At 39.0% G+C, this 142,925-nt stretch overlaps 7 protein-coding genes across 13 annotated transcripts in view; 3 read left to right on the top strand and 4 right to left on the bottom strand.

Annotated features, from left to right (window-relative positions):
- Positions 1–6,034, bottom strand: part of prkcq (protein kinase C, theta) — a 34,553-nt gene extending 28,519 nt beyond the window's left edge. For both annotated transcript variants that reach the window (XM_037981325.1, XM_017411451.3), the window contains exon 1: positions 5,902–6,034. The gene's annotated coding sequence lies outside the window, so the exon portion shown is untranslated. The remainder of the gene's footprint in view (positions 1–5,901) is intronic.
- Positions 6,035–25,963: 19,929 nt separating this feature from the next.
- sfmbt2 (Scm like with four mbt domains 2) lies at positions 25,964–84,021 on the bottom strand. 5 transcript variants are annotated; one of them, XM_017411706.3, is made up of 21 exons: positions 83,824–84,021; positions 76,390–76,565; positions 71,767–71,855; positions 67,051–67,291; positions 62,490–62,510; positions 48,715–48,803; positions 47,752–48,001; positions 45,836–45,933; positions 44,613–44,714; positions 41,088–41,318; positions 40,188–40,314; positions 39,964–40,077; positions 39,556–39,598; positions 37,598–37,665; positions 33,280–33,419; positions 32,752–32,861; positions 29,816–29,991; positions 29,522–29,691; positions 27,293–27,571; positions 26,922–27,044; positions 25,964–26,767 (listed from the first exon to the last, which is right to left on the bottom strand). In XM_017411706.3, exons 2-21 carry the CDS (start codon positions 76,472–76,474, stop codon positions 26,627–26,629), a joined length of 2,697 nt encoding a protein of 898 aa, XP_017267195.1. In that variant the 5' UTR covers positions 76,475–76,565; positions 83,824–84,021; the 3' UTR covers positions 25,964–26,626. The 5 variants fall into 5 exon arrangements, with proteins under 5 accessions (XP_017267195.1, XP_017267196.1, XP_037837154.1 ...); XM_017411707.3 differs by lacking the exon at positions 83,824–84,021 and adding an exon at positions 83,587–83,797; XM_037981226.1 differs by lacking the exon at positions 83,824–84,021 and adding an exon at positions 80,262–80,451.
- A 2,596-nt stretch (positions 84,022–86,617) lies between these two features.
- tmem110l (transmembrane protein 110, like) lies at positions 86,618–97,776 on the top strand. The gene is made up of 8 exons (XM_017411599.3): positions 86,618–87,068; positions 90,448–90,496; positions 90,743–90,838; positions 90,930–91,051; positions 92,905–93,017; positions 93,562–93,645; positions 93,751–93,882; positions 97,065–97,776. The coding sequence occupies exons 1-8, from the start codon at positions 86,879–86,881 to the stop codon at positions 97,176–97,178; spliced, it is 900 nt and encodes a 299-aa protein (XP_017267088.1). The 5' UTR covers positions 86,618–86,878; the 3' UTR covers positions 97,179–97,776.
- A 1,121-nt stretch (positions 97,777–98,897) lies between these two features.
- On the bottom strand, positions 98,898–119,672 carry itih5 (inter-alpha-trypsin inhibitor heavy chain 5). Its single transcript, XM_017411598.3, has 14 exons — positions 119,234–119,672; positions 119,111–119,155; positions 118,442–118,605; positions 116,414–116,515; positions 114,981–115,261; positions 114,488–114,657; positions 114,108–114,224; positions 109,904–110,075; positions 109,461–109,770; positions 106,267–106,949; positions 105,701–105,754; positions 103,460–103,576; positions 102,850–103,227; positions 98,898–100,850 (listed from the first exon to the last, which is right to left on the bottom strand). Exons 1-14 carry the CDS (start codon positions 119,366–119,368, stop codon positions 100,591–100,593), a joined length of 2,988 nt encoding a protein of 995 aa, XP_017267087.1. The 5' UTR covers positions 119,369–119,672; the 3' UTR covers positions 98,898–100,590.
- Positions 119,673–121,202: 1,530 nt separating this feature from the next.
- Positions 121,203–131,750, top strand: itih2 (inter-alpha-trypsin inhibitor heavy chain 2). The gene is made up of 21 exons (XM_017411657.3): positions 121,203–121,486; positions 121,976–122,017; positions 122,238–122,276; positions 122,720–122,892; positions 122,970–123,074; positions 123,166–123,328; positions 123,407–123,514; positions 124,116–124,244; positions 124,361–124,477; positions 124,601–124,769; positions 125,108–125,233; positions 125,432–125,613; positions 125,834–126,019; positions 126,943–127,082; positions 127,402–127,577; positions 127,747–127,923; positions 128,014–128,127; positions 128,892–129,090; positions 129,177–129,349; positions 131,025–131,136; positions 131,217–131,750. Exons 1-21 carry the CDS (start codon positions 121,388–121,390, stop codon positions 131,362–131,364), a joined length of 2,877 nt encoding a protein of 958 aa, XP_017267146.1. The 5' UTR covers positions 121,203–121,387; the 3' UTR covers positions 131,365–131,750.
- On the bottom strand, positions 131,475–134,301 carry kin (Kin17 DNA and RNA binding protein). The gene is made up of 12 exons (XM_017411658.3): positions 134,043–134,301; positions 133,861–133,955; positions 133,713–133,756; positions 133,515–133,637; positions 133,249–133,433; positions 133,116–133,164; positions 132,987–133,032; positions 132,777–132,906; positions 132,566–132,694; positions 132,378–132,477; positions 132,178–132,278; positions 131,475–131,837 (listed from the first exon to the last, which is right to left on the bottom strand). Exons 1-12 carry the CDS (start codon positions 134,154–134,156, stop codon positions 131,778–131,780), a joined length of 1,176 nt encoding a protein of 391 aa, XP_017267147.1. The 5' UTR covers positions 134,157–134,301; the 3' UTR covers positions 131,475–131,777.
- A 383-nt stretch (positions 134,302–134,684) lies between these two features.
- atp5f1c (ATP synthase F1 subunit gamma) lies at positions 134,685–139,075 on the top strand. 2 transcript variants are annotated; one of them, XM_017411472.3, is made up of 9 exons: positions 134,685–134,803; positions 135,138–135,172; positions 136,001–136,132; positions 136,221–136,428; positions 136,648–136,791; positions 136,889–136,953; positions 137,039–137,194; positions 138,367–138,463; positions 138,944–139,075. In XM_017411472.3, exons 1-9 carry the CDS (start codon positions 134,763–134,765, stop codon positions 138,945–138,947), a joined length of 882 nt encoding a protein of 293 aa, XP_017266961.1. In that variant the 5' UTR covers positions 134,685–134,762; the 3' UTR covers positions 138,948–139,075. The 2 variants fall into 2 exon arrangements, with proteins under 2 accessions (XP_017266961.1, XP_017266960.1); XM_017411471.3 differs by lacking the exon at positions 138,944–139,075 and having other exon boundaries at positions 138,367–138,467.
- Positions 139,076–142,925: the final 3,850 nt, after the last annotated feature.

Here is a 142,925-nt window from a genome sequence, read left to right as displayed (position 1 = left end):
CTTAAGTCTATGACTAATAATACTTTCGTGTTCTGTTATAAATAATTCTAGTCTCTATCTCCTAAGACAATCAGCACTAATAATTGTTAGCATATTCAATGTGATGGGACACATCTGGGCAAAAGAAATAGATGTTACAAGAGAGCATTATTTGTAATAGAAACTGTCTCCAATCTAGATCTAATCAACTGGGAAGTATTTACAGTACTGCCCTTCACTCTTTTTATTTTATAGACAGCGAACTTGTAAGTAAGAACAAGAAATGATCATTTTCCAAATTTCAGAGCGATCGAGGCCTACATATTGGTTTCTGTTTCAGCTTATCTATTTTATTAGATAATTACATTTGACACACACCTAAGTGCAAAAAAGCTGCAGCCCTCCCGTTGCAGCGTCTCATGCAATGTTGAACATGTTGTATTCGGCTGCATTCACAAAGGAGTAAAGCTTCCGGTGCACAAGTCACAAAAGGGTAACCACACGTCCTGCCTCTAAACTTTTTTTTTTTTTCTGGGTAAGCCTGCCTGCTGCAACCCCAAGACTGAAAAACAACGTTCAAATCAAAACAAGGCCGCTGAAGAGCTTGAAGAAGGCGGGAAAAAGCGAAACAAAAAGAAATCTAAGTTTCTAAAATAAAGCGTTGATGTTTTAAGCTAAATCCTTTTGCACTTTGACTCTTAGAAAAGTAACAATGTAATTAAAGTCCAATCAAACACAGTCATACTTTGCACTCACAATTTAGTGGGAGGAAAATGGAGTAAAACCCACACGTGTATCAGGAAAATTTATAAACTCCACACAGAAAGGCTCCAAATGAGTTTTGAACCCAGGACTTTTGTTGTGAGACACCAGTACAAACCCACTGTTCCACAGTCTAATTCGATCAAATTATAGTTTAATGTAATCCAATTATAATCCTAATTCTTGTAATTTGAGCAAAATTCAGCTTGGTTTCAACAAGATTTCCAAGGATTATATTACAGCTCAACATGGATTTGGTTTTATATTTAAATTAAACTAGCTTAGCTCAAATACTCCAATTTGAAAACAAGTGACTTTTGCTATTTAAGAAAATAAAAGCCAATGTCAAACAGTTTAAGATGGTTTTCTAATTTTTAATTTGTAGACAACTAACATAGTTTTATCTTCTCATATTTTATTTGAAGATAAAACTGGTTTTAGAGGAAAAGCATAGCACTACTACAGCAGCCTTCAAGATCATTAGTATTTCTTAAGACAACCAGCTAATTCTGTTTTATGTAACATCACCTATGCTGCCAGGAATCCAAGAAGAATCTGTGATTCTAATCTCGGTTTTGATGCCCAAGTCAAACATGTTCAGTCTTGTTTTTCCATCTTAAATCAGTCTCAAGAATCAGGTCAATTCCAGCTCAGTTTTCAAAAAGTTACACACACTTTTGTCTACACTCGTCCTGATTACTGTAATGCTCAGGTACCACTTGCACAGTGGCTTAAAACTCTAAAGCTAGAACCTCCGACAGGGCACAAAGGCACAAAAACATTACCTCTGTGTACCTCTGTGAGGTATGCACTTGAAAGGCGAGGAATGAAAGTCAGCCTTAGCAAGACAGTACATGTGTGTGAAAGAGAGGGAGGCAGGCAGCTCAGTGAGGCTACAAGGAGCAGAGGTCACAAAGCTGCAGGACTTCAAGTACTTCAAGTACTTAGGGTCGACTGTCGACTGTCCCTAATGTTAGAGATGCAGCTGCCAGGAAAAAGACAAAGAAGAGATATATGGATGCAGTTAGAGAGGACATGGAGGTAGTTGGAGTGAGGACAGAGGACGCAGAGGACAGAGTTAAATGGAGGAGGATGACTCGCTGTGGTGACCCCTGAAAAGGGAACAGCTGAAAGAAAAAGAAGAAGTATGATTGGTCAGTCCCTGCAGGATGTATGTAAATTAAAATATCTGACAATAAAAGACACAGAAAACCGTTAAGTTCTGACCTAAAATCATGTCTGTGGTGACGTGCTTAAGGAATTAATCTGTTTATGCCCTTTCTTTGTCATAAAGCACTGTACTCTAAATGAAAGTGGATTTGAACAGGACTAAAATGGGTCGTTAAGACAAGCTGCTAATCTTCATGTTATTTTCAATCAAACAGCAGCTCAAGCGTTTTAAATCAGCCGCAAGGAGGTCTAATGACCTTCCAGCTTCCAAGGACAAAAATACAGGTTTTTGTTGTTGTTTCCTATGAAAAATTAAAAAGAAATCACTGCTGTTTGCTCTTTTTTTTGATGATGTTATTTCCTCCCAAACAGTCAACATAAAGATCAAACAGACGTTCCTGTCATGGCGTCTCAGGCCACATCATTTGCAGGATCAGAAGCGCCCGCTGACGCAGCGGATTCGCTGATTTCCAGCACCCCCCCATCGCTCCTTAAAATGCCACCCCCGCCGCTCCTCAAAACGCACACGGAGATGTGAAGGTCAGTGCCAGTGTGCCGACGCTGGCCGACCTTTCACGACCCTTTCATCAGAAAGTCAAACGCCGTCCGCAGTGAGCGCCATCAAAGCGCGGCGAGCGCGAGCTGTTTGAAGTAGCCAGAAGATCAGGGGGATCTTTGTTTTCGGCTGCCGCTCCGCGTGCGGGTCAAAAACCTTTGGCTGGAGCCGGTGCTTTGACAAGAACCCAAACACTCAAAAGCTCCCCTGAAGTGCTGATTCATTCAAACAGAACGGCATCCATTAATTATCCGGCTGCTAAACGTTAGCGCTGTGTCGACAAGGAACAAGATTAAAGGGGATGTTTAACAATGAAATCAGGGTGTCCTTAAATGTAATTCGGTGGCAGCACTTCCAAAAATCTTTCTGGTAAAATGATGAATATGTTTGGATCTTATTGTTTCGGAACTGGTGGGTGTTGAGAAATGTGTTAACCTGGCTGTCTAATTAGCTGCTTGAGGGCGTAACTAGTTACTAAATGATATTAAACATTTGTTTTTCTGCAAAACAAACATAAATATGTCTTGACAACTATTGCCTACCCAGTTATTTTACATTACAGATTTGTCAGACTTAAGTATTTCCCTTTCTATGCTGCTTTTCCTTTTCTTGTACATGTGCTGATGTGCTTTTACCGCCATTACTTTTATAGCGATACATAACAGCTTTAGGCCCCGTTTACATGAGAACGATCTCTGGAAATGTTAGTTCAATGTTTATTAAGGCGAATCAACACAAGAAAAGACACGTTTACATGGATGCGGCTGTGCTCATTGAATCTGCTGTAGTTTCCGTGCCAGGCAGGGTTGCCAGATAGGAAGTGACGAACACAGATGCCAGGCTTTCAACGAGACGTGCATGTAGACTGCAGCAGGTAAACAGCTACATCCAAAATGGTGAATTTAGGGACATTTGTTGGGACCGACAGTGAGGTTGGGGCGCTGCTACATGTTGAAAAAAGGTGAGCAGCATAAACAGCACTTTGATAACTTCACTCAAAACCAGCGTTGTGTAAACGGCCCCTTAGATAGGACCACGCAGAGTTAGATTATCCTCATAAACTGATTAAACATAAATGATTCCTATTTTCTTTCCATGAGTTACTGTGGGCATTTTAAATGTATGTCCTCTCAATCAGTTAAAATAAAAGAAAGAAATGAGGGAAAATCTTGTTCTTTTGGTCTCCGAAGACACCACCAGCTTAAAAAACTGAGTAGAAACACAAACCTGGATCGTCATTTTCAGATCAGCGGGACTGAAAACCTCTCATTCAGGTTTCCAGGAAGGATACATTGGTTCAGAACCGCCTGCTAAATTTGGCACCAAGTCCTGCTACATTTACAGCTACTCTGTGCTTTTAAAGTGATGGTTCCTAAACTTTTCAGCGTTCGACCCTCAAAATAAAAGCCTGCAGAGACTCGTGATCACGAATAATACTGGATGAAAAATAAAACTCTGCAAATAAGCCATTTAACAAAGAGCCCTGATGACCACCGACTTATGTTTCATCCATTTATGACGTCTGTTTTTCCCTCTTTGGAACAGTTAGGTTTAAACATTTAAACAATCATTTTAAAGCCACTTTTTAAAAGGGATAGTCTGGTCATTTTTGAAGTGATGTTCTTTAAACCTATAGATAGTACGTTATCAGCCTCTATTTAAGAGCACAGAGAATAGAGAAAAGTGCAAAAGTCTTCGTCACGGCTAGGCTTACGGCTAGCCAAATGAGGGCCTGTCTTATGTAGTTTTTCGGGCTTATAAACAACCTTTTCTCAGAAATGACATAGCAGTGTGAAGGAACTAATATTAGCTAATATTAAACTTCTACGCTTTTGCATTCACTGTTAGGCTGATGTCTCTGACAGTCTGCTGAATGAGCCCAGGAGGAGTAGAGTCAAGTTTGGACTCAGCACTGCCGACATGATGTACGTGTTCTGTGCTCCACACGTGTACATTTGTGTCCTAACATAGACGTTGTTCAGAACAATCTCAAAACTGTGCCATGCAAAAGTGTAGAGCAGTGCTCTATGACGTGACAGCTGATAAAGTCCTATAGATAACTATTTGACAGAACAATGCTTCAAAAATGATCAGACTATCCCTTTAGCTCTTCGTTTTTATGGTCTGTGTCAGTTCCAGAGTAAGTGCCGAACAGATGGGTCATTACACACAAGCCAAGGTGGAAATACAGGCAAGATAAAACTAAAAGAAAACACTTTAATAGTTTTCTGAGTGCTAGTCTGAGCTCAGTTTGCTTAGTGAGCTGCTGTGAAGCAACATGGTGGGTATTATTTACTGTCTCATATGAAAAAAGAACTTTAAAGGCTATTAAAGATCACAAACTCTAACCCTGTGGATTTGAGGCAACAAGGCGAGTCGAGTTTCTGTCTTCTAATTGGCTTCAAACAAACGAGCTCCGAAGACAAAGAGTAGAAAATACCGTAGCAGCGCCGTTATTTAGTTGTACTTTGATCAAAGCATATCGCAGGCGTTGCATGAAGACCTCGAGACAATTTTTTTAAAAATAAATTAAAAAGTCTCTTATAAAGTTCTGCTAAAATCTATGAATTTTGTTTGGAGACATTTGTGCTGTAAGGAAATACGAGCATCGAAAAGTACCAGAACACTCACTCAAGTACCTAAAAGTACTTGTAACTTAGTATTTTCTTGTCGTAATATGTCATACACCCACTACACTACATTTCAGGTGTTATAGTACTTAAAAAAAACCCATCCTAGCAGAGTTAATTTATTTTAACCCATTTCATTGTTGCTTACAGCAAACTGAAACTAAATCCCTCCCTGATAAATAATAACGAGCCTCTTTTAATATAATGCACAAGTCAAAAACAATCTATAGTAAGTCTTTAAATGCTACAGGTTTAGTCAGTTTTATGTAGTGTGTACTTGTACTATTATGTCAAAACAATACATACACTGTCAGTGCCAGAGTTTGAGATGTAAGAGTAGTTTTACAGTAAATATCTCAATATAGATGCTTAAAAAGTGTGTGAACAACTCTGTAATACAACAATAAATTACGAAATATTAAATTTAAACATAAAAATGAGCACAGAGTAGTTTTTAGCTCGACATAAATGACAGCTTAATGTGACATTTTTGTCTTTAATTAATTTCAGCTGCGTCTCAGTAGTCATTAGAGCGTATTGACAGGTTTTAAACAGCTTAAACACACTTTTCGGACTTTCCATAACTGTGAATGTCACTTTTCCGACGCGTGTTGATGACCTCCTCCTCAGAGCTGTGATTTGTTCCTGCCTCCAGCCCGACGAGCTAATAACCAACACGATTCAAGATGGGGAAACAGCCCAAAGCGTTGAAAAGTTACACACATTATAAGTTGTTGTTTTGTTTTTCCCCCCTCCCAAAACTTAGTTTAAAGGGTGGTAAAAGTGTCCAGAGACCGTCCTCACCTTAAAAAGCCAGTAAACACAGTAGAGTCCGCGGCAGGTCCGGATCTGGAGGGTGACAGGACTGAACGGAGGAAGAGGAGCCGCTGCGTTTAAAACCTGCTGCTGGGACGCGTTCACGGACTGTGGGAACTGCGGCACACGTCGTAGCTACAATCATTTTTTTTAAGACAGCAAAAACGAACACATGTACTGTTTATTTTGTTTATGTTATCTTTACAATTATTCTTTGAATTTTACATCTAGGTCTATCTATTTTTTTTTATGTTTTGTGTTTTGCTTGGCAGTCACACGTTTTTGCGTTGAACTTTAGAAATACGCGAAGCCTTTGAACGCAACTAACCACCCATCTACAAAACGAAACTTGGAGGTGAAACCACTTAACAGAAAATGTTTTAAAGGTTAAATTCAGTTGAATAAAATCAAAACTTTTTGCACAAGTTAGTTTTGAGACTCTCAAATTAGTATACAAGTAAAAAAAAAACACTTTTTCCCCCCTTTCAGTTAGGAAGTCATAGAGCAAGAAACAAAACAAAAATAATAACAAATATAGATGTTAATATGCTGGTTTTTTATCTGTAGAATTGAGAAGAATTTGTATTTTTTTACAAAGTAAGCAAGGCTTGTTACAGATGAACAAACTAAAAACAAAAAAACTAAATCAGTAGTTAAGAGGCTGTTTCTATTTGTCACTTTTGACAGTTTCAAAACCCACTGTTGATCATTTATAGATTTATTCTCACCTAATGTTCAGCCAAACTGTGAAATTATTGGCCACGTTTTTGTCCAGAGACAAATGTTTTTAAGAAAGAAAAAAGTGATGTGCTGCACAACGAGAAAGAAAGATTTTGCCCCTGCTTTAGAAAGATACAGTATGCCATTGCATGAAAAGGTTTTATGGTGTAAAACACAGTGAAACAATTCTAAAATAATTCTTTATTTCTTTATATTTTGCTTCCAAGAATCCAGACTGTATTATGTCATTTTTTTCAAAAGTAGTCGGATCAGTGGTTCTCAGGCTTTCTGAAGCTTTTCTTGAAACTCTTTCCTCATTTTCTGGCCTGTCTTCGTACCTGATTGTGCGTTTAAAACGAGAAACGGACACGTGGAGAACAAACACGTGAACTTTTAGGCCTAAAACCAAAATGTCAAAGGTCGAAAGAACTTCACCAAAATGCTGTCCATACAGCCATACAAGCAAAGCACAAAACACATCACAGAAGTGACATTCAGTTCATGTGCGACTTCAAAAGGTTGAGATAAAACAGCTAAAATACAGTAAGATGTTTCTGGTATTCAAGAATACGAAAAAAAATAAAATAAAAACAGCAAATGTTGACCCGAGGAGTTTAGTCGAGATTAACAGAAAACTTGCTGCATGTTTTGTTCTTAAAAGCAACAATCAGGATCTGTGTTGAGGGAAGAAGACTCTGTTGGGTGTTGAGTGTGTGTGTGTGTGTGTGTGTGTGTGTGTGTGTGTGTGTGTGTGTGTGTGTGTGTGTGTGTGTGTGGTCAGATGCCATTTGGAGTTCTTTCTGTCCGGTTTTTCTGCTGTAAAAAAGTAGCCAGTGGTTCCAGGTCCAAGCTCATTTGACTCACTTTGATGAGAGGCCTGAGGTGGAAAGGCTCTGAATCGAGCAGCTCTGTTGACGGTAATGATGGGTTCAATAAAACATTTGTACAAAGCAAGCTGACCGGTGAACCTGAAGTTTACTGAGTTTCCTCAGGAAGATAGATGCTGTTGACCTAAAGGTTAGTGTCAATAATAGTGCAGACATATTTGTACTTCTCCACTCTTTGTCTCCTTCTGCTGATAATCATGTCAGGTTTTCAGCTCTCAGCTCTTTGAGAATCATTATTTTAGTCCTAAATTAGTTTTTTTCTCTGTCAGACTATCATCTTTTGTATTTTCTTTAGATTCAGCTAAAAAAACGACAATAAATTATGCCTTGGTGACAAGCTGCTGGTAACAAAGTGCCTGAAAATCCAATTTAAACTTGGTTCTTTGCTAAGTTGCCCTTTGTCGACTAAACACTGGCTCGTTTTTTGAAGTCAGAATCCCTTTTACATCAGAGAGCGAACAAACCAGTTTCTCTGAAAGTGAGCAAATTGAATAACAAAGCAGCTAAATCTAAAGAAAACTTTGAAAGGCCTTCAGAAATCCTGAAGAACTACGGATCATGAACACTTTAAAAAAGATTACAAGAAATTCTGACTTTTTGCAAAGAAAATATGAGAAGAGTGGGTTGACTCGAGATATTTGCACAGCACACTGTGGAACATATGAGTCTGGTTTGTGTCTTTTACTGACACTAATAGGAATAACACCAAATATGTTTGCTGTGACTGTTTTTATAGCACCTGTCACCTAACGTCTCCACCAGGTGGCGCCAGTGTTCACGTAATGATCTTTGCAGCTTGCAAGGCAACTCATTTCAAATGAATGTTGTAGGAAACCAGTGAGAAAAGGCAATCATTTTCCTTATTAAAACTAAATGTTCCCATTTTAAAAGAGGGTTTCTCCATGTATCCATCCACCTGTCCCCCCGTTACAGCCAAAAACAGCCTCCGCTCACTCCCACTCCCCATCATATCTCACCATATTTCTCAGTTTTGAAGTCGTGCTGCAGGTTTTTTCAGCTCAAAGCACGCCGAGGAGGCCTGTTTCTGGGCGCTGCTAATTATGTGGATGAGGTCACATTTCCTTCCTATAAAGTCTGCGCACCTCTTTAGCACCTTTGACGTGTTTTTCCTCTTTGTTAGTGTTAAGGCAGTTCAGAGTCCAGAGCTCCAGACACAGGCTTACCTAATGATTACTGCAACCACAGAGATGAGTTATGGTACACCCAGTATCAAACAAACACACTGGAAAGGAAAAACACAGACATCATATTTGTTTACAGTGTATACACTTAATTATACTGGGTTGTAGCGTTACTCAATGTATTTGAGTGCATTTAGCTGTCCTGCACTCTTAAACGTTGGTGTCTTTAAGCAACTAGAGGTCATGACTTTTACTTTTAATAGTGTCTTCTGGTGCTTTAGCTGATTTAACCCCGTTTTAAAGTTGTTTCTGTCCTCCTGTGTCAGCGAACTGTAGCGTTTATCTCATTGTTAACTGTGATGTCCTTTGCTGCAGTGGTTTTCAGCTTTGTGGTTTGGTGCTGCCCAAAGTGTTGCAAGTTAAACTCAACGGTTTGCAAAGTGATTAGCGAGAAGGGGGAACAAAAATTTTCCGTTCGGCCGTGGTCTAATCTGTTTTTCTTTTCAATCTATTTTCTTTGTGAAGATGTTTGAAATAAGTACACTTTAGGCCTTTTACATAAAAGGTGCACCCTGTCAGAAAGAGTCCCATGTGGCAATGTATCACTAAAAATAAAGACTGCAAACAAGCTTTCTGTTGTTTTTTACAGTATTTTTTCATTTTGTAGTTTACTGTATGTATCCTCCTGTCTCTGTCCACACTGCTGTTTACTGTAATGTACTAAAATACAGTCTGTGTTTATTTCAGGCTACTGGAGCTAAAACCGAGAAGAGAAAATATTGAGGAAAGCAAGAAACGCGGCTGGATTCTCAAGCTATAAACTAAAACATCCTAAATAATTCAGAAACAGGGCAAAGGCTGAAACAGCAGCCTACTCACCAGACGTCGTTTCACATTATAAAAGTAATGCATGTCGCCCGCCGCCTTCAGTGTCAGAGCTTCAAACAAAACGGTCAGAGACCTGTTAGCGCTCGAAGCATGTGTTGAGGATGACTCTCAGCTACTACCACACCAAAAAGTAGCCTGGTCCCTGTTAAACTGACTGACTGATGGCTGTTTCTGTCGACTAGCTGCGGCGGCCATCTCAAATCGGGTTCCCTCCAAAAGTTCATCGGCTGTAGCTCCACAGCCAGTGACTTCTTTTTGAGAGTTTCATTAAAATCCACCCACTGGTTCATGAGATATTTTGCTAACAGACAGAAAATTGTGTACATACACACAGGACACAAGCAATTATATGATTGCCAACCTTTAAAGGTAGTGGGCAATCAAAAAACAAAATCAGAAATGAACAACTTAATGACCCAGACAGTATTAAAGGAAACAGTATCCACTGTCCTTTAATCTTCTACACTACAGACTGCAGTTTAAATGTATTTAAATGTTTTATTTTCATACTTTATTGCTGTGTATAGTTTTCAAATGTTCTGCAGTGTTAGTTACTTACTCCTACAGCGCTCACCTATTTATAGCGCTGTACTTCCTTTTATTACCATCTCTCGTGTTGTTAAAGGTGAAATGAAATAAAATGTCAAAATAATGAGTTTTCATGTTTTTTCTCTGATTTAAAATGTTAATTAGTTGTTTTTTGAGGTTTTGTGTCAAAATCCAAAAATGGGGTGATTGTGTGGGCGGAGTTACCTCCTTGGTTGGTGACATAGAAGGAGGCGGGGCCTGCTGTGGCAGACAGCTGCAGGACTCTGAGGAGGTTACTGTCAGTGTTCATCAGGGAAAATGGAAGCAGAAGAAAAAAGATGATTTGGTAACAAGAGCACTAAGTTGAAAACATGTTTTTAGGGGGCTTTTTTGATCTGGAGCGATGCCGTCAGGAACTAAAGCCCCACATTTCACAAGATGAACCCCCGAGCTTTAATGATGTCACACAGTCTTCAAGGAGTTTCCCATCCTGACAGCTGGAGGAGGCCGGTGCCGGTCCGACAGGCGGTGGTTCTTCTGTTGAAGGTTTCTATTTCAGGAGGTCCTCTTCAAAAACAATAACTTCACAGTTTGGAATTTTCACCAGGAGCTAAACTAACCACATCCATCAAACCTTCCTGTCCTTCAGGAAGCTGAAGAATGACTCAGCTGTTGGAGTTTTAGGTCAGTTTATACAATTAATTACAACAAACTGAACCATTTCACCCCACACTATTAGTATTTGCTGTTCGCTGCCTTGTTGGCGTTCCTGTGTTTGACAATTAATACGTCACACTTCTGAATGATCACAGAAAATGCAGAAGAGACCCTAGTAATTTTTTTTTTTTACCTCTGATTATTCTCAGCGTCTCTCATTTAAAAAATATACACTACTTTAAAATTAATAAACACTTTTTATGACTTTTTTTTATTTTTGTTAGCTTCAGAACACTTTTCATTGGAAATAAACAGCCTCATGGTTGTTGTTCGGGTTGTCAGAAATGTTGAGTTTCTGTAGAAAGAATTGGCTAAAATGCCCCTTGAAGTTAAAAGTTGGGTGTTTCTCATTGGTTCTCACCACAAAACCCAACATGGCTGCCAATCGCCTGAAAAGTGGCGTTAGCTGCAGAAGGTCTTTACATATATTTTACATTTCTGTCAGTTTGTTCATCAGCTGAAGACAGAGTACTTTTCGACCTCTGCTGGAAAATATGCTGCTACAGTGTTTGAACGCATAAAAAGCACAGAAACGTGTTGGTACTAGCTAGCTACTGAGCACAACGACTGGCAAATCGCACCGATTTTACCAACTTCTTAAGAAAACAGAACGCAGCTTTAGCATACTAGCAAAAATCAACAAAACTTTAAACCAAACTTATCCTATTTATAGTTTTTGTTTTCTTTTGTTCTGTTTGTTTACCGACAATAAAATGTGGGCATGAACTGTAAAAATAAACAGAACTAGAACGTTTTAGATCTCTGCACAGAAACACACAAAGGACTGAAGAACCTGCTGTGTCACTGGTTGCTATGGTGATTCCCACCTTTTTTTTCTTTTCCAAAAAAGGAGGGGCAAACAAGCAAAAAAAATATGGCTCTGGAGCCAACAGCACCACCTTCTACCCCCTCTAGGGACCCCCTCTAAGATCCTAACTAAAAACTGAGCCTCAACAAAAAGTCCCTTTGTGAAATCTGAGTCATTTAAAAAAAAAAAAAAAAATATATATATATATATATATAAAATGTAAGCAGAAGAATTTTGTGGTGGCTGCATGTTAAAATATATTAAAATAGTTTTTTTTTCAAGGAGCTAGGTGGTTTACTCCCTCACCCCCTCAAATCAAATCTATTAGGAGTCAATTAAAGTTAAAGAAAGACGCTAATAACAACAACAATAATAAAAAATCATCTTTAAAAAGTGATAGAATCCTAACAAGATAAATAAGAACCCCTCAGATTATTACTAAGCGTGATTCCGAATGATGTTCTCCTCATCAAACTGTATATTGCTATGATTGTTTCCAGCCCACGTCTGTAGTTTCTCTTTATTAACAGTACTATAAAATCACGTTTTCCCAGATGGTTTCTCCCCCCTCCTTTTGCTGTCTACTTATCTGAATTGTCGCTGTTCCGATCTGTTTTTTGATCCAGTTTTAAAAACTCTTGTTTTTCTCACACCTCAAACACATTTTTTTGCAGACTGAGATGATCATTTTCACGCCAAGGATTGTTCCCATATAAGTTTTTTACGGGTAAACCTTTATTCTGTTTACTTTTTCAAATTTATCCTGTTTCCAGCTGTTCAAACAACATACTGACTGCATTACTTGAGCCTAACAATGGCAAGTTCAAAAGATTTAAGCAAGACATTCTGTAATTTATTAGAAAGTTCTGGCTCCCAACTATTTTTCTTTATCTTTTTTTGCCTTTCTTAATGTCTTAAACGAGTTAAAAAGCTTTTCTGAATACTATAATCCATACTTTCAGTACAAATCATGGTAAATCTTTGTGTGTCAGCCCAGATAATATCTCCCCGGCTGCAGAGGCTTGATATCATTTCGTCGGAGAGTCCCCTCTGTAGGTGGTTTTGTAAAAAAAAAAACTTGTTTCTGCAAGCACATCCTTTTAGAGTCCTTTAGTGGGTTTCCCCACACTTTGTGCTAAATTAATCCCCCAGCGAGAGCTGAATCTGCAGCCAATCCTGCAGCAGCTTTTTCCTTCATCAATTCTGCAGAGAGTTTGGATTGGGAGGTCACTTTAAAAACACTCCAGTATTTTATTTTATTTTTTACTTAAATGGGGGATGACTATATTGATTAAATCTACATTTCAGTAAATTAAAATTTCACTTCTTTCTTAAAAAAAAAAAAAATAAAGACACTTCAGATCTGTCAGAGTGAATTAAGAGATGGATGAAATCCAAACTCGGAGTAAAAAGACGGCGAGAGTGGAGGGCATGCTTTTCTTTCTTTCAATTTTTTTTTCTTTTTTTTTTGTAAAATGTATTCTATTGTGCAGAGCATCAATACTGGGACTGAGGGACAGAGCCACACACACGTCGCCATGGAAACCAGCCCAGCAGCCAACCAGCTGCTGCACCAATCTTAGATATCTCACCTCCCTCCTCCTCCTCCTGCACAATCATTTTGCATACCAGCACATGGGTTATTATAAGCCGACCACGGAGCGTATTTAGAAAGAAAAAAAAGAGACTTAAAAAAAACATAAATATTCACCTCCCACCTGAAAACACACACACACACCTTTGCAGAGTGTGCAGAGCAGTGAGCTGATGCATAAGAAAAGCGGCCGAGCAGCAGGTTGATGAGACAGAACGGAGAAACGGCAGGAAATGAGTCAGCTTTAGAAGAGCTGAGAAACAAACCGCAACACACAGGTAAATACAACAAAAAGAAAGCCAAAGTTTAAAATTAGACTGAACTGATCAGATGGGCGCAATCAATTTCAGTTTTTACTGCAGGAAGTTTGAGCGCACAATGAAGTGCAAACTAAAAGTATAATGGGAAAACTAAAAGTCAAAAAAAAAAAGAAGAAAAAAAAAGCCACAAAAAAAGCACCCCACTAAATAACTTCTAAATGATTGCCCATTAAAGAGAAGCACTCAGAGAGCGCAAACCTCCACCAAGGCCACAGTCTGATTAAAAAATAGTACAATCTGGATCATTATCTAAATCAGCACCAACATTTAAGCCACTATTTTTTGTAACAACCCCAACATTTCCTGAAAAAAATTATCCAAATCTGTTTATTAGTTTTTACCTGATCTTTGCTAACAGAACTTCCCTGGTGGAGTTAAAAACTGCAAACGTGCTCCATCTGCAAATATCTGCAAATTAAATGCAGAAAGGTTGGAAATATTGTCAAAAGAGCTTTGAAGGAGAGACAAATTTGTGATTTTGTTGTTTTTCCTTCCATTTTTCCTGATTTTGTATTGTCATTTGTATCTTTTTTAATAACCATTTTGCCATTTTAAGTTCAAAAAAGACCAAATAGATGGAAATGAGCTAATAAATGATGGCAAAAAAAAAAAAAAAAAAATATGGGTCAAAGGCATTAAGATCTGTAGAAGAGCTGTTTGGGATGGAGAATTTACGCCCCGATTAGTTGAGTTAAAAAAACAAACAGATAAAAGCGCTTTGTTTACGTTGAGTGCGTACCTGCATTTCAGGTACCGGAGTGAAGTCTTTCCAACTGCACCATCTGGTATAGTTCAGGGCAACCTTTCTTATGTTTGACTTTATGGTTCACAACGACCACCTTTAACCCATTTTATCTATCTTTAAAATGATAAAATAAGGCGTTTTCTTTCATCGTGAAATGACTGAACAGTTATTGCAGCTGGAAGAAATGTCTTATCTCCAGATAAGTACTTGCTTCCTGACGCCACAACTGAAAAAGGTCTGAAATCAGCCACATTTACAGCAGGGCGCTTTTGTCATCTGTGTTGACGAGTCGTCCTTGAGTTTGGAGTTTCTCCGACACAGCGAGGAAGATGGACCCCCCCCCCTCACTGACCAGAAGCAGTCTCAAATTACTGCCAGCGCCTCGGGTCGGAGCTCACATGCAGAATCAGAGCTTTAAGACCTCTGTGTGTGTGGCGATAAATAATCTGTCACCTCTCAGGGCCACCTTCACTCAGATTCAGACTGAGAGGAAGACGAAGTGCTCCGCAGTGAAGAAAAAAAAAACAAAAGAACAGAAGAGAACAATCTGTTCTACTAAAAGAAGAAAAGAACAGAAAAAAGGAAATACAAATCATCAAATCTATAAAACGGACAAAAGACTTGAGAGAACAGATTTCTTATAAGGCTAGAGGCAAATGTAGAAAATGAAACAAAAAATTAATTTCAGCTTTAAGTAAACCTCCCATTTCCACCACTTAGATTACAAATAAAAAACCTTCATGTCATATTTATGATATGAGATGGGATTTCATAAAAAACAAAGTTTCTCATAATTATGACTTAGAGGATATTTTATTTGTCCTCCTTCTGAGTGGGCTTCCACAGAAAAAAACACTGAATTAAAACTAAACAGTTATAGCAAATGAAAAGAAATTCAAATCCAAGATAGGAGTTAAAGTAAAATAAAAGATTTATGTAAAACTAGTTATAATTCAAGGCTAAGCACACCAAAGTAAAAAAATAATCAGTTTTAAAGTATTGTGTTTGCCTTTAAAATGCCTCTGCTGAGACTTTAAAGCTGATATTTCAGATATTTCCCTGTGGGGTTCTATGGAAAGTTTATGAGCAATGAATATCTTACCTGTTGTAGATAGCTCTGTGAATGGCCTCAGTTTTAGTCTGACAGCTAAAGTCTAGTCTAAAGTGGATTACTATAAACACCTCCAGTCCTTTATTTTATAAACCTTCATACAGCCAGGTCACATCGCATGGTCATTAAATGTGCTCCAGTCTGCAGTAAGAGCGCTACTGCTGGATGCTGCTGCTAATTGTGCTAGGAAATAAACACAGAATTCTTTGTAGATAACCACAAAATGTGGAACTGATGGGGGTGTAAAGGTTTGCATGAATCTCTACAAAACTTAAAAAATTGGAGTTTAATGACGGCATAAATACACTTTTTTTTTTTAGCGCGGCACTCTGGTCAGAATTCAACTCTGTTTCTCCAACCTGAGGTTTTCAAAGAGCCGTCTACAACAGTTAAGATATTAACTGTCCATAGTTTTCCGCAAAACCCCAGTTGGAAAGGTCTGATTTGTCCCTTTAGGACCCTGAAACTTTGTATTGTAAGGTATTTGCTGAGTTATTAAACACTACAGGACGGCTACAGCAGAAGACAAACTTCTAAAATATGAGTGCAGTCATAAAAATATTCACTTTTTTAAATTCAAAATACACTTAAACCTGAACAGAACCCATTAAAAAAAAAAGTATTATATCTCCTGGTAAGAGGACCTGGAGACAAAAAACAGCAACAGATTTTGTTCAAAGGAGCAGAACAAAGTTTTCCTAAAAAAAAGAGATCATTGCAAAATTATTCAGAGATTCTTCATGTGGGCAGACTGCTAATTATGCTTGTTTGTGTGTTTTAAAATTCCTTTCCACCCACCGCACTTCAACACAATCCCTCCTTCCCACACGCTCCTCGTTGTGGCCTCTGCTGTTCAAAGCGGCAATTTATTTCCATTTTTATCATTTCATCAGTTCCCTCATTGATAACATCAATGAATGCATTACCTTTTGAAAGAGAGATGAAGGGAGCAAAGGGAGGGGGAAAAAAAAGAGGTGAATTTCCACCCTCCCCTTGTCTCTCCACATATCAGATGGATGTCTCTCGGTGGAGCGGGGCATATGGAAATGGAGCCGAGGCAGATGGGAGGGGGTCCCACAGGCAGTCCAGATGACTAATGCAGAGCGAACAATAGAGAGGAAGCTGCTCTGTCGTTTAAAAACAAAACAAAACTGAGGTGTGATGTTCACCGTTCAGTCCTCACTACACATGAATCAATATTTGATCGGGTCTTTCTGTCTTTGAGCTGCAGCTCCCACTCGGGCATCCATTAGGTTCTCAGGAGCTCAGGGAGCGCGTCGTTTCTAAAGAGCCAGTCAGCCTGCGATCTGTTGATGCAGGAGATGCTCGCACCATCCTGTGCAATTCATTGGAGCAAAAGATGGATTATCCCCCCAGAGGAGACAAGTTTGGACCCTGCCTGTGCATTTCAACAACAACACACACAGGGCGGTTCTGGGAACTTTTTGTTTTAAATTATTTATATAAAACGTACGCCACAGGAACTTAGGGGGAGGATTCAGGGGAATCTTAAGCACAGAAAATAGGTTTTAAATGGCAAAATTTCTGCTTCTTTGTTATCCATTTTGTCAAAAAAAAATTTGACCTTTCATTTTTCAAAATGCCAAAAGTTAAAAAGGTTCAAGCGTTCTGCCTTCAGGATCTTCAAGTTCTTGTTTTTGGATCATTTCTTCCTGAAAATGGCTCTTTAGTTTTGTACAACATGTCCTGCTTCATCTCAGTCTGCTAATTCTTTTTCTGTTTTCTTAAGTTGTTTTGGGCGAGGGGAGCAAAGGAAAAAAAAAGTAGATTTAGGAGGATATTTAGCTAAGATAAGAATGTTCTTTCTCTGTATTTTCAAATGTCACTGTGGGGCGTTTCGTCACGAATGAAGAAAAATAAAAACAAACAAAAAAAATGGTTTATATTCATTTAAAATAAATATCCTAAGCATGTAGACAGAACCCTGGTTTAGATCATCCTTATGTGGAGGTACTCTTTAAATTCCTTGTTGATTTTCATAATTTATTACTTCATTGATTCTCTGTTTTAAAGTTTTTAAAGTTTTTTATCTGGCAATCTGGGAAATAAAAAGCAGGTAAAGAATACAGATAGATGAATGGTTGTTAGAGTTTTTCTTGGTTCTGTTTGTTGTTTCGTCCTTCAGAGAGTTTATAGTTTTGTTCTCCCCACATTTGGTCCTTATTGGATCGTACATGAAGGTAGCATCTCACTGGGCTGCGGCTGTTGGAGATTAGTTAGCAGCTTAAAAGTATGAGAAAATTAAGAAAACAAACAAAAAAAAAACAACTAATTTTCTGATGCAGTCTCACTGAATTCTGAGCGTTTGCAACCGAGCGAGCAGTGTGGTCGCTTATTATGTGACCAATTTTTGGAAATTATAGTGTATTTTCATGTGCACGGCTCGTGAAACTGCAGTATATTCTCTGTCATGCGGGAGGAAGGGGGGGTTGTTGCCCACCTCGGCAGCTGCCCCTACATTTATGATTTCATCTACTAGAGCACACCTTTGATTTGGAGCAGTTTTTTAAATACCTATTCATCTGGCGTGGGGTGGCTGGGGATCCGTGGTTCGAGCAGTAGCCCTTCAAAGAGGGAGGTGGAGGTTCAATTCCTTGCAGCAGTCACATGTCGAAGTGTCCCTGAGAAGACACTGAACCCCTCATTGCCTCTGTGCCCCATCAGTGTATAAATGGAGTTTAAAGCACTGATTCGACTCTATAGAATGATTTATTCAGATGTATTAGAGTGCTGTATAAATGTGTGTGGATGGGTAAATGAGGGCAGAGATTGGGTTGTAAAGCGCTTTGAGTGGCCTGACTAGCTCAAAAGGCGCTATGTAAGTACAGTGTATTTATCATCCATGTGGTTTTTAGACCTGGACTTTCGGGGCTGTAGCCCCACGTGTTTTCTGCAGGTGGCAAAATACAGCTCTGGGGACAGAGTTGAGATGTGTTTGACAACAACTCTGACTGTTTTTATAAGGAAATATGTCACACAGTCGTTTTGAACATGAGACAAAACTGAGAATTTCTGCAACTCAAGTGAGGAAACAAGCAAGTCACCGACATCCAGGCTTCAGCTCCTGGTTCAATTGTTTCTGTTTGGTCCAGTTTTGCTCATTGTTGCTAAATGCTGTAAAATTATTACCAATCACTAAACAATATATTTATACGAACACTGTCTGCTCCATTTTAATGAGCGAAGATATTTTAAAAAATGTTTTTGTAGCCATTAAAGGTTAACCTACAGCGGCTAAAAATTCTTCTTTCTTTTATTCTGCAGGAAAAAATTATTTCTCTTTAGAGGGCTGTCTGCATTAAAAAAGAAGGACCTGAATAAACGCTCTTATAGTATATGAAAGAAAACTCAAAAATCATCCAGTCGTAGATATTTGTGTTGCAGATTTTGTGGGAAAGAGGCATTTATTCACCTAAACTGCCTACATGTGTCGTTGAAAACTTCGAATCAATTAAAATAAATCGCTTTTATAGATATGTGATTGATTTCGCATCTCTCCGAGAAATACTGCGCCTGCTTCGTTTTCTTTTGTCAGTTTCTGACAGAGGTGTCATCCAAACGAGTTCAGCCTAAAACCACGCGATTCGTCATCCTCGGGTTTCAGGTTTGAAATCGATCATCGATGCACCTTTGACCCAAAACCATGAGACATCACATCTCCAAGTCGCCCGTTCGCTGCAACAGGTTCACACGTTTCGTCTCTGGTGTCATGAGGCGTCAGGTTGCAGCGGCTGGAAGAGAAGCGGGCACCAACAGAGCACCTGACGAATAATCATCTTGTGAGAGTCTGCGAACTCGGGCGAAATCTAACGGGGCGTTTAAAGAGCTCCGACAGATCGATTCCCATCTTCATCACGACTGACTGCTATGTCTCTTGGTCGAGTGTTTTAAAAAAACAAATTTCTGTTCGTATGACCTAGATTTCAAGTCTGCGGAGTGATGCAAAGTGATGGTTTGTGCGTGAAAGAGACAGAAAGAGCCGAGTTACTGGTTAACCATGCACCCCCTCCCCCCACCTCCATTCAGCGATGACCTGCCACACTTGTTATTCCTGGAGATCGTCTAAAGGCTGAACTGAGTCATTTTTCACTTCCACGAATAAATAGAACCTGACAGATTTGTTCATTTAATTCATCTATTGAGGTTTAGTCAAAAAATTACTAGATAATTTGGGGTCGAATTTTTTGTTTCTCAAACCTTTTGAGATGACAGTTTGTTGACAATGGAAACATGAAAAAACAAAAAAACAATTGTCTTCCCAGCCACCTCAGGAAAGTTTACTGCAGGGAAAGCTGGAAAAGAGGTCTTGGTGGATCGTCGAAACCTCTGTCCTGGCTGTGGAACAGTGGACCAGATCTTCAGTCTGGTTCTGTAGCGGGGTCGCTTAGAGGGCTGTCCGGTTCCTTATAACCAAAGCAGCAGCTGTGTCCGCATCCTCGGCACAAAGTGGAGCTCGTTCTCACACGCAGGTTGGATTCCGCCAGGGCTGCCCTTCGTCTCCGATCCAGTTCGTGGTGCTCATGGACAGGATCTCAAGGCACAGTCGTGGAGAGGAGAGCGTCTGGTTTTGGAACGTCACTGTCTCATCTCTGCTTTTTTGCAGATGATGCAGTTCTGTTGGCATCTTCGGGCCATGACCTACAGTGGTTCGCAGCTGAGTGTGACGTGGCTGGGATGAGAGGCAGCTCCTCGAAGTCCGAGGCTGTGCTTCTTAGCTGGAAAAAACAGGTGGAATGGTCCATCCGGGTTGAGGATGAGTCTTTGCTTCAAGTGGAGGAGCTCAAACATCTGGTGATGGTAGGATGGAGCAGGAGATAGATCGACGGATCAGGGCCTTGTTCTCAGTAATGAGGGTGTTAGTTCAGTTTGTTGTGGTGAAGACGGAGCTGAGTTGAAAGGCAAAGCTCTTGATTTCTAACCCTCAGCTACGGTCATGACGTATGGATCGTGACCAAAAGAACAAAATCCCAGATACAAGCAGCAGAAATGGGCTTCTTTTGTAGGGTGGCTGTCTACAGACCCAGAGGCAGACCCTGAACTCCCTGGAGGAGTTATATATCCTCTCTTGCCTGGGAGCTCCTTGCCGTCTACATCAAAGATGTCCGATCAGTGACTCTCACTGCAGTTACACTCCTAAACTGTAGGTGTCACTATATTTTTTTCTTTCACAATGCTATGCCATGAGGAAAATACTAAACAAAGTCAAACACACGATCTTTACTATTCCTGGTCACCTGTTGCTCACTACCTGTTCTTCGATTGAAAACAGAGAGAGGAGCTACCTGACATCGTGTCAGAGCTTTTTCCAGCATCATATGTGCTGTGAGGTGTTAACCGTCTTTGACTCCCTGTTATCTTTGCCGAGAACTTCATCACGTCTGGAGAGTGATTTGTGTCTTACTTTGATGCTGTGACCTCACCGGTGATGGAGACAACGGTTTTTTCAGCAAAGTGTGAGAATTCATTAGCTTTGATTTGTTCTGTCAGCACGTTGACACGTGAGGCTGTTTCTGTTTGAATCACAAAGATAAAGTGTTTCGACAAGTCTCTCAGTGTGACAGGTTTCTAATGGACTCTGAAGGCTTTTGGCAGGCCGGCGCTGATTCTTAAAGCATCAGTGCACAATCAGGGGGAAACATGGAATTAAAGTTGATTTAATTCTAAACTTGTCAATTTTTTAAAATATTGGTAATAAAGAGTGTATTACTTTCACAGATAAACCTGCCACAAGAGTCTCGAGGGACTGAGCGATCAATACGCAAAGACCCAAATGTTACAATTTAGCAATAAAAATAAATTTAACTTGATTATTTTCACGGGGGTGTCTTATTCTGAATGCAACTCTTGAACCAGATGTTTCATTTTTACCAAACAAGGTTTAATAGGATTTCTTTCATCAAATCAAAATCAAAATCAATGAAGCATCTGGAAACGGTTTTAGCCTTTTCCAAAGTTGAAAAAAGAAGCCTAATAATTTATCACGCAGATTGGTACGTGTTGAAAGAGTCTGTATGCGACTGCCAGTTGAAATGAAAGTTGCTAAAAGGAAAAAAAACAGGAAACTTCATCTGGGAGACCAGAGTCCAGTTTTATATCATATGACCTGTTAGACCCCAAGCTTACCCTTACATGTTGAGTTTTTGCATATTCTTCTGTTTTTGTATTTCTACATCATGCTTCAGTGATCAGATCCCTAATTCCTGCGTCTGTTTAAGACATGGAAATCCTGCACCACATTGATGCAACGTGGATGAAGTGAGCGTAGCTGCAGAAACAGTCCAGAATAAACGAAACGCACATTTTCCATATTGTCATTTAGCTGCGTTTCAGAGGCCAGTTCAGTACCTGCTCGTCTCGTTCTACTTTCCAACCACCAGACCTCCACTCGCTCGCGTTTCCTCCCCCTCACTCGTCCTCTGGTGCACACCTCCTCTCTTTCTTGCACCTCCTTCTCCCACCTTTTTCCTCCCCCTGACTCAAGAGGTCGAGGCTCTTCGTCGAGCTGTTCCGTTGGTGCACTTTTGTTGTCGTTTGAAACCTGGAAACAAAAGAAAAAGAAAAATAAGAGAGTCCTGCGAAGGGTTTATCAAATTGTAATCGAACAGGAAACAAAACAGCCCGAGACTGTCCTGTCAAAGAAGAGTTTGTCCCAGCTCACGTTGGGATGTCTCATGTTTTGTCTAATTGGCCCCGCAGTGAAGGTGGAGGGTGGGAGGCGGTGGTGGGTTTGTTCCTTTCAGCTGTAGGTTTGTTCTGTAGGCGGGGAAATGATGCAGTTTCCACTCAACTGAAACAACATCCTCAGCAGACCGCACAACAAGACTTCACTGGGGATCGAGTTTTTGTCAACATCAAGATCAACTATTTCAGGATTTACAGAGAAATTAGGATTTTATAAATTGTGCTGTTAAAATTACCAGGCAGGTGTTTTAGTGCACTTTCACACCTATTTGATATGTTGTAAGTCTCAAACATTTAGACAAATATATTTTTTTAGATGTCAAAAATTTGACCTTCTTATCCTGATTGTTTTTGTGTTTTATTGTGTGTTTTTTTTCTTACATTGTCTTTATTTTTATTTTTGCCATTTTCTGAAGTATTATCTGGCCTGTTCTGTTGTAGAGTTTTTTTTGTTTGCGTTGTTTTGATTTAAACAATCTTGTACGTTTTTTTGTTATTTTGCTCTGACTTGTTTTGTTGAGCTTTTTGTTATTTTATTTTTCTGCTTTCACTTCTGTTTCCTGTTTTGTTGCATCTTTTGGTCTTGTTTACTGTCCTAATAGGTGAAGGCTTTTTTTTTCTAATGGCAACATCTTTTCTAAAGTGACTTTCCTCTTGTTTTTTTTAGTTTAAATATTGTTTCTGTTGCTGTTTTGTTGTTTTTGTTCCCTTGAACATCACGTCTTTCCAACTTGTTTTGCTGTTTTTTTTTGTTGCAATTTATATACCTCTATGGTTTCTGTGCTTCTTTTTGTGTTTTTGTTACTTTTTATATTTAAATGTTTTGCTTTGCTGTAACGTTTTACTTTTAAATTGTTTTTTTTTTTTTTCAAAACCATTTTCTCCTGAATTAGTTTTAGTTTCGTTAGTCTTTCTGTTGATTTGTTTTCTAAAAAGCTACTGCACTTTTTTAAAACCTTTTTCTCTCTTTCTGTTTTGCTTGGAGCCTCAGCGCTTCGTTATAAATTAAAACCCAAACGTGACATTCTGGTAACTTTTGAAGCATTTCATTAAAAGACCGTTCAGACAAGGCTTTCATCAGTCCTTCGGCAAACAAACATTTTTGATCTCCAGTCATGTCTGCTGAACGGTGCATCATTAACAGAAACTATTAAAACCACATCAGCTGAGGACTGTCGCTCAGAGCTCCACTTTAACTCAAATGTCTGTTTACTCCTCGGCTGTCAGGACTTCGTTTGTATTCACACACAACAGCGGGGAAATCATGCAAAGCGGACGTTTGATATGAGGTTGCCAGGCAACAGAAAAAAGGCAGCAGCTTTTTCAGAATGACTCAATAGAAAGTGTCAGAAAAAGCTCAGAGTGCAAGAGAGAGAGAGAAAGCTACTAAATGATCTCAGCTGCAGCGGAGGGATGGAGAGGCCCATCAGAACATCTGATTTCATGACGTTACACCGAAAACAGATAAACAGAAAACACTCACGTGCGGCATGCATGACTAACACATTACCTGCTACATAAAACAGCCATCATCACTACACCTGCTGTCATTTTGCCTCCACGAACAACTAATGGCCACATTGTCTCAAATGCTGTTTCATAAATAAAGCTCTTAGCGATCATTTTCACCTCATTAAAGACTTATTGTGCCAACACTCTGGTCAGCTTGTTTATATCAGAACTTACTGACAAGTTGTCACATTAAACACTTTAAGAACAATTTCTAAGCAATGTATTCATTAAAAAAATGCACATTTGACCTAAACAGGATATTTAAAATGCAGTTGTTTCACTGATTGTAAATCCAACTTCCTAAACGAAATAACGATGAATTGAAGAAAATATTCACCCCTCGTTTGTTGCCTCATAAACTGGAATTCAAATGATTTTTCTTCTAAACGGAAACTGCTTTGAAGATGCCAAATGGTTTAACTGAGAAACAAACAAGAAAACGGGACAAAAATGGTGAAACTGCTCCAGCTCCTCCTGGTTGGGTTTCTTTTGCATCTTTAACTCAAATCTCCGTCGGATTGAGGTCAGGGCGTTCACTGGGTTACAGCGAAGGGGGGCAAAGTTTATTCCATTCAGCTTTCGGTTTGATATGTAGGAGGAGGGGAGCAACAGAAACCAGTTTCCAGTTAATTAAAATAATCAGAAGACCAGAACAACAGGCTTCACCAGACGCCCCCCAGCTCTCTGACCGGCGCCCATGGAGTGAACCTCGATTCAAAATATTTGGAATAAGTTCCCCCTCAAGAACTCTCTCCATCTTTTCTTCCACTCTGATTGGTCCGCCGGCTTCCTGCTGATGGAAAAACGTCAGCGCGGCATGACACCGCCACCGCCGTGCTTCACTGTGAGGATGCTGTTCTCAGCAGGATGGGAGGCGTTAAACCAACATGGTGTTCGGGTTTGAGCTCATCTGACCACAGCACCTCCCCTTCCACGTGTTTGGGGCGGGGGAGTCTCCAAAATGCCAAAAAGGTTTGCTGTATTATTTCTTTTCCCCTTTGAATGAATTTTTTTTCCTGCCACTCTTCCAGGAAGCTCAGCTCTCTGCAGCTTCTTGTGCTCCTATCCTCCCAGCTGTGCAGAAGAGCTGATTTATGCCCTCCCTGCTCGGTCAGGGAGTTTTGGTGGGCAGCCGTCTCTCGGCAGGTTTGCTGTGGGTTGTATAATCTTTCCATTTCTTAAAGCTGTATTTAATGGAGCTCTGTGGGATGCTCAGGTTTAGGGATATTGTTTTATAAACCAACGTTGATCTGCACCTTTCCACGATTCGTCTCCGTTCTTGTGTGGAGAGCTCCTCGGTCTTCGTGACGACTCTTGCTTGGCGGTAGATCTCACTGCTTCAAGGTGCCGTTGGCTCTGAGTCAGAACAGGTTGGATTGCCCACAGGTGGACCTTGTTTCCCTAATTATGTGGCTACTGAAGGTAATGCTTGGTTGGGGCTTCAAAGCAGAGGGCGTGAACACATTTAAACACATTTCAAACATTTTTTTTCCACCTTTAACTTCATTAACACAGAGCATTTAGTGTTAGCTCATTTCTTAGAATAAACAGTTTTTAACATTGCATAATTTATTTACAGTTAAACCATCTGGCTATTAATAAAATAAAATCAACCAAAGCTGAATTAATTGCCTAATAGTCTCTCACTGAGCGGTACTTTGGAGCAGGAGGTTCCTCTTTAAGCTTTAGCTTTGTGCTTTGCAAGTTTTTTTTTTTTTCTGTAAATCACAGTGACTTCCTATGTCACCCTGAATGAGGAAGAATCTGTTAACCCTTTAGTTCCCATGACCGTCAACTTCAAATATTTAAAGCTTTTAGACCACTGCTGAAACATCATTTAAGGGGTTTCTTTCAAAAATGTAAGTTTTTTTGTTTGGAGACTTGCATTTTGTGAAAAAGGACAGATTTCCCCACATTTCGATGTAAAAAAATCCTGCCTATAGAGACCAACCTGTGGGTGCTACAGCAGCTTCAGGAGCAGCAGTTTGCTCATGAATTTTCCAGCTTTCTCCTCTGCAGCTCCTCGATAATGCTGCAAGATTCTTCCAGTCGGACTGCATTAAGTTCTGCCTCGTCAATGAACTGTTGCACAGAGAGACCAAATGAATCTTCCTGCAGGTCCATTTTTCAAAGTAGGTCTTGCACCTTGTTGCTAAAAAACAGCTTACGAGAAAATATGACTCGCTGAAGAGGAAAAACAAGCAAAAAACAGATAAAAATCCATAGAAATTTAATTTCTTATCAAAAATATCTGCACTACAATTGCATAGATGGACACAATAGCTTGGATTGTTTTTTTTCTCTGACTGTAACAAAGAGGAAAGGGTGTTATTCTTTTACACGTGCTGCCTTATTTTCAACCCACAAACCGAAGTCGAAATCATACATTTGGTTTTTGTTTCAATGGAAAAAGGACTTAATGCTGACATCATGACAGACTTGTTTTTTTTTTACCTCTACTTTTAAATTGACAGATTTGTCTCTAAAAATAAGGATAGCAATAAATATTGCAAATATATTACTTGTTAGTTTGATAAATACTCATTGATTATACTTTTTAAGAACCAATTACACACACAGATAAAAGTCCTTTTGGTTATTTTAACGATGCCGTCCCCCTATGGCAAATTAAATTAAATCAAAACCGGTTTTTTCTCAAAATAACTTCTTCACAGTTCAGCAAAGCTCACGCGGCAGCTCTTTGTGTTCGGCTTGCTGAAGCGGGCAGCAGGGAGTTAATGTTTGTTTTTATGTTTTGGGTTCTGCATAAAGATCTTCAGACAGAAAGTTTCCCAGAAATGTTTCCTTCAAAAGCTTGTCGGGAAATTTCTTCTTGTGTTCACCCTGTTTGTGCTTCTCTTTAAAAAACAACAGATAAAAAAAAAAGAAGAGTACTTGGAATCGGAAAATACAAAACACACAATAAAATATTTCCATGAGGCGGTAGCCGCTCCATCCACCCCCCCTCCAAGTTGTGCATGATGACAACTTTAGTCCAGACTGCGTGGGAGTTTGGCGGTTCTCTCACTGCGTCTCGGCTCAGTTGGCGTACTGTTTGTAAAAGGCAACCTTAACGCGCTCGACGTGGTGACACAGTTTGATGGCGGGTCCGAGCTTCAGGTCCATACACTCCTGGACCGTGGGCAGAGTCAGCAGCAGCAGGGCCTGGCCGTCAATGTCCTGCAACAACAACATGTTTACTGAAACCGTTCTGCAGATTCAAGTCGATTTGATCTCTGCAGCTCATCTCAGCACCCCTTCACGTGTCCCGACCCCAACTTTTGGGGCCACTGGCTTAGAGGACGCGTTTTATGATGGAAAGCGGTGGAGTTACCTGTTCTTTGAAGATGTTAGCCAGTGACGCACAATCAGTCGAGTTGATAAACTGGACGACTTCGTCGACGCTCCACTCCAGAGGATTTCTGTCCAAAACCAGCTGACCGTTGTCTTCCTCAACCTGAACACACATTTATTAAGACGTGTTTATTGTAGAATGAGAATCATTTGGTTGTTTTTTCTTCATCAGTAAGTTATTTCCTTGAGTCAGGTTGTGCTCATGAGGAAACTGACCTTTAGGATACAGACATACTGTTGTGGGTTTATTTGACATATCAATACATAACCAAAGCTGCCATTTCTCGTTTTTCATTGTAATAATTTGTTTGTATCAGTTTTGTAAACAAGCAATACTGGGAGGAGCCTCACCTTCACCACTTGTCCTTTCGGCGGCTGGTACTTGTTGTTGTTCTGGTTGTAGGCGGACAGAGACCGGGTGGACCGCCTGCGGCCCCCCGGAGCCTCCTGGCTGCCCATGAAGCTACCCGCGCTGAAGGCCCTGCGGAGCGTCGCGGCTCTGCGAGGACGGCTGCTGCAGCTCACCTCCGCTGACGAGGCGTCCGTGTGATCGTCGCGAGGCTCCGAGCTGGTGCCTTCGCTGCCCGACTGCAGCCCCAGGCCGTCGTCGTCCTCGCCCTCGTAGCTGTCCTGAAGGAAGGACGAGGTTTCAGCTCGATGTCTCAGTCAAACGCCACCTACCTCCGACTCTGCTCACTCTGCTCTGTTATTAAAACCCTAAACATGTCATTAACATCAGAGTTTGAGTTCAAATTTATTCCATTTGAACTTGATCTTGAAGAATGAAGGTATATGTACACAAGTGTTAAAAAGTCTGAGTTTATAAAACAGGGTTTAATAACACAAATTAGAGCAACTAAAGGGTTGGTTTTTAGCTTATTTTACTTGATTTACATAAAATAAAATACACAAGTTTGAATAATTCCCCAAATGTCAGTTTTTTTTCTTGTTTCAGTCATATTTTAGGGATTTGATCTGCCTAATGAACAAAATAGTAATAAACTGACATATTAGTGTTTAATTAAATATTAGGCCTGCAATATGTCTTTAAACAGCACAAATGCACACCAAGGGAAATATTAAACTAAACAAACCAAAAAATAAGTCAGCAGCAATATATGATGTACTGCTAAATAATCTTAATGCAGACGTGTCAAGATTTATTAATAAAAAAATGACAATTTCTGTCAACTGATGAATAAATTTGTTTCTTAAAACGGTAACATGTGTGGATCAGTTTAAAACAACTTGCCGGGCGGCTTGTCAAGTCTTAATTTGAAGTTTGTGTGGCAGAAAAAAAATAATAAAAAGAACCCAAAATAGATCTTTTATAGAAATGTTCCCATGAATACGTTTAATTAATAAAAATGAACTCTTTACGGAAAAGTTCAAATAGAAATCAATGAAGAGAAAAGCGAGACGAGTTTCATTTTAAGGCTGACGATGTTTGAACTCATTTCTGCCGCCCCAGTTCCAGTAACAGTTTGTTAGAAAGCAAAAAGTGCCAACATTTTATCTGCATCTGCTGACATTTTTTTTTTACACCTTTTTCAATTTCTTGGTAGAGTTAAAAAATATTTAGCAGAGAGAGAAAAAAAAGGAACAGAAAACAGACTGTTGTCAACAACCTGGAAAATGTCTGGAAAAAAAAGGAGCTCATAAAATGTTCGTAAGTCGGTTTTTCAGCAAAGTTTTGAAGGTGTCAGAGACAGAAATGAAATGTTTTTATGATCTGGTTGTTTCCCAAAGAGATTATGTAAGCGCCTGTTTGTCTGTTGGCAAAACATCTCTTGAACCGCTGGATGGATTTTAATGAGATGTTCAGAAAGTGATCATTGGATGTACGTCTGCAACCGATTACCTTTTGGAGTAAACCTAATACAAGATGGCTGCTACAGCTACTAGACCTTAAAATGGCTATAACTGAAACAGTTTTTCAGATATTGAGCTAAAACCTGGAGTGATACGAGCTGAGACTCCTCCCTAGCACATCCTCTGACAAACTGGAGACTTGCAGAGAGGTGGGCAACAAACATTTCATCATAAGAGGTAATTTACTACAGCTGGCTGTCGTCATTTAGATTACATTTGGGCTGAATTAGAATATATTAAACTGGAATGAATTCAGAAGATGCAAATAAATAATATGATTTGAAATACTTGAAATACTTGATCTGATTTTGGTTGCATGAGTCTGATTGTCACTGCCTCAAAAAAAGATGAAATGCACCAAACTGAGTAGAGATATGTAGAAAAAAAGACTAAATCTTATTTATAATAAAAAAGTGACAATAACAAAAAAAAAAAAAAGAACATTTGCCAGAGTAAAGGAACAAAGTGTGTGCAGTAAACACACTGCAGCCAGTCAGCAAGATGTGAAGCTATTTTTAGGTAAATCCATCTGGTCTGCAGCTTTTATCTACCAATTCTGCAGAAAACTCAAGCTGTCAAAACGGAGCTACAATTTTTCCATCTTTATCGGTTTTTGGTTGAATTTGTCCCCACGCTCAGGTTTGACTCCTTACTCCCCGGGTCAGGCCGAGCAGCAGGACACCTGTTGTCAGAGGCGTGTCGTCTAACCTGCGGAGAGCCTGCGGGAGCGTAGTCGACGGCCGACGAGCGTCTTTTCTTCTGCACAAAGATAGCCTTCCTCTTCTTCCTGCGGCGCGTCGGCTTGGCCAGGTCTCCGTCGACCGCCTCCTCGCCGCCCGTCGGTTTGGACAGCTTCCTCTTCTTCCCGTAGTAATAAGCTGTGGACGCAAACAATGCACCCAAAAAGCTCAACTCGGCCACTCGTGGAAGAGAAATTATACACCGCGCTGCATGTTGGAGTCGTCCTCATAGCTGTGGCGCAGGATAATTACGGTAACTCACTGTATTTGGTTTTCGTCTGGACGGAGCAGTTCTCCGGGCACTTGTCGGTAACGAGGACGGGGCTGAAGAGGTTCAAGCAGCACTGCAGCTTCACGCACACCTTTCGGCAAAAGTCTGGGATCTGATCTGCGAGACGGACGATCCTGATGGTGGAGCGGTAGGTTTTCCCTTTGTATCTGCAGAGAAGGAAAGGACAGGAGGGATTAGAGAAAACACAACAGATTATTTAAAATTCATTAACGCACGCAGACTGAATGATTGAAAGTGCAATAATTTTAGCAGAGCTGGTCTGAATTCAAACCTTCTGGTTAATAAAAAAAGAAATAAACACCCTGTTAAGCTCAGCTTTTTATTGACATATAAAATAAAACTTTTTCTGATTTCTAAGAGAGGCAAAAATACTTATCTACTTATTTTTGTATTTTTTTTCAGCTTTTCAAACTTTGTTAGAGAAAGGAAGCAGCCATTTGACAAAAAAAATTATCCAAAAGGAACAAATAACATTATTGCTTTTTTTGTCAAAGTGTAATTTCACTTTCTTTCATTTATAAATGACACTAAATCAAATATTTTTAGGTTTTTGGCTGATTCTCAGGTTAAAAAAAAGAACTGATGAGCCATCTTTGCTTTTCAAAGAAAACGTTTTAAACAGCTGAGGCAATCTGCAGTAACATGCTGAATAAAATAAGCAACATAAGTAAATTTAAAATGTAAAAAATAAAAACCAAACATGCCAGTAGATTGACAATTTTTACATATGTAAATTAACACTAAAGTTTAGCTTCAAGTTATACAGATTTTTCCTAAAGTTTGATTAACTATTAAAATTGCCTCAGTAGGTCTTTTTGTCTGGTTGTAATACTACAGGGAACATAACAAATTGTGTTTTACTGATTATTTTTAATTAGCAGATATATTTCACATATATTTAATCTTCAGTTTGGAAGGATTTCATCTTTGGCTTTTATTTTCTTTATTAATAAAATGTTTTACTGTGAGCATCTCCTTGGAGGGTCTGATTCTATCTAAAAGCCAATATTTTCTGCAGATAACCTGACGTTTTCTCTCTTTAGATTTTACCGTAGTCGTCTTCTCTTCTTGTATTTAGTTTGAGAAACTTGCCAGTGACTAAAAAATTAAAAGCTTTAAAGCTTCGTGACTTTTGGGTTCTAGCGTTTGATTCGTCTTCTTTCTTTCACAAAATGGTAAAGTGATCCCTCCTGGCTGAGGTCGATGAAGGAAAAACCTTGTGTTGGGTCTGATGGAATGCTCACTTTTAGTCTTTGGTCCAAGAAAAGCTCATATTTGTCATTATAACCTTGGAGCTGATCCTTGGATCTCAAATAAGCCTTGAGAAAGACTCAAGATAATGCAGAAAAAGATCAAGCAGTCAGCAGAAAATCTTGGCCCTGTTGATTTTCCGGACATTCCAACAAGGACTGAGTCGGCAAGAAACGAGTCATTTTGGACTCCCGACCTGAATCCAATCAAAAATATCCGGAAAGATTTAAACACCTCAAAAAGACAAAAATCACCTGGTGAGAGAAAAATCAGATTGGTTGATGTAATCCTACTTAGATGGCTGTGAAATTGATTATTTCCAGAAGAAGCAATTCATTTTTGAGACACTTTCTAAGGTAATAACTACATTAAAAATCATCTTTTTTATTTTAAATGAACAACACTGCCGTTTTGCTTTACATTATTTATGTTATTCCAGCTAGAATACACTTTTAGATCAAATGCAAATATACTCTAAAGTTTAATTTTGCGTGAATATGAATTGTTTTGAGCCGTTTTCAGGAATAATAATTTTTGCTGCAAATGTGAGAAAATAAAAGATATTAAAGAGTGAACAAATGAAAAAAACAACAACAAAACAAACAAAAACCTCATTATATGCATCAATTAGTCATCCAAAACTAGAAGATCTGAGCCCAAATTTAACCCACGTAAACAGAGCAAGAAACATCTTCAGCAACAAAGAAATACTGTAAGTCAAATCGCTGATTTAGTTTTAAAGGATTTGTATGATGAAAGTATTTAAAAACTAAAAACCCTTAAGTTCCTGTATATTCAACCCAACCATGAGCGCAAAAAAAACAAAACAAAAACAGTTAAACTGAACAGAAACGTAGGTGCAAATATGCTGCACGGGTTTGCTATTATTGAATTTTTAAACAACAAAACATGCAACAACTTCCATTTGATTACTTTTAAAATTATTCTCCAACGATGATGACTATGACTAATTAGTGGAAGTTTCATTCTGACACGTTCAGGTGTTTTCTATGTGTAGAAAATGAAGAGAAACCTGCAGAGCTATTAAATAATGAAAACTTTTATTGAATAAAAGGGTCTATTTTTTATTGCCAGGTTGATGAACTGAGCTGCATGTTGTTCAGCAGCCTTGGACTCGTCACAGTCAGGAGTAAATTGGCTCTCTGGGCAGTAGATGCCCCAGAAAATTAAAAGTAACTCCTTTGGGTCGTTGTCAAAACACCCCTGCATGAATGTGATCAGTGTGCTCTGCAGGCCACTGCAGGTGACTCACTTCTGACTGCCCGCTTCTTTTTCTCGTTTTAGACAGAAAAAAAAAAGAAAAAAGAGGCCAGTTTTCTGATGAGAAAACATTCAGCGTGCAGCTCGGAGCTGTGGAATAATTTAACTGCGCGCAGCCAGCAGTGAATAAAAATGCAGACGTTACACAAACCACTGCGGCAACATATCAAAACGTGGGAAAACTGCGGCGAGATGGACTTGTGGGGCCTGCTGCTGGGAGAGATGTGCTGCCGAATGATTTATTACGATTTAAGCGTGAAATCCTGGAGTGGCAGCTTGTGATTTTAACATTAAAACCGATCAGCAACAGGAGCGGGAGCGTGTGACACGGGGACAGAGTGTGCTCCGGTGCGGTGGTGTGCGCGCTCTCTAACTTGGCTTTGAGGGTCTCCTCTTGGCAGTCCCAGCTCTGATCCTCCAGCTCCTGCAGCTCCTTCAGGACTCGCCCAGGCTTGTAGGCAGCATTGATCAGCATGCTCAACAGCTGGAGGCAGAAGCAGAACAAAAGCGACACAAATATTAGCAATAAAGACTCCTGTTTTAGGTCAGAGGAATCAAACGACGGAGGGGGATCCAAACAAAACAAAAGGCAGAAACACAAACATGGAACTGTGGACTGTGTGTGAGTCTGTGAGTGTGCACAGAAATGGTCTCTGGAGAAATTAAGCGTCTGTTTTGCTGAGCAGCAGTGAAGGTGCATGCGTGTAAACACATTTGACTGACAGCTGCTCACATTAAAATAAAGGCACTGCTGAGAAACTGCAGGTGGTTAACAAGACATCTCTGTCTCGCCCTTCATCGTTCACCTCCTCCCTCTTCCCATCTCTGTCGAAAGTGTGTAACTCTTTGATTAAACCTGCTCTGATGTGTGTGTCCCCCCCCCCTGTTCCCGCTCAGCCCACCTCTTTGAGGACCAGCGTGCATTTGCCGGGTCCGACAGCCTGTGGCAGCTCAGCGATCCGTCCCTTGTTGAGGTAGGGGCCCGAGAAGCAGCGGTGGTTGACAAAAATCTTGGAGCAGCAGTATCGTCCGTTCGCTGAGCCTGGGAGAAAAAGACAAAACAAAAAAACTTGGTCGATCCCATTTTTAAAAGTGCAGAAATGTTACAAAAGATAACAAAAAAAAGGACTCATAGTTTAGCTTTTTTATTCTCTTTACTAACACACATGTGCCACATCGAGTATTAAAGTTTATCATTTTGTTTTTGGAAAAGCACGTGACAAATACACATTCTGCACTTCACTCAGCTGGTTTGTGTTATAAATTCTCAGGGATCTCAGTGTGGAACATGGACTCAATCAATAACATTTCATTTATTGTTTGTTTATATCGAGTGTTAAGAAATATCACACACGATAACATTTATAGCCTGGGCTAATTTGCAATGCTCGCCTCTTGATGGGCATTTAGCTTCATAAAAGTAAAAAAAAAAATTAGAATACAGACCAAAGCAGAATAAAAAAAGACATTGCATTTATTAAGATGGTGCATAAAAACAAAGTTAAACCAAAATCACACGACTAAACTGGTCATCTTTAAGAATCTGCTTCAGTCTGGATCTAAAATGATCAATTTAATCAGAAACCAGTTTCAAATCTGCAGGTGGAGAATTCCACACTTTAATCCGTCCTACAGAAAAAGCTGCTCGTCCCCAGGGAAGAATAATCAGAATTTACAAACAAAACAACTTTAATAAGTAAAATCTTTAAAAAGCATTTCAGAAGAATCTAAAAGAATGACCATTAGATAGAATCCAAAGCAGTACAAGACTTTATTGTCTGGTTTTGGACTCTGCTGTCCCAATAACTGAACTCAACGCAAGATCCATAAATAAATCCTTAAATCAGTCTAACACAATAGGACCAGCAGGAGACATGTATATTTCACATTTTAAGACAAATATATACGTGAAGAATACAAAGACAGTGCTTTCATTCATTCACACTTTGTGACAACAATTTTAATTTTGATTCAAATAATTGCATCTACACTCCGAGGGCTTGTTTATACACACAAAACAAGTCCTGAACAAGATAACTGAAGGAGGAAGAAGGTAATACTCCATTATACTGATGAGGTAACGCCTGCCGTCTCCCCTGGTCTCTTACCTGACACTCACTTCATGTGTGGACAAGAGATTTTCTTCACAGTCATCTTTAAACTGAAGTTCCAACATCTTACGCTTCGGTTATTACCGCAAACTTTTATCTATTTACCCGTTTGCTTCTTGAATCTTCTGAAGTGCGTCGACTAGCTCGAAGGCTTTCTGCTTTCAGTTGTCTGTTTGATGCTTCTGTGTTTTCTCTAATGAGCTTCCCGATTGAAATTTTAGACCTGACTCAAACTGGGAAGGTTGATAATGTGATGAGCAAACTAACATACACTCAGACTAACCGGGATAATAACCATTTCGCACTAACAACAGTTTTAGGCATTTAACCTACGGATCGCATGCAGCATCCAAAACCTATAAGCCTCTAAAGATGATCTATAGTCAGAATATTGAGATCTTGGATATGAATTATTCTAGATCACAAGAAGTTTTGAAACTCTTTGCTTCTTTTGAGTCAAAACTGGCATCACTTTAAACTTAATTAAAGCTAATTTGTTTTAAAAAAGAGATCCCCTTTGTTGCCACGAATAAAAGCCACCTCTCATCCTCCTTTTATGACATTGTTGCAGTTAATTCATTTACTTTGTTTAGTATAATATTTGACGTTAGTAGAAGTTGGATTCTCTTTTTATTCTCATTTGGGGGAAGGACAAAGCAAATTAGTGCAGGCTATAACTGCAATCCTGAAACGGATTATAAATAAGTTTATTTATTGACCTTCCTTAAGAAGCTTTTTGGTAGTTTTTTTTTGTCTGAACTCACAGCTCTTGTGATGGGAGAAGAAGGGTGGGGGGTTGTTTTCCGTCAACCAAACAGGTGCCACGGCTCTCTCTCTCTCTTTTTTAAAAAAAAACAGTTAAATTATTTGCATTTTGTATGCAAATCATTTTTTATGCGGGAATTTGCCACTAAATAGTTTAATCATTTTTTTTCCTCTAGTCAAGTCTAGTTTATTTGTATGGCACATTTCAGCAACAAGGCAGTTCAAAGTGCTTTACCTCATAAAAACACAAAAATAAAGTCATACGAATTGAGAAAACGGTAACATTTTGTCGAGTGACAAAATGTATATATGCAACAACAACAAAAAAAAAAACATTAAATTTTTCCTGGTAAATTTTGCAAAGCTAGAGTGCAAAATATTTATTTAAAATATGTGTGACTTTTGTCATTTGTTTTCTTTCCTCCATAGAATCAAATAAAACAAATGAGAACATCCTCCTCGAGTGTTGATTGTGTACTTTCTGCATAACTGCTGCTTGATTAATGCCGTGCCACTGCTTAAACGTAAAGTTTCATCAGAACTGCTCAGCTGTGGTTTAATCAGCTTTCCTGGCAGCGTTAGCAGTTTGTGGAAATAACCCTCCAATTAATCTTAACTGTGACTCTTTTCCAGCCCACTCAAAATCAGTAAGACGACTTCAGAACAAACCACTGTGAGAAGACTGCTCCAGTTTCAGAAAATTATTTCGTGCCTGCGCAGGACTTCGCAGCTTTTCTCATGCCTTGCTGTTACTTGACTGATTGTTTAAGTCAAACCGGACCACGAGGGCATCTTGTCCCCACCCCCCCAGTCTCAACTGGGGGGTTCGCCCTCCGCCCTCTTCCTGCAGCCCCTCGGCCGCCATCGGCACCTGGAACTTCACTGCCAGGGGAGAATAGTAATTAGGTAAAGAGATGAATATGCATGAACAAGTGGGTGACGAGGAGTGTGGAAAAGAGGACAAGGGTCTCCTGGAAACAACACACAGCCCTGCTCTGCCCTCGTTGTTGGAACATGCATGTCGTCTGCAGACTGAAACTGAACACTGAGCTCACGGTGAGGTGAGAGGAGGAAGTGGGATTTTGGTTGAATCTAATCTTCCTCTGCTCACCCGTCAAGGTTAGGTTTAGCTAAACTTTAGCCTACATCTCTCTAATGTTTAAATACATGTGGCACTTTTTTTTCCCCAGATTATGCTTTCTACACTTCAGGCTTTTTTCCTCCGTCTTATGTTTTATTTTAAATAGAAGTATAATAACACAGCAGAATCAGCATTAGGTAATAAAAGGGGGAAAAAAGACAACAGTGGTTCATTTTACCCACTTTTAGGCCTATTTGGAAGTTCAAATGAAAGAAAAGGCTTTTTTTATCTGTCACCCAAAGTGTCAAACTGCAAAACAAAGAATGCTGCCAACTTTATGATTAACTGCCAACAGATATCATTCAAAGCTTGTAACTAATTAACAGATTTACTTTCTCCCACTGCCACTGCCTCATGACTTCTTGCAGGGTAATAAACACGAGCAAGACATAATTGCCGCCAGTTCGACAGAACATAAAGATTAAAAAGTTAAAATCACTAACTGAAGTGAGAAATCCTGTCTTGAACTTTTTAAAGGCATTTTACAGATATGGTGAACTATTTTAGAAATTACCGCACAACTGCTGTGTTCTGTGTAACATATAAAAAAAGAAGGCTTTTTCTGTTATTAGTGGTCCACTTTTTTAAGTACAGTCGGCTGGAGGTTTTGTCATTCTCACTCCGTTTTGCAAATCAAGCCGGGTGCAATAAACACAACAACAAACTTTCAGCTGTGGGGGTAACTACTATTTGTAACAACAGCACAGGCACTGATCCACAGGAGCTCGGCGCAGAAGTGCATGAACCCGTCACGCTCTGTCACACATAATGAAGGTTCTACCTGCAGCTAGCAAGATAGCAAGTTAGCTAGCAGGATGAATGGATGGACAGAGCTGATTAACCAGAGAAATGTCTGCTTCTTGTACATTTGTTATCAGTGAGCTAAATGAAATATTAAACTGCCAAGGTTTTCCAATTTAGCAAGTTCTGCAGAAGGCTTTGCCTAAAACCTGTCAGCATTTAGTACTTACATAAGTATGAGTTTAGGAAACAGAAGGACCAAAGAAACACTTAATAAGCAATGAACAAATGGTAATTTATTAAGGGTATTCTGCAATGCTTTGTGGCTTCCCTTAGTGAGGAACTAAAAACTCTAATTACTGATCATCACAAACTCGTGATGTCTGAGTAAAGGAGTGTTTGAAGAGTGGGGTTTTCCTCGTACGGCAGCTCGTTACCATTAATTACTGGGCATTTGATTACCTGGATCCATGGCGACCGGCTGGCAGTGGTTCACAGGAGTCGTCTCAGTCGGCTGGGACGGAGCCAACCTACAGGAAAAACGCCATCAGTCCCGTCAGAATAATCAATAAAATTATCCGACTGATCTAATCAAACGAGAAACAATAGAGAAACCAAATGTTGGCTCGGGCAGTCAATCGGTCTGCTCAGCAGCTACCGCAGTTTCGGTTGGATTTAGAAGCGGGCGGGTTAGAAAGAAATTAGCGGTGAGATGAAAAAGCTGAAAAAGTGGTGCTGAGGACCTCATATTTCTCCCTTCTCCCTGACCGCCATTCCCGCCCTCGTGCTCCCCGGGGCAGCGCTCGCCAGCGAACGGCACAGGGCGTCATTTGTCAACGAAATCAATCAGTGCCTCGGGGAAAGCAATTTCTGCTCTAAAAAGACGCTGTTTCAATTAATAGCTCTGAGTGACAGAGAGGGAAAGGGGGGGGAGGGGAAGGAGAAAAGCCTCGAGGGTGAATTTTTTTTTTGGCTCGCAGGTAAAAGGGCAGAAAACAAAGGAAGGCAGGAATGAAAACGACATTCCAGGACAAACAGAAACGAAAGATCCCAGCTGTGGTTAGGCCTGTTATACAATACATGAACAGACACATTTTTTGCGTCAATTTCTATTTAACTCTTATTCTCACCTAAAATAATTCAATAAAGGAGCAGTTTTTTTTCATTGTTGAATGGAAGGAGAGACAATGCAGACAGCACTTTGAACGAATTTCCTCTTAAAAGAGCTTAATCACACTTACTGACACACTGTCCTGATGCATGAGCAACAGTTTGGTTTCACTTTTATGATCCTGCAACCGGTAAATATTTTTACGATTAGTTCATCTGAAAGAGGAGAACCATTTCCTCTTTCGGCTAGCAAACCATTTAGTCAATTAAATGTTGGAAAATACAGAAAGAGTCAGCCAGAGTGTCTTTTAGCTCAAGATCAAGTGTTTAACATCTTTTTTTAACAGCATCCTTATATATTTTTCTCTAATTACTATAAAATGAAAAAGAAATGTTTTAATTACATTTTAGGATTCCCATCATAAGTTTAAAGTTTTGATTATACACTAAATAACATTTTTAGGTCCAAGAAGATGATGCGAATATATTATTTTTTTTATTAAAAGCAAAGATTTTAAAAAACCATTTTGAATTTTCATTTATTCTGTGATGAATAATGAATTAAGGTAAATTAATTATTACTGCCACAAGTCAGTCTCTTGAATATTAAAAGCAGGAAGTTCACACAGATATGATTCAAACCACTTTGTAATTTGCTAAATATTTTCCTGCAAATAATTATTCTGCAAATAACCCCAATTATGACCTACTTATTTCAGCGATTTAAAAAGAAAAGGAAAGGAAACTCTGTTTTAAATGTGTCCTCTTAAAACCTTACTTTTGATTCTTTGTAAGAGCTTCGAAACATATAAATAAAACCTGGTATTTTGTTAGGTTGTTTAGGAGCTTTGTATCTTTAAGATTAATTTTAAATGAGCCTAATTTTCTCATAATATTCAAGTGATCTGAAGCAAAACTACTAAGGTTTTTGGTGGGTTAAAAAATTTTTTTTTTAAATTTTTGCTGCTTTTTCACTTATTTTCAGACCATTCTCTGAACCAGGTGATGGCATGACTTTTTTTTTCAAATTCTAAAATAAAATAACCTGTTTTCCAACAAACATACTCTCATAATAGGAGCTTTTTTGCAAAATAAACTAAAATAAATTGAGGAAAAAAAAAAACAAGCTGGATGTGAGACATGATTCACACAAATTACTACAATAACCTGGACCCCAAGTTTTTGTTTTGTTTTGTTATATATTTAATGAAATAAAGACTTAAGAAAAGGATGTTGGATTCTGAATTTTTGTTCATTATCTCATGCACTTATCCAGAAAACATTACCAGGTTTCAGTTTGTTTTTCTTACTGTTTTTCTGGCTGGACAACGGCTATCTTCTTCTGCTTCTGGCCTGAAGAGAGAAAATAAAAAGATTTTGTATAAATGTTTAGTGGTCCACAACTTCTAACCTCTCCAGATTCTGCAAAGCACTTCACAGAGTTTCTCATTCACACTCCTGCAGTGCATTATTTATACACTTTTACACACTATATACAACATTTTTAAAATATTCTCATTCATACATAGATAAGTATAAGGGTGGGCAGAGATAAGTTTAGTGTCTTGCCCAAGGACACTTTGTCACACTGCAGGGGCCGGGGATGGAACCCCAACCCTTCGATTGGAGAACAACCACCCTACTCACTGGGCCACGCAGCCCTAATAAAGTTACATTTTGTGCACTTGTGTGTGTGTGTGTGTGTTTTGTATACATACAGACAGGTTTGAGCGGAGTGGTTAAAGGGTAAGCGTTGGCCTCACACCAGCCAACAGGAAAGATGTCCATGGATTCCACATCCACGATACACTCTGACAGGGACTTCGCCACATCTGGAGACAGGTAGACAGCAGAGGGAAAAGGAGAACCTGTCAGTCCAACAGGAGCAAACTGATATTTCATCCACACACACACACACAAGCACACGGACAAATGTATGTACCTTCCAGTCGGAGCCACAGCAGGCGTCCTCTAACCTGCGTAATCTGAGCCACACACACCTCCGCCGGCCTCTGAGGGTTCACCGCCTCCAGCCACATGTCTTTGGCAAAGCCTCGGTTCTGCCATGTCTGCAGGCAAACACACATACACACATGTGTAAAAGAGAGGGTTCGTCTTACATTCATGGTAGGGATCTAACCCAAGATGAAGACCAAGAGTCGAGCTCAAGTTACAACACAAACTGCACCTTCCTCCTGTTGGCCTCCAAAAGTAACAGGCTTACTGCACAGTAAATTCAGGAAATAATTTGTCATAGTAGTGCACTGTCAGCATAAAAAAACCCAACAATATTCTGATATTTAAAAAAACTACTGAGTTAATGGTTTTTTTGGTTGTTTGTTGAGGTTTTTTTTGTCATTTAGACATGAGAAAGAAAATACTTGAGCTTTCAGAGTTGCTCATGTTCTCAAAGTCCTCCAAGTTTTTTCTACTCATTTTTGTTTTACTTAGAAAATGTACAATATTACAAACTGAACACTGAAAATAATATAAATAAGAAAACAATCAGGCAGAAATGTGATCATTGTATCATCCAGTTGCACGGGGTTATATTATAGTTCCAGTCATTTCCATCTGGGGATTAATAAAGATGCATTTTAGTCTATTTAATTAGGTTTTTGTCCATGCTGCTGCAGTGCACATACATATCACAGGCCAAACAGGATGCTCTTGCAGACCTAATATGATAAGGAGCATCCGGCTGATAATTACTGCTTTATATATTCCTTTTAAAGAAAATCTAAAATCCTAAAAGCAACTTTGAGACAAAGTTAACCCCAATGAATACACACACACACACACAAAAAGCTCAACTGCTCGACTTCACAGGAGCTTTTCTTACATCGGGAAAGCAGGCATCGGGAGCTGCTTCAGTCCCGCTCTGCTTCAGGTAGTCGGCCCAGTCGAAGTCCTGGCCCTCGTAGCCCAGAGGCCTCTCCAGAACCACCATGTTCTTCAGACACCACTGGGCCGGCAGGATGCCGGGCGAGTTGGCGTGGCACACCACGGAGCGAGGCTTGGCGTCAGCCGACAGGTCATCCAGCGTCACCTGGAAGTAGCTGTCACTGTAGACCTGAAGAGGAAACGAAACAAACAAAAATGAAAGTTATTCTAATGTATTACAGATGGTCACATTAGTTTTATATTGTTAAGACGGTTTAGTTTGACTGGAGACAAGAAATGCTAAGTAAAACACAGTGGAGGAGCATCATGAAATATGGGAACCATTTTTTGTTTTTGTTATCTGTGTTTCAATAACTTCACAATAAATTATCGCTTTACAATTAGTTAAACACTAAATATTGTCACTAAAATATTAAATATTTATGACAGAAATATAATAAATATATGAAGATATTCATATCGTACAAATTACTCAATCTGCATCATATATCCATTTATATGATTTTTTAATATATAAAAATTCTACTAAATATTAATTACTAAATAATTAATCCTAATGCATTAGTATGGTATTGAAACAAACATTATTTTTTGTAACTACTGGTTAATTAACATCAGCTAAATACATTTACATTTAAAAAGGACATTGTTGTGTTTATAAGAGGTCATAAATCAGTATTTTTGGTTCACATTTGTAACTTAAAACTAAAAATTATGACACAAGGAACCTCATTTAAACCAGTTTCTCAAACAGAATGCATCTAAAATAAAAGAATTGAAATTATTTTAACTTCTTTTAGAGGTTCATTAAAATTCATTCCTTACATTGCAAAAAACCCCCCCAAAAAACTAATGCCATTCATTTGAGTTTAAAGGCACCATTGTTGCTGTGGTTTCCTGTGCACGTGCAATATACAAAGTAATAATAGGTGTGTGGAAAGTAAGCTGCTACATTATTGTTTCAAGTCCACAAATACCACCAAAAGTGATTTTTTAAAATCTCTGTTTTCGAAAATACTTACTACACTCCACTACATTTTCTTTCGAACCAGAAACATTGTTTGAATCTGAATGAGAGGCGCAAACGCAGCAGAAAAGATACATTTTTAATAATATCTGGAGTAGTAGTAGTAGTAGTGTGGACAGGGCCATCTTTAGAGATGTGAATATTTTTAGTTTTAGTTTCCCATATGAAAAGCCTTTGGTTGGTGCTAAGTAAGAGCATTTTTGTAAAACAGGTTTTTTGTTTAGTGGATGTGTATAAAAAAAACAGCCTTGCTAAAATGCCAGGTTTTATTGATGTCATCATCTTTTACGGTAACTTCTGTACAATTCAACTGAAAAGAAAAATCTGTTGGAGGGAAAAATGTAAAAAACAAAAGGACTGAAAAGGCGGGTTACGTAAGCGTGCACACCCTTAAACAAACAGTTGTACGAAGCACCTTTTGATTTAATTACAGCCTTCTTTCTTTTTGGGAGCACAGCTGCCGTCACTTAAAGTGACGTTAATCAAACTGAAATAATGTTCGGCTTTCCGCGCAGGATTATTCTGTCGTTAAATTTGACGCATCCCAAGGTTCACAAAAAACTTCACAAATCATCAAAAGAATCTTTCTGTTACAAGGTATCAGTCACGAGAAAATTAGAAGAAGAAGAAGAAAAAAACCTCAGCGTTAGATAACTTACAGAACACAGTAAAGATAATCATCAGGAAGTGGAGAAAATATAGAACAGCACTGATATTACCGAGAACTGGACACCCCTCTAAAACTGATGAAAAGGCGAGACAGAAAACTGGTCAGGGAGGCTGTAGAGTCCTACGGAAACGCCAAAGGAGCTGCAGGAATGTCTGACAAGTACAGTTTGTGTTCTACATTTGACAACAATCGCCTGGGTTCTCCACATAACTGAGCTTTGGGAGAGGGAAGCCTTTTCTTAAAACAACAACAAAAAACCTAACAAATAAATAAATAAATACTAGAAACAGATCAAGTCTCCCAAAAGCATGTGGGAAACGTGTTACGGTTTGATGAACCAATTTTACTTTTTCGGCCACAAGTCCATAAAATATGTTTAGTGCAGGAAGAAGACTGAATCACCAAATGAACACCTTCTCCACAGTGAAACACGGTGGTGGCAGCATCATGCCGTGGGGTGGCTTTTCTGCAGCTGGAACTGGGGTTTTAGTCAAGATGACTGGGACGATGAAGAGTTTCAAGGTGCTTTACATAATTAAAAAACAAAATAAAAACAGCATGTGACATTGAATAAACAGTAAGAAAGAGAAAAACATCGAAGACATCAAAAACCCGCACTCTAACCCTAATTTAGCCATAAGCAACTCTAAACAGGTGGGTTTTAAGTTGAGATTTAAAGGCACCCAGTGTTTCAGCTGTTTTACAGTTTTATGGAAGTTTGTTCCAAATTTGTGGGGCATAGAAACTGAATCCTGCTTCTCCTCGTTTGGTTCTGGTTCTGGGGATGCAGAGCAGTCCAGAACCAGAAGATCTGAGGGGTCTAGACGGTTGGTACAGTGATAACAGATCTTTAATGTATTGTGGTGCTAAACCGTTCAGTGATTTATAAACTAACAACAGTATTTTAAAGTCTATTCTTTGAGCTACAGGGAGCCAGTGTAGGGACTATAAAACTGGTGTTATGTGCTCTATCTTCCTGGTTTTAGTGAGAACACGAGCATGTGTCTGCTAGAAGGCAGGAGATGAAGAGGAAATTTACTTTTCAAAATGACAACGACCACAATAAACATTTAGTTGAACAAAAAAATGTCTTCATGTGAGGGAAAATTCAAGTTTTGGAATGTCTTAGCCAGAGTTTAGAGCAAAGTCTGATAGGAAATGACGTGAAGAGGGCTGAGCACAACAGCTGCCACCACAATATGACAGATTTTGAAGCACTTTTGTAGACAAATATAACCAATTCAAGGTGTGGCTGCTAAGAGTCCAATTAAAAAAAAGACTGAATGCTGTAATTAAATCAGAATGTGCTTCAGCAATTTATTAGATTCAAGGTGTGCTCACTTATGCAACCAGCTTATTGTACATTTTTCTTTTAGATTTATCCCCTGCAACAGATTCTTTTGTTTTGTTTTCAGATGAATTGTACAGGACAAATGTCACGGTAAAGGGGGGGGGGGAGAGATTTGAAATGATTCATCGTGGTTTCGTTCTTTTACGTCACAAAAGCCTGGTATTTTAACAGATGTATGTGAGCTTTAGAGGGACAAACATGAGATAAAATACCAACAGAACTTCCTTGAGACTTTTCTGCCGAATTCCATTCTCTGGAATTTAAACATGTCGGGAACAAGGTCACCTCGCTTGAAAAAACACCTTAAAAATCTTGTTGCCGCAGTATAAACGGCAGCTGAAACCCGCTGGAGGGAGGGAGGAGGCGGCCTGAAACTTTATGTTTACTGTAGATAATCTTTTTCAGGGCAGCTTACCTTGGTGACAGAAACGGGGCAGATCTGGAGCTGCTCCCACGGAGAAACCATCTCCAGCTTCATGTTCGTCTTAAAGGAGTGCTTGGGCAGGTCTACGTGGTCCTGACACAATAAAGTCAAGATTTTCAGACAAATGTGCTCCACTTTTAATGACTCGCACACATGCAAGACTCATATAGGTCGTGCAAAACCTGCTTTGGTGGCCACGTGTTAATGTGATGGCTCCTAGGTCAAACCTAATGTTCTTTTTGTCTTTTCTTGATGGGATAAACTGTGAGTTTCCCATGTTTGTGACAGAACTGTGTTCATGTTGGAACACATTTTCAACTTAAATTTCAGTAATCTGTTTGTTTTGCCTGGTTGCTGCTTTTCATCACAACTCTCTGGTTCTTTCCTGCCAAACTGACTGGAAACGTAAAATGTTTACCTTCCTGTAGAACAAAGAGTTTTAGCTTCATGTCACAAAATTTGCATCTAATGAACGTTTCTTTGTTGTCCTTCTCTAAATTAAAAAAATAAAAGAAGCTTCTCCTGTTTTGCGAATAATACTGTTTTGAACTGTGCAAGGATGTTTCTGAAAATCATCCGAATGTTTACGAAAACTCCCCTATTTTCCTTCAACTTTGTCGAGGAGGTTCAATTCCCGCCTCCTTGTAGTGCTCGTGTATTCTCTTCCGTCCTTATTGGGGGTTTTCCACTTGTCTGTGACGCTCGTATTTCATTTGTTTTACATTCGCCTCCTTCAAATTGTGCAGAGCACTGTGAAACCACATTATCCAGTTTTCTGTTTGTACACGAGGAGCTCATGCAAGCGCTGAAATCACTGGCTTTGTGAGCAAACTGAAACCAAAATAAAGCTGAAGAAAATGAGGTAAAGAGCAGATTAGTTCCTTGTTGTGATGCGTTCAAGTTAAACATTGGACAGCGGGATTCTTACATAAGAAAAAAATTGCTTAAGAGAATGATATTTTAAAAAACAAAACAAAATGAAATGTGCAAGCAAGCCAGCAAAGTCATCCTTGTAAATGTGTTGCTAATCAAAATTTATTCTGACTCCTGCTTTGTTTGTTTGTTTTTTTTCTGCATAATTTTAATGGAAGTGCTCCGTTTTACTTTTAAATTCTTTTAAAAGGCTGCAGCACAGCAGGTCAGCTGAACGTGGGGGAAAATGTGGAAGCAGCGCAGATTTTTTAGGTGTGTTTTACAGACACCTAAAAGCTCACCTTGAAAACCTCGAGCGGCAGCGGATTCTTCTGCCCGTCGAGTTGAGCGTCCTCCAGAGCTTGCTGCCAGTCGGCGGCGCTCTTCAGAGACCTGAGGTCTGAGCAAAGACAACACGGTGGCATCAAAAGTTCCCTTTTTTATAGTCAAATAAAAGGTTTTTTTTTTAATATGACAAATAAGGTCAATGATATGAACAAAAGTTCTTCTTTTTAACACTCAGAATGACTAAGTTTATTTTTATTGGTAAATGCTTCAATTATAACACCAAGCGCAATCATTTTATTATAAAAAACACCTTTATTTTTGATTTTAAAAGAAATATTCTGTTTTTGTTTGGGTTTTTTTGGACACAGTCTGTATTTACACACACATACCACTGTCTGTCTTGTAACCCAATGTTGTATTTTAATGTTATACAGATTTAAAGGACTACTATATGATTCAAAAGTGATGAGGGAAAAAAAAAAAATTCCAATTCTGTAAAATTGGAAATCTGAGTTGTTTTAGTAAGCAGAATATCCCTTTAAATTTCCAATCTTGTGATGTTTTTAAAAAGGAAGACTACAGTATATGTCGTTAAACACTAAACAGTTAACACTTAAATTTGTGGTTTTGTATTAGAATTCAATTTAAAATTATATTTTATCTCCTATTTTGGAGTTTCTGTTCAAACTACATGCAGGCACATCTTGAGTTTTTTAAAGTCTGATTCGTTTATCTCCATTTTTGCTCTCATTTTGACATAGGAATATGATTTTATACAGTTTTAATACATTTTTTCTATTGTTGGCTGATTATTGAAAGAACAAACAGCAGGGGGGGAATTTTATGAAACTGTAAAACATTTTATGGGCTTTCCCTTTGAGTTTCAGTTATAGGAATAACTTGTAATGGTTCATTCATTCATTCTTCAGGTTTTTTCCTGTAGAAAATACACCCTGAACAGAATGGCAGCCCATACCAGGGCCAACACACGAACACTCAACTCATTATAAAAAAATTAAAGCTAACATGGGTGTTTTTTGAAATGAAGGAGGAAACTGGAGTACCTGGAGGAAAACACACAGAAAAACATTCAAACTGGGCTAAAACCTCAAATAATTTAAAAAAAAGTCCAAACAAAAAACAGAACAAACACAATGTAGTGAAGGTTTTCTTCTTGGCTGACTGGGAAAAGAAACTAGAAAACATTCCTGGCGAAAATTTGAAGGGGCCTGCCGTTTGGTGTGTAATTTTTTTATTTGTGTCCATCTTAAACCGTAATGACTCCAAAAGTTAATCAGCTGTAGACGTATATATGATGACTACTTTCAGGGAGTCTCACTAAAATCTGTTCAGTGGTTCATAAGATATTTCTCTAACAGACAGTTTATAGCAATACTTTAAACTAAAAACTGAAAGATCTCTTAGCAGTCACAGTATGTTTTAAGGATCCCTGACAGCTACTGCTGTGGCCCATTTTCTGTTTAAAAAGACAGCTATGGTGGCTATCTTGAATCAAAAAGACTCCAAAACTGAGTGAGTTTTAGATTTTTAACTAAAGTTTACATCCTAAGAATTTCATTAGGATACGTTATGTGGTTCTTGAGATATTTTGCTAACAGACAATATTCCTAATGGTTTATAGCAATGTTTCAAATATGAAAAACTGAGGGATCTGTTACCAGTCATAGTATGACCTAGGGCTACTGTCACACCAAATTTTAGTTCAGTAACTCTAAAAATGACTGAGTTATAGCCAATTTTGTGCTTTTTAAAGTAGCTGTGGCAGCCATTTTGAGTCAGAATGATTTCATGAGGTAATCAGTTGAAAAACGTGCATCCATTGATTACATTTTAAGAGTTTCATTAAAAGGCGATGCACTCCAGTGCTCCCATGCAGGCCCCAATAAGATTCAACACGCTTGATTCTCACCTGTTGGCGGTTCTAAGGTGAGACTGTTTTCGAGGGCCCAGCCGAGGGGGCGGAGCCTGACGTCCAGGTAGAACAGCCAAATGTCCTGAGTCTGGTGGTCCTTCGTGAGGTCGACGTGCCGCAGCCGGAGCCTCCCTCCAACGTTCCGGATGACTCGAACCGGCCAGTAAACGAAGGGGTCCGAAACATCTCGGAGCTCCATGACGGAGCCCTCGACAATCAGATCCACCGTGTTTTTACCTCGCAGAGGCTGAGGAGGAGAGACGGGACAAGGTTTGGAGGCATGCTGAAAACTCCCGGGGCAACAACACAGCTCTCAAAACAGATCAAAATATTATACAAAAACTGTCTTATCTTGGTTTCATTTCAAGGCAAACATGAATATATAAAGTGATACTGATCTCAGAAAGAGACAAAGCTCATAAAATAAGGAAGTAAATTCAGTGAGAAAGCATTAAAATGCTCACAAACACACAATCAAAATAAGACTTAAAAGATTATGCTGAAGGATCCAACAGGGATGTAAATGCAACACAAGCAAACCAAAACTGGGACTAAAAAATGATAAAAGTCATGCAAAATAATGTGTCTCTAAGAGACATTATAATAAAAGGTGTGAACAAAGTGCTGTGAATACACTGTTAACTGATAAAATGTGGCACAAAGAGTCACCAAATAAAGATATTTAAAAAATGCCTAAAAACTTGCTTAAGATATTTCACTCTTTCTGTCTTTATTTCCAAGCGTTTCAGACCTTTTACAGGTTTGTTCTCAGGAGCAAATTCTTTTATAATCCAGTCTCATCTTCAGTAAAAATCAGCCTATTCTTTGTACTCTATCACGGCACATGGAACTGTGATTTTGTACCAAAAGAACTTTTTGTTTTTTATTAGTAAAATATAAAGATATCAATCCCACTTTGAGAGTTTTTAAACTTTTTTTTTATTGAGGATTCACGCTCACCCCTTCCAGCAGGTTAGCTGGCGCCGTCCTGGACCCTGTCAGGTCCTGAATGAGAAACTGTGTCCAGTCGCTGTATTTCTCCTTGATGGCTGTAAAAAGAGACAAAAACAAACAAAACAATGAGATTAGAAGACTTATAACCACTATTATTTCAACTGCAAACTTGTCACATTTTGATGCAACCTTTGGCCACTGAAGGTTCAATGACTTCAACAAAATTTAACCACTCTGCTCTGATTTATTGATAACAGTTTACTGTCTGAACGGCTGAATTTATTCAGACGCGACTTTCTGTTTTTATCTTTGGTTGCAGCCATAAACTCGTGGCTGAAATGATACAAAAAGTAACGACTTGCTGTAAATAGTTTCCTTTCACCTGGACTTTTAACCCTTGTTCATGGCAGGAAACAGAAACATTAAAAAAAAAAAAAGTTGAATTTAACAAACAGAGTAACTGATGGGAACTACAGTAGGTCGACTTATGTGGTCAGTAGTTCTACTTTGTCGCTGCTTAAAGATGAAGTAGTCATCAACGCAGTTTTATACTTTAATGAAAAAAATGATAAATAATTTACACAATATCAGGTATTGTCTTTTACTTCAATATGTTTGCAAAGCCAAGGATCGAAGCCTCGATCTTTGGATTGGAAAACCATCCCCACGCATCACAATTCTTTGTTCACAGCTCTTTGTGTAAACTTTTGCAGAGAACAGCTTCTCTCGGCGGCAAGGGGAGCTGCAGTGGGGTTCAAGCAGAAGCCAATATGCGTATGAATAATCTCTTAATATGGACACCAAAATGAAAACTAAGACGCTCCGCGCACACGCGCCGTGCAGCTGGCGCGAAGCCGGCCCTGGGCTTTCGTGCGCTGAAATGAAAGCTAAAATTGCAGAACCTAAAATTGTGAAAATGAAATTACATGTGCAAGAGCAACAGCTGCAGGTTGGAGCACGGCACGTCATTTCTGTTCTGCTCTGAATTGCTTTGCAGAGAAGTGGGAACAGAAACAAAGTTTGGTTTCAAATTTCAGCTAGCAAAGGTTAACAGGTTACTTTTAACTTCCTCTGTAAGCTTAAAAAAAATGTTAATCAGCTAAAAATGACTACAGAGGCAGAAAATGCTTCAGCCCAAATGTAAAATCAGAAAATGTAGCTAAAAATATGAAAATAAGAGTCAGCTTGGGCACAAACATGGGGAAGGAAATGTTGAAGCTTTGAATAATGCTAAGGAGAATTTATGAAAATATTTACAGGAAGTTACAAAAGTGAAATGGCTTTAACTGATCTGAAACTCTCCCCAGATTAGATTGACTACAAATCAAAATAAAATGCAACTTATCATAAAACAAAAAAAGTTTGACATAAAGGTATGAAAACAAAGGCATTACGAAAGAAGTAATGTATGAAGATATGCACTCAGCTGCAGGTTTATCAGGTTCCTAAAGTGAAAGCAGTTAAACACAAAACATAACTATAAAATCTTTTAGAAACAAAAGAATGTGGGCATGTTTTCTGCAATAAGCTTTCAGGACAAATAACTGATTATTTGCTTAACAGTTTTGGTATTCGTGAGGGCAAATGCAACCATTTTCAACAAAATTAGCAGCTTTTTATACTCCAGAGCCTGAGAAATAAAGGTTATTTGTGGATGTTTATACTTTTAAGACTATATTTGGAAAGAAAAAAAAACTCAGTTTGCAGAAGAAAGTTCTAGAAAAAAAAGTTTTTTTTAAAGGCAAGTTTAGACTGAAATGAGACGATTTTAACCATTTTGGGAGGGCGCATGAGTTTGTAGCACTGAATCACATAAGAACATGAGTTTATCACTAACAAGCTAAAGATTTATGACATGAACGTTTTAAAAAAAGAGCATACATGCTATTTGTTTTTTTTTCATAAAAGTGGTATTGTTTTGGTTTAATTTCAAATTGATGAACGGATTAAAGCAGAATGTTTACAAAACAACTTATTCTGTTTGACCAGGATGCAAAGTTTTCATGAATGACACCATTGTGTGTAAAACAGGTTTAAAAGCGAGCCGTGTACAGGTTGGATAAGACTTTAAAATAAGATAAGTGAGAACACCAGCAGGTTTGCTGTTGGCTGTGTGCTCAGATTCAGTACTGAAAGGGTTATCAGGCAGCTTCCTTGTGTTTCCTTCCTCCTCACCATTACTGGAAGAATTATTTTGAGATGCTCTCACCGCGGATCGCCCTATCTCAGTAAACTGCTGAGTTTCTAAGCTATTTCAAACAAAGGAAAAAAAAAACAAAAAACATCCAGCTGAAAGTTTCAATCTGTCACAGAAAAAATAAACCTTACACAGACCACGGCAAAATATCTGAAAGCTGACACATATTGGAACAGATAAAAGACCAAAATCGAGTCCGATTTACACAGAGATAAGAATTACACAGACTTAAATGCTGGTAATTGTAACCATATCCTCTGTCTAGCAAAGACGCTGACAAATGTCAAACTCAAGTTACACTACGAAGCACTTCAGTCTCAGATTCGTACTCATTTCCAGCTTGACTTGACACTTCATTACATGCAACCATTTTATGAAAAAAAACAAAAAAAAAGGAATAAAAACACATTTCAGAACCACAGAAAGTGTTTGGCCTTCATTTGAACATCTGTGCAGTCAATGTTATTTTACTTTATTAGAAAGAAAAACAAAACAAAACTGTGCTTTCTAACTTTGCCACACAGACACCGAAAACATAAAATACCCGCGTGAATCTTGCTGCAAATATCTTACAATTACCCTTTCAGGGACTAATATTTCACTCCCAAATGAAAGGTGAATCCCCTCCGTGAATCACACATGTACAGATTTGCATCTACGCTGCACACACTGATGCATGCACCTCTGTTTCCACTGCCAGGAAAAAAAGAAATATTACAGCTAATTTACATGGGGACATTTGTTTTTTTTTTTTGTTTTAAGGTCTCCCATTTCCCGCTGCTCCACTGTGCTACATAATAGCATCTGCGTTTTACTGAAATCAGAACTGACCTGTTAATGGTGACTTAAACATAAACCCTCCAGAGACAGAAATTTTTTGGAGTCACCGAAATGTTGCCAAATGAGTCACAGTTGCAGAATGATTTGAACACCCTGTGAGAACGGATACTCCCTGCAGCTCTGATCACTATCACGCTGAAAGCAAAATACAGTCAGTACACCAAAGCCCTGCAGGTAATGAAAACTACTGCGAGATATAGGCGCTTTGGCTTTGAGATGTGTTTATGTTTTCATCACATCTTTCGTGTTTTACATCGTTTACTGATGAAGACTGAGTGGATGAAGAGCCAAGAGAGCATGTCAGTCTTTGAGTTTGTGTTTATTAGCATCCAGTTACACAAAGAAGCTAAAGACTTTAAAAGTTATTAGTATAAATTTTTCTTTTTTTAAAAAAAATAATTTAAGGTCATCATTAACAAGTCATTTTATTCCTAAGAAGCTCCTTAAAATGAGTAAAACTGACAAAAACACATCTGTGATGTGCAAACCCAAGTAAATATAAACCCATACAAACTCTTTTGAACGCTTCGCAGAAATGATTTCTCTGAAGTTTTACAAGAGGAGATCTGTCTCAGTCAGTTAATGCCAATTATTTTTATGTGCAGAAACCAATGATGTGCCTGAGTCATTAGGAACTTAGCTTTCTCACGATAGTGACTGACAGAAACCAGATTTGCATTCAGTAAAAGCGTCCAAACAGAATCGAGATGAATTATTAACCGGAAGAAAAACAAACAAAAAACAAACAAACAACTCAACATGTAGTTTGTTTTTAATGACAAAAAGTAGTCTGACAAAACATCTGACATTTCTTTAGACATTTCTGGGGCTGGTGTAAGACAACTGTTTAAAAAAATGAAATAAATGCCTTCCCACAAAGTTGGTTCCTCAGATTAAGAGATTAAGGTTTAAGAGTCATTGTACTACTTATTCCTGGCCTGTTTGAGTTTTTTTTACAACTAGTTTTAGATATTCAGGTTCGGATTTTCAGAAAAATAAGTCTTGATTTATTACTCAAGTTACCAGGGTCACAAAAGTTTATTTTGTTGTATTTGAGGAGGTTCATTAAAGTGAAATGTTTGCTTTTGCTGCATATCTCCTACCTACAGTTTGCCGTTTTTCTTCCATCAGAGAATTCATATCCATAACATCTGCTTCAAACAAAGTCTGTAAGAAATTAGTTGGGAGGGAAGAGGGTTTGTTTTTTCTTTTCAGCCTGAAGATGGACATAAAACTTAAATTTAGAATAAAAGAAAGAGAGAAAAGGCATCAAATAAAATGCAACTAGAATGGTCATCTACACACCTTTGGGTCTGAAAAACGAAGCCAATGCGTCAAAGGGGCAGTATTTCTAATGGCCAGCAGGGGGCAGATTCTCTGGTTGCAAACAAAAGCAGGAGAAAATAACTCGCTATATAATCTGTAACCTTATTAGACCATTGATTGTTTGGGTTTGTCTCAATTGTTACTTTACTACCGAAGTACTTATAATATGCTGTATTAAATGGAATAAATACAAAGCAGTGAAGTCTACATTTCGGCTTTTCATCTGAGAGCGATCAAATTCAACAAACATACATGAGTCAACCTGGGCATGCTGGTATTAAAAGTCTGAACGTAGACTGCGCTAATGTGTGTTTATTCAACAGTTACTGTATTTATGTTTCGTAATCCTCAGACCTAAACTCTGATTTGTCTTTCCTTTCTGGCTTGAAGGCTAACAAAAAAAGAGACTAAGATCTCCTGGAAAGATTTTCAGATGTCGATTGGAAAAATGGTATGTTTACATGGTGCTGCTGTGCTCATTGAACCTGCTGTAGTTTCCACTCCAGGCCACTAGTTGGCCCTTACACATGCATGTGTGCAGACACCAGTCTCTTAACCAAGTAAACAGTTACATCCAAAATGGTGACTTTTGTTTGGACTTACAGTGAGGTTAGGTTGCCGCTACATGTTGAAAAGGGTGAATAACATAAACAGCACTCTGCTATCTGCCATTATTATCGTGTCTTCCTATGAAACGCAAATGAGAGCGTCAGAAAAGTTCCACTCTCAGGCCTGGGATCAAAATGTTTCAGTGAGTAAACGACCGGCCGAACTGCAATGTGAACGGCACCTGAAGGATTTCTGCTCTGGAGGGAGTAAAGTCTTTTACAAAACATTTCAAGCTGGGCCTAAAACACCTTACCATCTCGTTGGGTTTTATGAAAACACCAAAGTGGCATGGGAGTTTGAAATGAACCTGCTGCTGTTACGCCTCTGAGCCACGAAGGGAGGAAGGAACAGAGCTGCAGAGGTTGATACATGAAACGGGAAGCTGGCATAGTGGAATTCAGGAAAAACAATGAGAGTCATTTTTGTTTGATTTTTCCATGTTTTGTTTAACAAAAATCACCAACTTTAAAAAGCTTAACAAAAATGATTCAATGATGTACTTAAAATTTATTAAAATTTAGGTTTATTGGAGCTTTTTTTAGCTTCAGATTAGTCATTTAAGTTGCTCTGAAGGCCTGTTTAGTGTAAAACTGGCAAATCATTTGCGGTTGGTGTTTATTTTGGAGCTTAGCTCCACAACTAAACCCTTGATGTTGGTGTCAACAAGAGGGATCATCAAAATGTAGTAGTGCCACATTTAAATGTCAGTCGGGGATGTTTAATCATGGCACAAACAGGGACAAATAACATGCAAACATTCAATTCTCTGTTTTGTTTCATTCTGTTTGTTTTCCACCACTGATTGGAAAAGATTTTAACAATTATGCAAAGCTACCGACGTCAGCTCAAAGAGTTGCGATGGGAGCAGGATTTCCATGCAAAACTCTGTTTAGAACATTTAAATGTGCACTTTGAATGTACAAACATTTTTCCTCCTTGCCATGACTTTTACACCTGCTATTCCACATGCGGGAGGGGATTTTTCCTCCGAACATGCAGGAGTTTCTGAGCTCCTTTTGGTCATTTTTTTGCTGTCTCTTTCTGTTTTTAAATCGTGCGAATGTTTACTGGAACGGCAGTGTAGGGGATGCAGTCGACAAGTGAGAAGTTGTGGTTTTCAGCAAAAAAATAAAAAAGGTTTTCATTATTCTCACAGACATTCAAATGTTCTTACAACAGTTTCCTGTAAATATTAAGCTACGAACTGTAAGAGTTCCAGTTTAGGAGTCCTGACCTTTATTTTGTTCTTTATTCATTAGCTTATTTACTGCACTCGCAGACACTAAATCTTCCCTTTAGTAAACAAAAGAAAACGTTGCAAACCTCCAAACAAATAACACTTCAAATTAAAGAGCTGAGTAAATTAAAAATCAACAAAATAAAGAACTGAACGCTTGCTCCGTGGAGGCTCGGGATTTTAAATGCATAATTGACTTTGGAGATCAAATCGATAAATCCTTTCATGGCTCGAGACTCCCAAAGAACCAAATCAACAGTTGTGTTAATTTTCTGAAATAAATCAATGACAGAGATGTGAATGGTGGCCAAGATGCTCTCAGTTTGCTTGCTTAATAACAGCGTGTTTTTTTTTTTGTTTTTTTTCCCGTGAGACTATTTTCTGATTGCTGATCTCAAGTGTGCAGCAGAAACAAACTATTGTTAAAACCCTGTTAGGATTAAGCTGAAAGCTGTTTAGAGCTGAAGCCTCTAAACACCTCTTATATTTACACCCTCCCTTCTTTATTTCTCTTTCATTACACTTTAGTGCTTTGATATTAATAATTATTTGACCTTTATTTCCTTCCTGAAGGTGAAAACTTGGCTTTCACGCAACAATATGCACATAATTAACCTTGACAGAGGAGAATCTCAACAATTCACCCCTCCTCCCTTAAATAACCACATTATTCTACAACCAACTCCCCCTCCAGAGGCCCTTGCCTATGAATATGTGCACATAAAATGAGATATTTGCATCTTTTCTGTGGACGAACTTGAATTTAAAAGCTTTATTTTAGGTATTCAGTGTTTTAATTAGGAAAGAAAAATAAACTCATGGTTGTTTTTGTTTTTTTTTTAAGTTGTGATCACAGCGATGCAACAGATTCTAATCAGAGTTAATGGCAGCAAATTACGCCTGATTTCCCCCCACCCTGTCCAATCCAGTAGTAATGGCACAAAGACGAGCAGCCCCGAACATCCAAAGGAGCAGAGAGTCGATTCAAACCTGCTTCTATTTCAGCTGATGGGCTTCCAAACAGGCCCCAAACATAATGACTGCAACCCATGCAGCAATTTGTGTGTTTATTGAGCAATTTATTGCCGTTGTGTTTGGCTGGGCAGTTTCAGATGCCAGATTGGTAACTTTGTTATTGCTCTATTTGTGACAGAGCGGGGGATATTAGAGCAATTTGTACAAATATGAATTACCTCGACGATGTGTTAGCAGTAAGTGCTAAGGACGCCCAAGAGAAAAAGACGTGTGCTCTTGTGCTGCTGCCTTTCATTCTCCTCCCCATACATGAGAAAAACTCTTCTGATGAGAATGACAAACATAAATAAACTTTATTCCACTAGAGCCTCTCGGTCTTGGTGAAGTTATGCAAATTTGGAGGAAAGAGCAAGGAGGGATGGCGAAACATGAGCCCAACTCGAGCTGACTGAGTCCTGACACCTTTTTTTTTTTTTTTTAAACAGGGTATTTTTGTGTCTGCCAACCTGTTATATAAAGTTACACCAGTCTTCAAATTTTAAAAGGCTGAAAGCATTTTAATGAGCACGTTTTTAAAACCAAAAAACACTCAAGCAGATCTCTTCACAAGTCCAAATTTATTTCAGTACAGCGACTGCCTGAGGCAGAAAGCGCGCGGACATATTCTGCTCAAGTAAACGTGTGATTTCTATCATAAAACTTTACGAAAGTACAAGTAAAATTACCAACATGTAAAAATTAGACGCGGCTCATTTAAAAAAATGACTCCATAAACGTTACTTATTGACTGCTAAAATGACTTTTTTCAGTAAAAAAATTGCAAATGAAAGTAGAAAAACAAAATAAAACGTGCTGACATTTAAAACTTTTGGAGAGATTTAATCTAATCAATGTGCTACGTTTGTCAGCTAACAAAACTTGTTAAAACTTTAAAAGCTATTCTTTATTGACCGTCCTTCTGTGTCAGGATTACAAGTGTTTTTGTGGTTATAATTGTTCAGCTGTTGCTCAAGAAGAGGCTGGAGACAGTCGTCAAATTAAAAAGATGTTCTTAAAAAAAATAGCGAGAGGTTCACTTTCTTCTGCTGAGCTCAACTTCGGAGCCGTTTTGATTTCAGTAACAATATGTCGTCCTCCACAACAGTCTCTGCAGAAGTCAGGTTTACGTTTTAATACGCATTTTCACACGGACTGATGTAAAATGTTGCAAAGTAAGCACACTTGAGTAAAAGTAAAATTCCGGACTTTCTGAAGATATCATTACACAACAATACAGCTCATATAAAGTAATGCATATAATTTGTTCTTTTCAGTCTCTGACAGTCGCATCAAGAGAATATGCTGGTGCAGGAAAGGGGCCAAACATAATGCTGAATCATGTTTCACTTCAAGGCTTCACAAGAGACGGAGACTCTGATTAAAGAGAGATTGGCAGCAGGGTTCGTCTCAAACAGCACGGCTGCAGATGAAAATACCCAAAGGTTACATCGCTCCACATCGTAAAATATCCTAATCTGTTTTTCTTGGTTTAAAGAGAAGACAACGATTTTCTTTATTTCTGGGTAAACTTCCACCGTTTTATGAGACGGATGTGGGAAAGTCCCGAGCATGTAATCTTTTTTTTTTTGTGGGTTCATGCACACACTGAGTTGTTAAAAAAACTAGAAAATTTCTTTAAAAAACTTAGTTTTGTTATAATCTAAGCTGACAAAATGCTGATGTTTTCATGTATAAACTGTAAAAGTATAAGGAGAAACAAGATCAAAAGAAATGCTGCCAGTGTCTCATTAGGGTCACCATGGTAACCTGTGTCTGTATCTCCCTGATAGCACTCTTAGTAAGACTGACAGACAGAAACGCAGGGTAAAAATAAAGCCTCAAATATACAGTCAATATGTGCTCACTGTAAGTCGTACTGAAAAAATCTCGAACTGTGAGCGGCAGAAGCGTCTGATGGTCACTTGTCAATTTTTACGTGTGAGACAAATTTAAATCGCTCCACTGCGATGGAAGTCAATGAGACTCTGGGGGAATTTGAGAGAAAACCTTAAGTCCTACAGCAGCGAGAGTCGCAAGGTGGAAGAAGACAAAAAGGCCAACATTTTAATGTATAAACTACACGAGAAATACAATATTTGTTGGAGTAAGAAGAGTGTGTTTGTAAAAATTTTAAAAAAGGTCAGACAGCTCAAAAGTTAGTGTGACATCACCTTCTTAGTTGAACATTTTGTGGTAAAATCTTCAAAAAAAAAAAAATCATAAAAATTCTTTGAAATTTCTTTCGGCTGCTCCCTTCTTCAGGGGTCGCCACAGAGAGCAAACTCCCACGAACGAGTCGGCAATTGTTTTACGCCGGATGCCCTTCCTGCTGCAACCTGGGCTCAAACCTGCAACCTCAGGATTACAAGACCGCTGCACTGACCACCGAGCTACCGCAGCCACTCGTAAAAGCCATTAAAGACACCAAAATGCTAGTTCTTTAATGTGAAGTTCAAGTTTCTGTGACCCGTTTAAGCTCTGAATCATTTTTTTACTGTGAAAAGCTGGGTTTTCTCACTCATGCCGCCAGAATCCCATGGTTGTGTATGGGGAGAGTTTTTGCAGACTCAAAGTTTTTGATGTGTTTTTTCCAAAAGTTGCTGAAGATTGTGAAGGAAATGGAAGAAAAATGTATGAATAGCAATACGGGTGTTTTTAAATGTCTATGCATTTGTACTATTAATTAAAATTTGTAGTTGCATGTAAAGTGTTTCTACTCGGAGTGTCGAGTTTAATTTGACGTCTGCATGCAGGGAATTCCACATGTCAAATCCTCAGAGGGGGGGAAAGGTGTTTGTCTCAGTCGGGATATACATATATGCAACTGACTATTCCCACTGGGTTATCCTCGAGTTTCCAAACAAAGCAACAAGGTCACAGAGCACCTGAGGAGCTTTTGCTGCTCACTGTTTCTGTTTTTTAATTCTTGTTTTTTTTTTTTTGTAACAGTGAAACTTTAAATTGATGTCAAGTGTTTTAATGAACCAGTTGTTGCACTCTCTATACAACTCCCTGCAAATTGTTCGGTGTTTTACAGCACTGCGCAGTTTTGCTTTGTTTTTGTAGCACTTGTAATTTAACACAACCAACTATTTTAAGCCATTATGGCAGAGCTGGAGTCACACCCGAAACTAACTCTGCCTCGCACATTCTTTTCCTCACCAAAACACAGTCGACTGCATGACAGCAGCCAAACTTTTACAACCACGCAGCACACCTTTCACACACACGTACACACACACACCTATCTCAGAGTGTAATCTGCAGCAGGCTCTGGCAGGAAGCAGTGTGGTGAATTCATTATGCAAATGATTTCTGTCAGGAGTTGTTCAGCAAGCAGCTTCCTTACCACATGACCAAACTTGTGATGGGAAAAAAAAAAAAAAAAAATCACTAATCAATTTTTTTTTTTTTTTAATGATGTATCCTAAACGCATGCTTACATGCACACACACACGGAGAAATCACACATGCACATGGGGAAAAAAGGAAATAGCAGTAGCACCATAACTGCGCCCCACCTTACCTGCAGAAACATTTTATTTTTGAAAAAAAAAAATGTTTTTGGTCAAAAATAGTTTTTTCCATTTTCTACTAAAAAGGAATTTTAATAATCCTTTTAACAAATTGAAGTTTTCTACCTTAAAATTAGTAATTCTTAACTAAAATTCCCACTGGAGCAGAGGGAGTGGGAAAAAAAAAAAAAGGTCTTTCAGATGACTTTTTAATTTAAAAAATGAACAAATTGCGTAACAAAAGTGCTTGGAGCCGCGCACGCTCGTGTGCCGCTCTTGCAATCCGAGACACTGATTAATTCGCTCGCTCACTTGATGAGCACAAAAGCTCTGCTGAACGCATCGGTTGGCAGAGGAGTGTTTGAACTGGAGGAGCGGTGCGTTCGTGTGCGCGCGTGTGGGTGAGTTTCATGAATGAGTAAACAAGTCCGTCGGGGGATTTAGGTGTGTTTGTTGGGTTTTGTGCTTTGTCCTGCTGAAAGGCTCATTTAAATCAATCTGCGTTCTCTCAGAAAAAGGAGTTCTGAATGTTGGCGGCGAGTCTCATGAGGGAAATTCGGGAAACAACTGTCCCATGAGGCGACAATCAGGAGTCGTCCTTGTGAAACTCTGAACGTCGAGCGATGGAAAAGATCTCCCAATTTTAAATCCACTCTCTCATAAAAAAAACTCTTCATGAGTTATTAATTTGCCTTTTTAAATGATATTTATTGTAGCAACAGCACTTAAAAACCTAAATGGAAACTTTTTTTGTCCTCCCACATTCCTTAGACAACCACACATCTGCTTCTGTCAAACTTTGCAATCATGGTGAGATGATTTAATGAACCGAACATGCACAGGGGCAAATAAGTATTATTTTTGGCTGCAATGTTAATTAAATAAACAAAATTATGTCAAAAGGATAAAAATTGGCCACAAGAAGATGCAAGTTATCCACAGCGGGAACTCAATTAGATAAAATTCCCTTCAAGATGCAGAAACTCTAAAAAAAATAAAATAAACCAAATGCCACAAAAAGACCGTCAACAACCAAAATGACATAAAAAAGACCACATTTACAACAATATGCAAAATGACCACAAAAAGATGCAAAAGTGATGACTGCAAAAAGATGTTTTCAGTTCTGTTAAATATTGATCAAATACTGATATTAACTGAATGTAAAAATGATAATCCTGTCCCAGTCATGTAGCTTATTTGATAAACAACAATCTTAAGCTTTATAAAAGATGACTATTTTAAGATACAAAAAAAAAAAAACAACAACTTTCAGGTACGATAATTTGAATAAAGTACAATAAAAAGGTGCAGAAAGTTTGGTCGTCTTTGAAAGCTAAACAACACACCAAGATTTAGATTCTTGGGCCCCATTCTTCAGAAGAAAGTATTTAGATTTCTATAAAAACAAGTCATAACACAACAAAAAAAATTTATAGAATTAAAAAGAAAGTGCCTCTCACAAAAAATGAGGAAGCACCACTGTCATTTTCAAATCAATTTCAGCAAAGAAATCTTTTTTTTTTTTTCTCAAACTTTGCTGAAGAAAAGAAAACTTAAGTTAGAATATAAATTCATATACTGAAAAATAAAAACTAAAGCTGGAATTTAAAACTTTATATGCCATAATTCAATGTTTGTTTTTAGAAACAATAAAATGTTTTGTTTCCTCTTTTTTTGTAAAAAGCAACAATCACAAAGCACTTTTAATCACTTCATGACTTCTTAAGGATTGTTATGGTAACTATTCAGCGTGACTAATATTTTTAAAAAATCCATCATGTTATCTAGGTTTGTTGCTGAACCGTCAGTGAGTGGATCTGTCAAACTGGATTTATGGATTATTTATTTTCTGTGCCCTCAGGTCAGATGTTCAAATAGACTCTGTTTAACTTTGGAGTAAAGCTTTTTACACAGCAGACTTTAATAATCGCCTCTGTCTCTGGATGATGCAAATGGATTTTAAACACAGAAGAGTCACTCCGGTCTGAATAATTTTCTTTTAGGGACTGCCGTGCTGATTTTCTTCACTCGTTTCATTGTTTTGTCGCGCTTCTACCTCTGCAGCTGCAAAGCCCGCAGACGGGAGCGAGATTCAGGAAAGTCGCGCCGCTTAAAACTAATTATTGCAAGTGCTGGAAAAAGTGAACAGGTGAAAATGTTTTTCTGAAATTGATCAACTCTTGGTCCAGATAAATGATTTGGGTCTGGATCCAGACCATTTGGGGATTCTCTAATGTAGCACATTTTTAAACTTGGGCTGAATTTTCTATCTTTTAACATTTTAGCATTTCCTAGAAACTAAAAAAAAACAAGGTTGTGTTGTATTAACTTTTTTTTGTTGTCGTTTGTTTGTTTGTTTTTGCCGACTGATGGATTCAGGTTTAGTAAAGTCTGATTTATAAATAATCCCAAGAATAAATTGCTTGGTAATGAAGTGTTCATTTATTGAAACCCACTCGCCAACGAGAAAATAATTCAACATTGGAACATTAAAAAGTAAAAAAAAAAGAAAAAGAGAGACTGATTTTATCTGCCAGACACATCTTACAAGCAGACAGTTCTTTAACCTCTGATCTTCCTCACTCCGCTTGGACCAGTGACCTTCTTCTGTCTCTGACTCAGTTCGCTTGCTGCCCTGGATTTTTTTTTTTTTTTTTTTTTTTAAATCAGATCGCCACGTTTGTGTCTGAGCCGCCTCATTTTGCACCAGTTATCATCGGGGCACAGCTCGGTCTCGGCAGGCACTAACAGCAGTGTGTGTGTGTGTGTGTGTGAGTGTGAGTGTGTGTGATATCACTCGGCCAATACACACTCATTCAAGCACTCAGCTAGAAAGGAGTCACATGCAAGAAGAAGTCAGGCAAGTCAACTGAGCTGTGAGGTCACTCCCTGCAGGGAGGTGAGAAGAGGAAGAGGAGGAGGAGGAGGAGGAAGCACACTGTACATGCAGCACTGAGACCTAACAGTTGTGTTAATTTCATGTTAGCAGCTAATGAGCCAGGCAGGCGAGTTAATCAGAGGCTCTGTTAGAGCAGCTTACCTTTTCTTAGGTAAATGTTATCTGAGAAATAAAACACAAATGAAACAGGAAGTAAATAAGACAGGTTAACAGGTGTAAGCAGGTACAAACACACACACACGCCTCATGTTCCAGCTGACTAATAAACACACCCAACAATGTGCACACAATGACCCCGATACAGAGCTTTTTTTTATTATTATATTCACAAACTGGTAGAATGAAGGAGAAGCTGATTTAGGAAACAACAAGAAGTGTGTGTTGCAATTTTTGAGCCTCTGGTTGCATCATTAAACATGTGGTGATGTCAGATATGCATCATTTTTTTTTTTTTTTTTTAAGTGTTGGAAAAACGAAAAACGAGCTTCCAAAGCAGAAATTCATCGGTTTGAACACTTTTTTCTCAAATATTAAAGTGTGAAACGTAATAACGTTTAGCTGCCTGAAACCACACTGAGCCAAGAGTCGCTCGACCTGCTGGTTTTCATTTTGATCTCTGGAGATCACAAGTTAAATATTTCATTGTCTCAGCATAGCCAAGTTAGTTTTATCTTATTAAATTAAGCTTGTTTTCTCGAGATAACAAGATATTTGAAGAAAACTACGCTTTTTTTTCTCAAAATAACAAGATTATTACAGTGCAAAAATGAGTGTTTTTTTGTGTTTGTGATCTATAACAATAACGTGTTGATCAGTGACGTGATGTTTTTCAGCTTAAATCAGCTGCCAGCATGACCTCCCTGATTTCTGATGAACTACCAATTTAGTTTAGTTTTGAATTTGAAATAATTTATTGTTATCACAGGAAAAATAGCTTTTCGAAGCCAAAATAAATCAACACTTTAACCTGTTATCTTGAGATTAACTCGAGCAAACACATTTCTAAGCATGTCCTCTCTTGCTGATATGGATTACCATTCAGTCCGTTAGCCTCAGATGCCTTTTGTGACTAGAAAGTATTAAGTTTAATTACTTTATTGACTCTTTCATGCAGTTTTGTGTTACGCAATATGTTTGCCCAATTGCAAAATTTGTATTACGTTCAATAAAATCTTGTGTTGTTTCTACTGATTTACTCATGTATTCTTAGATAAAAGTATCCAGGATGTCCGATGACAGCCTTTATTTACCCTCTCATGTTAGTTGCATTTAATATTTTTCCCTTGTTGATTTTTCCCCATCTGCTAATAAAATAAACAACTAACTCCGCCTTCTTCGTGTCTGACTTCATGTCTGCATGCTGGGTGTGGTTGTGCATTCAGTCAGAAATAGACCAGGTGTATATTTTTAAACAAGCTGCAGTTTATCTTGAGAAACGAGGATTAACCAAAGCGACCGAGATGAACTCTGGCGACTAATCCAGAAGATATCCGGTGGAACTTGAAAGTTACATAAAGTGTTTAAAAGGGAGGATGATGGAAAAAAAAAAAAAACTGGGGATGAGTTTAAAGAATTAAAGTGATACGACTGTGGGTTTGCCCAAACGTTGCTTAAAATATGAACAAATACAGCCATGACATGTTTGTCAGGATGTCTTGTGTTTTTTTGGGGGAAAAAAGCACTAAAAATGTAAACAATAATTTAGAACGTATGAAAGTTTCAAAAAGGTGTTTTTTTTTATCCTTTAAAGGATAAATTAACTTGTTGCAGCTTATATTTTTGGACATGTAAATCGTTACATTACTGTGTAATGTGAAACTTATTTCTGAACTTTACACACACACAAAAATTAAATGCTACTTTTTTATATTCTCCAAAGGGAATTTAAACTTTTGCTGTGGTAATTTTTTGGAAAAAAAATATCCGCAAACAAAATGGGGGAAAAAAGTACGCACAAACAGTTGCTATATTGACAGACATGATGTAAGGTTATTCTTCTTGCTCCAGCTATAGATGAAATACTCTGTCACATTAAATTCTTGGAAGATGACACTTATTCTGAACATGACAACCCTGATATTTTTATAACATATGTGATTATTATGTTTAAGTTACTCTCAATAAGAAAAAAAGGGAAAAAAAGGGGAAAAAAAAAAACTGTTCACGACAGGGTCACAAGTAAACAAATATTACAATAAAGAAATTTACTGTAAAACAAAAACATTAACACTGAACTGCATGCTGTCTGGAAAGAGAGCAGACAAAGCTGATGAAAAGGAAGGAAGGACATATGGAGCTGCTGGACACCAGTCGGACGGAAACGTTTTCAGGTCGTCTCCACAACAACCAAGGCACGAGCGATCCATCAGCAAGGAGGTGTCGAGAAAAATAAATGCTCTAATCAAAGCTGGGAGCCGTCTACATTCGGACGAGCTGCGGTTGGAGAAATGTCCCCTGTAAAGATCTCGGTTTGAGGAATTTGTCAAATGAAGAGTAAAATATGCTCTTAGAGACTCGTGGATGCATTGATGAAGGCGTTGGGTAAAAGGTAGCTTGGCTGCCTTTAAATTCCAGCCTCTTTTTAGTGCAACTCACTCAGTTTATTTAAAGCTGAGAATAAAGAACGTCATCCTGTCTGAGTCTTTGTCACGTTAAATCAGTGGTGTCCAATCCAGGTCCTCGAGGGCCACCATCCTGCATGTTTTTATTGTTTCTCTGCTTCAACACACACGATTTGATTGAATGGGTGAATAACAGACTTCTGCAGAATTTGAAGATCTTACGTAGGGGTAAGTCGACCACTGAGTCGGACATGTTGGAGCAGGGAAACGAGAAAAACACGCAGGACCAGGATCGGACACCACTGTGTTAAATGAACCAAATTACAATGCAGCACAATATCAGCTAAAATCTACCATCTGCACAAGTGACATTTTTTTATATTAAATTGAAACACGAGAAACAAAAAGTATATCAATTCACATCAATAACATCCCTGCTCAATTTAAGTGCAAAATACCTGCAGTTTTAGCTAAAACAGAAATGGAGATGTTTCTCTGACGTACGTTAAAACTTGTCTGAAAAGGTCACGAAGAAATGAAAATGAGTTCCAGTTTCTATGTCACATTTTTTCAAAATTTAAATCGTTGTGTTGTAGTTTTGACAGAGGTATTTTAAACCTGATTTTGCTGCATTTTATTATATCTTCCAATCGACTTAAATTACAATTTTAAAAAGGAGTATTAAATTAAATAATTTTCAGGTCTGTCAGCAGCTTTTATATCATATTTGTGTTAGAAACTCTTCAGACTGCTATATATTATTTTTGCATAAATAAAGATTAAATGATTTTTGCACAAATCTGATGAGAAATAATAAAAAAAAAATCAAAGAACAAAAAAATAAATAAATAAGGTTATAACATCTTGGTTTAAAAAATGGCTTTATATATTTTTTTAGTTCTAAAAGTTTCACTCAGATTGTAGAGCCTCAGATTAAAGTAACTTTTACAGTTTGAGTGGGAGATTTTTGCCAAAAGGTGTAAAATTAGAAATGCAACTGCATTAATGTAACTGTGTTTCTTGTACATTTGTACTTTAAGTACTAAAAGAAAAACCTATACAATTTACTTTAATTTAAGTTTGCTTTATTTGACATACTTACACTGTACTTGTAAATCAAAGCTGAATACACAGAAAACAGAAAATAAAAAAACAGGACAAATAATTGTGTCCCTGAAACGACTGCAGTGACGAATTCGCAAAGAAACAAACTTGCTGAGAAACCCCAAGAAAGACTGAAATACACAAGTAATTCAGCTGAAGGTAAAACCTTAAATTAAACACTATCAGTTTGAGATATTTGCAGTATATTACGCTGCACAATATATTTAAGAAAATTGACACTGCAATATTGATATGCACAATATCATTATCACAAAGGACTGCAATAAATCATACCTAAATTTCAAACACCATGCCTTCATGTCCTGTAAGCCATTAAAATATTTGGCCTGATTTAGATGATAGTAGCCATGACGCTAAAGCTCACAAACAGTTTTGTGATCATCTTGATGAGAGAACAGACAGAGGTAGATGTGGGTTTAGCACAACTAATTATTCAACAACAATGTCACAATTACTTATTTTTTACAACAGTGAAGCCAGCTTGTTATCATTTTAAAGCTCCACAGTTGTTAAAAAAGTCTGTTCTTAATGAACAAGGTTCACTTTAGTGGAATTTTATATCGGTAATTTTACTGGTCATTAAGTAACAGTTTAGCACATTAATCGTTCTTATACTTGAGCAGAATATTTTAGTACTCCCTCCACCTCTGCTTTTGTGTAGACAGACCTGTTTGACTCTGTTCAACTTTGATGCCTACACTCTCACTGATGTTTTTGCTAACCAGTCCCTATTTTACCCAAACGTTAAGGTTTTAGTTACCCTGCAAAGCAGCTTGGGGAACAACACCACAATCAAGAGAGAACTAGTCAGGGATAGTCAGAACGATCACTGATCACTCAAAGCAGGCTTTTGGTGTCACAACAGTGGCAGCTTTTGACTGCCTAAGTTTGACTTTAACAGATAATTCACCCAGTCTCTTGTTAAGAAACTGCCTGCTCCTTTTGTAAAGTCTCCAAAACACAGGATTTTGTGTGTGTGTGAAAGAAAACAGGATCATTCGAGGGGTTCTTCCTACCTTCGGGGGGCATCAGCGTCTTCTTGTTCTGGGCGCACCAGCCCACCGGGTGCAGCTCGGCTGTCATGACGTCACACCAGAAGTCGGCCTTGCGGTCGTCGCCGTAGCCACTGTAGCGCAGCAGCAGCAGCTGGCCACACGTGGTGATGATGGTGGCCACCCAGTACGTCTCCGGGTTGCTCTTATTGGCCACCTCCAGCTTCATACCCGGCTGGAAGCTGCTCTGAAGGCTGATCTCCACCTGAAAGGGGGACAATAAAGAATACATCGTCATCATCTGATCGGTTTTAAACAGCATGGTTTCGTGTTACAGGAAAACAACAAAACGTGAGGTAAGGGTTTTATCTCAGTCTCATAACTTTTGTAGGGGAAACATTTTTAATCGGTAAACAATTTAAAAGCAAGGTTAAGCCTTTTTACTCTTTTAAATTATTATTTTTTGGCTTATTTGTTTTTATAACATCGTTCTGCAGTGCAGCTTGATACATTAAGATCCAAAGTTGACCCAAACACAACTTTTTTAAAAATTGTTTTTAACTAAATTCCTTAAAATGTGAAACTAGAAAGCAAAAAACAAAATCAAAAGGTCACATTCCTGTTCATCTAAATTTACGGTGAACTAGTCATGAGCAAAAAATGCTTAACATTTATAAACAAGGAAAATGTTTTAGGGAAACTCCAGAAATATTACACACAACCATTTAAAAAAATTAAAGGAAGTAATTCACAGCCAGTGAAAACAGTTTTAGTGTTTTATTTACTTTGGAAGAAACCAGGGAAAATAATTTTTCATGATTTTACTATGAAAACAAAACAGAAAGCAGTGGTAACGGCCGACGGCATTAAATGTGGCACTCGAACAGAAAAGATGCTCTTCGTTGCTTCATAAAAGCAACATTAATTCTTTTTCTTTTTTTTAATTAGCCCCACTGGACATCATTACCAAATCAGAGTACTTTTGCTTCAGCCAATTCATTTCGGAGCATAATTTTTTAAAAGCTGTCCCTCAGGAGTCAAGTCATAAAATGAACCGATTTCACTGCCTCAAATGTAGCTTTTAGCTTTCTATGATTATTTTAAAATAAAATTTTTTTGGTTTTTAGCACTTAGATGGATTAAAAAAAAAAGAAGTATAAAAGTGATTTCCCTCTGAGCTGTTTAGGACTTTCCAGGTAATAAAAGTAACCAAATACGATGTTTTTGCTGTCAGTGAAAAACTGACTTGTAATAAATCTTAACAGTAATTTACAGGAAGAACTAAGCAAACATTATTTCCCTCCCCCCAGAAACTGTATGTTTAACCAGAAAATTTCTGAAGAATTAGGGTCATCATGGTAACCATGCATCCGTGTCTCCTACTTCCTGACAGCCCTCTTAATAAAACAGGCAGACAAAAACACAGTAGAAAATAAGTTTCGTACAAACAGTCGCTATGAAAAATCCAAGTCCGAATGAAAAAATCCTGAACTATAAGTGGCAAAAATATCTGATCGTTACACGTTCACTGTGTTTTTATGTGGGAGATATAACAAGTGACAGACACACTGAGTGAAACGAGAACAAAAATACCTGCATTTAATGTAGAAACTGGATAAACAGTATTCATTTGTCGACATAGAAAGTTTGCTAACAATTTGTAAAGTTTAGACAGCTCGAACATTAGTGTGTGACATCATCATCACACTGTAGGTAAAATAATACGAAGTAAAAGCTTAAAAACGGTTTTGTTATTGTTTTTTTTTTGTGGGCAGTGGTTAGAGCTGTCGCCTCGTAGTAAGAAGGTCGCAGAATTGCCTCACGGCCTTTTCTGCGCAGAGTTTCTCCCACTCCATGTGTGGGTTTAAACCAGGTACTCCTGTTTCCTCCCACAGACCAAAACCCTGCACGTTAGATTAATTGTTAACTCTAAATTGTCCCTGGGTGAGAGTGAGAGTGAACGGTTGTTCGTCTCATTTGTCTCTATGTGTCCCTGTAATGGACTTGGTCCAGGGTGTACCCCGCCTCTCGCACAGTGACTGCTTGAGACAGACACCAGCTTCCCCCCCNCAGTGATCCAGAAAGGAAAAAAGAGGGCAAAGAAAATGAAGGGAATTGTTTTTTTGGCAATTTTTCTCTACATCATACAATACTACTGCCACCACAAGTCAGAGCTGTTCTTGCCAGAGCCACGCATTTTGATGTATTCCAAAACTACAAATTAAAAATACTGATGGAAATGTAAGACTAATGGTGAAATAGTAATTTGGGTGCTTTAATGCACCCTTAAAAACCTGCCACTTACGGATTAAAACTGAAAGGGAAGGCAGTTTTGAAAATAGTTATGCAAGAAAATGGAGTTACATTCTGCTTTAAGAATGGGACCAATGAGTAGGTGTAATTTTAACAGAAACCATGCAGATGTTTGACTTTCAGGAACATCTTCATGCCAAACTTCTGACTGTTTATGCAAAGATAGCAATAAATCTACCAACCAAAATATGTCTCTACCATTGTTATAAGTTATATTCAGTTCTTAATAACATTACAAACCTAACAGGATGTTCACATTCATCACTCACTAACACACAAGTGAATGGATAAGCTAACATCTAAGAAATAAACACAATGCAGTTGGCCCTGGGACTTCCTGCTGCAACAATGCAAATGTGCTGTATCTCTCTCTGGCTGGGTTATGCAAGAGGGCAGCCTCAGCAGCTAAGTCTGCCTGAGCGTGTGGGGTTGTGTGTGTGTGTGTGTGTGTGTGCGTGTGTTGTGTAAAGGGCCAATAGAAATCATTGTTTCAATTTGTCCGAGCAGAGAGAGAGAGAGAGAAAAACGAGGGCAGCACTTCACTAAATCACATTTTTCTGGGGAATTCATGGTTCGTTTGCCTGTAACTCAATCCACTTACCAACAAGGCAATTTAGCTTCCCTGGAGACCTCGAATCACCACTCAGACAGTTCATCCAACATCAGGACACACTCATAAACCCCACAGATTCTGATCCTGCCCCCATTACACTCATCGCTTTTTAAAATCAACAGCAGAAACGTTTCCACCTCTACGGCCTGAGCTGCTGAGAGCCTCAGAGGAGCTTACAGCTGCTTCGTCGGTCAAACACACGATCATCTAATGGATGAAAACCTCCCATCCAGAAGCAGATAGATGCACCAATCTGCCCACGTTTTGTGATAAAACGTTAATGGAGGCAAAACCTTATAGTTATTAAGTTATTGGATGATGTTCAGAAGAATTTCCAGCCAAATTGTGTTATGTACAAGCAAAGGAAAATGTACAACAAAGGCTAAAAATACACAAAATGCTCCACTATATGTATTACATAATCAGTTGTCAGACGATTAAACAGACTGTTCTGGGATAAGTCAATCATAAAGATTAATGCGTTAAAAAGTGCTTCACAGGAGAGCACAAGGCACAAATCAAAACTAGAAACTGAGAGTCTGTAATCCACAAAAAACCACAACAAAGTCAAAACAAAAAAACAGAAATGAGCCATTTCTATGTAGAAATAAACTTTCCCATCAACAGTTTTTCATAGTAAAGTTATTTCATCGAGCAGCAACAGCTCACTGCTGCTAAATTAAGGTTTAAAATTGTGTATATGAACTAGTTAAAGGACTTCAACGATAAAACTTGTACTTCTAATTATCTAAAAGTGTCTCCCTACTATTTTTACACACTTCAGAAGCTGTTGGAAATAAATGAAAACGTTCTATTATTAAAGCATATAAGACGAGCAACAAGTGTCCCACTAAAGACAGAGAGTTAAAAAAAAATTTAAATCTGTTTCTTTCAGAATAAACAAAATAAAGATAAATAAAAACAAAAAGTTTCAAGAGCTACAAGCAAAAAAAAAATACTATAGATTTGTGTATTTATTAAAAACCTTTGAATTGCAATGGTTTAACAAGTAAACAGAAACCCTCTTCTACTAATCTTTATTGCCGTCTGCGATCTGAAATGTAAACAGGTTTTTTTTAAAAATCCATGTTGCTCATTTATCACCCATTTCTTACAGATTTGGATCCTCAAAAACTCATGACTCCTCTAAAAAAAAAAAAAAAAAGATCTAAACTGATCTTTTTTCCTTAAACAGTGCCTCCTCACAAGTAATGTTGAAGATTTTAAAATAATTAAGATTTTAAAACCTGCTTTTAGTGTTGGAAGGACGTATCACCTCTGTTGAAAAATCAAGCAAAAGTTGTAGTCTTTTCTTTGTTAATACTTGCCATGAGTAATTTGTTTCAAGTTGGTCATATTTTATAAATAACATGCAATTTTTATACCAACTTCAACTATATTTTATACATTAACTGACAGCCAAAAATTGTGAAATTGGAAGTCAACACTGAAATTTCTGCCTCCATGCTTTAACCCCCTGACCCAAAACTTTGCTCACTATTTTTTTTAGTTAGTTTTACATGAATAAATCAAAAAACAAAGAGAAGAAAACTGGCAAAAGCACAAAAACGTCTGCCAAGGCGGTGCTTTTTAGCATCATTTCATGTCTTGCATGCTTTCCTGCTTCACTGGCTAAATACATTTGTGTTTTTAAAAACAAGCAAAGGTCGTTCAACAACTTGTCTCACAAGGAAACAAGGAGCTTTAAAGGCCTTCACACAGCACTTTCTAATGTGTTGTTAAAGGCTCTCTGCACATGGCACTTAACTGAGAGGCTGTGTTTAAAGGCTCAGAAGTAAGTGTGATGATCATACATGTTTGAAGGTGGTGTGAGGGACGGCGTCGGCTCCCGACTCCTCGATATACTCCTCCCAGATGAACTCCTCTTCCATGGACTCTGCATCTAAACAAGACAAAAATGACCATTAAGTTATTAATTACTGATAAAATGGGCTTAAGATGCTTTTCTCTTACGGTTAAGCACACATGAAGCTACATAGATGCAGCTGAAAAGCACTGAATTCACAGGGAATTATTTATAGGACTCGTCTGAGTGCGCAGCGGGCTACATAACGTTACATAACTTCACTAATGTTCCTCCTGATGGTAAGATTTGTTCACTTTGCCTGTGGGAGACTGATACATTGAAAGCATTGTGTGTCTGTTGTTTTCCCACTGTTGTGAGTCTTTGGTATCTCTGGAGACTCCAGCATGAACCTGTTCTGTTTAACAAGAAAGGACGGGGGGTAAATGATGTTCGCTTTGTCTCACGAATGCAGACACACACACACCTGCTGTGTCTCAGATTCTTTTACTCCTTCTGTCGTGTAAAAGTTGACGGCTCAGAAAACCAAATTTCCTTTTCTTTAGTGTAAAAAAACACAATTGTTTAAAGGGAACAGACTAAATTCTATGTGTGTGTGTGCGCGTATTCTTCACTATCTGCTGTTTTTTCATTCAGTCTATTTTAAAACTTGGCAGGTTTATCGCTCGGGGCTAGAGGAAGTGCAGAGCAGAGAGCAAAACTGAATGAGACGTTTGTGTATTTTGTCTATAAGATGAGTTCTGTTACGCTTCCGTAATGTAGTATGTGGTATTTAGGAAACCTCTGTAAAATTCACTCCCTATCAGCACAAGTAAGTTGTCTGCATGTGAGAAACGCAGCAGTGAAATGAAAGAACAGCTGTCCTCACTGATGACTCAGTTCCTGCTGTTTTTATTTAATCAAAGCAAGCAATGAATGCCTCATTCAGTGGCAGCTAGGAACTCTAATATCTGATAAAAAACAAAAAATAAGTTAAATTTTCTTGAACGAAACCCATGTAAGGGTTGTCAGCTTTGCATTTTAAAGCTTACACAGTAAATGCAAAACATTTCTCTTTTTTTCTTCTTCTTCTTGATCTAAGAAACTTAGGAGTAACTTTAGCGCATGTTTCAGCTTGTGTGGCTACATGACGGTTGATAAATGTTTGCTGATAACGGCGAGGCAAGAAATCAATCGTGGTCACGTAATACGAAGCAGGACTAGTGGCTCAGTCAGATAACTTCAGGTTCACTTTGAGATTTTCAGTATTACGAAGCTGGTTCACGTCTTTGCTGGACAGCTTCGGCTGAGATAAACACGTCTAAAAGCACAGTTTTTACCAATTCTTGCTCTAAGAAAACAATTGTTTTCTGTTAAATGTTGAAGATTGAGTTTCATTTTCTAATCTTTAATAAATACCTCTGAATTATAAAATATTTTGTTCCTGTTTATTCATAAAGGATCAGAGTGTTTGAATGCAGAGCGCATCACATTCGCCAAACTGTCCTATATGATCATATTTATATACAGATTGATCTTATAAAGTGTTTTAAAGACTCAAATATAACACTTTCAATGCAGTATTCTAAGAGTGTAAATGACAGAAAAATACCTTACATTGCACAGGATTGAATTGTTTTTATCTTGGTTTCTTATTTAACGTTTAATACATATTGGAAAATGTCAGATTACTTGCGCTTTAATGATAAGGCAGTGACGTTCATAGGCTCATTGATAAGATGCATTTGATTGCTTTTTTCTTTGTAATTTCTTCTGATTCAGACTTCCCCAGTTTCCCATAAATGCACACATGTTGAGAAATGAAAACTTCTAGGTGACCGATCGAGTTGATAACCAGCATCATAGTTTCCCTAAGCCTGATTTCTATTGTTAGGAATAATTAAACCAGATCATGTAAACATACCTCAGATATGACAAACCTGCATTTTAATACATGATTCAGAGGGCTACTTATGTTTTAAACCTTTATGCATCTGAATTAATGAGAAGTAGCAGGATTTTTTATGTAAAACCTAAAGCATCTTTTCTTTTGTAGGTAAGACAGCTAAATTGTTAAATATTTTAGCTTTCTTTCCCCTGATGTCATGAATGCCTAAGAAACTGGTTAGTAAGCACGAGAAAGAGGTATGAAAATAAGTGACACATTATCTGTCACTCTGATTCTTTGCTTCAGAGTCTTCAAACTCAATGTGAGCTCAGTCGAGCTGCTCAAAAATAGACAGATGGGATCTAGAGCTGTTGCAGAATCCACAGAAAAGGCTGCAAGTGCACAAAAAGCTCCATGAACACAGAGGAGAGCAGAAAATTTTGGAGCAGCTGGAGAGCTAAATACTCATGACCGCTGCAGAGACAAAAGCCAGATGTTTGTGGGGATTAGCGGGGCTTTTGTCTACTAAGAAAAGGGCTTGGAGACAAAAATCTGCAGGATTTGGCATTTTTAAAACAATAAATAATGTTAAACAGGTAAAGCCGCAAACATAGATTATAACTCCCACCAGAAGGCAAACTAATCAAAATAAAATGTTTCAAATATTTTGATAGTGACTTCAAACAAAGAATTGTTTCTAAAGCTCTTTTACTGACATCTACTTTTAGGTGTGAGAAACTCTGCTTCCTGTATGCAATACATCATGATGAAAACTATTATTAGTTATCAGTTGATCTGAGGTCAGTCACAACTGTGTCTATGTTCAAAACAAACTTAACTAATCTCACAAGCTTCCAATAATTACATGAGAAAGTGAAGTTGGATAGCATTTTCCTACACAGACTATTGTGTGTGTTGTTATTTCTGTGCAGCATCATCTAATCATCTGATATGCTGGATGTAACTCTTCTGTTATTGACATTGCTTCCATTGTCGTTCTTTGGGAAACATGTTCGGTTTATCCGAGATGAGTGATGTGAGCCATTGTTTCTTTAGGTTTTGCTTCCAAGCAGCCAGACGTCCTTGTAATCTTTTTAAGCAGCCTTGATCAAAAGTTCTTCAGTTCTTTCTGGAGATCTTTCATCATTTTTATCTGGTCTTTGGCTTCCTTTTTCCCCCCACTCATTTTTAGCCCTTGTACCAGACCATGACAATGTATTTTTGACAAAATGAGGAAAGTGGACAGGTGGAGGATAAAAGAAGTAGTATCAGGCCTCAAAACCTTGCAGTATTTACATGCCGTGTCGTCAGGAAACGATAAAAAAAGAAGCCAGCAAAGACCCAATACAAGACGCATCATCAAATTTTCAGCTTATAGCTCTTTGGGAATCACTTTGTTGGTGCTAAAATAATGTTTTATGTGCCATACTGTGGGTATTTGGTATTTTTCATAGATACAGTTAAAGAAATGGGAACAAATTGTGTCTTTGTGACAGGCTGCTAATAACAAAGTGCCTCAGGATTCATGTTCAACTTAGTTCATTGATTGTTATGTGTCGACACAACACTGGTTTCATTGTTTGAGTCTAAGAGACTATTTATGCCTGAAATTAAAAAGGTCAGAGTTATGAGGCTTAACAAACAACAACCAAAACTTTTTTTTTAATATAGTCAGGTACTGGACTGAAAATGAGTGAAAAAGAAACCAAAATACTTTTTTTTGGAAAGACTTTCAGGAACTTTAAAAGATTACAGAAAAGTCTGGCTGCTTGGAAACAAAATATACAAAGAAATAGGAATGACTCATGACTTTTGCACAGTGCTGTCTGTGGGTACGTATGTCTATTTTTAATTTTAAATGTATTATTACTTTTGCCTTTGAGCACTCTGAGTTTACATGACATGAAATGTGCATTGCAAATAAAACTGCAAACACCATTAGTAGACTCATAAGTGAGAAATTTGAGCACACAGTGACTTTTGTTTTATGTAAACTGTATCTAAATATAAGATCAGTGTGACTACAAACCACTGGAAACTTGCTCTGAATGAGTTTGTTGACTTGTTTAAAAACGCCCCTGAGGAGAAATCAGCTAATCTTTGGTGTGGCCTGAAACTGAAAACACAACCAATGACTCCACCAGCTTTTTGTGTCAAAGTAAAGCTCGAAACGTCAAATTATAAATGACAACAACAAGAAAAAAAGAGCTATGAAAACATATTCCTTTGTTTTTGTTTGTCTGATACTATCAGCGCATGTACTGACTAGGCAGGCCAAAGAATGTCCTTTATCACAACAGCACTGTGTGCAAAACATCCTCATACATCACATGACACTGTGTCATTTCAGACACTCTAATCAATGCCTTCAACTCAGACTGGATGTGTTTTTCAGTCAGAGAAAAGTTGCATGGCAGCTGCATGCCTGTGATTTAGAGTGTGACTGGTATACAAAACCGGTAACAAATCAAAACATTCTGACACGCAGCCACTCGTGTCAAAATGAGCTGAGGTGAGAGCATACACAGTGTGCAGGTGTGTTTTCTGCATTTCTTTCCTGCCATCCAAACATAGCTCCGAAAGTTTCAAACAGTTTTTTTTAAATATATCAGGTAGAATTACAAAGTGCGAGTCAGTGCTGTGGAACAGAATCTGCAGAAGGTCGTCCAAACATATCTGTCAATCTGATGAGTGCAGCTCCATAAAAACAAAATGGAAGAGAAGAATAACTCTACCAGATCTTACCTGTGTTCACCTCTTCTTCTTTTCCATTTGTCGAATAGAGCGGCTGCGCTACAGTGAGGGCCAGCGGCTGATCCTGAGTCTGCATCCTGCAGCTTTCGCTTGCCGGCAGGCGTGTGACCTTTGACCTGATGGGTTTCGGCCCCTCCTCACTGCATCTCTCACTTTCCCCGACGACCCTGCAAGAGGAGAGTTGAACTGAATCCGTCCTCTGACTTAACAGATAAGTGCCAACCGAGAGACTTCCAGGAAACATGAGGGTATCAAGAAGATCGGGGGTTTTGTTTAATAAGCAGCTGCAATTTGGTGAGATCTTCCTTGGAAAAAAAAAATTTAAAAAAATGGCTGACTGGAACTGAAGCGTGCTGCATTTACAGCTTCTTTAAAGTGGGTGTTTAGTGTGAAGAGAAGCAGCAACTGTAACAAGCATATAAAACAAGAAAGAAAAACATAAATCCAGCCTCTGGGAACCTTAATAAACTCAAGCATTAGGAAGAACTTCACTCATCTTTTTTAATATGCCAGGGCAAAAACTCTACAGGTGTATAATTTAAAGAACAATTACAGCCGAGTCATCAACCTGTAATCGTAGACAATGCTCTGCCTCTTCGGTCCCGTAATGCTCCACATGCTTGCAGCTGACGGCTGCATGCATTTGCATACCACAGCAAAACTGCATCACATAACCAATCAGAAGAAAAACTGGAAGGACGCGAGCAAGGAGACGGGCGTGCAAATTAGCCTGACTAGAAAATATGCGCGCAAGCAAACAAAGGGAGAACACAGAAGTGAAGAAAAAGCTTTAAAGCGGCTAAATATAGACGAGAAAAGAGGAAATATGACTGTAAACATGCATTTGTGACACATAAAGGAGGGACCTGAATCTTGCAATGTGCAAACACTATTTCTGTCTTTTAAAGTAAACCATCAACCTAAAAGTGATGCTATTTTTACCTATAGGCCTACCCCCCTCATTTCTCTCAGAGGTCTTACCTTTGCTTTATGGTTTACTCTTATTTCTGAGATGATCAGTGATAACTGACACCAGCTAGATTCAGATCCTAACAGGTAAAACATGTAACTGATAAGCAAATCAACATGAGCCTGTTTGACTTGATGAGCAAAGCTGAGTTTACCGCCCTCCCATAAAAACCTTAAACCCAGTGGTTACCAAAATTGTCAACTCACATAAACATGTCCTAGCTATTGCTGGTTGATGTATTTAACTTTGATTTTAAAAAAAGCCATCTAACAGAGTGCCTTAACGGTTTGATTTTTAATTTGATTTTTGCAGACCTTCTCTAGACCTCACACTTGGTGTTTCATGACCCACATTGGGTTCCCGACCCAGACTTTGGGAACCACTGCTCTAACCCACCTAACTGAGGTATTTGTCTTCCTTTTCCAAACTGTATTTGTTTTAATTCTCCTATTCATTTGGCTGTTTAAAAAAAAGGGTTTCAGGTAGTGTTGTGAAAAGTTTTAAATCCATGTCATTAAAAAAAAAAAAATTTCCAAAGAGTCAAACTTAAATGTTTTAAACTGTTTTGTGGAAGAGAAAAAAAAAATGGAAGGATTAAAAAAAAATATCTACACAGATGAACAGATAATAATGTCCTAAAGAAATAGGAACAAATCCAGCAAACCTATATATCATCATTCAGCTGATCCTGCCAAGTTTTCAGCAAATAACTTTTTGAGAATTACCTAGTAGGAAGAAAAACTCAATTTTTTGGTCTGTCAAACTCTTACCTTTGTTTTTGTCCTAGCTTCATCTAAAGAAACGGAAACAAACTGTGTCTTTGTGACAGGCTGCTGATAACCCAGAGCCTCGCGATTTATTTTGAATTGCGTTCTTTGCCAAGCTGTTTGCTGTGTCGACAGAACGCTGGATCATCACTTGAGTTTAGGAAACTTATTCATGAATGAGTCAAAAGGTCAGAGTCAAGTGGTTTAACAAACAATAAAAAAAACATTCCCCTGAAAATGGTTAGGCACTGGACTAAAAAAAGCAACAGTATGCCAAAGAAAGACCTTAACAAAAACTGTTGATTCAAAACACTTAAAAAAACTGCAATACAGTCTAGAGTCTTGGAAGTAAAATATAAAGTAATGAGGGCTGGTTTAAGACTAACTCTGTACAACACTGAAAAGACACTTTGCAACAGAGCATAAGGGTGTTTTAGGTGTCTTTTTGTCCCATTATTCCAGAAAACACATCTTAAAGAGTGCAGTTTATAGTTCTTATTGTTGCTGTATATTTACTAGCTTCAACATTTTCCAAACATTTTCTATTAGCGACAGATCCGGACTGCCAAGACTGCCTTTTTCATCTGACATGTGATGTGTAATGTGACAAAATGTGCTTTTACTTTGTCTCGTTGAAAACATTATGGCCACCTCAGGAAAAGATGTGGTCTTGTAGGCAAAACAAGCTGCTGTGAAATCTCTGCTTGATTTTCCACATTAATGCTGTCATCACACACACCAAAAAAAAGTGCACAACGAAGGTTTTCTGAAGTAATCTTATGAAACTGATGTTCATTTATCTCTTCCTTTTTTGCTTCTGTTGAGGAATCGGTGATCACAAGTTTAGTCCTTATACTTTATGCACTGAAATTCTTCCAAACTTCTTACATTTTTCAAATAAATCTCTGTAGAGAAAGAAAACTCAATTTATTTCTTTTGTTCTTGAAGATCGATGCTTTGAAAAACTTCCTAAATGCTTTTCCCATCTAGACATTTGCCTAATTTTGCTTTTCAAAGATTCACCTCTTTTTTGCACAAAGTCACATTTTATTTATTTTTCCAACTGCCCTTATTGCAACTTTCTAGGAATTAAGCTGTAATACAAGAATGGGTGTATAATGATGAATAAAAGAAACTGATGAGACTAAACATGAAAGATCTTGAGTTTGGAATGACATAAAAGTCAAACTAAATGTTAAGATTAAGGGATTTATTTTAAACGAGCGTTATCCATTCAGTCCCATTATGTCAGGCACTGTTGTAAACGGTCACATCTTGTTAATGTTTTTACTTGTATATCCAATAAATCATAATATTTTCTCCTTTCCTACACTTAAGATGAGATGTAATGCTTTAATAAATAGGTTATTTGTGATCCGTCCAAAAAGAAGGATTTTTCTCCTTTTAGAAACCACTGATAATATAAACTTATCCCATGTCAAGCCTCCATCCTTTCATTTTTAGTTTGCAACTTTTTGAAGAGGTCAAATACCACTCACCTACAAGCTATTGGACATTAATGCACACATTTAACTACAATAATCAGGGTTTAATGTCAGATTGCTGGCAAATTTGCAAACACCTACTTAATCAACTGATTTTAGTTGTTAAATGTCACATTAATCCTGCATATATATATATATATATATATATATATTTATTTTACAGCCATAAGAGAGAAAATATGGAGATTCTACTACTAAAGATGCTGTGAACAGACGTTCTGCTTCTTCTACTGCATCATTAAAGTTGTACAAATACCAGAATCTTACTGTAAAATCAGGAAAACACATTGAAACACTGACTTGAGCTCGTGTCTGAGCATCTTGAAGAGAAAAAAAGCTGTATAATCCAGGTCACAAAGACAACAAAATCAAAGCAAGATGGAAAAACAAATCATACTTCCAACAGAGCATGTTTGTCACTTGCCTTTTGTGGTCCTCCTTAGTCATGCAGTCACATCAACAATGACTCACATGCAAACTTCAACCCGCTTTCATCAACCCGGCAATTAGTGCCGAGGCATGCCTCAGTCACACAGCGAAGCTCAATCAAACCCAGAACGACACTGAGCTCAGGTTCTCCCTCCTAACTTTCAAATCAGTCCCCAAAAGAGCAGCGAGTACCGTTAATCCTCGGTAAGGTGAGACAGCCATCCTGATGTTTCAGGAAAAAAAATTAAAAACCTGAATCAAGCAGAGAGAGGCCCGTGTTTCTTCTCAAACAGCACTGAAATCCAGAGAAAATGAAAACGCACATAGCTCAAACAGGAGCTGCGAGTGTGTTTGCCGAGCTCTGAGGCTGCAGTACAAAGGCTGTGACAGTCTCCACAAACCGCCGGCCCGAGTGAGCCATCCCCCTGCCGCACACACCCCCATGACGTCTCACAGTGGCTCCGGCATGGGTCCAATGCGTAAACAACAAGCCGAGCTAACTTGGCTCACATGACGCTGCTCGCTCCTCTTCTCCCACGCCCCCCACCCCCTGCTCCCCTCACTGTCTAAAAGCTCTACAATCGTCAGCAGTGTTGACTTGTCACTTTCATCAGCGTGCAGCGCTTTATGACACTCATTAAAACGCAAATTGCACTCAAAGATTGGTAGTAGGAAGCGCTAACAGCAGCCTTTGAACCCAGATTTTCCCTTAAAATTCCCCAACTCAGAAACAAACATTTTACATCTGCTTTTTTTCCCAGACACTTCAGCCTAAAAGACTAATATTAAAAAACAACTTTTATGGTTAAGTCAAGCTTTTATCAAGACAAAAATGCCAAACGTGTAGTAAATAGCTAATTTTGTGTTGTCTAACTTAATTTCTTAAAGTTTTTTTTAGACACTGACACATAAAAGTTTCATTTAGGTTCTTTACTTCAGTGATTTTCCTCTGACCTGAAAAGACGATGTGGTTAAAGCAGCAGCTTTGAGCTTTAATTTGAGCGCTTTAGCAACCAGACTGGCTGAAAACTGTAGGAACTGCAGCCCTCTCATTTCCCACCTGCACTTCACAGAAATTAGAGACAACCCGCATTAAAAAGAGCTGCAATCTGTGCAGTTAATACGCAATGCGAAGCAAGTTTTACTTCAGCTCAGTGTGCTGAATAACAAAGCCAAAAAATAACACAAAACAAAACAGGAAATGCATCATTCTCCAAAGACTCACAGTATGCATTGCTCATCTCCATAAAATTCAGCCGGACACATTTATTGTGTATTGCTTTCAAACGTACTAAAGATTGTTCAGACACTTTCTTTTTTTACATTGTTATTATTAAAACAACAACATAAAAACCCCAACAAACTCTGGAAACAAGGGAAACAAATATCTGCTGAAACATATCAAGGTAAATGATCTTTTTCACAGGGTTCCTTCTTTGTAAAAGTGTTTTTTTATGTCTCAATCTCACTTGTTAAACAAGTTTTCAAAGCCTGAGGGTTAGAAAACTCTGGAATCTGTTGCCCACACAGTTACTGTCACTGGAATCTATTTTGTCATCTATTTGTCTCCAAAAGACTCCAACTCTTCTGACATGTTTTTTTTTTCTCTTCTTCTTCTTTTTTAATTTAATCTTCGTTGAATGTTTAAACCTTAGAGTCCTGGAAGAAACAGCCCAGATTGGTCACCAGGGGATTACACCGGCCTGGTAGTGTTAATCTCAGACACAGAACATTTGTGTCTCAGACTGAGGTGTACTTTTTTTTTTTTTCTTTTTTATTGAGTAGCCCCAGATGGGGCACTGGGCATATACACGTGCTGCCCTTCTCCCTTCTCTAAACCCATCCGTGGCAAAGATTTAATGAGGGATTTAGGAGATTAACTACCACTGCATGGGCTTGGCTTTTATTGCATTACTCCCTATTAGGTTCTCCTGCTTTAGACCGATCGAGAGCCGTTTCCTCTTGGCAACAGAACGTCTTCGTACAACAGTTTCTCCTGTTTCTAAGAGCACCGACGCGAGATGCAGCCAGTGTTGTTTTCTACCCAATAACAAAAGCCTGCTCCGAGATCAGATCAAATGAAGAGAACAGTTCAGCAGCCCGAGCTGAAACCTCCACAGTGTTCTTGTTTTAGCATCCTTAAAAAAGGAAAAAAAAAAATCCTACAAAACACACATTTACATAACATCCTGAAAAGACAGAGGATATTTGCCTTTGCCTTCCTCTAATGCAAATAAAGAAAGAGTCAATATTTCCTTTAAAACACCCTTCCTGTTTTTCCTTCTTTAGGAGACATAATTAACACAAAATGCCTTATCAAAAAAACGGGGGAGTTGACAATAACTTTGTTGCACAAAACCCGATGCTTTTCCTTCTGAAGGCGGCCATTCTTGGCATGTTTCCTTCATCGGACAACACATGCATCCCCACTCCTCACGGAAATTAGAAATAAATCTTTGAATCGCCTAAAAGCACGATTTTTTCGCACCGCTCGGGAACTTTAGCACTTCCATCGCTGTTTCACTTCATTATGGTGGGATGAATTTAATCTGGAGGACTCGGGAGGAGGGATCTTCTGGAATAACGCAACCCCCCCCCCTCTACATATCACCAGATTTGGAGACTTTGTGAAAATGAAGACACGCAGAGGGAGGGAGGGTTGAGCCCAGTTATCTGCAGAATCGATGCAAATGTACCGAAAAATATGAAATTGCAGGAAAAAAAAAAGGTTAGGTGAAAGCGTCCCACTAAGGTTGGTTTTATTTGTTACGGGCGGAAAGAGAGAGGAGGAAAAAAAACTGAATTTATATGTTCTGGTGAAGGCGCATCGAAAGAGCATTTTTGGATAAAAGTGAAAGAGGAAACGTTGAGAGCAACATAATAAGGAAGATGAGGCTGGAGGGGTGTAACCGACCAGCAGTGTGTGCGTGCGCATGTGTGTGTGTGTGTATTGCCACTCCGGTCATGTAGACTTTGCACAGTCAAAACTGCAGCGGAAAAAAACTCGCACGAAGTCGCCAAACGCACACTTCGGCTTTAATTGACTAAACCTCGTGTGTGTCCATCAAAAGAAATCGAACCGGGCTCGGTTCGGGCCACGGGCTTGTTTTTTCCTCATTCAAAGAGCCGAAGTCGCAGTTTTTTTTTTCACCCCCCTCGCCCCCTCGTGCACAAACACCGTATATATATAACCCGCCATGTTGAAAATGCTTTGACATTTTGACAGTGTCCGGTATTTTCCGATATATATTTTTTTATTTTGAAAAAAAAAGAAGGAGGTGACGAATATCGAGCAAAACACAGGGATAAGTAACCTCGTTTTTTTTGAACCCTCGAGAACAACTTCGACTTCACGCAAATAACATCACAGCGCGAGGAGCGTTTAAAAAAAAAAAAAAACGACGCGTTTTTTGGGGAAAATGTTACAATTCTTGTTGTTCTCACGAGAGTTTATTGCGTGAGAGATGTAAAGAAAATAAAAAATAAAAGAGAGAGAGAGAGAAGAAAATGATATTACCGCGAGCACGACGTGCCGACGTCCTCTCCGGGGGTGAGAGCTGAGCATTACGGAGACACTTTGGAGCTACTTGGACCGTGTCTCTCTCTCCCCCCCACCCGAACCACTTCGGAGGCTTTTAAAAGCGGCAGCGCGAGGTGGAAATCCAACTCCGCGCGTGCTTATTTAGGCGACAATTTGACAAGAACAAAACCAGAGGAGCCTCAAGAAGACAGCGCGAGCCGTCACCTGTCTTACCTGTCCGAGTTTTTTTTTTCTTCCTTCCCGTCACCTCTCCTCTCCTTCCAGGGACCCCCTCCCCTTATGTTTCTTCCTTTTTCTCTCTCTCTCTCTCTCTCTCTCGCTCTCTCTCTCGCTCCCTCCTCTCCTCGTTCGCGTTGAGCTCGCGAGCGAAGCGACGTCTTTCAGCTGCTGCTGCCCCCGTTTCAATATGGCATCTCCCGTCTGCGCATGCCCGAAAACATAACAGATATTTTCTTCTTCTTCTTCTTCTTTTTGGTTTGGTGTAACATGGGGTGTAATGGCTGTTGGCATTCACACAAATATCTCAAAGCCTTCAATGACCTTTTAGTTTAAAAGCAAAGCAATTTTTTTCCACCCCAATTTGTAATAAGGAACTAAAATTCAACCAATATCTAAATAATTACCCATTCGAACGGAGTTTGAAATATCGCACATATCTATATTCAACAGTCAATAAGTTGGATCAGCTTTTTTTTTTAAAGAACAAGTCGTTTTTATTCAGGAAGTTGATTAATTATCTTCCCAGAACTACAATATCATCGCAATGGGCCACAGTTTCATGTTTGGAAAATAATATGAACAATAAAACACTTTTAAAGGAAGTCTAAACTGACGCAGAAGCGTCTGATTACAATCAGATGCATGTGTGTGTGATAAGCCCCCCCCCCCAGAAAAAAACGTCAATAATTTGTCATATCTTATTGGCGCCATTTGCACCTCTTTATCTGCTTGCTTCCTTCTGCTCCACTGGACCTCTTTTACCCTCCCCAGTTTATCATAAAAAGTAAAAAAACAAAAAAAAAAAAAACAGCTTCTATCAATATGTTTCTATAACAGGCAGGGTCAGTTCTTATCATAGTCAACAGTATCCTCTAGTGGTGACGCATCGCATCACTTTTTGGCATTTTTGGCGCATATTTCCACAAAGACTTTAATATTAATTAACTCATCAAACTGAATTTTTTTTTTCTCCTCTCAGTTAAACGCGTGGGGACACATTTTCAGGGACTTCATCCAACTTGAAACTAAAGCTCTTTTAAGTTTTGTTTGTTAGGGGAAATAAAGATAAGTTCCTCTTTGAGCATGGACGTTCACGGCTGACCTTTGGAAACAGTGAGACTGTTTTGCGCAACAAAACATTTTGTTGATACGGTGGAGGGATATTTTTTAGAGAAAATCACAAAAAAAAAAAAAAAAAAAATAGAAAAGTCTCACTTCTAGACACGTTTTGAGAAAATGAGATCCCGGGTAAATTTGATCATTTGTATATTTGACTCTGTAATATTTTGTAGCCTTAAATCAGGAAATCTATAACAAATTTAGGTATATTTCAAATTTTGTCGCAGGTTATTTTTTCCAGTCAGAAGCCGGAGCTATAAGACTTTATTTCAAAGCATCTTCCCCCAAATAAATTATATTCTTTGGGTCGGTTTTCACGCTTTTCATTCAAAGGAACACGTAGATTTTTATCCATTTTCTCGTCAAAAACCATTCCAGCTCGACCTGTTAGGACTGCATCGGTCACTAATCAGTAATAAAAAAAAGTTCCCCATGGACTGCAGTGGGATGTGAAATGGATGTATTTCATAAAGAGCCAAAAGCAGCTTGATGAGGTCAGGAGCTGCTGTGGTGTGATGCGGGGGGAACAGATGGCTGAAGCGTGCCTCATTAATCTGCCCGAGAAGAAGAAGCTTTTCCGGGCGCGGGCGCGCGTGCGAGGGTGGGGGTGACAGGATTAACCCCACGCCTCGCTGTGCACGCGCGCGGCAGTGGACACGTGAGGCTCGTGCAGCCTCTCTACAAGCAGCTNGGCACGCTGTTAGTTAATGATGGCGAGGGCTGGGGCTCATCACGAAGGTGTGAAATTCTCCAACTGAGCAGATGTTAAAGTTCTCCAGGAAGGTCTTAAATCAGCCCTCATTAACCCGCCGCAGAAAGGCGACTGCGGGCGATACTGTTTTTACTCGTGTGCGTGTCCGCGTGTCTGTTATCAAACTACCTCATGAACCACTGAACGGATTTTAATGAAACTTTGAGAAGGTAATCACTGGATGTGCGTCTACAACTCATTACATTTTGGACTCAATCCGATTCAAAATGGCTGCCACAGACAGCTAAACTCAAAAAACACATAAATGTCTATAACTTAGTCAAATTTATAAATGTAGAGCTAAAATTTGGTGTGTTAGTAGCCGAGACTGATCCCCAACACATACTCTGAGCGCTCCCTGATTCTACAAGATCTTTTTTTAAAGTCTTGCCATTAACCTTTCAGAGTCAACACAGTCTGCCTGTTAGCAAAATATCTTATGAACCACTGAGCAGGTTTTAATGAAACCTTTAAGAAATATTCAGTCTCTGCAGCCAACTCATTTTAGAAAACAGAAATATGTATATATATAATTCTGTCAGTTTTACAGACATTGAGCTAAAATTTGGTATACTCCAACACATACTCCAAGTGCTACTCAGTGCAACATCCTTGCCTAAAATTTTATTTGTTAAAACCACGTGACTCTGACCGGTCAATTATTCGAGTATAGAATTAATAATTAAGATAAAAGTAGAAATTACACACAGTTTAATAATGTATTGCGCCTCTGCGGAGCTGTGTTTGAAGCAAATGTCATTCTCTTGTGAATCCTTTTGCGTACTACAGCCCAAATATGTTAACATGAGTTATATTTTAGTGTCTTTATGATACATAAAGCGAACAATCCGCACGTTATGGAGAGTTGATTCCTCGCCCGTTGGTGCTTTTATTTTGGTGGGCTCTTACCGGAAGCCAATTGTTTTGTTTGGCTGCTTCGCGGACCGTGTTTTTGTTTGTTTTGAACGTGGACGTGAGTCAGATAATTTACGTCTTGTTTTTTTGCTTTAACATCACGAGATGCAGACTCTGGAAACACCGAGGGAGATGTGTTCATTCGTCGTGCCTTAAATCGGTGTCGGGCATTTTGTTTTGTTCTTTTATTGAGGATAGAAGAGGTCGCCTTTGCGTGTTTTTGTCTGAGGCGTTTGTGGGTTGTTTTTTTTTCATGGTGTCATCATGGACATGTACGGGTACAGCGGGGCGTTCTTGGTCAAAAGGTTTCTGGACAAAGCTCCGGTGGAAGTCATGAACATGTCTGACATCAGCAAGGCGAGTCCTCACGGCTGTGACAACGGAGCTCTGACGGACAGGTTCGGGGTTCTGATCCAGGGGCTGCTGGCCGTCGTCGCCTTCAGCACGCTGATGTGTGAGTATGGCTCCCACATCCAGGTGCTTCAAGATGTGCAAATGGGTCTTTAAGGAAGTCCACGTGGCGCTTGGTTGACGCTTGTTTTCGTCCGTGCGGCCTTTTTTATTATTAGCTGCGTTAAAAACTATAAAAATGGTTGAAATTTGAGTTTATTTCGTGCATTCTCCTAATCAGACACTACTGTCTTTAACCTGCTTTAGATATTACTTTAGCTTCTTAGAAGACTTGTACAGAAAGGAGTATTTTTGCCCTGCTTCTATTTTTAACAGACCAATTAATATATATATCTAGGCGATTTTGGTGTTTTTTATATGTGTGATTTTGGATCTGCTTCTTCTTGGATCCTTGAAAGCTTCAGGTCACAATTACATGCACTAAATATGTTTAGCAAAGTAAATCCGTACAGTTTATAGGACATATCTAAGACTGCAAGAGATTCAGACCATGATGGAGCAAAGAAGACACAAACCATGAGACTCCCTCCACCGTGTTGTTTATGTGCTGTTCTTTGTGTGACCCACCCTTAATATATTTTAATGGACACATGAAGAAATGTTGGGGTATCAGAAATCGACAGATATAGGTTTGTCTGTGGCCGATGCCGATATTGATTTTTAGAAATCCGTATAGCTGATATACAACGCCAATTTTTAAAAATTATTATTGTTTTAGCAATATATAGTTTTCATTTAATAAAATGTAACAATTATTGCCTAACTTAAATAAACATACATAAACCTTAGAAGAACTTGAACATTAAAGATAATCTACAGAAGAGCAAACTAAAATTTGGGCTACAGTAAGCTGGTTGTGTTCCAATCGGCTGATTAATCGGTCTATTTCTACTCCTTATGTAGGACATAGTTCATACTTAACCAACTTTTTAATAGGTTAAATTGTTTGTTTACATAACAGATTTCCTGGTATTTTAAGCTCTTTTTTTTTGCAACAGGATCCACGTATCCAACCTTTTCCTAAGCTATATGAAATCGTCTGGTCAGGGGAAGGACACTCCCTTTAAGAGCTTTGAGGGAGACGAATCAGTGACTTGGCATACCACCAGTCAGGCCGTAGCTGAAGGGCTCCTAATGCTCCGTTGAACATAAATTATGAAGTAAATAACAAATGCACATGATTTGACCAAGAATGTCGCTTGCAAGCGCTTTGAGCACCGGCGAGAGGGAAGAAGTATTGATCCCTCTGCTAATAAGTGACCGAGTGGAGGTTGGAGCTCATTGATCTCGTTTCCCTTTAAGGCCTTTTGTTGCAGCCAAGGATTCATCTGCATTGAGTCCAGCTGCCTGATTTAAACGATTGAGTCCCCATCGCTGTGTTGACCTTTGAAACCACACACCGATTATTACATCTTATGTCCCCATACTTGTTAAAATAATAATGTGATACGTGATCAGCAGCCAAAGTGAAAGTGATTAAATTTACTTTTAGACGGAACATTCTGAGACAATCAAAAGTGGGGAAAACGAAGAAATGTCAACACTTGGCGTGAAACTGGTTCCAAAATAACAGCTTAAAGTGGTGTTCAGGACGTCGTACAGGAATTTATGCATGACAACACACAATGCCTAATAAGTTGGATAAAATTAGATTAATGCCTGTCACGCTTTTCAGCCGTAAGAATTTGGAATGACGCCGGGGCTGCCGAAACTGGCAAGATGCTCGGCATTCTCCTAGTCAGCTGCCACAGAGCGCAGGTTTTAAAGCTGAGTTTAGGGCACAGTGGTTCTCTGGCAGGATTATGTTCAGCTGTTTGTACAAATATCACCTTCGAAGCAGCTAAAATCAACGAGAAATTCACTGAACGACACCAGTTCTGCTTGCTGCAGGTGATTGATTGTATTTAATAGAGTTAAGGTTATTGAAATATTAAAACCCAATAGGAAAGATTTAGGTCTTTAATGGAAATCTAATGAAAGCACTTCCAAGTCACAGATTTTGGCACACGCTGCATGATTTATAACAAGCACAGGAAAACCTTTACCAAACTGACCCTAAGGCCATGAAACTGGACACGACATAAATCACTGCGTGCTTTGCGAGGAGCAAAGTCTGACGAAAACGAGTTGTGCAGACAAAGGCGAGTGCAGTGAGAAGCAAACGTGTCCCTAAGGTAAGCGGACATGCATGAAACGAGTTACGGAAGTCCTGAAAAAAGCAAAAATTTTAGGTTGCTACACTGACCATGCCAGCCAGACTCATGTAAGTGTTACAGTAAAATTGGAGAATGCCATTTAAAAAAAGAAAAGATCTATCTTGATTGGCCACTCCTAGGTACACCATTCTGGTCAATTTAAAGTGATGTTCTGTCAAATAGTTATCAATAATTATTGACTTCTCAGCTGGGACATCTGTCATAAAGCACAATATTGAGAACGAGGCAAAAGTCTTCATCCAGGCGAGGCTAATGGCTAACGAGTCCCTCTTTTTTATTGTTTTATGGGCTTATAAGATAAGTCTTTCTCAAAAACAACACGTCAATGTGAAAGAATGCTACATTAGCTAAAATTACTAACTCTAAAACACCTTGAAGCATTGGCTCAAATGTCTTCACTTTTTAACTTTTTAAATCAAATTCTGTAAAATTCAGTGTATATTATCATTACCTACTTATATTTATGGACCAGACTCAACCAACTGGCCTCATAAATTAGTCACACGATGACCAAATTTCTAACAATCGGCATCGGTAAAACCTCTAATTGGTCCACTTCTAATTTTTAAAAGTTAGTTTCTGCCATAAAGTGAGATAAATTTAACTTGCATATTATATCAGTCACAGGGAAAATCTAGGTTGTCTCAAAATGTTATCCAACCTACGCTCCCAATCCTACCTCCTGTTCAAATTGATTTGACCCACTGTAAAAGTTTTTTTTTTTTTTTAATTAATTTTTGTTATGAAAAATTCGACGCACTTTTGCTTTTTGTCAAACATTATGATAGTTTTTTTTTGTTGTGACTAATATAGTTTTGTAAATAGTCTGGGGTTACAACTAAATATCAGCAGATCTGGACATTATTTTATACAATTTATTAGTCAGTTAATTAAACAACAAATTGTTCAGACTTAACCGTGACACGAATTAGGCATGAGTCAAATGCTGGCTTAGTGTAATAATAATAATAAAGTTCTTTAAAACACATGTGCTGGAAGGCTCATCCTGTCTTCACATGCAGAGTCACGCTGTCTGAAGAACAGTGGGCTCCTGTTCAGGATAAACAAAGTGTTGTGGCAGACTGGAACCAGGGTGATACGTCTGGGCTGCATTTGTCCTCCGTCTCCTGGCGTTCTGCAGCGAGACGAGCTGTCGTTCGGAGGTCAAACATGTCATTGTTTCGCCCTGTTGTCGTTGTTTTTCAGTGAAAAGGTTTCGGGAGCCCGTAGGGATCAGACGACCGTGGAGGATCTGGTCAGAAACTTCTCTTTTCTCTCCTGCTACCCTGTCCTGACCTTCACCCTCATATGTTACTGTCCTGCAAGTACATTTTTAAAACGACAACAAAAGAGAAAAAAAAACAAAAAACGAACTAACCTGGTCAGACTGCAAATGGTAACCTCGGGGGTTTCTTGTCATTAACGAATGTGCAAAGATTGATGCAACACACAGACAAAGCAGAAATGTACCCTTCATAGAAAATGATTCCATCTTTTCCAGGTTTTATGACACGTCCAAACAGGCCATTGGTGCTCTGTTCATCCACTTTGCCAATGTCTTCCTGTCCACTCTCACCAAAGAGGACCCGTGCTCTCTGTGAGTCGTCGGCCTGGAATTACCACAATAAGATGCAATATATCCATCTGTCATTCCCTAACCGTGGTTTAACTTTGGATTTTTCCCAAAGCTATCTGATGAATTTCCTGTTGGACGCGACGCTTGGGATGCTTGTCATCTGGTTGGCTGTAAAGTTGGTGTCCAAGCTGGTGGAGTACAAGCAGTGGAGCCTGCTCGAGTTTGGAGAATATGGTGGGTGCAAAACGCAATCACCCTTTTTTTTCTATTTTCTCTTAGTTTAGGGTGCCAATGCACAGGCATTAGAGCACTTTTATTGAGTGAATACTATTGTTTTCCTGTTTTTGTATTTTTTTGCAATCTTACCAATTTCTGCGTACATTGTGCTGTTTGCCATTCATGTATCCAAATGTTCAGCTTGTTCAGGAGATGGGTGTTATGGCTTTAGTTTTTTTAAAAAACATTTTATTCTTTTCAAAAGATTTAACTTTATTTACAACAATTCTTTCAAAAACATTGTTCTTATTAAAATTTGCTTCAGCTGTTTTGTCTTTTTATTCTACATTTAGCTTTTACCTACCATTCTGCTACTTTTTAGCTAGTCTTTTGCTTTTTGAAATTTGTAGCTTACCTTTTGCTACTTTTAGCTATCTATTTGCTACTTTTAGCGTCTAGCTAACCTTTTGGGACTTTATGCTTTTAACTACCAATTTAACATTTAACTTTTGGACTTTAGCTAGCCTTTTGGCCTTTTTAGCCATTAGCTGGTGTAGTCTTCTGCTTTTGTAGCTTTAACAACTCAGCTTCTTTAGCAAATTTCAGCAAGGTCAGTCCTCCCTCGGGATTCGTTTTTGCTGCAAATGTGATGTCTGTAGTACTTGTGGTTTTCTCTCAAATCTCTGCAGAAGTCAGAGCACACGCCCAAGTCTCTGTAGACTTCACTTATATTTGGCTCAAAATATTCTTTTCAAAACTGAAGGTGAAGAGTCTTTTTGTATTTGTCAGACCTCCTACATAGAACACAGTGACTATCAGTGTGTTGCTGCTCGTGGTTCAGGACTTTTTAAAGAAATGAGTTATACTTTATGTCACAGTGACTGTTTTTTAGTCTGTGTTTCTGTCGCTTAAGAGTGCAGTCAGGGAGTGAGAGATGCAGGTGTGTGGTTGCCATGGTGATGCTAAAAAGCTACAGGCAACAGCTTGATCTTGGTTCTCTCTACCCTTTTCATACAGTCCACATGTCAAAATGAAAGCATTTTTTTCAGCTTAGATTCTTACAATCTTTTGTACAACTTTTTTGGGCAGTGGCTGTATTGGCACTCTTTAAAGATTTCTCAGAAATTCTTTAGTTTTTAGGTTTTATTCTTATTTCTATGCCCGAAGAGCACATGTAAGGGAAGAAAGTGGGAGGTGCGTGTTTGATTCCTGCCACTAGATGGAGCTCTAAAGCCATCTGACACATGCAGGGAGGAGAATAAAGTTTCTCCAGCTGCAGCTGAGTCAGGAACCAGCAGTCCCAGTGGCTTCACATTAACTCCGAGTCAGTGATTACACCTCACTCCCCCTTCTCCCCTCTTTGTCTTTCTTCACTGCGTGAAGGAAAGTTTTATTAAAACAAGCTGTGGATCTGATTATATTGTTTATAGTCGAAGGAAACGCCTCTATTCCTGCAGAAGTGATTTTAAACACTTTTGCATTTGCAGGAAATGTGTCAGCTGAACTGCCTTCCACCTAGTTTGACACGGCGATCAGTAGTTTGTGTCTTTGTTTTTCTCTCTCCCTCCCTGAGTCTCTCAGTCTAGCTAATACTCTTTCCTCCTCCTGCTTGTCTGAATGACAGACCTGACCGCTTCTGTCTCGGTTGTGGCGAGTCACCTGTGTAATTTAGCTTTTTGAACAGAAATGTCGCACTTTCAAAGCTGCGGACTGTTTACTTTTCTAAGATTCTTCATAAAATCGAAAATGAAAATGACACAACTTGAGTCTGAAATGAAAATCTAGCGTTTTTTTTTTTTTTTTTTACAAAACGATCGCACTTAATCGGCAGATGAACAATTATTCTCCTTCTGTCTGATTTTTGCTGCCAGGTGACCCCCCTCAGGCGGCAGCGTGGCTGGGTCAATGTGGCGTTTACTTGCTCATCATGGTGCTGGAGAAAGGCGTGATCAGCCTGGTGCTGCTCATTCCTGGATGGTCCAAGGTAAGAAGAATTTAGGGTTTGTTGCATAATTATTTGGCTTTGTTCGTTTTTTTTTTTTCGAAAGGGGTCTATTTTGTTTTTTTTCCTTGTTCCTAATCATTTTATCTGCCAAGAGCTGAAAAGCAGGTCAAGTATTCATTGGGCTCTCGTTCCAAAAGAACTCCACCTTACTTCAGCTCAACCGGGAACAGAAATTTATGTTTTGTAGGTAATGGCGAAGTTTTAAACAAAGTTCTCACATGAGAAGTAAATATATTGCGGATAATTCCCAGATACTGCCACAACAAATCTTAACTCAGTATTTGTATAACTGGCAGATTTAGCGCTCTTTTTATGTTGGGTAAGTTTAATTAGCTGTGGCGACCATCTTGACTTGACTTTAATAGTCAATCAGCTGTAGACAAACCTCATATGTTTACTTTAAAAAAGAGAGGGTTTCATTTAAATCTGTCCAGTTGTTTGTGAGATATTTTGCTAACACATAAACACATGCACACATGAATGTAATGTTGTTTATTTTGTCATTTTTTTTCACCTGGTTTAGCTGCAGGAGGTGTTGCTGAGCTACATCGCTAACCCTCAGCTGGAGCTGGCTCTGGTCATGCTTATTGTCCCCTTCATAGTTAACGTAAGTGTCACTTTTTTTTTTTCTTTCTTTGATCCGGAGTTTGGCGCAGACTTTTTCCCCTCAGTAAATAACCCGAGCTCCGTGTCTCTCTGGCCTGCTCTGCAGTCCATTATGTTCTGGGTGGTGGACAGCCTGATGATGAGGAAATACAAGACGATGAAGAGCCTGGATGACTCCTGTGACAGCTCGGTGAAGAAGGCTGACTCCCTGCCAGGGGGGAGTAGTGAGGAATCACAGGTGGGAACCTCTCTTTTTTTTCTTTCTTTAGAATAACTACTAACAGCCAAGAGGAGTTTCTAAGTGACACGTAGTAGTTGTTGTTCTGGGCTTGTCTGCAGGATGAGAATGAGCAGCATTTACCCCCGTAGAGTAAATGCTGAGGCTGCATTCAGTGATTTTCCTGTTCCTAGTTTCTCCTACTCTCTTTGGAGTCAATCTACTTCCTCATACTTTATGCTGTTTTAACCAAGCATATATCAAAAACATTCAGCTCGATCTGGAATTGTGTGCTCAGACTTTTGGTGTTCGTAAATGTTTCTTAGATTTTATTACATTTAATGTTATTTGCAAAAAAAAGTCCCATAGAAATACACTGAGGTCGCTTAATTCCCTCAGAAACATTCCTCTCTGAAGTCTCCTTAAGCACACGTGTTCTGGTTTCTGTCATCTTCTTCTCCTTTTAGCTTTCAGCTAAAGTTTTGTTAAGTTTTGCTTTGAGCTGCTATTTTGCTATAATTAGCTTTAAATTACAGTTTTGCCTTTTTTTTTTTTTAGCTACGATTATATTAATTTACACTTTCAGCTATAGTTTTGCTAGTTTTACTTGGTTTTGTTAATTGTAGCTTTTAGCTACTATGTGCTAATTTCAGCTTGTTTCAGCTTTCAGTTATAGATTTTTTATTTTGTCTTTTAGCTACAGTTTTGCTCATTTTAGCTTTTAGCTTCTCTATTGCTAATTTAAGTTTCTGTTCTGCTTGTTTTAACTAGCAATTAAGTTTTGGCAAATTTAAACAAAACCGTGAAGCAATCCTTTTAGTTAACTTAGATTTTGAAATTTTAACTTTCGGTTCAACATTGCTTTATTCTGCTTTAAGTTATCTTTTCACTTTAGACAGATGCATCTGCCCTGGAAGGTATACATCTGACATTACAAAAAGATTAGTTTTTAAGAAAAGCAAACTAATTAAAAAAAAAACTCAGCAAACTAGCAATTCTTGAAGGAAGACCTATTACCTGCTGCCACGCATGCCAAAGTTTTAAACAAAGATCTTGCGTGTTCCGCTCATGCTCAGAGTATGTGTTGTAAATGACTCTCAGCTACTACCACACCAACGTTTAGCTCATTTTCTGTAAAACTGCCTGAGTTAGAGCCATTTCTGTGTTTGCTACGGTTGATTAGTTTTAGTGGCCGTCTTGAATGGGTGAATCCGTTGTTGACGTTCATCCAGTCAATACTGTTTGAGCCTTTCATTAAACTCCATCTTCTGGTTCATAAGATATTTTGCTAACAATCAAATGTGCCCATGCTCACGCAAGCACAAGCAGTTACATGATCACCTGCCTTCTATGGCAGCAGACGATAAATAGATAATAAGAAATGAGCCATTTCCCCACTTTTCAACTGGATCTTAAAATGGTTGAACTTTTTCTAAAGAAAATCACTTTACTGTGTGAAAATATGTGTTTATCAGTATCGACGTGGTCATGCCGGGTGTCTTCTGCACCTTTTGTTTTTGGGGAGTGAGCACCAGCATAGGCACTTCTCCTCTCTAAACTTGATTTAACAAACCCACGAGTTTAATCCGGGAAACACTGAGTCAGACTTTACCTCTTCTTCATCCTCTTATTGTTGTATTCGGGAAATGTTGACAGTGTCTTTGTCGTGTTCAGTCTCTTCAACTGTTTTCTGTAGGTTGTGAGAATCAAATATTTTTGACCTTATTCTGTACAATACGGAGAATAAACCAAGGGTAAAGGTGATACATGGAAGTGAATTCAACTATTATTATCATGCTGGTTTCTGCAAACACACCAGTCAACCATAAATATGTCTGAACTTTGTGTCAAATGCCTCTTTTTGTCATTTAAAACGTGTATGACAGCTGCCTCCACAGCACTCCTCGCTTCTCCCAGGAAAGCCTGAACTCGGAGCTCTCGGCGATTGGCTGTCAGGGGTGCGTGACCTTTTGCGGGCGATTCGATTAGAGTGTTTTCTCCTCCCGTTGTTTGCTAGGCGACCATAAATCAAGCCGGATAAAAGTGACATTTAGCGTTTGTTTCCACACTGTGATGTTATGGAAAACGGAGTGGAGAGCAGAGGGGGATGGCAGATAGTGGGGCATTGACTTGGTGGGGTCTTCAGTGGGGGGTGGAGGGGGGGGGGTGTTGAGAGCTACAGTGGTCATTGTTAACCTTCTTGTGACACGAACAGTATGAAGGAAATGATCAGAAGCTGTCCACAGTTTGAATCCTCTCTTTTATTATCGCTTGCTGCCGTGAAAGGTGGGTCATCATATAAATGTTTGTGTGTTAGCAAAATATGTCATGAACTGCTAAATGGATTTTAATGAAACTCTCAAAGCAATCATTGAGTGGACCTTTTAGAGTCACAAAAAACATGAAAATGGCTATAACTCAGATAAATTCAAAGATATTGAGCCAAAATTCAAAAGATTTCAGAAATTGTCAGAATGGATTTATAGTAATAGGTTTAGTGTATACAACTTTGCTGGTCGCTCTGTGCTTCCTCTCTGCTGTGCTGACGCTCTGCTCAAATGTAGCTGGTAACCATGGCAACTGTAGATGAGGCATTGTTTAGTGCAGCTTCTTGTTTTCTTTCGGTCATGATTAAGTCCTTAAAACGAAAAAAGAAATACATCAGAGGCTGCAGGAAGAGCCCGAGTCCATTGTGGGACTCTTCTTGCACAGTTACAGTTACATCAAATGTAACAAAATTTGTTTTTAAGCAATAATTTTTTTTATTTTTATTTGCACATACATGCCAGAATATGACGGCACTGACAAAGCTAGATGCTAGAAGCTGAATGGATACAAATATGTGGCTATACAAATAATAAAATAATTCTTAAAACTGACAAAAATGAACAAAATTTAACAAAAATAAATTCTTTACAGAAGCACTATTAAATGGAAGTGTGTATAATCAAATATTTATGCTTCAAAATTTCCTTTCTGTCAGATTTGTCTTATTTCTTGTACAAATTCAGTCAACCTAATGGGAGTTTCCAGTGCTCCAAAAGTCAAATATTTGTTGGGATTTGAGTCCCCGTTGCTTTTATAGCTGCGGGCACTTTTTTTTTTTCTACTTCAGGTTGGGAATGCAGAGCCGAGATAAGTGCCTGCAGTTAGTGGCGCTTCTTTATCTAAATACCAATCACTAAGGGAATCTCTTTCCGCAGGTCCTGTTGACGGTTGAGACAGACTCAGAGGGGGAATCGGAGCGGGAGGAGGAGCCGTGTGTCCACGTCCAGTATTCAGGTGGACCGCTGAGGCCGAGCTGGGTGATGGTGTAAGCCCAGACGACCTGATCTTCTAGTCCTCCGTCCGCTATCAACGCACTCGGCATATCTTTAACTCAAACTGAAAGGCCTAATACGAAGCAAAGCACAAGTGGAAGCCGTGAAAACTAGGAGCTCGAGCTCCCCTATTTGACATCAATGATTTGAATGAGTAGCTCTGACACATGCATGTACTTGTTACTTGCCTTGTTGCCTTTTTCATGATGCAAGAAAACACCTAAACCTGCTGTTTTTGTGGAAATCATTAATTAGAGCAATGCCTGGAGGGAGAAATGAAGAACACTTAAGTGAATCTGTCATTTCTTTGGGGACTTTTGGTGAGAGAAGCATTTATCACGTATCATATTCCAAAGAGAGCCAAGAGAGTGTATTAAAATTGCTCTTTAAGGGTTACTCTGTAAAAAATATAAACACTTCAAAGACACCTTTTTGTTGAGGTGCGATTGACATCATTCCTGCACATTCTCCTTCTGGCTGCATGTGTTTTAGTTAGAGGAATGGTCTGGTGTTGGGAATTAGATTATGACCAAAAGTGTTGGCTTTTTGCAACAGGCTGCGCTTAAAAAAAAAAAAAAAAAAAAATTAGATTAGGTCACAATGAACTAAGACCAGGTCACACTATATGTTTTCATTTAATGCTAGAGTCGTTTAGGAAGAATTATTCAGGGGAACATTTAGAGAAAATGGAAAAAGTTGTTCCACTTTTATAGGAGAATAAAGTTACAGTATTATAATGAGAATATTTGGGAATGCCAAAGGTCAAGACCAAACTCAAATCTGGAGCCACACTTAGAAGCCAATGGGGAAAAAATCCTCAATTTATGGAAAAACAACAACAACAAAAGTTACATGTTCCTTCACTTTGCAGTTTTTGATTAACCTCAGATAACACAGAGAAATAGGGAATGTCACTTGTACATTTCAGGAGACACAATTATTCCAACGCCTTTTGAATATCAATCTAAAACAGCCTAAGGATTAAATATTAGCATCTGCAGAAAATAGTTTAATGTGCTCCAGTCGTCACCGCAGCTCATTAAAAGGTCTTGGTTTATAGTTGTTGTTTGCAAAAGTATCATAAGGGTAATTCTGTCATAATGTAGACTTATGTTATTCTATTTTCCTCAGTGAAGTACATTTGTTTTTTTGTTTGCATGTCCCAGAGAAGCTGTCGCCATACAGGTCTGAATAATATCAGCCTTTGACCAAAAACAAGTGTGAAAAATCCAATACGGTGGTGTTTTGTAAGCAGACACATTAATTAATTTAACCTTTTTAAATTTTTTTAGGTAAAGGCTCAGTGTGTGGAATGTAGTGACATCTAGCTGCTGTTTACAAAAACAAGCCACTCAGGGGAAAAAAAAACATTGAGGAAGATTTTTTTGGTTGTTTCTGAGTTTTGAGATTAAAGTCGAAATAGCAAAAATAAATGTTTTTATGATATTAAAAGGGAAATCAAAAATCGAACCATCATTTGTGCGTACTCCTACAACAGCTGTATGTTTTGTGTAAATGGTGACAAGTATTTTTATTAATAAAAATACTTTTTGAGTACAAACACCTGTACACAACCTGTAGGCTAAATAACGTCTCTAAAATCGTACCAGTTTAGGCTGCGGTATGAGTTTTACCAGAGAACAGTAATAAGAATATTAGTAATGTCAGCTAGTTCTAAACAGTTGCAGATGATTTGAGACAATTTTGAGTTCAGCACTCAGTGTGTTTGTTTGAGGCTCTTATTTTGAAGAACCGAAGGAAGTTCTATGAGTTCTGCTGTTGCAACAGTGATGAAGACCACACCTTGGACTGGTTAGAGAAAATGCTTCATGTTGATATTTTGTAGTTTATTTCAGTAAAATCTTGGCTACAATGATGATAAGAAATAAAACAAATGGAGTCTGGTTCAGGAGCTAAATGGGTTCACTTCACGAAACACTATTTTGACTTTTCTCTCAACAGTTTAGCCTTTTTTCCCCAAAAAAACTTTGATCTTTTTGTAATATTTTCTTTTGGAAATTTTGACTTTCATCTAAAATATTTTACTTTAATCTTGAAACTCAGGACCCCCCCAAAAAATCGATCCAATTCACCATCATAGACCGAACTACCGGCAAGCCTAAAAAATTAAAAGCACTGCTTTAAAGTCGGTGTTTAATTTGATTCTTGTTTGTTTTTGTTTTAATAGCTACTGTTGTAACTTGGGTAGGAGCCAAATCATTTAAAAAATGGCACAATCTAAAATAATAGGCAGTCCTTATGTTATTCCACATCAACTAAATTATAATTATGGCTGATAAATTGTATTTTTTTGGAAGAGTTCAACCTGACTGTTGCCTAATAATGGCTTTTATTTCTCATCCAGTTTAATATACAGCAACAATTAATCCTCAATATTGTAAGCGTTCAACTTTTTTTTTGTTTTCTTCAAAAACAAAAAAATCTCTAAACGTTTCTCCTAAGCGCAGTCCTAATCTTGTGTTGTAATCACCTTCTCAGTGCAATGATGGAGCAGCCATGTATTAAACTCTTGCACATAATTGCACATTTTATTTATTCAGTTTGTATTCGGGGCTCGTATTTTACAGACCAGTCTGTGGTAAAAAAATATAATGGGCTAAGAGGTGTAGGGAGAGTTTGGCTAGTAAATGGATTGATATACTTTAATCTGACATTTTTTATTCAATCATTTCCACGTTACAGTTGATACTTGATCTAAATTGATACTTGTGTAATGTTTTATTTGTATCTTCTGTTTTGTAATAAACCGAACCAATGGGATGAAACGTTCCACGTCCTGAGGTGCCAACGAAGGGCTGTAAACTCCCACGGTGCTTCTTGCCGAATGTATCTCTTCTCTCTGTACTTGAATAAAGATGACTGACACGTGAACGTGTGTGTGTGGTGGCAAATTCCTGCGGCGGCCGGGGTGAGGCAGCGCGACGACAGACGACCCTGAGCGAGACCTGGCCGGAGCACACCTGTGTTGGGTGTGCTCCGCAGCCCCGTGACCTCCGGCTGATGACAGGGAGGACCACGGAGTCGCGCTTTTAGCTCTGCGTGAAGACAAAGGCTCAGTTACTGGTCTCTGTGGCAACCAGGTGTGATCCACAGCTTAAAGTTGGAGACAGGTTGACGTAAACGTTGGCTGTGTGAGAAAAACCCAATTCCAAGTGTTTCAGGCTCATATATATAAACCTAGAAATGTTAGTTTAAATGTTTTATTTGCCCATGTAAAATATTAAAAATCCTATAATAAAAACATTTGCATTTAATTAGAATTGGTACAAAAATATATTTAAAAAAGACATAAGTAGAAAGAAATCTGATGCCTTTCAGAACGCAGTAATTGCTTAAAAACTTGGTTAAGTCAAATAGTTAGATATTGATACTGGAGGTTTTGACCGCCTCACACTTTATTTGTCCCGTGAGGCCAGTCTCCCGTGTCGAACATGTGAGGCGTTACGTAGTCCTCATACTGTCCGTCTATGAGCTTGGCTGCGTTGTTTCGAGCGAACCAGCAGTCCACGTTCTGCGTGCCGCCGTAGATCCTCCTGCTTTTGCGGACCACCGGCACGGAGCGGTCCTTCACCTTCAGGACCTGCGAGGGCTTCATGTCGCCCCGGGCAGGACGCTCGGCCAGTCCGACTTCCTCAAACAGGAACTGACCTGAAAGTAGAACAAAATGGAGAATTTGGTTATTTTGGTCTCGCATTTCAAGTGTTTAAAAAAGAGAACACTGTTATTTTCCTGCTGCTGTCTGCCTGCGAAGGACTTGAGATAATTTAAAGAATTCAGCGTAATTCTTACAATGCAAGCACATACTGTACATTTCACAGATAAAACTATATTCTTATTTTGGACTCTAAATGTTAAATGAGGCAAATTCACCTGAATAAAAAGGTAATGCTTACATTGGATTGTCAATAAATACATCAGCTTACTTTTTACACTATTTACTTTATTTTCTCTTAAAATTAAATTCATAGTGTTGACCTTTTTGTTAGGTTTATAGTTGATAACGTCATTGTTTCATTGTATTTTATTTAGTAATATAACTTGGTCTGGTGTACTAAGAGTAAATTTTAGTCAGGCAGACAGTGTAATATAAATCTCGAGCTAATTTAAAGAATTGTAGCACAGTTCTTCGAAAAACTCCAAGTTTGAGTATCCCCTCAGAATACAACAAAAAACAACTTTAGCATTGAGGAACATTTAACATAATTCTTGGGTAAATACTTTGTTTTGTTTAACATTATCTCTGTTTTTACCCGGAATGGAGAAGCGGGTAAAGAAAATGGATGGATTATCTCTGTTTTTCTTCGTTTAAACAGTACATGATATTCATCTTCAGCAGATTTGTCATTATACTAAATTCTGTCTTTCCGACCCAATCCTCTGCATCTCCACAAGAAAAGTCTTTGGTATTCTGCACCCTCATTCTCTTGCAATGAATACCTTTCAAATTTAAATTAGTTTTGAAACTTGAGTGGTGTCATTCTCCATTTCACTTCTATATAAAATGATCCTTTACGTCTTTGATCAACAGTCCTTTTAAGCTAGCTTATATGCTCACATTTATTTTACTAAGAGAGTTAAAAAAAACTATATTCATCTTAAACTTAAGTGAAGGTGACAAAAAAACTCCAATATTTTATAATTTAAATAAGCAATCATTCACTAATCCCACCCAATAACCCATTATTCCATTTTTAATAGCATGGGGAATTTTCCAAGCTCTCCATACACCATATTATTACAAGTTGACATTTTAATTTAAAACATATTTGATGAGTTTGAAGTGCACGTTTATTTTCTAGAATAACACAGACTGTACCTTTGATGCCCACACTTCACACGACAGGTATAATTATCTGGTGATGCTTTATGGGTGTAGTAAAAGTCACAGTGAGATGATGTATTTCCCTACATGTGAGTTTAAGGCAATAGCTGGATTGGAACCTGTAGCCTAAAATTTTCAAAAATGGAACTTTATATCATCTCTGGTGCTGAACATTTCTATCTGTGGTAATTTTGGTGAATCAATAGATATGTAGTAGGTACTTAAAACTTTAAAACATAAGGAAATACTGTCACTGTCCATTTTATTCACAAATGTGTCTGATTTATGAGACATACAAAAAATCCTCTTTAAAGTTGCAATATTTGATATGATACAATATGATAGAGTATACTGTGGAGCAATATTTCCTTAGAAAAATGTAGGAATAGTCAGCTTTGTCCTGAAATTGTATGCCTTTTGACTACATTTGGAAATGCATTATTGATATTTTGGCTTTCGTTAAGGTAGCAGAAACAAATACAGATAGAACAAATAATTTGCCAATGTATGCACAGTTGTCTCTATTGGTGGCCAAGAATACTTTAGGCCAGGGGTGTCCATTCCTTGTCCTCGAGGGCCACAATCCTGCATTATTACTTGTTTCTCTGCTCAAAAACACCTGATCTGAATCACTGGGTGATTAACAGGCTTCTGCAGAACATGAAGAGGTGATTTAACCACTGAATCAGGTGTGTTGGAGCAAAGTAACAAATAAAACACACAGGATTATGGCCCTTGAGGACCAGGGTTGGACACCCCTGCTTTAGGCCTACTTATAAGCTCATCATTTTGTTGGTTAGAAACCAGATTTTCTTCATCTCCTACCTAGCAGGCCGTGACAGCTATGTGACAGTCCTGTGCTGTTGCCGATGTAGAACCCCAGATGGTCTCTCTGGTAGGGAGCTGGGTTTTTGTACTGATGCAGCAGGATGACGAAGCTGATGTTCCCTCCGACGGTCACGGTCACATTTGACTTCCCCACGATGGCCACAGACAGCACGCCGCTGTCCACAGTCACGGAGGAATGGCAGGGCAGGACGATGCGGTCCCGTCCATCCAGGATGACTTTCTTCGGCGTCACCTCGATGTACGCGCGTTTTGGATGGTCCACCACAATCGTGATGGTGCTGAAGTATGTGCGCTGCTGCTTGTGGCTGCCTGGGGGAGCTGGGGCGCCTATCAGCTTACCGTTAACTGTCACACCTGACAACACATACAGTAAATGTTTAACAAAAAAAATAAAAAAGGAATGCAGTTACATCTGCACTTCACAGCTCTGCGAATACCATTTTCTCTGACCCATATGGGTCTATTAAGACTCCCAGTTTGACGAACAGGTTGTAGACAATTTAGAAGTGTAAATGCCTTTTCAAAGGATTTATTTTAAGAAAAAAAGACACTTCCTTTTGTCTTTAATTAGCACCTTGAGGCTTACCAGAGTACTTGTGGTCAGACACCAGGCGGAGAACGTGTCCGGGCTCACCGTTGATGTTAAAGCACACAGTTAGTTTACTGAGGGGGAACTCCACCACAAAGTGAGGATCACCATCCGCTACAAGACAGCGACAGAAACAGTATCTTTAAAAGTTGAAGATAGATAAAGGCACCATGAAACAAACAACTCTAGGCAAGCAAGACAGCAATGAGCAGCATGATCCATTTAAAGCTACTTGCATTAATACAAGTCTGTTTAAAATTAGACATAATGCAAAAAAATCAGCAATTCAAAATGCCTAAAGTCTAACATCCAGCAAAACACTGCAATGATTTAAGTTTTTCTTTATAGTGACTTTGGCATTAACTTTTACAATAAGTTTATTATATAGTTTGGTTGAAACTGTTAAAAACTATTTATGACTTTTTTGATTAATAAAGGGTCACAAAACCTCAGGAAAATGCCATGGTCTTACAAAACTAGTAAAATAAGATAACATAAGGCAACTTATATTAATAGTTATTGGAGATAAAATGGAAGAGAAAACAATGTCTATATAGTGTTTGGGCCTTTAATTAAAAATGATTATCATGAGTGTTTTTCACTATTGCACTCAAGAAAATTCTAAGAAAAAAAGATTGTGTTTAAAAACTACAAGTCAACTACCACAGACTCTGAAATCATTGTCATAATGATAAGATTAGACAACAAAACTGTTTTTTGATCTCAATCTTATTTAAAACAGTAAATATAATCTGTTTTCAGTATCTGAAATTGTATAAGGTTCCACTGAAAATCTTTTTGCTTATAGGCCAATTAAAACACTGAGAAAAGAACTTAATTTAAGACTGAATGCATTGTGAAGAAAATAAATAAATGTTATGTGTTATGACAGCAATACTGAAAAAAAAAAATGTTCACAATACAAAATAGATGCGTTTCGGTCATTTTTTTCTGTCATTTTTATGCTTATCAACATCAAGCTATCTAAGCCTACATTTGAAACGTGTCTGAGTATTTGTTCCAAATTTTGCAAATGCCAAATACTAGGGGGTGGTATAAATTTGGGCAGTTTATCTTACAAAAATAACTACACAAAGATATTAATAATAATAATATAAAATTTGAAACACATTATCAGGAAGAAGCCCTGAGACCATTTCTCCTATTGGAGGAATGAAGGAATGTTAAGAATTTGCAAAAGTGAGTGTGACTTATAATAAAAGAAATTTACATTAGACCATTAAAATAAGAAAAAGAAATGACTAAAAAATATTACATAAAACCTATGGAGCAAATATGTTGAAAACACTAACGAATAAACTTTCTTTATACTGTATGTAAATCCAAAGTTTCATATAGCTACTTTTTCAGAAGTTTGGAAACTATCTCTGAACAAGTTCAGATAATCACTATGAAATCTGGCATTCATCTTCTAGACATTTCCTGTTACTGCAGCAAGAGCGTTTAAGCACTTGGTGTGGTTATGAGGCTGTCAACTGGAGTGCTGACCTTCAGGTCTGCTATTAGCTGGATCTCTACAAACCCAAGTGGGCTTGGAGCTGTAATTTTTGTAACTGTATGTACTTTTTTGGTTTCAATATTTGCCCTACTGTCTGACATATAGCTGTGTGCAAAATATAACACTCTTGTTTTTTATTGAATAATAAAGTATCATCAGCATATTGTAACACATGTCTGTTTGTCAGCTTCATTTCTGCTCTCTGAGACAGTTTAAGCCTTAGCTAGAGCTCCCTCAGGCGTTATGAGACCCAGCTAGGATGCACAGAGGAACAATGAGATTATAGAGCAACCCTAATGACAGGGTTATTAACTCCTAGTAACTGCTTTTGATGGACTCCCTGTCTTTACAGTATCACATACACAAACATCCAGGTCCGAGCTCTGTTCTTCGCTCTGTCTCATTAGTGTCTGTGGTCATGAGTGTGTTTAAAGTGCCACTCAGGGCTTCTTGGTATTTCAATTAGACTTTGTTCAGAGGGATGCTCAGAGGAATCTCTAAGTCTCTGATCACTGAAGACTGTCTGACAAAGATCTAAATTACAGGCCGCCCACACAGACAGCCTAAAGAGAGGCGACTGTACATCCCCTCCTCTCTTCCCTTGTAGATTTTACTATGAAGTCCTTAAAGATCTCCATGTAAATGAACAAGTTATGTGACCATCGTTGAAACAGGCTGGAGAAAACTATTTACACAGGCCGATGATGTTGATCAATTACCAGATGTTTTGGAGATAGTAATGGATTTCTTGGCTGGCTTCCTCTCAGCTTTACCTGCAGAAAGGATAGTAATTATCTGTAGAAATAAGCCTTTGAAGTACAGTTGAGTAACACTTAAATCCAAACTCTCTTTAAAAGAAACATTAAGTATTTATGCTTATAGCAGTACCATTTACCATTTGCATAAAAAGAAACAATGATTGCATGTTCTTTTAAAGGACAATAAACTTTGTATAAATTTTTCAGGGCTTAATATGTTGGTGTGCTCATTGACAGGTTATCTTATGTTATGTGGAAATGTTGAATTTTATGCATTAAAACACTGTTGTCACATGTTCACTACCTAAAGGTCTGACAGTATCATGTGTGACCACTCTAACTTTGAAGTTCAAATTGATTGTACCTTCAGCTAAGTCAATGAATGAGTGAGAAATGTACTTATCGTATAGAATGAACACATCAATGAATGGGTAGATTGGTCGAGGTTCTGGTGGTCATAAAAGCTTCAAAAATACTTTACAGATGTTGTCAGTTTATACATCCAGTAAAACCAAACCCAACCTCACCTATTATGTTGCTCAGTGATGAAATCTGACTTCTCATTTTACTGTTGAGTTTCTGTGGTGTTTCCTCATCTGTGTCACCTGGTAGATCATTGACAGGTGATGCAGCTTCATCAGCTGCTGGTCTGATGGTGGGTGCTGGCGCCATAGTGCCGTCAGCCAGAACCTTTGGCTTTTCCACCACCATGTTGGTGAGAGGAGTCAGGAAGTGATATGTCACAGACAGGTTGGCAGCCTTTTGGGTGTAATCGTCTCTTTCCTTGCTAGTTTGGCTGCGCAGCCGTGAACGCAGACCCTCCTTAACACTCAGGAAACCCCAGATGCGTTCAACAAAGTCTTCTGCGATTGGACCCAGAGGATTACCCAGTCCCTGCGTGACCCCTGACCCTAGGACCTTGGCTCCAGCTGCCATTGCAGCAGTAGCTGCCTTCACATGTTTTTCAGTCTGTATCTGCAGACGCCGCAGTGGCACATCCATCTCAAGGATGATGTTTCTGTCGTTGTTGCTGGCAGTGACCTGAACGTGGAGGGATTCGGCACTTTGGTTGGTGAGCTTGCCGGCGATGACAATCTCAGAGCCATTGAAGTAGTTGGTGAAAAGATTCTGAGTGACAAAATCGACTGAGTTCTCTGTGTAGTTGATACTGATGTCAGACAAAAGAGGTGTTCCTATTTCATCATAGAACCTGGAAAGGAACAAAAAGAATTTGAGATTGCAGCTTCAATTTTGCTACAGTTCAAGCTAGGGATGTCCCAAGTCAGTATCAGGTAGGGGTCCCAATCAAGACCACTTTTATTGACTGGTGGTATCTGACCACACTCTGAATCAAATGGCTGTTGTTGACCTACTGTCTGCTGTAAATCGTTTTGATGTGACGTGCCAACATGTCTGCAGTTTGGAAGTGTTTTAAAATTGAAAATAAGAGTTCAGTAGCTATTTGCAATTTGGGTATTTCTCATGGTGGTAGCAATAGATCCCTCCATCCATTTGGTGTTTTTTTTGTACCCGCTTTTCTGTGTAGAGTTGCAGGGAGCTGGTGCCTGTCTCCTGCCATCGCTGGGCAAAAGGAGGGTTACACCCCGGACAGATCGCCAGTCCATCACAGAAACCAAACATGCTCCCACTCACAATTTACAGTTGCCATTTATGCTAACATTTATCTTTTTGGACTGTGGGAGGAAACCAGAATAACTGTAGAAAACACACATGAATGACAGAAACATGCAAACTCCGCACAGAAAGGCAGCAGCCGAGTTTTGAACCTGCCACCTTCTCATTGTGAGGATACAGCTCTAACCACTGTGCTGCCAGGTTTGTGTTGCCTTTGAAGTAGTTGGAGCCAAAGAACGTTCCACCGTCTTGACACTAAACAATCAATGCAGCACAACCAGAGATGTATAAAAGTTTGCCATCACCTGGCATATTATTTTCTCCTGTTGCTCAGACACACAAAAACAACTTTTGCAACAATATAAACACTTGTTTACTGCAATTCAAATTAATGTATGTTTCCTGAGCTGCTAAGCACACAATGAGATTGATTTTAATAATCTTAATGTACCTATGGGATGTAATCCGCAAGTTTGTGCTGTAAAAAATGCGAAATAATGCAAGTAACAAATAGAGACTGTGCAGTGATCCATACTTAATCTTAAATGACTCGGATCAGTATTGGGGACAAATCGTGGACACCCCTGGCTCTTTTAGAAGTGTGCAGTTTCCATGTACCTTGAACAATTATGTTAAAACAGGCCGTTTTTCTCTCAAGACAAAACATTTAATGAGTATTTTCCTTCACGATGTGTCTTTTTAACAGGATGACATTCATTTGGAGGAAAAGAAATAAAAATAATTTGCACCTGTCAGCAATTCTACAATTAAGTTAGATCTTTCTAAATGCAATTGTATCCAATAAAAGGCTGAAGTAAAAAGTAGATCTTGGCCCAATAATTATTATTAATATATATTTGGCTTCATTAGAAGACCAGAAACACTGGCTGCTGTTGCCAACTGTATTGTTTTGAAAAAGTAGTAATTTAGGTTTTAGATTGCTCCTTAATGCACGTGTATGCTTCTAAAAAACGCAACATCATAATTTGTGCACACCTTCATAAATGAGTGAACCTGTATTAAAGAGTATGTCCTGTCCTTGTTGTCACAGCATTATAAACAAGATCCCCTCTAACCCAGCTTGTTTGTTCAAGCTGGACCTGGGCTATTATCACAGAGTCTATCTGTTAACCCCAAGTACACACTTAGACGCAGGTTTCACAACATACACACTCACACACACATTCCTGTGCAACTGAACAAACACCTGTCTGACTGTTTAAGACTGAGACAGGAGGGTTGTGTGTACAGGACAAAAAAAAAGGATCAGAGGGAGAAAGAGGGCAGCTTTTGTAGTCTGTGGCTGTCTCTTGTTTAAGTTGATTACAGAGGTCTGTTGTCAGCACCGTCACATTTGCAGTCCACGTTCTCTCTCAAGTTGATGAGAGATGGACGGACGTGTTAGAGGGGGAGAAGGGAGAAATTAAGGACAACTAATTGCCTAATAAAAGACAGATTATCCATATAGGAATGGCAAAAAGTATTTGGCTCTTACTAGTTACAATTTATGACTTTAATAACTTTTGCCTTTTTAATATAAAGCTATAAATACACAGTAATTATGGTGTTTTTTTTGTGTTTGCAAGACAACATAAACCAAAGTATACATTAAAATATGGAATAAAGATCTTCGAAACGGCACAAATTTTGACATGCCCACAGACTATATGAAAATCATAACTATTTCATAAACCTATTCAAACCACTTAGAAGCCATTTTAGACCAGTTTTAGGATAATATTTGTCTACTGTTAGGCCAGATTGTATACCAATTTGACTCTAGTGTTAAACCATCTTCAGGCTAAAGAATCTTAGCCCATTTCAAGCAAACTTTCTAAACACCCAATCCTGACCACTTGTACTCACTTTCAGAAATAGAAGCAGTCTTCATTTTAAAACATTTTAGTTAAGCACCCTGATTCTCTTTGACATGTATGTTGTAAATGCAGCAACAAGAACTTTCATCAATCTTTATCCTTACAAAATGGCTTTAGGGAATTTATTGTTGTCATAAAAAAACGAAGCTTGACATGATCCCATTAACAGTATGAATGAAAACTTGTCAATTCTCCCATTAGTTTCATACCCTTTAAGCATAGCGCTTGCGTCAGCCTCCTCACTGATGCGTCTCATCATCCCGCAGTTTTCCAGAGCCATATGCTCCAGCAGCCGGTAATCCACGTCATTACCGATTCCAATTGTGAAGATACAGAACTTTTCTTGCACGGCTGAGCGAGTATTCTTCAGAATGGAAGTGGACTGGAGCTCTCCGATGGTAGGCCGTCCATCAGTCAGAAATATAATGAGGGAGACGCTGTTCGGGCTGCTGTTGGGGCCTGAGAGGTAGTCGCGAAGCAGAGAAGAGCTAGTCTGCATGGCTTCATCAATGTTGGTGCCTGCAGTGAAGGATGTGAACAATTTTTTACCAAGACGGACTTGGAAAGTTCTTTCTTTCCAAACTTTCAATCAAGTAAAGTTTAAAACAACGGGAAAGCTTTTTCAATGTGAACATAGACAGCAATGTCTTACCTCCGTTTGGTAACAGCATAAAAATGAACTTCTTGGCATCTCTGATGTTCAGAGGTGTCACTGGCACAAGACGATTCGGTTGCCAAACTTTGATCTTATTGGCGAAGCTGATGAAGTTAAAGTTATCTTCGGGTCGCAGATCCTTCAGGATGGTGAACAAGGCCTCTTTAGTCTGAAGGAATCACAGATAAGAGATATTTTTTGTAAACATTGTTTTTCCAAATATGCAAATGACTGTGCCTTTCAGTTAAGTTCAGAAAGTTTTATATGAGGATAAAAAAAATTCATTTAAATTTGCTATTAGCATTAACTAATTAGCTGCCTGGTGCCCTCCATGCCAACAGGGGGCCCTCAAGAGGACTTGATTTGTTGCAAAAGACAGGTTGCAAAATAAAATAAACTTGTTTAAGTGCTTTAATTGAAACAAAGTGTTTTTGTTTTTTTAGCTTTTCATCATTTCAGATTCACCTAAAGTGTAGCAATAAGCAAAACAGCTATAACTTTTGTCAACAGCTGGAAAATTATTTGGTAGAGCTCCATATTTCCCAAATCAATAATCTCGTATAAAAACAACAACAAGGAAGGCAAGGAGTATCCTATCAGATAATTTCCATCTTCTGTTCAACCACTTTGACCTTTACGTGAAAGGGTTAATGCATTTTTGTGAAATGACTGCTGGGATTTCCAAGCAACTCATACCAGTTGTTTTGTGGTCAATTTACAGAATGCATTGTCTGCTAGTTTGTTTGATTTCTTTTTAGTAAAAAAAACACAATAATGTTTCTGTTAGATGCTCAAACTATCAGGTTTTGGGGATAGAAGTGGTGGAAGATTTGGACCCAGACCAACACAAGGAGCTCAAAAGTAAAACTAATTTATTTAATAAAACAAAATAAAAAGGCTGACATGGCAGCAGAAACTAATAACAAAACCCTTACTAATGGCAGCAATCACAGGGACACAAGGCTAGTGGCACAAGGAAAACCCAGACGGTGCATTTCCACAACAATAAACCAGCTGAGGAACAGTTTATATGGACTGAGGGTGATGGGTAAGTGGACACAGGTGACTGATTACTAATTAGGAACAGGTGAGATGGTAGAGTTAGGCTGGCACGGAAAACTTCTGACTGAGGGAGAGTGACCGACGGCACAGGGAACACAGAGGGTACAGAGAGCAGGAATAAAACAGAAACACTACTGAAAACAGTAAACCTAAAACAAAAGATTACTCAAAAACAAACTACAAAAAAACTGAAATCCTAACACAAACACTCAAACATGAACAGTTCAAAGCCGATAGCTAATGGGGTTGAGATGGATGGTGACCAATATGGTAGTATCTCACCGAGCTGCAACTGTTTGGGACTATTTGAAGACAGATAATTGTGAGAAAACACAGATATTCACTTAGAATCACACTGAACTGACATATTTGCTAATGTGCATAATTTGGTCCAAAATTTGCTATTAGTACGCATAACAATTGCACTTGTGTTGCATGACATTCTCGCGACAAAATTAGAAATTTTTGTTAGCGTTTTGATACTTGTGACTGCTGCTTGACAGTTGCAAGAATGTTGTCCTGCAGTGGTGTGACATTTATGTGGAACAATCGAGAAATCTGGACCCCACTGGGCCTCTCCCCTGTCCAGCAATCATTTTGTCATTAAATGTCAACCAATATGGACCCAAAAGTGCAGAAGCTGCTAGGTGAGGACCCGGACCTGGATGAAGACCAGGCTGATGTGTCGAAGGCTACAGCAGGTCTCTTTGCTGCTGCTGCTGCGGTCAAGCTGGAGGTATTACACAGTCCTCGTAATGTCCGGTTTTTATTGTTGTCTCTGATCAGTCCCAATTTAGCTTCACAGTTAGACAACCTCTCATAAAGTTGTCTCACTTTTCTCTCATTTTTGACTCAAGGAAGCTAAAAGGTTTGTGATGCCTGTTCAAAACATTTGTGACATGAGAGTCATCAAGACCCTGCGACTCACAAGAAGAAATTGAGAAACGGTTTGACGACATTTCGGAAATTCCCTTGTGATTGCTGTTTACAATTTGTCAGCAACAGTCGCAAGACAGTGAGATACAAGTTTTAACTTTGAGTTGGGGCCTCATATCAAATCCTGCCCAAGTTCCCCATGAAACACTGGACTGGCCCTGGCTAATTGTGCAAGAAGAAAGAGCTCTATTCTTCAAAACAATCTATTTTAAGACGGCTCGGTCATGAAACTTCTTGCAAGTATAATTACTGGCTGATACTTGCAGGATCTATCAAATCAAACTGAAAATGTGACGCTCTGATAAAAGAATTACATTTGTACAAAGGAAAAACACCAGTTTTCCTCCCATTGCTTCGTCTTTTCAGTTTAATCTGATTGTGGGTAAGATATATAATTCCGAGCCTGGGAGGGGGGGCTCGAAATGACACCGACCTCCTCTGAAACCATTCATTGTGAAGCCACATCAAAACACACTTGTTCTGCTCCTGCCGGCTGCTGATGGGTGGGAGGGAGGGCAGATCAGGGGGTCGAGGTTGCTGTTGTCTCAGAAGTTCCATTACCACAGAGACAATGACCTTCCTCCCTCGCAGCTCGGCCTCGTCTTGTGCTTTTCCACTTTTCTTTTTTTTACTTTGAATCTGCTCTTTGGTTTCCCCGCTCCTCAGATTCTGCAGCCCTTCCTGCGGCAGCTGCAGAGATCAGCTCTGAGTCCGCTGGAAGGCTTTTATTGCAGATGGAAGAAAAAGTCGGAGAGTGATATTCCAGTGTGGGCGGGAGGAGGAAGCGTGTTATATATCCTGTCTGGTGCATCTATCACAATTGAACTTGAAAAATGGGCGGTATGTTTTGAACTGTCAGGCACTCACTTTGCAAAAGATGGGACATTCTGCTGATATTGCTCGCTGCCATGAGAGGTGGGGGATCATGTAATTGCCTGTCTGTTGTATGTGTTTGTTTGTATGTTAGCAAAATGTCACAGATTTTACTGAAACTCTCCAAAACGAATCACTGGATGCACATCTACAACTGATTACCCTTTGGAATCAACCCAATTCGCCACAACTCATCAACATTAAGATGATGCATAAGGTTTTTGTTTCAATTTTTGCTATTAACTGTTGTAGTCATCGCTGTCTGTTAACAAAATATTTAATAAACCACCAGATGGGTTTTTATGAAACTTAAAGGAACCATTGACAGCTTCACTGTCCCTTGTTTTAAAATCAATCCTACTAGGAATTAAGAAGCATTTTCAGGATTTTTTGATTTTCTTCAGGGAGTAAAATTTGGCTCAGAAGTTTGCTAAATACTCTTTTGAAAAATTGCTAAAGTAAACATGAATAAGCTACCCCGCAACTTTTATGCTAAAGCTTGGTATGTGCAGTCATAAATGTGAGAAAGAAAATGACAGTTTTTCATTACCTTAAAAAATAAAAACCATTAGATAATTTCTTTGTGGTCAGGATTTAATTGTGTTGTACTCGTTTCAAAGTTAGCCTCTAATTGACCATATTTTAGGATCTAAATAATCTATACACTTTCACTTCCCTTCTTTAAAAAGAGCTTTTGAGATGATAAAAAAAGAGATTCTTCATCAGATTAAACTATAAAGACTTTCATGGTGGCATGCAATACCACATATTTTTATCCATTTTTAACACTAAAGTTTTCTTTTAAAACATATTTTTACTGGAGATGAAATGGCAAAAATACTACAATAATGTCTGAAATCAATCTAAAACTTAAGCCAGTTACAACAAGCTACTGCGACACTCGTTCAGTGCCAGCGAAAGGTCAGGGGTTCATCTCTGAATAAAACGAAACCAGCATTCCTTGATAAAATGCATCATAGTCGCCGCCTTATGTGTCGTAGTTTGAAAAAAGGATCTCATGTAATGTTTTAGCGCTCAGAGTACGTGTTGGGGATGACTCTCAGCTACTACCACACCAAATTTGAGTTACAGCCATTCTTGCGGCCATCTTGAATCAGGTTGACTCCAAAAGTAAATCAGTTGTGGATGTGCAATTGGTTATTTAACAGTGCAATTGTGTTTATTTCAACCATTTTTATCTTTGTATATTAAATGATCACTTAACATTTTTAAACCGACTGAAACCGAACCAAAGGTCTCACAACAACAACATAAAACCAACAATGTGGACAGAGTGTCTCACGAGTCTCCTCTACGTGCTCTGCTTTACCTGTTTCATCTTCCCCCCTAGCATCGAGGCGCTAGTGTCGATCACAAACACCACATTCTTGGGCACAGCAGGCAGATCTTTGGGGGCGAAGTAGTGGACGAAATGTCCGTTTAGAATCTGGAGACAGGAGACATGCAGCCGACCATAAGTTGCAGGGATGCAGAAGAGTTTGGCAGCCGCATATAAGGCTGGTGGCAGAAAGCCAGAGAATTTAATGACTAACAGGTGGATGGAAGAGTGTGTGTGTCTGTGTGTGTTCCTGTGCACTGATCAAAATAATACAACTATTTAAACAGAATCTCTGTTTGACACATACTTGTACTCTCACAGTTTCCAAGTGGACCGACTGGGAGGGCGTTATGACGTGGAAATATTCTAACCTGGATGTCTCCCACCCCCATGTCTCTTTGGACGTCGTAGCGGATCACGAAGTCTCCCAGAAGGCCGCTGGTGGAGATCTTGGCCTGTTGGACGATGTTGGGGCTGAAGGTGATCTTGCAGGAGTTGTTTTCGCTCGTGATCACGGTGGTGCTGGGAACTTGAGGTTTGGCTTGAGCACAAAGACAGGAAGTGAGTCATGATTTTTTTTTTGTCCCCTTTTTGGATCAAGAACAAAACACTAGAATAAATAAACTGTATGTCACCTTGATGTAAATTTAAACCGGTGTCAGAATGCCCTTTAAACGATCTCTGTTTTACGTTGTGTAGACTTCAAGGACTAAGGTTTGACGTAGGCATGAGCTGCATTTCCTAATTTTTCATTGAAGTTTTATTCATGAAAAACACCCAATGATTAGTTTATTTTTGATTCAACGCTGCAACTGTCATGGAAACCACACCTTTAGTGCGTAAAAGTATTCCATATTGAAGAACCTGTTATTTTGGGTTCCTTGGGACGCGTTGCAGTGTTGGCAGCACTGTTGCTCTTGCCGTTGCGGAGCAGCAGCACCTGGAGGTCCGTGATGGGCGAGTGGTCGATGATGGTGACGTCCAGGCTGAGGCGGCTGACCAGCTGCAGGGGTCGCAGGCTGGTGACGTGTTCGTAGCGTCCCAGCCGCCGCTGCAGGAGCTCCTCGTACATCAGCAGGAAAATGGCCCGATTCCTACCGGGTATGGTTGCTGCCATTCTGAACACCTCCGCCTCGGGTTCCGGGCTGGAGAGGAGACAGTGGGAGAAACTGGTGATGCAGGATAACATTTGACAGCCATATTAACTAAAGAGGTTTGTCTAAAATGTAAATATGTGAAACATCTTAGCTATGATTAAGTAAGACACTATTGTTGATCCAAATGAAAGAGCAGCAACATAATAACTATAATTTCTTTTGAGTTTTCAAACAAGGTTCAGACACGTACCTTATATGGCAGTAATTAGTACAAACCTGTAAAATATCGCCTAATTTTGAAGGAATTCTGATTTATATCTCTGATTTGTGTCATGTTTTAGTTTACCAGGCGAGTAGCGCTTTTATTTTTTTGAAGAATGAAATCCGTCTTGTTGGGCGGTATTTCCCCATCCAGAGTTCTTCGGTGGTGTCGTCTATGAATATCACAATCCGCAGCTTTGTTCACGCATGCCACACCACATCATGACACTCCCACCTCTGTGCTTCACTGTCAGGACTTTGCATGCATTGCCCCAGGCTCACTCCAAACTCACTCACAGTGTTTTTCAGGCTCTCTGGAAAGTTTAGCAAAGTTTATTTAAGCGTTTTCCTTTTCTTGAAAACTTTTTTTTTTTATACAGTTTTTGTGGTGTTGTAGTTAAAGATACTCTGATTTCGTTGAGTAGCAACAAGTTTAGTTATTTTATATTTTAGAGTTGGCTCTTGCAGATTTGAAGGTGTTTGCTGCTGAGGTTTGAGTCAGTCTACATCATTCTTTCTTTCATGGTTTTAAAGGACTTTTTAGCTGGTAGCCAGTCTTCTTGTATCCTGTTCCACCTTTCTGATAATGAAGACAGATTTTTCTCTTCTTTCAGAAGTTCAAGACAGCTGGTAGGATGTCATGTTTTCTATTGGTCATTTCTTGGGTCAAAGGTTTTATTGACAGCTCTCTTACTCAGGACTGAAAAGACCGTTCAAAAATAGCTTAAAAAACAAAACACACACACACACACTTAATCTGTGTAGAGTGTTAGTCATGTGGTTTTAGTTGATCTGTTTTTGTTAAATGGAAACATTGCAGGAAGCGGATGCTGCCGTGCGACTAGGAAGAGATGCCAGGCAGCTGGCTTGGTCTCTTTCTCTCTCTCTGTCACACACACACACACACCCACACACACGCACAAATCAGGATTTTTATACCTTGTGTTATTTGACCCTTTGTTCTTGGGTTTGCCGTTCTCTTGTTTGACCCTCTTTTCCTTCGGTCTGACTTCACTCTGGTAGACACGCCCTCCAACGATCCTGGTTCAAGGGAGGGGTCAAAGGTCAAGCTTTAGAGTGCCACACATATTCAGGCGCACTATTGTCATGACTCAACTAGGTTTTTCATGGACAAAGGCCTCACAAAACGCTGTCAATACCTATTTACACGTACCCGTCCTGCACATGAATGAATGGATCTGAGCCTGTGTGTTAACAGTTCTAAAAATCCAAACCTTTTCTACTCTTATTGCTTAATTCTCCATGTGGGCCATCATAGAATTACAGGTTCCTGAGTTTCTACCTTAAATACTTTTGAAAATGTTTCAATCTGCAGATTATTTTGGAACAAACAGAAGCCGAGAGAAAAAAATGAATGATGTTATTATTTGTATTTTGTTTATTTTTTATTTTGTTTAGTTGTAAAGCTGCATCTCACAGAAACTTTCTTTTTAATTTATGCACATTATTATTATTAAGGGTGCCAATGCTTATTACTGCCCTGTTCACATTTTTCCCCATTGAAAAAGAAAGGAAAACATGCAAATTATATATTAGAACTTGTTGCCCGCATTGGAAAGAGCAAGCTATGACTTTTAATAACAGTGCACTGTATGACGTGGATGAAATTCACACGATATACACAAAACTGTGGGCTTTTGACGAAACAAGTGAGGAAACCCCTTTTTTGAAGCTCTAAAGCTCAGCCATATTTCAAAGTTTAAAAGGGTCAAAGAAAGTTGGACTTTAGACTCCTGAACTGACATTTTTGATATCTTTCACAGTTTTTACACAATTACAGTTTAAGTTTTTCAATAGAATGTAAATGAAGTCACACACTCAAACTTCTCAGCTTGCTAAACTTCCCCAGGAATGTGCAAAAACCTCTTCTTCCTCTCATAACGGTTTAGGTCAATGTACAAGTTATCCATCATTATAGGGACTTTTGTCTTCTTTCACTCAGTGTGTCTCTCACTGCTATAGGAGGTACTATTTCCTCTCAAATCCCCTCAGAGAACAGAGTGCACGCCTGGCTTACATAGACAGTTTTACTTGAACTCAAATTTTCTCTTCAAAACTGGAAGTGAAGGGTATTTTACTTACATACATACATGCATAAAATACTTTAGAAAGCTAAACGTTCCCATGTGTGACCATCAGAGTATTTTGCCGCTCATGGTTCAAGAATTTTAAAGATACAATTTACAGTTTTCACACAGTTTGTGTTTTGGTGTCTTCTGTCTCTACAGACACAGGATGGTTACCGTGGTGACCCTATTGAGGCATCGGCAGCATGTTTTGATCTTAGCTCTCTTTACACTTCTTACACAGTTTACACATCAAATTTTAGGCAGTTTTTCTTAGATTACTACAATGGTATGTTGGAATTTTGGCCAGTAGCTGCTTCAGCACCCTTCAGAATTTCTTTCAGAAACTTTCTAGTTCACCATCCTTGTCACTGTAATAAAGTTTTGACGTCTTGCTAAAATTGACTGATTACGGTGGTATTTTTCTCCTATTGACAAAAATAGGGATGGACTCTATGATTTAAAGTGGTGCAAGCAAGGATTGTTGAATAATAGTTCACAGCCTGATCATTAAGCCCGCTCTTGAACAAAAGGTCCAAGAAAAAAAAAAAAAAATCACTCTTCAATCACTCTTCATGGAATTGCTTCATTTAGGGCGGGGGTAGGCAACCCTGGTCCTGGAGAACCACTGTCCTGCATGTTTTACTTGTTTCCCTGCTCCAACACACCTGATTCAGTGGTTAAATCACCTCTTCATGTTCTGCAGAAGCCTGTAAATAACACACTGATTTAAATCAGGTGTTGCCACCCCTGATCTAGGGCCAGAAGAGGGCTTCATTTCAGCACATTAAACCACAAATTTAGGTCAAGTCCTGAGTTAATATTTAATGGAGGCCGATAATGTGTGAGCTGAAGTTGAAATGACCTGGGTGGTTCCTACATGGTGAAGTTGGAGATGTAGGCTCCAGCGGGGATCTGGAACTGGAAGAGGCCTTCGGCGGCGGCAGAGTGCCGGTTCAGCATGACGCAGTGCACCGCAGTGAACGCGTAGCGGGAGAGGATGGTGGTCTTGATGGAGAGCTCTTGGATGTGAGGTTTGGTCTCCTGGAACCAAGAAGAAAAAGTGAGAACTCCCACACTGCGAACACACCCTCTGTTGACAAAGACGCGTCGCTGCCGTGCGTAATGGTTGCTTTATTTCAATTTTTTTCCTTCTTCATCTTGATAAGTCATTGCCAGCCTCACTTTCCAACTATTCTAACTACTGCAATGACTTAACAGGCAGTGGGATTTGTTGAGCTCAGATTATTACAACATTACAGAGACTTTGGCACATCCGCGCGCTCGGCGGATCTCCTGCGTCACACCCAAAGCGCACAAGTTTGGAGCACAAAATCCACTTTTAACTGGCCTTAACTAGGTCATCCAGTCTAGATCAGAACGTTTATTTTATCAACAATCAAGTGTTTTCTTTAGTTTTATTAACCAGCTCATTACAGCATCAAATTTAGGAATCAAAAACTCATCCATTTTCTGTGTCAAATGGACAACGGAGAAAAAAGACCAAATCCAAAAACATTCTTCTGCATCTAATTAGATTTTTATTTACCTTGAAAAGAATATGTTTCACCTGCCGAGGAACTCTGCGTGGCGCCTGCAGAGACAAACATGGTCAGGATAAAACAAATTTAAACGCTAAAAGTGCGCAAAGCGGTGGTGGTGCAGATCTTACGATGTCTAAGTCAAAGTCTGCCAAATCGGACTCAACATCATCATCATCAAGCTGGGATTCCTCCAGCTGTCCCAGTACCGCCGGACTGAGGCAGAGCAGCAAAGCCACCAGCAGCATCCTGCACTTCGTCTCCATTTAAAAAGTAATTAAACGGATAAATGAGACATGATTATTGTTTTTATTATTCCTCCTGCTGTCCGAGTCCGAGTCTAGATCGGAATGACCCAACGGAGAGTCCGCGCAGAGGAGAGAAATCCGCCCACCCAGCCAACGGATGAGGGAGCCTCAATCTGCTGCATTCAGGGGCCGTCGGATAAAAGACAAGCAAGAAGAGAAGCACTGAAACATAAAAAACAAAGAACTTGTTTTTCTCCACTAGGGGGCAGATGACAGACAGAGAACAAACTGTATCAGCCTGTATTAAAAACTTGACCACAAAGCGAGATTCCATTTTAATTTTCCATTAAATTTAGTTTAATCCACATTTTTCCGAATAAAAACCTAAATGCTGCAGGTTTCTTGATTCATGCAAGAAGACTAGAGGCACTGATGGATTCGGCTGTAATTAGGATCAAGTTTATAGAAAACAAACTGTGAGCAGGATGACAAATGCTTTCAAAATGACACTAAAAGCTTGTGCAAAAACATTGTTACCAGCCATTTTTCATCTAATTTAATTACAAACTATAAGATGCAAGGGTCCTGATTTGTAATTTTCCTCCTTCTTTTAAATATTAATTTCTTTTGAACTGGGAGTTTACCGGCACTGGAACAGTAAAGTTTTTAGCTCATGTGATTGAATCATTTTTATTTAAAACATTTTACCATACCATGTTATTTACAAATAAAGCAAAAATAAATAAATAAAAAAACAAATAAACAAGTAAATAAAACAATCATGTATAATATCAATTTCTGATCTATTAAATCGATGTAGTGAGATTTAACAGCGCTTTGGCGCCACTTTGTGGAAAAAGGTCTGCATTACACCTTGTTTTAAAATCCGCTAATGTTTGTCACGCCTAAAAAACTAAAATAATAAAGAAAAACACTGAAACATTTTTAAATTAAACTATTTTCCCATTAGATGAAGAACATATTTAGAAAAAGTAACGTCATAGTGTACTATTAGCCTATAGCATGGTGACACCTTGTCATGGTAACGCCAATATAGAACCACGACACGAGACTACGATGCAATTTTGAAACATTTTTGTGTTTATTCCACATTTATCTGAATAAAAACGGGACGACTGCAGGTTTTCTTGGTTCACACAAGCCATTAGGAGGCGCTGATAGGTTCGGCTTCATTTACTATCAAATTTATAGAAAAAAAAAAACTATGTGAGCACACGATGACAAATGCCTTTAAAACGATAAATTAAAAAAGTGTAATAATAAAGATGTGTAATTATTTGTTGCCAACGTTTCTTCATCTAATTGATTTATAGTTTTAAGCTACATATGACAGAACTTTATAATCAACAACTTTAAGAAGTGAGGGTCTTATTTAACTGGGAATATAATGGCACTGACACACAGAAGCCTTAAAGCTCATGTAAATAAATCATTTTAATTTTATGCTTTGTGTTTTTAGCAAAACGGCAGCACCACTCATAACTGTTTGTCTTTAAAGAAAAACATTTTAAAGATAAAATTCAGATTCATTTAAATCCACTTTAAAGATTTAGGTGAGCTTTTGGCGCCATCTTGTGGACAAACAAGCATTACATCTATTTAAAAAAAGGTTTTGTCATAAAACTTTGGTTTTTGTATCTTTAAGCAGAGAGGAAAGTTGAGTCAGAAATAAGACTTATGTTTGTCCACTCATTCACCTTTTAAATCAGTTCTATATTCTTGCTTCTGTCTGGTTTTAAATCTGTGTTTAATCTGTAAATAACTAACCTGTCCCACTTATCCTGCCCTCCCTCCAGGTCAAGTTTCAAAGTTTCCTTCTCCTCTTTGCGTTACATCAAAGACGGCAAATATTTACTGGAGCTGGACGTCAATCAGTTCAGTGGATTTTAACCTCCAGTCTTCAGCTCTGCAGGCCTCCCTTAATAGAAGAGCTGTCTTTCTACCCCCGGGCTGTTTTTGTTATTTTTATGTGCATGTGAGAATATGAGCGTATAAAACCTCACAAAACCTGGAAACATGAGGTGCCTGCTGTTGCTGCTTCTGGGGCTCGTGATTCCCCGTCAGAGCTGCTGTTTCGAGTTTGTGATCGACGGAGAATGGGAGGATGATGATGTGGTGAGTTGAAGGGAGCTGGAAGGATGGCCATTGAAAACCAACAGATGTATTTGTGTTCAAATGTATATACATTTTAAAGACCATATCTTCAGTTTTTACGTTTTATTCCAGAAACAGGATTTTCCTGATAGAAACGAGGTGAAATTGAGAACATTTTGGAGAATTTTAAAGATCAGAAAAGAGTACAACGTGCATAATTTAAACCGTTTGTGTTTATAAAAACTTCTCTAAATGTAAAAACGGTGAACAACAGCTACCTGAATTGTCAAAAAAATAAAATAAAAAGAATACTTGATAAATAATCTTCAGCACCTTCTTCATCAAAATCTAAAATTCAGCTGCATTTGTTTTTTTTCTTAAAAGTAGAACTTTTAAACCCTGAAGTGTGTCTGCACGAGAAGGAAATTCCACCAAACATTAAACTTTTTTTCTGCAAAAAACCACAAAGACGTAGAAGCTATTCACGTTCAGTTTTCTTTTCTTCATCAGTCAGCAGCTCAGAGTCATCAAGAGCATCGAGAGAGGCACAAGGTGAGGGTCTTGTTTTTTTTGGGTTTTTTTTCTGCCTCTGATATCCTGACCTGTGATTTTCATTTCTGTTGCAACCTTCTTATCGATCTGTTTGATGAATCTGCCCGATCTTGCAGAAATAAACACGTCTGACACCAGCTGAACTCTGCGGTTTCTGGCTCCTGATGTGTCCTGATGGAAGGTTTTAAATAAAGGTTGTTTTTTTTTTTTCTTCTTCCAGAGAGCGACACTGACCAGCGAGGAGCAGGAAGACTTTGGGGTATGATCAGCCTCTTGTTGTTTTAACTGTCTCCACTGTGACAGAGTTGAACCTTATCTAGCAATCAATAAAGAGATCCTCGTGACTGACAGGTTATTGACTTTGTTTGCCCCCACCCACCCCCCTTTATTCTGATCAAGTTTTTATTCTTTGCACATCTGTGGAGATATTCGGTCCGAACACACTTCAATTCTTCGAATGAAAACAGCTAAAAATTTACTGACAAGATCTATTTAAATAAACAAAACAAAACCTTAAAGTATCTATATAAAGACTCTTAACTTCTTCATCTCTTGCAAAGCATGACCCTGAATAAATCATATTCTATCATGCTAAGAAATCCTGTTAAAACAGAATGACTAAATTAAAACTATAACAGCAGAAAAATGTCAGAGAAACATCAAACCCCTATGACTCCAGCGTCTGCTGACTGTCTTGCCCAGGCCATCACTGGACAGGACATCACAGTCAAGAGTTACAAGGTGGAGAGCCGCATCACGTCACGCTTCGCTCACGTCACCGTCAGGAGCTCGGTGGTCAACTCGGGCACCAAAGCTCAGAGCATCGCCTTCAACGTGCAGATCCCCAAGCGAGCTTTCATCTCAAACTTCACCATGTGAGCCAAGGTTCCTACACCTCCGTCCGTCCGCCAAAGCAGAGCAGGCGGGGTTTCAGCTTCTCCCTCTGTTGCAGGAACGTGAATGGCATCACCTTCGTGGGCTCGGTGAAGGAGAAGACCTTGGCCAGGAAGCTGTATGCCAGGGCCAGATCGAGGAACCACGCAGCTGGCATCGTCAGGTGCTGGACCACAGTCTGGGGTTGAGCTAATTCACCCAGCTACACAACTACAAACAATCAAAAGTGTTGTTTTTTTTGTTCTGCCTTACAGGACTAACTCCCAGGACCTGGAGGTCTTTAAGACGGAGGTCCACGTTCCTCCCGGCAGTAACATCGAGTTTGAGCTTCACTATCAGGAGATGATGGAAAGGAAACTCGGCTTCTACGAACATTCGCTGTACCTGCAGCCTGGGCGGCTGGTGCCACACTTCCAGGTGAGGGGTTCATAATTAACGCATGTTTCTGTGTCTGTGTGTCGCAGAACGCCCTTCTTTAACCCAATCTCGTTTTAGGTGGATGTGTACATCTACGAGCAGAATGGAATTGCCTCTGTGGAAACATCAAACACGTTTGGAACTCAGTTTGCAGAGCTCATTAAAGTTACGTCGACCAAAGACAAAGTAAGAATGACACAACCTCTACGCAGTTCTAAAGTATATATTTTTTTATTTGGATTTAAGTTGAGTTTGTGCAAGAGGTGTTGGTTTTTATGGTTAATTTGAGTTCATGGGTTCAGGGCCCTCAACAAACTTGCTGTATTTGCGTACAAAAGCTGCACCAGTGTTTGCCACGCACCTTTGCCCAGGTATTTTTCGACAACAACACCAAGAAGACTTTCTTATGCTGAAATGAAAACAAAACGCACACAAACAGAAAAGGTACCTCGGCTTAAAGCGGCAGAAATGTTGTTGTTTTTGGAACAGCTCTGTCGTTTCTTCCTAGCCTTTGTTCCCTGTGAATTAATTTGCTACCGAACAAATCTAAAACCTTCATGCCACATTTGGTTTTCTAACACTGGAAAACTTATTTAGCGTTGACGTGCTTTGTTTGGGTTTTTAGAATGCAGTGATTAGCAGTGAAATGGCCTCATATCATGAATGGACTTCCACCATGTTTTACTGTTTTATTTATTTTGTCACTTATAGACTAAAGAATGCATCAGATACCCACTGCTGCTTTCTTGATATAATTATTCTCTGCTGATTACTTCTCTGTGCCCAGGCTCATGTTGTCTTCAAGCCCAGCGTACAGCAGCAGAGAGAGTGTGCGAACTGCACAAACAGCGCCATAGACGGAGAGCTTACGGTCAAATATGACGTAACCAGAGACAGCACCTCCGGAGAACTGCAGGTATTGCGCATTTTACTCATCCGGGGTCTTGTAAAAATATCTTCTTTATCGCTTTTAACATCGATGGAAACTGTTTGAATGGGACTTCGATGTGTGATTTTTACGGTTTCTTTCAGGTGTCCGACAGCTACTTTTTCTATTTCTTGGCTCCTTCAAACCTCTCCCCTTTTCCAAAAAACATTGTTTTCGTTATCGATGTCAGTGGGTCCATGTGGGGCGTCAAAATGAAGCAGGTGAGAACCAACGCTTCACATCTGTTCTCTATGAAAGGCTCTTTCTTGTGAAGATCTTGCGGAGCACTGCCCTCGTGTGGCCAGTTTCCAGAATGCATTCAATTTTTCAAAATTCTCTTACAGACAGTGGAAGCCATGAGAGCTATTTTAGATGACTTGACTGTCGAGGATCAATTCGGCATTATAGACTTTAATCACAACGTGCGCTGCTGGAATGAGGACCTGGTCCCTGGCTCCTCTCTTCACACCACAAGTGCGAAAAGCTACATTGAGAGCATCAAACCCAATGGAGGTACGGCAGAGTATCATTCTTTAATCATGAACATTTGCAAAGAAATGATAAATTTCTAATTTTTTATGGTTTCATTTTATTAGCGAGAAACAGAATATTAAATTAGAAAAAATATGTAAAAGTTAAAAATTGATTTTTGCATCATTAAGGGAAGCAAGTATTTGATCCTGTAGATTTCTGGCCTCCCACAAATTGGTTATGAGCCCACGTTGCACACAGATTAGAATCTGTCGATCAGTTATTCGATTTCAGACACCCCTGATCTCAGCTTGTTCACGAAGCACACCTGTCTGGTGTCTGTTGGTGTAAACTGGCTCACATAAACATTTTACTGACAGGCACCAACATCAACGAGGCACTAATGAGAGCGGTTCAGATGCTGATGAGGGCGTTCAATCAGGACCTCATCAACTCTCGCTCCATCTCCATGATCATTCTGGTGTCTGACGGAGATCCCACTGTTGGTAAGAACCAGCCGGAAGGCGTTAAGACCACAAACACACATATTTAAGTTCTCTTGTCGTGGCTAGCCATTCTTTGAGACAAAAACGGAACAGAAAAAGGGCGACGCTTGTGAAGCAAACTCACAGGATAAAGACCAGCGTCAGCCATCGTCTCTTTAGCTTTTCACGTTGAGGCCTGAATGTGGATTCTCTCCGCAGGAGAGATCAAACTCAGCGTAATCCAGAAGAACATTAAGCGGGCGATGAGGGAGGAGTTCTCTCTCTTCTCTGTGGGCATCGGCTTCGACGTGGACTACGACTTCCTGGAACGTATCGCCATGGAGAACAGGGGCATGGCTCAGAGGATCTACGCCAATCATGATGCCGCCGAGCAGCTACGGGTACGACAGCCGCAAGAAAAACTGACAAAAGAGGCACCATAAGGCCTTTTCTCTTCATTGCTTCACTAGAGCCAAATGGAAATTATTTTTTTAAGCTGCTGTTGATTTTACAAATCCTAAATTAAAAGCTTAGGATGTCACTAAAGAAACAGTACCAATAAAAGTTAAATTTACCTTGAGGATATTCTAAACCTCTTCCCTTTTCTTTGTCCTTCTGCAGACGTTTTACCACCAGGTTTCATCTCCTCTGCTGAGTAAGATCGCCGTTCGCTTCAGTGATGAATCTGTGACGAATGTCACCCAGAGCCAGTTCGATAAGTACTTCAGCGGCTCGGAGCTGGTGGTGGCCGGGCGGGTTCTGCCATCAGAGAGCAGCTCATTGAGTGGCTACACCTCGGCATCATCTGTGAGTGGAACACACACACACTGACTGCTTTGCTGCAAGCTTCTTTTTGGTTTCAGGGTCTCAAGTTCGTCTCTCTCTCTCAGCCTGCACGCTGAAGATGAAATGTTTTTCACTGTTCGGTGAGACAGGCCTGCTGGTTTACAAAGAGTAAAGACATCCAATGGGACCCTTCCATCTTTGTCACAAAAGCATGTTTCTTAGGCTTATGGTGTCCCAAACTTTGAGCTGCTCAAAATACTATAGTTGTGATAATTATTAGTTTAAAGAAATACAAGCAAGCACAACATTTTTAAACATTTTGTCACTAAATAAAGTTAACTTTGTGGTAACTTTGGAGCATTTGACTCAAAAAATTAACTTCTGACTGAAGGACGATTTTGGATATTTTCAAGTAGGGTTTTGCGATAAGATGGCGGTCAGTATCTTACTTGTTGCAGGCAGCTTTTTGAAATACAGTTTAATTCTAACTGGATTGACAAGTTAACTGAACGCAGCCAAGACCAAAGTCTTTTTTGTCATTTAAAAACAGCTTTAAAGTTCGAAATCTTATAGCAGTTCATGCAAACGCTATTTTTTAAACTTTTATGCTGACGTCAGGTTTGCATTACATTATTATTCCTGTAGGAATATTACAATATTCTTCCAGGAGGTGCCCCTGGCTGCACTGGAACTGCTACAGCCAGCTGTTGGTGCAGAGAAATTGGTCTCGGTCATGTTTTCGCGTGAGCCATTAGCTCCATTTCTCCAAACTGCGGTCATTCACAAAACCATCTCCAACAGGACAGATATTAACTGTTCATAACCTCTCCCCTGAATCCAAATTCAAGATGTCCAACATTCAGTATTCTTCTAAAAGAATATCTTCAATTGTTTGTATTAGAAGCACTTTCTAATAGTGTCCACTGTCCCATTTTGTCCTGCAGGCCAATATGGACCTCATTTTGGAAATGGATGCTGACATCCACAAGCTGGACGAAGAGCTGGCCAAACAGCAGCACTCCTTCACTGGATTCGCCAAACAGATGTGGGCTTATCTCACCATCAAACAGCTGATCGGTGAAAGGTGAGAGTCTGAAGTACAAACTCAGGTCTGAGGTCAAAAATCTTAATTTGATTTATATCAGATTAAGTTTGGATAAGTTTTCATGCTGCACCCTACTTTGGAGGTAGAAAGACACCTCCCCCCACCCCCCCATGGGAAGTGGGGGTGCTGAGGGTGCTACACAAAGCCAAAATGCTTATCAGACAGCTTTGTTTTGTAGCTCATGTCACTGCAATATTCAGCAGCAGTGTTGCACGTTTTTCAAATGTTTTTTTGAGTAAATCAACAAGTATTGTCAGTATTTTAGTGCTTGACAGCTGCAGTCTGACTTCCCCTGCAGGTCTTTGGCTCCAACAGCAGCTAAAAAGAGGAAAATCACCCAGCGGATCATTAGCTTGTCTTTGGATCATCAGTTCGTCACGCCGCTCACCGCTCTGCTAGTGACAAACGACGATGACCCCACGGAGATGCTGCTGGCCGACTCCCCGATGGACCCCAAACACGGCTGCTGCTCAGGTGCCTGGAAAAAAGAAAAAGAAAAGCAACATTCCTTTGCCACATTTAACGAAAACTCAGACATTCTTCTGGTAAAGGAAGAAGACTTAGAACATAATAAAGCTCTGTCTAAAACAAAAAAAGGGAATGCTATCTAAATACAAATGTGGGTTGTTTGACACTTTCTCAGCTCTTCCTGCCACATCTCGTGTTACTTTCCCTCCCCGACCTCCTGGTGGTATGGTCTATGCAACTCCACCTTCACGTCCACACTGGCTCTTACCAGCCACTCAGCCACCCACCCCAAGTCAGGTTAAAAAGGGTGAAGTGGACGAGACTTTAGTGACGACCAACGGGGTTACCAGAGGTAACACATGTATAAGATTTCAGAGCATCAAAAACAAGCTTCCATCGGCAGTGTTACCTGTCACTAACCAGCTCAGTGTTTCTCCCCCAGTGGACGAAGACCCCCATTTCATCATCCGACTGCCTAGAAGTAACATGGACGTCTGCTTCAACATCGACTCCAAGCCAGGTCACATCCTCAACCTGGTGTCAGACATTGGAACAGGTGCTCCAGTTTCTGAAAAGATGTTCATAAAAGTGCTTTTTGGTTGTTGTTGTTCTTTGCCCTCATTTTTTTCTTGTCAGATGTTATTTTTTAAGCCTTTTGCATGCAGCATTTTATCAACCACTGCTGCAAACATGACCACTGCGATGTTTGCAAATCTTAAAGGGATAGTTCAGATCTTTTAAAGCACGGTTCTGTCAAACAGTTATGAGTAATTAATGTCTCGTCCATTGTAGATGGCTTTTTGAATTATCTTTGTTTGGAAAAACAGAATTTCACTCTTACCCTAATTGATGAGCTAACGGCTAGCCCCAGCACGATGAAGGCCAAAGTCGATTACTGTCGATTACTTAAAATAACTTCAGTCTTGAAAAGTTTCAAAACAGCTTATGCAAACACTATTTCATGAAGCTTTACAATGCTGTCAAGTTCATATCGCACAGTTATTCTGGCAGCAATAGTCTGATATTCCTTCAGGAAGTGCACCAGGAAGTGGTACAGCTAGCTGCTGCTGGTAATTGTGCTTGCAAATCATCATAGAATTCTTTGTAAATAATGAAAAGTGTTGGCAAAATGAACTTTTTGGTCGTGGCCGCGTTTGGACTAGCCAGTAGCTCCTTAGTTTGGTCAAAATTAAACTCAGTTTCTCCAAACTGAGATTGCTCAAAAGGTTGCCTGCAACAGGTACGATATTAATTGTTCATAACCTGTCCACTGAACTCCACTCTCCATGTCTCTAACCCCTCCACCTTCCTGTCTTGAAGGTGTCGTGGTCAACGGTCAGTTAATCAGCTCCAAAAAGGTTCACAAAGACAAACTAAAAACCTACTTCGGCGTTGTCTCGGTCTACTACCAGCCTGAAGGATTCAGTGTGACGGTCAGCACTGACCGCATCACCACGACTGATGGCAGGCGCAGCAACGTTTTCACCTGGGGGTCCACCGCTGAAATCACACACGATGGGTAACTCCAGGCTCCTTAAACCACCCCGTCCGCCTTTCTGAGAGGACATCAACTCCATGTGTGGCTTAACCCTGTTTCTGTTTCAGGGTGACGGTTTCTATTGTGAAGAACGCTCAAGCCACCATCACGATAAATAACAGGATCCAGGTAACGGTGCTGCTTCACCGTGTTTGGAAGAAACATCCAGTTAATGTGGACTTCCTTGGGGTTTACCTTTCCAACAGCAACCAGTATTCGCCTCTGGTCCATGGACTCATAGGTAGGCCGATAAGTCACCAAAACCAGGCTCACAGTTCTACACAGATCCAGTTCACTGAATCACTGTAGGCAAACTTTTCACAAAAGCACCCGCCCTCCTCAAATAAAAAAGCAAATTTTTAAAAGAATTTTCAGTGAAGAATGCATGCTAACCCTAACTGTATGCTTTATTATCTAATTAATATAAATATGAATCTAAGAATTTCCTTCATGAAACATTTAAAAAGCTAAAGCTATCTATTCAGAGAAATAATGATGCATTATTGAGTCAGTTTTAAGAACCAGCATCAATTGTAACTGCATCGTAAAACACTACAACAATGGTTTTAGCTCAGAGCTGTGGAGGGAAATTCAATTATTTGATGAAAATAAATGTTTATGGGATATTATCTTCTTGTTCAACTAAATTTTTCCTATTTCAGATTACAGTTCTCATGCAGCTTATACTGTACATCAGTAAAGACATCGTGGGTATATGGAAGTCATTCTTAATGGACCCTCATTAAGTTCAACCAAGCAAAGACGGAAAGAGACAAATTTCAGAAGTTTAGAACGATCACTCTACTGCATCATCGCTAATAGCTTAATAAAAGGAACAAAGTATGGGATATGTTAATTGTGACATCAGTGCTGTTGTTGAGAAACCGAAACGAACAGCAACAGTGCAGGTGGAAGTCAAATGTTCTGTAACTTGTAGGATTCAAGCAGAGACGCAAACTGAAGACAATGTGCTCTCAGTGGAGTACCATGACTGCAGAAAAACAGAAGGTTATCATTATTCTTCTGCAGTGCGCACGCATCAAACTTGATTTCATAGCTAAGGTTTGTGCACCATTTGTGGCACAGGAGCTCTCTCTAGTGGTGCAAACTAGACAACTTTATATGCTATTTTTATGTCCTACAGCCTACATACTGTTGAGGATAAAGATGGATTTTTGCTGTTAGCACACAGTTGCTTTTAACGCTCGACTAGTTGCACAACACAAGCCTGACTGATCTTAATGCTTGCTCGCTGTGTGTTTATGGGTGTGGAGCAGGGAGTTTGAAACAGGGATCACCAACAAAATTCACTCAGAATCCAGAATTGTTTCTTAGCAAACCGCTGGACCCAACCTCTGATAATAAATCATAAAATTGATCACAGACTTAGCCTGTTTAGTATAGTACCACACTATATTAAATCTAATGTTTTTGTATATTTATTTTAATCATATTTATTATAGGCAAATCTCGATGAAATGACGCAATGACGAAATGGTGTGTTAAATGGAGATCCAGGTTGGATATTTGTGGAAAATGTTTACAGGAAACGGGAAGATAAACATTTTGCTCCTGGTCAGGGAAGGAAAGATGTCACACTCAGAGCCTAAAATGCTGAAGCTGAAGAAAGAAAACCACAGCTTTTATGAATCTGAACACCCTCCCCAGTGGCTTCCAAGTGGGCCACCAATTGATGATCACTGCTGTTTTATAGCAACTTTTTGATCAAATATATTGTTTTAAATATAGATTAAAATTATGATACTTGAGAGATAAACACCTGTGGTACTAAATACTATAAAAAGTTTGACAAATGTTGTCCTCATTCATTAGATGTTTACAGTCTCAGTGTTGCCTTATTATCACTTTTTACCAAGTTTAAGCTGTAGTTTCAACTCAAATGTTTGGTCTCACAGGGCAGTTTTCTCAAGAGCCTGAGGTGAGAGTGTACGGCGTCCATGAAGGAGCCGACCCCCTGAAGAAGGAGGCCACCATGGAGGTGAAGGGCAACAAGCTACTTGTCACCAGGTACTTCACCGTGCATTTAATTAAAATAATAATACAAACGCTTCCTGTTACGAAGCTAAACCTGTGTATTTGTGTGTCAGGGGCTGGCAGAAGGACTACACATGGGACAGGAAGCACGGCTCTAATGTCTACTGCTGGTTCATTCATAACAGCGGGAAGGGTTTCATCGACGGTCATTACAGCGACTACATCGTTCCAGATCTGGACAGCTTCCTTCAGCTGCCCTGAGCATCCACACACACACAATCACCTGCCACCCGCTGTTAGATCTTAGGAAAAAAACCTACAACCATTTAAAGAGTCAAAAAGAAGAAAACATGCAATGTCACAAGCGTAACTATATATCTAAATTTTTTCTTTATTAGAAAAAAAAGTGTATTTTTTCCATTTGCACAGGTCTAAAAGTGATGTTTGTCAAATTTATTAGGGACAAAACATTACATCTGCATGAATCAAGTCACAAAATAAACAGAAATAAAACAAACCGAATTTAATGTTCCAAGTGTCCCTGATTTCCCAGGTTAGTAAAGTGTGGGATGTTTGTATGTACATATGAGCATCTGGGAATAAACTCTGACACAGTAGAGTCCCTCAATCCCTCAATACGAGCGTCAGACGTTTAAACAAAATGTTTGAGCTTTTCAGGCCAGTTTGGAAAAGTCTTCATAAGCGATGTCCACTCTATCCCCTTTCTGATGACCCTGTAGATAAAAGAGAATAAAATTACTATAAAGCCTAAAGTTGGCATTAAATTACCATCACCACCTTCTGTTTCTACAGAATATTTCGCATTAGTTCTTGTAGCTTTTTCCAACACATCACCAATTTCCCTGTCATGAAAGCTTCCTAAATGTTCTTGTTTTGTCTCATAAAACATTTTTTGGACTTTGGATTTAGTGACTAAAATAACTTTGGCACTGGGCCATCAAACATTACCTCTGAATAAACCATACTTTTCTTTTTTGTTTTCCCCAAAACACATTTCTTTTCATGTAAAAAAAAAAAAAAAAAAAAGATTTAGGTGGTGAGAGAAGCACGTACTGAGTCGAGTGTGAGTGTTGCACTGAAATTTTTCTCATTGATGCCCTCGAGCACGGCTTCGGTGTCCCTGTACGGACCGTTCAGGATCAGAACCCGTTTACCTGCAGCAAGTGTCACAACAAGTTCAACAATCTGATGCTCAGCTGTTTATAGAAAGACTCTGTTGGTTTAAATAAAAATAAATAAAAAAAGTGTCTGACCTGGAGCAGGTATGACCGTCTCCACGTGGTTCTGGTCCAGTTTCAGTTTGTCTCCGGAGTCGATCATTTTCACCACTGCGGCGTATTTGTCTTGCACTTCCTGCAGTCAGAGGAATCCACGACTATTACCAAAACTTTTTTTTTGGTCCCACACACCATTACCTTAAATAAATACATCACACTGTTACCGTGACAACAGCCTTCTTCTTATGGTACTTTTCTCCAAGCCTCTTGGTGACGACTTTGATGACAATGTTGGGCTGCAGCCAGTAGTCAGTTCTGACTGAAGACTCCTTCTTCTTCTTCCTCTCCTCCATCTGAACAAGAAAAGCATCCCACAAAACGATCAGAACATTAAATTACATCTCGGTGAACACAAATAAACTACACAAGCACCACCTCGATGATCTCCTCCAGGGCTGATTTTTTCTTCTTCTCCTTTCTATAGTCTGAGCTGGAAGACGTGTCTTTCCTCTTGACTGAGGATGATGACGCTGTAGCTTTCAGAGCGCTAGCCCCGAGAACAGAACTAACGGGAGACACAAACACATGATCAGAGACAGAAAGGTGAAAGATTGAGTCGTATGAGCAGCACTGAGAGGTCTGTACCTTGATTTGGAGGAGCTGGGTACAGGTGCACTCAGATTGAAAGCAACTGCAAAAGAGAAGCAGATAAAACTTTGAGTGCAAAACCAAATGTCTTTGTTAACAATCTGCTCACACGAGAGAAAAACAAACCTTTTTCGTCTTCGTCCTCACGTTTGAGTTCAGTGTAAACCGGATTGTCCTGCAGCAGAAAAATCCAACAAGGGAGAAATTAATTGAGATGTGTTTTGACGAAGCTCTGTCCGAGGCTTCTGTTGCTACCCACCTCTGCCTCCATGCCGTCGCGGCCTCGGCGGACCTGCTCCTCGATGAACCTGGCGCTCCTCTCCTCATCGTCCAGCTCCTGCTTCTTCTTCCTCGCCTGCTCTTCTTGGCGGCGGATGGTCTCCGGGTCGCGGTCGATATACTGAATGTACCAGCCTTTAGGGGTCTCGTCAACTTTGCAGAAACCTAGCAGCAACATTTAACAGATTAACGGATATGTAGACCAATATAATTTCCCAATCCCTTTTTTTTTGTTTTTAAATTTACCTTCTCTGCCCAGCCATTTGGTGAAGTCAGTGAGAGTTTCCCACTGTGTGGAGTTCATATGGATGTGCTCCCGGTGACTGATGTACTCGTTGTAGACGATGTTGTTGTGCACTCGTTTGGTCCCTGGAAATGAGATCATTATAAAAACAAACACTTTTCCTAAAGTTGTTTGAAAAAACATCTGCAATCTTTTCTCACCAAAACGTCTTCTGAGCAGCTCCACGAAGTCGCTTTTAAACTCACTGTAGGAGAAGTAACATATACGTATTACATTTCTTTTTCTAAGCAAATCCTTCATATGTTGTTATAGGTTAGTTATTCACTGACAGCATCGCGACAAACTCACTTAGAGAAGTAGTCCATGAACTTCATTGGGTTTTCTGAGGCCAGCAGCAGCTGTCTCTGATGGGACTCGGACATGCAGTGACATTTAAAACCGTTCTGCCAACAAACAACACAGAAACATGGTTAGAAAGTGCCACAACAACAAACACACAGAAAAAGGGACTAATTTAATCATCATCTCACCTCATCTCGACATTGTTTTTGACACATCTGACAGTACCACCTCAACTTCTGGAGACCTTTAGCTTTTATTCGGTTGCTAATCGCCTTAGGGGACAAGAAATCTGCTTTGCCCATTGCGACCGCTTAAAATAAACAAAAATAGTCGTTTTATTGCTGAAAAAAAGCGTATTTCCCCGCAGATTCGCGGCTAAAACACAACAGCTAACAAGGTAAACAGTTTCCGCGTGCGAAGCATCGAAACCTCGCGAACAACTATAAAATCTCGCGATACTGTATGCTGCGTTAACAAACAGCTCGTAAATTCATTATCTTTCGAAATAAATCGTTTAAACATGACGTTTTTGTGTTCTAAATAAATATGTTCAGATACAAAGAGTCACTGAATATATAAAAACATTGTTTAGCATAGATAAACACCAATAGGATTATATTTTTTTAAAATCAATGAAAATAAATATTTTCATGCAAGAACTGGCTGCTGGGATAGGCTCCAGCCACCCTAAACGGGAGAAGTGAGTATAAAGTATATTTAACAGTAATAAAATATATATTTTTAAAAGAAACAACAATATATCATTATACATAAAAAGTGTAAGGTTTGTGAGCGTGAAGCTCATCTTGACAAACTGTCTAGCAGTCCATGAAGGCAACGTCCATCCATCTTTTCACTTTACCTTGCGCCTGCGCAGTCCTGCGTGTCTGACCTTCATAGCCGTAACTATGTTCGCCAGGACCAGCGCGTTGGTTTTCTCCCCACAATGGTAAAACAAATGCACCTCCACAACTACTTTTGTTGTTGTATTTTATGTGCGAATTTCACGTAGACACTAGGTAAAACTAAGTATGTAGGTTCTACTTTGTATCGAACGCCCTTTTTTACGGGGAAGGACGTGCTAACATGCAGGCCGCGGCTAATGAATGACAGCGAGGTGAATGGATTTGCTTAGCCGGCTAGATGCTAATGCTAGCTCAACTGACAATTTCATGTTAAATGTTTCGTTATATAATATTATGTTAACATTAGCCTGTTAGGAATGCTGTTATATGTTGATAATACTCGCAGTGAACGCACATATGCATAATTTTTGTTCACAGTGGGCAGGTCAGGAACATGGCTACCTTGAAGGACAGTAAGTACTGTTAAATTCTGCTCACTTACAGCAACTAGATACAAACATAATACCATATAATACACTATAATGTCAATGTTAAAACATTCTAGACTCCAAAACTAAATAACATGTGCCTAAATGGATTGTTGTGAGAAATATTACCCATCAAAGTCTGTAAGAACTCACACGTTATTATAGTTATTATATTTATTTTTTTAAGTAGCTCATATGAGTTTACTGATCAATTCTCAGTTCTGCATTTAGTAGTCTGTTCTGGTGCACCTTTGCAGCATAGCTGGATGATTTTTAATATCAAGTTCTTACTAAACAAATGGGTCATTTTAGGGTGACAGATGTTTGAACTAATAACTAATGACTGAACCAGGTTTAGCTCACACATGCAGGTATGTATTAAAATCCTGGCACGTATTATGGTTTGCAGGTGGTAAATGTAATAGATTGTTGGACATTTGATACCAAATCATGAAATTCACTGATTAAAGTTTAAATATTTAGGGTGTTTTTGGTGTAATTGGTAGAAAACTAATAAGAATATGTACTTTTGAGTTCATCCCACGACTATAGTTTAAGGCTATCAATGATTTATCTAATTCTTATGATTGGAAAAAAACATTTTTGCCTTTTTTGTTTGTTTTTTTTTGTCAAAAATAGCAGATTTGTTGTGGTCACACTAAAAGAAGAGGAATGACTGTTGTTTTTAAATGCGTTAATGAAGAATAATACATAGAGTAGAGATGCACCAATTGCAGCTTTTTAAAAAATTTTTGGCTGAATATTCTTAAAAAGCTCTGACCTGCCGTGAAACTACCTCCACTCTTTCTTCAGTCACCATTCGGTTGAAGTCCATCAAGAACATCCAGAAAATCACAAAGTCCATGAAGATGGTGGCCGCAGCCAAGTATGCTCGTGCTGAGAGGCAGCTGAAGCCTGCACGTGTCTACGGCACCAGTGCTATGGGTATGTCTTCAGTTTTATTTTCTCAGTTAATATGAATCCGTTTTATTCGTAACGTGTTCTAAACTGAGATTCTCCTCCTGCGTCCCAGCCATGTACGAGAAGGCTGACATCAAGGTGCCTGAGGATAAGGCCAGCAAGTATCTGATTGTTGGTGTGACCTCTGACCGTGGGCTCTGCGGCGCCATCCACTCTGGTATAGCCAAGACCATTAAGAGCGAGATCGCCAACCTGACCAGCGCTGGCAAGGAGGTGATGGTGATCAATGTGGGAGACAAGCTGAGAGGCCTGCTGCACAGGTACTAACAGTCAGGAATCCAGTGTCAACTATCGGTTTGTCATATTGGTCACTTTTAGCTTAAAAAGCATATTTCATCACTTTTGTTGCTTTTATTTTTAGTGGCGGTGCATGAGATGTTTTTTGTATTGGATTAGTTTGCTTTAAAATGCTATTTGTCAGAGTTTAGAAGATATCAGAGTGAAGCTGTACTGATTGTTTACGTGTACCTCCTCGTCAGAACCCATGGGAAACACATCTTGTTGAACTGCAAGGAGGTCGGCCGCAAGCCACCCAACTTTAATGATGCCTCCGCCATCGCCACGGAGCTGCTGAACTCTGGATATGAGTTTGATCAGGGCTCTGTCTTCTTCAATAGATTCAGGTAAAGTTTAAGATTTCAACTGTGGGAGGGAAAAAAAACCCTGTCTGAAATACAAATAGTTTTAATCGAAATTAGTCTAACATTTCTGTTCATGCAGGTCTGTTATCTCCTACAAGGCAGACCATAAGCTGGTGTTTTCCAACGACACAGTTGCCTCCTCAGGTAGAAGCTGTGGTTTTGATGAAACAACCCAACAGAGAGCCCTAAGATTCAGAGACGCTGACCTTCTCTCCCCTTCCCCTGACAGAGACCATGGGGATCTATGATGACATCGATGCTGAGGTGCTGAGGAACTACCAGGAGTTTTCTCTGGTCAACGTCATCTACCTGGCCCTGCAGGAGTCCTCCACCAGCGAGCAGAGCGCCAGGATGACTGCGATGGACAGCGCCAGCAAGAACGCCTGTAAGACTTCAGCCTTACAGGCTTAGGGAGGGGGATGTAAAAAGTAGAAACCTGTGTCTGGATTTTCACTGTTCAGTACTGCTGGAACACTGTTGATGCCACACTGGATCAGTAACCGAGACAAAAGAAATACTATGATTAGTAAGAGGTGGGATCTGAGCTAGTCTAGTGCTGTGTTTAGTGTTAAAAGTCCCTATATATCAGATTATAGAACTGGCAGCTTGGTTAACATTTCTTAACTTGGACGAATTTGTTTCACGTTAGTTTCCATAGAAGCAGCTTACGTAGTGAATTAAAAGATTGTTTGGTTTTCTGAATCCAACAAAACATCAGCGAAGCTCCTCAAAACTAATTTGAATCCATTATTTTCATGAGTTTCCGAAACTACAAGTTCTAATGAGCATTAATTTCGATGGTAAAGAAGCACTATTTGCATCCTCTGCACAGTAGTCAAAAAATGCTTTGATTTTAGACTCGAGATTTTTCCACACCCAATGTTCATTAAATGCATCACAGTGTCAGTTTTGTCCCGCTCAAGTCCGAGCCTGTCAGAATATTTCCTGATGCGTTTACCTGTTGAATCTGACGTTGAATTTCGTGAGCGTGTTTTTCCCCATGACACATTGAAGTGCCTTGTATCAGCGAGATCAAGTGTGGAAAAATAAATCCAACGTGATTTATATCTTGTCAACACTTGATGTGTTGAACAGGAGTTGGGATATCCTCGCAAACAAGACTGGAAAGTTTTGATGTTAATTAGTTTTTATTCAGTAGCCTTTTACTCTTTTTTTTTTTTTTTTCTCAATTTCTGTTCTCTTACAGGGATCATAAACAAAACAAAACCAATAATTTTAGGTTTTTTTGTTTTTTACATCAGGATATATTTTCTTTTCTTCTCTTCTTTTTTTGGGGGGAAAAGCAGGTATGGTTTGTAAAATGAGTTCCTCAAATAACTTTTTCAAATCAATGGTGTTTAACCGTCCTTATTGTTTTCAGGAACACCGTTTGATGTGATGAACTTTGTTTTGTGGATTCCAGTTGATAATGCGGAAAATACCGAAGGTTTTGGTTCAGTTCCACATGGTTGAATCAGAATGTTTCCATCACTGTTCGGATGTTGTTGCTGTAGTTTTTGGAGCTGAGCCTCTTTGTTTTGTTTGTGCTTCCTTCAGCTGAGATGATTGACAAGCTGACCCTCACCTTCAACCGTACCAGACAGGCCGTCATCACCAAGGAGCTGATTGAGATCATCTCCGGAGCTGCTGCCCTGTAAGTTCCTCGTCGTGTCATCAATCTTGTCATCCCTCTGCGTTATCGTCTTCCCCTCTTCTTTTTGTTGCACGCCTTTCTGTCCTTCATCCACTTGCTTTCCCTCTGACTCACCCTCTCATTATCACCCTCCCTTGTTTCCTTTACCTTTCTGACCCCAGTAACCATTCTCTCCCCCCCTCTCCCTAAAGATTCCTCCTTGGCTTTAAAAGTCTTTAAATTTTCAAAAGCTGCCACATTCTTTCATGACTAATTCTCCGCTCTGACCTAACCTGCTGCTCCTCACCTCATGCTGAACTCAGGGACTGACGCTTGTCCTAACAGAGGAGGTAACATGATGGAGTAGGGTTTAATGTTAGGATCCCCTTCTGAGTTTGTCAGAATTTAATTCAGTGGGTTAGATACCCTTTAGCTTCATGTCATAGCTTTAACACAGATCTGAGAGAACTTCTCACCATTCTTTTTTTTTTTTGTTTTCAGATAAGTGGGTGAGGTCATCATTTCCACACCGATAGCTCTTCAGAGTCCTTCAGACACGTCGTCGAGAATGAACATTTGTGCTTCTATTTGTAAAATATATGAAGAAAATAAACCTCTTACAAAGAACCATCACTTTTGCTTTAGTCTCTGTTTTTGTTTCAGTAAATTCTGATTGGGCTGGACGTGTTTCATGTGAGTTCATGACCTCAATTCTCCTTCAAATGAAGATGTAGGGCTTTTTACAATATTTGAAGCTAAAACTGGATAAGTTGAAATGTCAAAAATGTTTCTATTTGTGGTGTTTTCCAGCAGAATGTTTTTTTTTTTTTTTTTACCTAAAAACATTGACATTAAGGAGAGAAGGTAAGGGACATTAAAAAGGTTTTAGCTTACCAGAACGTGTTCTACAGCGACAAAATTTAATTTAATTAAAAAAAAAATCGGTTTTATGTCCTTATAATAACATTTTGAAGTATTACTTTAATATAAGGTTGAATATGTTTAAAAAGTAAATATTTAAGACCTTAACATGTTTTTACAGGCTGCTGACACTCTGCCTCTTGATCTGGTTGAAAAATGCAGCTGCAAAGAATTGTGGGTAGAAATGTTTCCAAAAGGATGGAAAGACACTAAAGGAGACATTGAAGCTTTTTAGCATTTAGGGACCTGCTTTCCAGACTACCTCTGAATTATAATTATACTGTATTGTGATTATAGAAATGACATGATTAGTTGTTTTCACTTGGCCACACTAGACCGAATCAAACAGGACACAGGAGAACGCTTGTTTTGTTTTCCTCCAGATTGTCTCTATTTGTCTTTAATGGCAAAACAAAAACATGTTGAGGCACTTTTAAGGACCTAATCTTATCTTATGGTGGCTCTTTAAAGAAATGCAAGTTTTTTTTTTTTTGTTTATGTACTTTTCTCAAGTTAGCTTACAGACAACAGACAAAATAGACACAAAAGTAAGTAAACGAGGTGCTTCAGACATCCGTTTTATTTTGCAGCACAGTAATTTATCTGCATTAAAGTCAGAAAATGATTTCATAACGGAAGAAACAAAATATTTTTTACGCAACCTAAAGACTTACAAGGAAACAGCTGACTTGCTTGCCAGCCAACTAATGACTATGTTTCAGCAAAGTCATCTTTTTTTTTTTCTTCTTTTACACACCAACCAGTAGGTTTTTCTGTGGCACAGGCTAAACCCAGAAGACAGAACTTTAGTAACAGGTTCTGCCGAAATCTGAGTCTAGAAATGAAGTCCAGAGAGCTCGTCGTTTGTGTGGTCGGACAGCTCATCTTAAAGCATAATGCCTGAATATGTCTTCATAAAATACTACATGTTTTGCCCCTTGGTTACAGCTCTGATAGGCTGAGAAGGATGCTGAGTCTGCCTGTCAGCAGCAGGAGTCAAAAGTGTGTGGCCCTATTGGATTCAGGAAGTAATCACACCCAATCTAGTATGCAACTTATAAGCAAATTTGGAGATAAATTAAGCTTTGATTCATAATCATTCCGAGTTTTGGATTAAAGATAAAAAAAAGCTGAAATGGGTAACTTACAAGTCTAGGAGAAGTTTATTAAAAGCTGCATGATTTTGAATGCCAGGTTCTGTCCTTATGGTGCTCCACCACCCTGCTTGATCCCCGATAATTATAACTAACAGCTGTCTCACTCGTTTTGGGCTTTTTTTTTTTTTTAAACCTGTTCAGAAGCAGATTCACTCTTATGTTTCCACCTAAACGTCTTCTCTGAGCTTCTACGCTTGCTCGGTTCGGCTATATTTGTTAACCTACAAAGACTGTGGCCAGCCTAAGGTAGGTCAGTCACATGACTCAAGTTTCCACGTGGTTTCTGGCAGATTCAGACGAGTGATTTGTTTACTTTGAGTGCATACCTGCATTTCAGAACTAGATATCAATATTTCTGGAAAACTACTGGAGTAAACTCTTTCAAATGGCACCATTTAATATAAATCATGATAATCCGCTGCTCCAAGTCATCAGATGTAAAAGGTAAAAACTAAAACTTAATGGTGTTAAATTGTTTCATAAATAGAAAAAGGAAAAGGTTGGGAGAACGGTTCTGCTGAACTTCCACATGGAGCTGCTATCACTGTTCTGGGCCATCTCAGAGTTGGGGATGGAACCTTTGAGTCCCTGCATCGTGGGTTGGGGTCTTTGCTTTTTTTGAGATTGATAAAAACCTGGAGAAGATCACAAACTCATTCATTTGTTCTTGAAGCCATTTCTAAATTGCGGACTTCTGCTGTGAGAGGATGTCGTCTGGAATATCAAAGTAACGTCTGTTTGAATGTGAGGAAGTAAGTGTAACTAAACGAACGGCATTAATCACTTTTATTTGTCAGTGGTCACCATGTTATATGAGTGAGGTGCTGTTCTTCAAAAGGTCCACCAGGTGGCAGGCTCTGGTAAGAAATGTGAGGTCTTTTGAGCTCAAGAAACACCTTGAATCCACTTAAAACTTCCGAGTATTTAATCATAAAAATAATTGTTTATTTCCTGTTTTGAATGTAGCCTAAAGACTAAAAAGACTTATTGCTGATCAATAGTCAGATGGAACACCTGATCAGTGTCCAATCATTGAGCTTTTATCATATTGTTTCAGTGTTAATGCAGAATAAAATGATTTGGTCTGTGGCAACATCTCCTGCCAAACGCACACAGAAAACAGAAGGAAGGTTGTTGTGGTGTGTTCTTAATATTGTGTGCCAGTGTGTGTGTGTGTGTGTGCATACATGTCCTGCAGACCTTGTTTGTCTATTGTATTTGAGCTTGTTATTGTTTACTCCTGAGGGGAGTCGGGAGCGATTGCATCTGAACACTGAAATTACAGCGATGCCAGACACCGATAAACGCAGTCAGAGAGGAGCAGAAGCCCCCCCCCCCTCCATCCCCCTACACGCACGCGCACGCCATGCACACACACATCGCCACTGGTGAGGCCCTTCAAACCAACGTTACATGGATGTGGGTGACGAAGGGTGAGGGAACAGTGGGAGGTTGGATGGGTTGTTTTGACTATTTTGGAAATCCACAAGTTAGAATCTATAAACGAGCGTTAAAAGAGGTTCATCCGTAGGTGTCATGACGGCAGTGGTGATTCTAAAGGGTGGCACAGAGTGGCAACTGCCCCTGGGGGAAAAAACAAAATATCTCCTAGTTGCCACCCTATTTGAAAGCTGGTTGAAATATTTTTGCATATTTTATACAGTGTTGCAAGGTAGTCATCCCCACAGTACTTCAATCTCAATTTTGAAGACAAATTCTCCAGATCTGGCACTGTATGATAAACCGCTTGTTACTCAGATGACGACGCAGCTGTGTGTGGAATTTCCTCGCAGGAGTTAACAGTTAGACTCCTGGTTTTACACTACATTGATCCGGAGTGCTGGCGTTGTCAGATTCGACCAAAGATTATCGGTCAGTTGCTGGAACATCCACTTCTGACCGCTCAAGACCTGCAAAAAGTGCGGTTCCTCTCACTCCTCGTGTTGTGAAGTTCTCCAGGCTTTCCGAAGGTGTGTCAAAGCTTTTGTTTTTCTTTTCCACTCATTTTTCTGTGTACCTGATCATGACAGCATCCAACAAATACCTGGCATCAACTCTTCTGCCCAGTGTGTTTCTCCGTTTGAAGGTAAAATCAGCCACATATGTGCAAATAACATAAAAATGCTGTGGCTTTTAGAGAAGAGGCAACAGTTAAAGAAACAAGGACCATGTTGCGTTTTAAGTTCTGTAATGCTTCTAAAATGTGCTTTATGCTTTTAATAAAACTTGATTAAATTCAAATACAAAAGGCATCTCAGCTCGGCTAAAGAGTTTACCAAAACAATTATAGCTTCTTTTTGATTTAAATTTTTTTCCGTCTTGATAACTGTTTACAATTTCCTCTCAATTATTACCCATTTCAGCACACAATCAAAGTTTATTGGCGTCAGCATCAAGAATGAGAC

Source organism: Kryptolebias marmoratus, linkage group LG18 (assembly GCF_001649575.2).
Source record: "Kryptolebias marmoratus isolate JLee-2015 linkage group LG18, ASM164957v2, whole genome shotgun sequence".
NCBI classification, from domain to species: Eukaryota; Metazoa; Chordata; class Actinopteri; order Cyprinodontiformes; family Rivulidae; genus Kryptolebias; species Kryptolebias marmoratus.
This window is presented reverse-complemented; position numbering and strand designations above follow the sequence as displayed.

Bases quoted from the DNA above. Each gene is read 5' to 3' on its own strand.
- sfmbt2 (XM_025004975.2), bottom strand. From the start codon at position 80,087: ATGACTAAGGAGGACCACAAAAG. The intron at 40,078-40,187 runs GTACATACATTT...ACCTGTCTCCAG, and splicing joins GCTGTGGCTCCGACTGGAAG to ATGTGGCGAAGTCCCTGTCA. The intron at 32,862-33,279 runs GTGGGCTGAGCG...TTCTGCCTCCAG, and splicing joins GCACGCTGGTCCTCAAAGAG to CTGTTGAGCATGCTGATCAA.
- tmem110l (XM_017411599.3), top strand. From the start codon at position 86,879: ATGGACATGTACGGGTACAGCGGGGCGTTCTTGGTCAAAAGGTTTCTG. The intron at 93,646-93,750 runs GTAAGTGTCACT...CCTGCTCTGCAG, and splicing joins TTGTCCCCTTCATAGTTAAC to TCCATTATGTTCTGGGTGGT. The intron at 93,883-97,064 runs GTGGGAACCTCT...CTCTTTCCGCAG, and splicing joins GGAGTAGTGAGGAATCACAG to GTCCTGTTGACGGTTGAGAC.
- itih5 (XM_017411598.3), bottom strand. From the start codon at position 119,368: ATGGAGACGAAGTGCAGGATGCTGCTGGTGGCTTTGCTGCTCTGCCTC. The intron at 114,658-114,980 runs GTTCTTCAATAT...TTTGTGCTCAAG, and splicing joins CAAGGAACCCAAAATAACAG to CCAAACCTCAAGTTCCCAGC. The intron at 110,076-114,107 runs GTAAAGCAGAGC...TGATTCCTTCAG, and splicing joins TAGGGGGGAAGATGAAACAG to ACTAAAGAGGCCTTGTTCAC.
- itih2 (XM_017411657.3), top strand. From the start codon at position 121,388: ATGAGGTGCCTGCTGTTGCTGCTTCTGGGGCTCGTGATTCCCCGTCAG. The intron at 123,329-123,406 runs GTGAGGGGTTCA...ATCTCGTTTTAG, and splicing joins GGCTGGTGCCACACTTCCAG to GTGGATGTGTACATCTACGA. The intron at 127,578-127,746 runs GTGCCTGGAAAA...ACACTTTCTCAG, and splicing joins CAAACACGGCTGCTGCTCAG to CTCTTCCTGCCACATCTCGT.
- kin (XM_017411658.3), bottom strand. From the start codon at position 134,156: ATGGGCAAAGCAGATTTCTTGTCCCCTAAGGCGATTAGCAACCGAATA. The intron at 133,434-133,514 runs GTAAATTTAAAA...TGTTGCTGCTAG, and splicing joins CAAATGGCTGGGCAGAGAAG to GTTTCTGCAAAGTTGACGAG. The intron at 133,165-133,248 runs GTGGGTAGCAAC...TTTCTGCTGCAG, and splicing joins GCGACGGCATGGAGGCAGAG to GACAATCCGGTTTACACTGA.
- atp5f1c (XM_017411472.3), top strand. From the start codon at position 134,763: ATGTTCGCCAGGACCAGCGCGTTGGTTTTCTCCCCACAATG. The intron at 134,804-135,137 runs GTAAAACAAATG...TTTTGTTCACAG, and splicing joins TTGGTTTTCTCCCCACAATG to TGGGCAGGTCAGGAACATGG. The intron at 136,429-136,647 runs GTACTAACAGTC...CCTCCTCGTCAG, and splicing joins CTGAGAGGCCTGCTGCACAG to AACCCATGGGAAACACATCT.